Source organism: Mesoplodon densirostris, chromosome 5 (genome assembly GCF_025265405.1).
Source record: "Mesoplodon densirostris isolate mMesDen1 chromosome 5, mMesDen1 primary haplotype, whole genome shotgun sequence".
NCBI lineage: Eukaryota > Metazoa > Chordata > Mammalia > Artiodactyla > Ziphiidae > Mesoplodon > Mesoplodon densirostris.
In genome coordinates this window covers 151,883,905-152,028,083 of record NC_082665.1, presented here as the reverse complement: position 1 = coordinate 152,028,083, position 144,179 = coordinate 151,883,905, and the positions used below count along the sequence as shown (strand labels likewise).

The 144,179-nt window shown below is 41.2% G+C and overlaps 2 protein-coding genes across 20 annotated transcripts; one reads left to right on the top strand and one right to left on the bottom strand.

The window, feature by feature from the left end:
* Positions 1-58,613: 58,613 nt before the first annotated feature.
* On the bottom strand, positions 58,614-64,928 carry ANAPC13 (anaphase promoting complex subunit 13). 5 transcript variants are annotated; one of them, XM_060099670.1, is made up of 3 exons: positions 64,811-64,928; positions 63,370-63,495; positions 58,614-59,639 (listed from the first exon to the last, which is right to left on the bottom strand). In XM_060099670.1, exons 2-3 carry the CDS (start codon positions 63,466-63,468, stop codon positions 59,514-59,516), a joined length of 225 nt encoding a protein of 74 aa, XP_059955653.1. In that variant the 5' UTR covers positions 63,469-63,495; positions 64,811-64,928; the 3' UTR covers positions 58,614-59,513. The 5 variants fall into 5 exon arrangements, with proteins under 5 accessions (XP_059955653.1, XP_059955654.1, XP_059955650.1 ...); XM_060099671.1 differs by lacking the exon at positions 64,811-64,928 and adding an exon at positions 64,547-64,607; XM_060099667.1 differs by lacking the exon at positions 64,811-64,928 and adding an exon at positions 64,404-64,525.
* Positions 64,716-139,968, top strand: CEP63 (centrosomal protein 63). 15 transcript variants are annotated; one of them, XM_060099655.1, is made up of 16 exons: positions 64,872-64,903; positions 65,992-66,088; positions 72,685-72,753; positions 73,708-73,885; positions 90,579-90,674; positions 91,523-91,645; positions 97,246-97,359; positions 124,916-125,149; positions 125,427-125,566; positions 126,369-126,506; positions 129,359-129,473; positions 130,587-130,784; positions 132,471-132,557; positions 136,479-136,684; positions 137,453-137,732; positions 139,528-139,968. In XM_060099655.1, the coding sequence occupies exons 3-16, from the start codon at positions 72,710-72,712 to the stop codon at positions 139,684-139,686; spliced, it is 2,112 nt and encodes a 703-aa protein (XP_059955638.1). In that variant the 5' UTR covers positions 64,872-64,903; positions 65,992-66,088; positions 72,685-72,709; the 3' UTR covers positions 139,687-139,968. The 15 variants fall into 15 exon arrangements, with proteins under 15 accessions (XP_059955645.1, XP_059955636.1, XP_059955638.1 ...); XM_060099654.1 differs by lacking the exon at positions 64,872-64,903 and adding an exon at positions 64,974-65,049; XM_060099659.1 differs by lacking the exon at positions 64,872-64,903 and adding an exon at positions 64,974-65,049 and having other exon boundaries at positions 72,667-72,753.
* The last annotated feature ends 4,211 nt before the right edge of the window (positions 139,969-144,179 follow it).

Below are 144,179 nucleotides of genomic sequence, written 5' to 3'. Positions count from 1 at the left end.
AACAAATAGGGGTTTATTTCACTCAAGTAACAAAAAGACTGGAGGTAGGAGGTTGCTTGCATTGGTTCAGATGGTAAACAATATGACTGGAAAACCAGAGGGCTTCCCTCTTTTTGATCTGCCATGCTTAATCTGAAAGCTTTCACCCTTGAGCTGTTTTCTCGTGGCCATAAGATGGCTGCCAGGGCTACAGACCACACTTCACTTTAAGGCAGGAAGAAGGATGTGGGAAAAGTAGAAATTTTCTCAGAATACTTCCTCCCCCAGTAGACTCCTGCTTATTTTACATTGCCGAGAATAGGCTTACATGGCCACCCTTAGCTGCAGGGGAGTCTGATTCTGCAGGGAATAGAATTTGTGTGATTCATCACTAGGGCTGGACACATTCTCACCCTACAAAAAGCTGGAGCTCTAGTGTCAGAGAAGATATTAGGATATTAGGAGAATGGATATTAGGTAGGCAATGGACAGTGCCTTTTACGCTTAGTTTTCTTACCTGAAAATGGAGATAATAATGAAATTGTTATGGGATTGGATGAGGTGATGTGTATAAGGTGCTTAGCGCCTGGCCCATGTTAAGTGCTTAATAAAAGGTATATTATTATTATTATTCTGCCACGCTGAGTGGCATGCGGGATCCCAGTTCCTCAACCAGGGATCAAATCCTGCAGTGGAAGCGTGGAGTCTCAACCACTGTACTGCCAGGGAAGTCCCAGTATACATTATTTTCATTACAATTATTATCATCCTTGACAAGGTCCAAAGAATTCCTTCATTGCTCATAAAACCCATTTGGTCCCCAGTGAAGTTAGCTCCTCCCTTTGGGCGTGAAATCCTTCCTACTCTTCGTCCTCCTCTCCTGACCACAAGGCATTGTTGTAGCAGATATTTAAGAGCATCTGGCATGTTCTGGGCAGTGGTGTTGTCACAGAGAACAAGGCAGATAGCTCCAGCCCTCATGGGAAACAGGCAATAAAAAACAAATAAACAAACAAGGGTGATTACAGTTAGTGATGAGTGGTACACAGGAAATAGAGTGGAAAACTGCAGGGCTTGGAGGAAGCCTCTTGGATAAGACAGTCTGGGAAGGCCTCTCTGAGGACCCCATTTGAACTGAGGCTTCAAGGATGAGCTGGAGCCTCCAAGGGAAGTGTGTTTATTCCAGGCCAAGAAAGCAGCAACAGCAAAGTTCTAGAGATTTGAAAGGGTTGGTGGACTTGAGGAGGCTGGAAGAGGGTCAGACTGCCCAGAGCTCCGTGAGAGTGGAGGAAGAGAAGGTAAGAGATGCTGCAGGTGAGGGCAAGCAGAGGCAGGCTTCGTCAGCCATGGTAAGGAGTGTAGATTTCATTTTAAGTGCAATCATTTTAAGATTTCATTTTAAACCAAAGTGTTTAGGATGGGAGGGAAGTGATCTAAGTTTTTAGCTGATCACTCTGGCTGCTCATTCATTCAGTCACTCATTCAAGCATTGAGTGCCAGGCAATGTGCTAAATGTCAAGAATAGAAATAAAGCAGTGAACAAAACAGAGGACTATCCCTGTCCTTGTGAGTGACCACCATCCAGTTTTCCAGGGACTTCCTGGGACATGGTCATTTCAGGGCTAAAATAAGGACAGTCCTAGGCAAACTGGGATGGCCATGATACACAGAACATACACTATCCCCACTAGAGATGAAAAATAAGCAAACAAATGAGTGAATTGTATCTCTGGTTTGATAGTGATAAGACAGGGGATCTGAAAGTTTGGGTAAGAGGTGATGTTTTGGATAAGGTGGCCAGGGGAAGTTTTCCTGGGAAGGTGAAGCAAGGGGATTAGCTGTAGGAGTTTTGGGAGCAGCATTCCAGGTAGAGGGAGCAGCAAGTGCAAAGGCCCCGAGGCCACTGTGTGCCTGACAGTGTTTGCAGAGCAGTAAGGAGGGCCCTGTGGCTGGAGCAGAATGTGTGAGGGCCAGAGTATTAGGGAGTGAAGTCAGAGAGGTGGGAAAGTGAGGGCAGGTCATGCAAAGCTTTGTAGACCATTACAAGGACTTTGCTTTGCTCTGAGCTGCGAGCCATCACGGGTTGGGAGCAGAAGGGTGGCATGATCTGATCTACTTGTAAGTATCACTGTCATTGCTGTGTTGAGAGAAGACTGAGGGGGGCAAAGGCACAGCAGGGAGAGCCGTTGTGGGCTATAGCAGTCATGCATATAACCCCCCAGCTGGGGGTCTAGACCAGGGAGGGGCATGTTTTGGAGGCAGTACCATGTTGGTGGGTTGAGTGTGGTGAAGAGGGGGTAAGGGAGAAAATGGGTGAAAGGTGATCCTCTGCCTTTTGTCTGAGCAAGAGGGTAGAAGAGGGGACCACTGCTGAAGTCAGGTTTGGGGTGGAGGCAGGGAACCGGGAGTCCCAGTTGGAGAATGTGTGAGATCTGCAAGTGGAGATGCTGGGGGGAGATGGGCTGTGGGAACTCAGGGGGGGCTTGAACTTAGGGGACGACTGGGGACTGAAATCTAAGTTAAGAATCCTTAGCAAATGCATAGCATTTAAGGCTGTGGGGATGGGTGTTCCTTAGGAAGGGAATGTAGAGAGAAGAGATTGAAACGTTGCTCCCAATTCTTTGCTCCATGGTAATACATACCATTGCCACTATTTCATCATGAACATAACCCCCCTTGACTTTGGGCCATGTGACTTATTTTGGCCAATAAGATGTTAGCAGATATTATGCTTTCGTAGTTTGGCTTGGACGTCATGCTTCTGTCATTGCCAGAAGAACATACCCTAGGGAGTAGGACACCTCAGCCTAGCCTCAGGATAAGACACATGGAACAGAAGTGGCCCACAGTTTACAACCTCAAGCAGAACTGCAGCTGGCCTGCAAGTGCTGAGGAAGAAAGAAATGCTTGTAAGTATAAGAAATGCCATAAGTATTTTGTGGGTGTTTGTTATGCAGTGTAAGCTACCTGACACACTTCGCTTCAGCCTCTTGTGCCCATTTTTAATGAACTCCAGCTCTCCTCCACATTGGAACAGCCTATAACCTCCCAGCTGCCAAATCTTTCCTTTTCTCATCCAAGATCTTCAAATCCTATCCCCTTGGACTTTGCTCAACAAGGTGAGGCGGTGAGAATAGTGCTTTGTTTCTAGCAGTCATGACTTGCCAGCGCTCAGCCCTCCCGCGGGCCTGGAGCACTTCTTACACATTCGCATTGAGTCCTAACAACCTCATGTGGCAGATGTTCTTGCCGTCATCTTGCTGAGGAGGCAGCCAAGGTTCAGAGAGGAGAGTCTTGCACTCGGTCCCACAGCTGGAGGCGAGACAGGAGCCCAGCAGCTGAGACGGAAGCCTTCCTGGGGCCAAGCAGAAATCAAACACTGGCATTCTGGGAACAGGGTGGAGGGGAGACTTGTTTTTCGCTGAATAACCATTTGTTCCTTTGGAATTCTGTGCCACATGCATGCATTATCTATACACACACACACAAACACACACACACACACACACACACACACACATGCACGTGCATATACACACAGCCCAGGAATAATCAGCAATATTAACACACTTTAAAAAATCCATTTGTTTTGGGGGATGGGAAAGGGGATTCCGGGAAGCACATTTTTTATTTCCAGTTCTGTCCAAGGGAGGAGACCTGAGGTGCAGTATCCCACAGAGGCCTCTCTACTTCCAGTTCTGATTCCACCCCTCCAGGCCTTCCTTTGGATGGAGAATTAGGAGCTGGAAGCATTGAAAGTTCTAGAGGAGAAGAGCCCCACTCTGAATGCGATTCTGCCCTGCCTTGTGTGAACACGCTTCCTGGGGGTCTGAAACTTTTGGGGTGCTGGCACTCTCCTTTCCTGGCCGCAGGGTCAAGAGACCGACACCTACTAAGGTATCAGCCTGGAGAGACCCCACCTGAGAGATCAGCCCCAAGTCTCCCCCCTTGAGCCCTGACACCCCTCTTTGCATGGATATGCCTGCTAGTAATAGCAACCCAAATTGAGTGTGGGTGCTTTTGTTTTTAAATCCATAAAGTCCACATCTGTTCACAGACAGTTTCCTCTGTCTCTTAGCCTTTGGCTTTCCATCTATGAAAAGGGGTGATGTGCTTGTTGTGTGAGGGAGAGGGGAGTGGGGTTGAGTGGGAGAAGGGTGAGTTCCACAAGCTGCGGCCTGAGAGGTTCCTAGGAGGGAGGGTGGATGATTAGAATCTTTGGGGGACACGGCAGTAGTTGTAACAGTAGGAAAGCTGAGTAGTTTGAAAAGGTGAGTTCACAACGGCCATAGCTTTGTTTCTGTTTGTTTGTTTGGTTGGGTCTGGTTTTGGTCGGGATATGCCAAAGTATTTGAAACTTCTAGTAACTTAAAGGAAGATGTGAGCTATGAAACACATGTGGCTGAAGAGAAGACTGCTGGGGCAACAGGCTGGCAGGTGGGACGGGAACGGGCCGCATTTGCAGTTGCAGAAAAGAGAAACTCTTCTTTCAAGCCTGGGTCCCAAGAGGCCCGGACAATTGGGGTAAACTCGGAGGATCAGACTTGCAGACAAAACCTGCATCTGCATTTGAAACAGGATCGCAGGGGCTCTTCAGGAAGGCTTCCGGCGGGCTCTGCAGCTGACGGGCTCCTGCGGTTCCGATAATATCCCAGAAAGCCCAATCAGAGGGCTCCGGCTCAGATGGCGGACCCTGGGTGTCCGGGTGCAGGAGGGGCCCCCAAAGAAGCCCTGTGCCCAGAGCTGGAGTGGGAGGGTGCCGGCGAATGTCCCCGGGTTTGGCTATTTGGCTCAAGGTCACCCCCAAACGGGATTGGAATAAACCCTCCTTGTTTGCCTCTCGCCCGGGCTAAGCCCCGGGTCCCCTTGGGTGTCTTCCAGGACGCCAGGCGCGGCGGCTTACAATTGCGCTCAGACGACAGATGGCGCGCGGGGCGGGGCGGGGCGGGGAGGGCGCCGGCAGGTGCGCGGGGCAAGGGGCGGGGGAGGGGGGACGCGCCGCCGCTGCGCCGACCGCCCCGCTGAGCTCTCAGTGGACTGCAGCCCGCCCGCTGCAGGCGCCCCCCAGCCCAGCCCCGACGACCGTAACCGAATTCTCGGAGCACCCCGACCCCACCCCCGACCCCGGGCTCGGCCACGCGCCAGCCGGGCTCGTGCATCCCCGTGCGCCCGGAGCTCCCGGTTGGCCGGCGTAAGGGCCAGCGCCGCGTGTGCGCTGGGGTACACGTGCACGCATGGGCGCACACACACACACACACGCTCACGCGGGGCTCTGGGCCAGTGAGTGCTTGCAGAGGTCCCAGGTGTGGCGATGCCAGTGCCGAGAGCACAATGGCTTTCTTCCCTGGCACGCACGCCGACCTCGGAGAGAAGCGGCGATTGGCTTGAGTGCCGCCGAGCTCAGTATCAGAAGCCACGTAGCTGGTAGATCAGACAGGGCAGCGACACAGAGGGCCCGAATCGGAGTTGGGAGGCCCGCAGGCTGGCCCCGGCTCTGCCTCGCGGAGGGGCCAAGCCGTGGGTTCGCAGAGCACCTCCTCGTGCGTTCGCCTCTCCCCTCTCCGCTACGGCCCGCAGGCCCTGGCAACTTCTGTTACACGCCCCTCCCCTCTCTGTGCTTTGTGCTCCTTCCTGAAAAAAAGGAACCTGAACCCGCCAAGGCAGGTAACCCACAGCAGCCCTTTCTGTCCATCTCCTCAGGCGCGAAGCTTTCCTGAGGTCGGGGAGGCACTTTGTGAGCTAAGCGGAGTGTTAGGTCCTTGGCGGGGTGGGGGTGGGGTCTCCCGAATCCTCAGGAGACACTGAGCAGTTGGGCAAGTGCATCGCAGATGGAGGCAGGACCCAGCGCAGGATGAGCCAGGACCCCTTGTTGTTGAGGAGCTCACAGCAGCCTGGTGATGTGGGTCTGTGAAAGTTTAAGGGGTGCGTGTGTGAGAGAGAGAGACTTTGAGAGGGGTGTGGTGTGTCCCAGCAGGGCCTCTTAGAGGTGCCACCATGACCTCCCTCCCTCACTCCCCTTTGCCTTGTGGACAAGTATTAATGAACATTACACAACAAAAGAAACAAAAGAAACACCCGAGGCACTTACTTTGGAAGGAATTCCTCCCTGTAGTAAAGGCATATTGGGCTTTGAGGTCCTCAGTAGCCCAGACCCCTCTATGGAGGGGGTCCCCAGTGAGAGAGGAAGTCCCTTGTGATGGTTACAGCTCCTGTCCGCCCTTTCTCTAATAGCCCCAGGGTTCTGTGTCCTTGCAGCTATTACACCTAAAACATTATAATGTCTGCCTCCTTGCTTTCTTGAACTATCTGTGTCTGTCCTGTCTATGTATATGTTATACATAATGATACATGTGTATTGCACATACAAAGTGTGATATATATCTGTGTATGTATGGCTTATCTAACCATGGAGAAGTTATTTTACTAGTTTAGCTCTGATTGTGAGCTTTCATTTTTTTTTTTTCCCTTTAAAGCAACACAAAACACCTTGTTAGAAGAACACTCTGGTAATTCTGCTATGTAGAATTCTGCTGTGAAAGGAAAATTCAACATTTTTCTGGTGTAGTATTTCCCAGGCTTTGTTGTTCGCACACCACCTTTGTGATTTCTGTCATAGCATGTATTGCCCATTATATTATATACTTAAGAGGTTTCTGTAAATTCTTTTGCTTTTTAAACTAAATTCATTTTAAAAGGATATTTTAGAGGTGATTCTGGGGACATGGTAACTTGAATGTGATTCCCTTTCCATCCATTTCCAAATGAATTTATCTCTCTCTCTCAAGCTAAACAGTTGTAGGTACCAGTGGAAAGAATGAGGCATAGATGTTCTCCCCAATCAGTTCGTCAAATACTGGGGAGCCTTGAAATGTCCAAGAAAAGGTGGAGCCTGGCGAGAGCTTGCACCCCAGAGATCTGTGCATGTCCAGAGGAAGGCTGACATTGGGTCAGATGACACCTGGACCCCTCATCCCAGCAACTAAGAAGTTGTTGAATCAGTGGGCTTAGTTCCCTTGTTCCTGAGTCTGGAGATACCAAGGAACCCAGACCAGGAAAGCATCTTCCAGGTACCCCCACAGGAGATGGGCAGTATGCCTGCATCTGTGCTGCCTTGATTAGGACAGAGCTCTTTGCCCTGTTTTCCACCAATAGAATGCCCATCCCTTAGGCTGCTAATTACTGTCTATTCTCATTATTCTAGGATTCTGTATTTGCAAATTCACATACTTGCTAAACTTTCTTTGTAACCCCAAAATCAATTTTGCAAAGTACAATACATATAGGAAATGCAAAACGTACAGCTACTGTGGAAGATAGTTTGGCAGTTTCTTACAAAACTATACATACTCTTATCATACGATCTAGCAATTGCCCTCCTTGGAATTTACCCAAATGAGTCGAAAGCTTATTTTTACCTAAAAACCTGCACATGGGTGTTCATAGCAGCTTTACTCATAATTGCCAAAATTTGGAAGCAACTAAGTAGACGAATTTCCTTGAGTAGACAAATGGATAAAATAAACTGTGGTTCATCCATACAATGCCATATTATTCAGCACTAAAAAGAAATTAACCATCAAGCCATGAAAAGACATGGAAGTACCTTAAAGCATATTACTAACTGAAAGAAGCCAATAGGAAAAGAATCATACTGTATGATTCCAGCTATGTGACATTCTGGAAAAGGCAAACAATGGAGACAGTAGAAAGATCAGTCATTCTGAGTGGATCGTGGGGAGGGAGGGAAGGATAAATAGGTGGAGCACAGAGGAGTTTTAGAGAGGTGAAACTATTCTACACGATACTGTAATGAGGGATATATGTCATTTTACGTTTGTCAAAACCCATAGAATACGCACCAAGAGTGAACCCTAATGTAAACTATGGACTTCTGTGACAATGATGTGTCAACGTAGGTGCATCAGTTGTAGCAGTCATAGCAAACGCAGCACTCTGGTACCAGATGTTGACAGTAGGGAGGCTGTGGGTCGGGGCCCCGGGGGCGTATGGAAGCTCTCTGTACTTTCCACTCAGACTTGCTGTGAACCTAAAATGGCTCTAAAAAATAACTATCCATCTATCTTGGATTAAAAAAATCAAAGTTATATAATAAACTGTCTAAAAAGCAATGGAGAACTGAAAAATAAAGAAACTGAGTATTCATCTTACAAACGAGAAAAGCAAATAAACCAGAAAAAGTCAGATACTACATTCTGGTTTAAAAAATAAAAGAAAGGAATCAAGAAAAGGGAATCTAAAAAGATAAAAGCTGAAATTAATGACATAGAAACAACAACAAATATGTCAAAGGAAAAATAAACCTCAGAATGTGTTTTTTGAAAAGATGCATGAAATAGATAAACTCTCCACGCACTTGATCTTAATCCTTAGTCCAAAGGGAGAGAAAGGGCAAAACCAAACATGATTAAGAATGAGAAAGGAGACATAATTACAGATGAGATTAAAAATAATTATAAAGAATACTACATGCAAGTCTTTTAACAACAAATTTGAAAACTTACAGAAAATGGCTGTTTCTCTGGAAACATAAATTTCCAAAATTGGCCCTATAGAAGAAGTAGAAAATATGAAAAGGCCAATTACCATACATGATGGGAAATGTGATAAAAGACTTACTACTGAAAAACACTCTAGTAGCAGATAGGTTGATGGTTGAGTTTTTTCTTACCTTTAAGGAAAACCAGGCCATAGAAAAAGTTGGAATGTTTCTAATTCATTTAATAAAGTAAGTTGTATTAGTCAGGTTCTGCTGCAATAATGCTGCATAACAATTTTTAAAAAATCTCAGTGACTTCCAACACAGGCTAAGGTCTGTGGGTCAGCTATGGGTTGGCTGGGCTTGGTTAGGCTTGGCTTCAGGCTACAGTCTGGGTTTAGTTCTGGTCCATATGTTTTCTGATTTTGGGACGAATGATTCCCAGGGAAACGTTTTTCTCAAGGAGGAGGATAGCATGGGAAGGAGGCAAGTCAAACCAGGGATGAATGTGACATGCTGTGTTTGCTCACATTTCACTGGTCAAAGCCACTCACATGGCTAACGGCAATGGGGTGACCATGTCTACTCCTTCCTCACTGAAGCCTTGGCAAAGGTGGTAGGGAAGGTGGAAGGGGAGAACTGTGTACAGATAGTACTATTTACTTGCCAGTATAAGTTGAATACCAAACTTTACTATTTTATTTTATTTTATTTTATTTTGGCCACGCAGCGTGGCATGTGACATCTTAGTTCCAAGATGAGGGATCCAACCCATGGCCCCTGCAGTGGAATCGTGGTGTCTTAACCACTGGACCTCCAGGGAAGTCCCCCAAACTTTACTTTTTAATATAAATGCAAAAACTCTAAATAAAATATTAGCAAATAATAGAAATATCTCTACCTTGACCTGAGTGGTGGGTATGTAATTATTTGAGGTATTCACTTAGGATTTGTGCTCTTTTTTGTAAGTGTGATATTCTTCAATAAAAAGCCTGAGTGTATACTAGAAAATTAAACACAAGACCAGACAACTGACAGACCTACGAGCAAAGAATAAATGGTTTGTTATTGAAGGTCACTGAATTTTTTAAACAGCTTCCTAAAAGGTAAGCTTCATGAGATCAGAGATTTTGTGTTTTATTTGTTGCCGTGGATCTAAACAATGCCCTTGACATGGTAAGCTATCCATAAGTATTTGCTACAGATAACCAAAATATCAAAAGAATAATGTATTTTGACCAAGTAGATTTTTTTTTTCTAGGAATAAATATCAGGAACTCCATTCAACATAATTTATTATATCAGCAGGTTAAAGGGGAAAAATTGTAGGCTCATATTAATAGATACTGCAAAGGTCTGGTAAAATTCAACAACTGTTCTAAAAAATTTTCATAATAAACTTGAAATAGAAAGAAACTGCTTAAATATTTCAACAGACTATTCACCAAAATCCAATAGGAAATGCTATTCTACGTAGTGAATCACTGAGATAATTTCAATTAAAGTAAGAAACTTGACAGGGGTACCTACTATCATCATTGCTATCCAACATTGCTTTGGAGGCTCTAACAAATGCAATAGTACAAGAATATGAAATAATTGCTATAAACAATTAGAAAAGGAGAACTAAAACTATCTTTTTTTCTTTCTGTTTATGTTATAGTTCACCCAGAAAATCCAAAGACTAGGAAAAAACCTGCTGGAATTAATAGGATAATTTGGCAAGTGTTTTAGTAGGTGATACATATGTCAGAATAGCCTTTCTTTATTTTAGCAATAAACACATAGATATAGAAGTAGAAAAAAAATTTCAGTACAAGGGTGGCAAAAGATATATGGTGACTAGAATAAATTTAGCATGACAAGCACAAGGTCTATTTATAGGAAAATCTGAAATCTTATTTAAAGACGTTCTTAGTTGAGAAGGCAATATTATAAACTATCAATTCTTCCAAAATTAATATATAAATTAAAAACTTTAAATTTCCATAGTAATTTTTGAATTGGATAAAATTATTGTAATGATTATGAAGAATAGTATAATGCCTGAGAATTGGCCAAAAGGTTAATATCTATAATATGATAACAGCTCTTACAAATTGATAAGTAAAAGATGACCTAATTTTTTTAAACAAGGGCAAAGTTTATGAAAAGGAAGTTTAGAATGTCCAAGAAGCAAAAGAGAATATACTCAAAATACCAGCCATCAAGGGACTGCAAATTAAACTAAAAATGAAATAATACTTTTCGTTTATTTGACAAGAAAAATTTTAAAGGTACAGCATTGATTGCTGGAGGAGATTCAGGAAAGAGGTACTATCATACAGCCCTGGTGGAAATGTGAGTTTTGGGGAATATAACATGTATTAAAATAAAAATATAGCTCCTCTTTGACCAGCAACCTCACTCCTGAGCGTCTTCCCCTTAGTTATTAAACCATGGATGTATAAAGATACATATACAAGGATGCTTATAGCAGCATTGTTTACGAAGGGCAAGAATCAGAATCAGTGTGAATGTTCATCAGTGGGCTAATGGTTGAAAGAATTGGGACACATCCATGCCATAGAATATACATGGTACATACAGCTTCTAAAAGAATGGATTAGGGCTATAGCAGCGGACTTGGAGGAATTTCCAAGAGGTAGTTTTTTTGTTTTTGTTTTTGTTTTTTTTGCGGTACGCGGGCCTCTCACTGTTGTGGCCTCTCCCTTTGCGGAGCACAGGCTCCGGACGCGCAGGCTCAGCGGCCATGGCTCACGGGCCCAGCCGCTCCGCGGCATGTGGGATCTTCCCGGACCGGGGCACGAACCCGTGTCCCCTGCATCGGCAGGCGGACTCTCAACCACTGCGCCACCAGGGAAGCCCCTAAGAGGTAGTTTTAAATAAGTAAAGCGAAATGCAGGACAGCATATACAACATGATTACATTTTTGTGGAGCAAACAGTGCCAAAGTCCTTTTATGAATGAAATTTAAAAAAAAAAGAAAAGAAAACTAGCATGATTTTGCAAATAAAAAAGTAAAACGGGAAAGAAAGAAAAACGCTTTTGTCCCTGATAATAGTCAGACGCGTTTATCTACACCCAGTTTATCTCTGCTGAGTATCTGGAAAGATAACAAAGCAGTGTAAGCCAGAGTTGTCATTTGCAGGGTATATGCTTGGATTGATCATCTTTAATTCAATAAGATTTGCTAATGACTGAGATTTTCCTTGGTCCATTCTAATATTTAGAAAGGTTAATCCCAACAGGTTTACTTAAAGCACACTCCCTATCCCAATCCCTGCTTTCCTCCCTACAATGTAAAATGCGAAGCCCTTTTTAATGGAAAAAAAAAAACTGAAAAGGAATCTATATTTTCACCATAAGTAGAAAACTAGATACAGTTAAAATAAATAGAAGGTAGCATAAAAAATTAAAATAGTAAAATCAAAATGAAGTTATATAACTCCAGCTGCTACTGCCAGCAGATGGCTTGGACCCAAGGCTCAAGCTCAACCTGTAATAAAGGAAGATTAAAGTCATTAGAGAGGTGTTAAAGGCCCACCAGCACCAAACTGAGACTTTCTATGCTCTGGTATTAAAGAACCGAAAGATAACTGCAAAGAATTATTTCGGTGCCTGCTTAAGTCTCATCTGATGTCCTGCTCTTGTGCCACCTAAATTCCCTCGTGTCACAGCTCCAGCACTTGGGCAAATGCTGATTTAGTCTAATCTTCATTTCTCCAACGGGAAAATCAACCCCAGGAAAGATGGGTGTCTCATGCAAGGTCAAACACCTGGACGGTAGCATGTCCTGCCTACCAGGCTGGCTCTTCCTTAAGAAGCAAAAAAAGAGATGACATTCAGTTCTATTCTGTGCTGGTTGTGGAAAATAACGCCCTACTCTTTTCCTTTCAGTCACTTAGAAAAATAATCTTATTGCCATGAAAATGAAAACAGACGTTCAAAGGGTAGCATGGACTATGTAAAGGTTCTCAGAAGAGAAAAATGTTCATCAAGAAACCATTTAAAGTGCTTTGTCTTGTTTCTCAGGGCGGAGAAGGAATTTAAGAATAGAACTCACAGAAGCAAGGGTTCCAAACGGAAGACAGCGGGCGGGTAATTACAACGTGATGGATAATTACGGCTTTCCAGGAAGCGCCTAAATTACAGGGCAAGTGTCAGGTCCATGCTGCTTCCTCCTGAGAAGAATAATACCGGCCAGAAAAATCAAGTGTGGCTGGTAGGCATTTGAAACCTGGGCACACCTGGTCCAAGGCAAGACAGTTTTGTGTCAGGGGCTCGCTCCTGCCGCCCCTTGTCTGGGGGGTTGAAGCGGCGCTATCACTGACGCCCCCCTCCCTTCCCTGACCCATCTCCATAGTAGGGTGGGGCCCTTCACCAGTCCCCTCCCGGCCTTCTCCTTAGCTCCAAGAGAGATGAAATGGTGAGAAAGTCAACACTGATGAGGTCATGGAGAACAGGCGGCCATGAAATAGCAGATTCTCGTTCCCCTCTCCTCTGTACAATGGCAACCTTTCATTCCCTTGGAAAAGTCCACCACGGGCCCTGGTGAAGAAATGGTCTTCCCCAGGACTTCTGTTTACTCAGCTCTTGCCTGGGAGGCCAAGCCTGGCTGACACAAATGCCATCTTTTTAAGCCACACTGACCTTAAATTGTCAGGGTGGAAAAATAAGAGTTTGTGTGAGGGGATCCCGCAGGGAAGGTCCATGGAATTTTCCTGCAGCCATTTTGACTGCAACTGCAGCAGCTGTCAAACACACATTTGTTTTGATGCGGGGCTGTTTTGACTCAGCCTAAAACCCAACCATTAATCTTTAGGCTTAAAAGAAATAGGCCAAGTACAGAGACGTCCCTATCCAGCTCTTGAGCCTCACCCCTTGGGTGGGGTGAGTCAGGAATGGAATAAGAGTTATAAGAGTCTGTTTTACACATTGATTAATGATTTTAAGAAAATGTTTTACACTTTTACATAACCTATCAAAGTGTCAAGAAAGTAGCATCAGAATGTCCACATCAAAACATCTTGCTTCTCATCCAGCCCCACTCTTGCCCTTCCACAGGGCACCCCCTTTCTCATATAGCCTCCTCTGTTGGTTTTTGTCCCTGCTCCAGCATAAACTCCTCAGGGGCAGGCACCACTTCTTCTGAATAGCAAACAGTAACAGCTGCTTAGTGCATGCTTATTTGACTAACAGAATAAAATATACTTACATTCATCTGGGACTTTACCCACATCTCCAGAAGAAAAGATAATAAGTGAAGATCTCTAGACCAGTGGTTTGTTCAAACTCTTTGATCACTATCTATAACAAAAAATTTTTCAAGCATTCTATACTACAATCCAGTGTAGTATAACCTCTCTCTCTCTCACACACACCCACACTTGATACAAAAGTCTGGTAGAATAAAACTTACATTTACCATGTGCAGGTGCACTTTGCTATTTTCTATTCTATGCTATTTTGTTCTCCCTGATTTCATTTTCAAAAATGCTTGAACATTCTGCATTCAGTTGATTTACCCAATAGATGTTGACCCACAATATGAAAACACCACTCTTGACTTTTGCTGGACCCATTCCTGACAGCTCTCAGCAGGGCATCCGCCGCGTGGATCATTGCTCAGGGCTCACTCACCTCCCTGAAGGTACATAAGCAGGAGCTGCACTGTGTGCTTCTGAGCTTGGGCCCATGATGGCTCCCATCCTCACTGGCCAGGTAGCTGGCACTCAGTTGACTTTATGGGATAGGTGGATAGGCTGAGTGTTTTGTGCCAATGTAGAGCTCAGGCCTGGTATGCCAGTCAGGGTGCAGCTGGGAAAAGGGAAACCACACAGGTATTTCAACAGAGGGGAATTTATATAGGGAATTGCTAACACAGTTGTTGAAAGGCTGGCAAAGCAAAAAGGCATCATGAGGTAACTCAGAGGTAAAGTCAAGCAGTTAAGTGGCTCCTAATCTGGCTGATTTGCTGCACATCCATAGATTTGCCTGCTAAAGGGACAATGAGATTTAGACAAGTGGATTTAGACAGTTTATTTCTCACAGCACAACAGGTCTCATGAGCTTCCTGTTTGCATCCATTTCTCTTGTCCTGTATTCCACATTCTGTCCAGTGCAGTGGAGTGACAAAGAGAGAGTGATAGAAAAAGAGCAAGGGGAGAGCTCCCTGCAGGGACATAGAGAGGGCCTGAGAGAGGGCAGGAGGCCACGCTCGGCCACCCAGGGCCCCGTCTGTGGCCTCTTCCTTCCTGCTACAATCCCTACCTGCCCTCACCTCAGGGCTCATCCTCGCCCTCTCTGTGCTCCCACTTCTCAGTCCCTGATTTTTTTTTTAAACCACTCTATTGAGGTATGATTGACATGGAAAAGGCTGTACATATTTCATGTATATACACCTTGATGAGCGGAAAGTACACACCCATGAAACCATCACCACCATCAGGCAATAGACATATCCATCATCTCCCAAAATTTCCTCCTGACTCCTTTATTATTATTTCTATTGTTATTATTATTGTTATTGTTATGTGTGTGGTAAGAACACTTAGCATATACTGCATTGTATACTTACAAAATACAAAATTCTAAGTATACAGTGCAGTATTGTTAGCTATGGGCACTATGCTGTCTAGTAGATCTCCAGAACTTATTGATCTTGCATACTTGAAACTTTATTCCCTTTGACCATCACCTCCCCATTACTCCCTCTCCCACAACCCCTGGCAACTACCATTTTACTCTCTGCTTCTATAAATTTGACTATTTAGATCCTACCTATAAGTGAGATCATACAGTATTTATCTTTCTGTATTCAGCTTATTTCACTTAACTTGATGACTTCAAGGTCCATTGTATTAGTCAGGGTTCTCCAGAGAAACAGAACCAACAGGAAATATATAGATACATATAAGAGGACATTTATTATGGGAATTGGCTCATGTAGTTATGGAGGCTGAGAAGTCCCACAATCTGCCATATGCAAGGTAGAGAACTAGGAAAGCTGGTGGCATAATTCAGTCCAAGTCTGAAAGGCTGAGAACCCAGGGGCCACTGGTGTAAGTTCTGGAGTCCAAAGGCCCAAGAACCAGGAGCTCTGATGTGCGAGGGCAGGAAAAGCTGAATGATGTCTCAGCTCAAGAAGAGAGAGCATATTAGCCCTTCCTTCACCTTTTTGTTCCAATTGGACCTTCAATGGATTGGATGCTGCCTGCCCACATCGTTGAGGGTGGATCTCTTTACTCAGTCTACTCAATCAAATGCTGATGCCTTCTGGAAACACCCTCACAGATACATCCAGAAATAATGTTTTACTAGATATCTGGACCTCCCTTAGCCTAGTCAAGTTGACACACAAAATTAACCATCACATCCACCTAGGTTGTTGTGAATGGCAGGGTTTCCTTCATTTTTAAGACTAAATAATATTTCACTGTATGGATATACCACATTTTCTCTATCCATTCATCTGTCAGTTGATAGTTAGGTTGTTTCCATATCTTGGCTATTGGGAATCTCAGCCTACCCACCATGATGTTCCCAGGACCTGGACTTTGGCCACTACCTGTGGACAATGGAGGAAGAGAGAATTTGGTACCCAAGACCTCTGGATAAGGTCCAAGGGTCACAAAGGAGACACTGTTTAGCACCTCAGAGCTAGAAGCGATTTTAATCACCACCTAATTGAAGCCTTCATTTCACAGAGAAGAAGGCTGGGCTCAGGGGCTCAGGGACACCCACAGGTCTTCAGGTTCCTCTGGCATGGTCTTGCCCACCATAGCAGAGCTCTCCCCCCCAGTCTGGGCTGGCCAGGCCTCTAGTACCAGGCCCTGTCTAGGGTAATTTTACCACTGGATGTCATCTGTCCTTGTTTCTTTCAGTGTGTCCTTGTACTGTGTTCTCTCCCCTTGAGCAAAAGGATGGGAACAAGTCCTGGGTTCAAATCTGGATTCTGACAGTTACTTGCTGAGCACCCTTGTGCATCATTTCACTTCTCTGAGACCAAACCTCCTCTGAGGATGAGGATCTATTTTTTTAAAGGTGTGGTACAGACTAGATGAAATAATGTTTACGCATAAGGCAGCTATGGCACCATGGAAAGAAATCAGAAGAACTGGCTTCAGTTTCCTGACTTGCCAGTTGACTGAACTTGGGCAAAGTTGTAGCTTCCCTGACCTCAGCATACTGATCTGTAAAATGGGATAATAATCCCTCTCAAGAACTGTTGTTATGATGATGATTTTATTCATCCATTCATTGAACAAATATTTATTAAACTATAAACTACTGTGTGCCAGGCTCCATTCTAGATGTTAGGAAAGCAGCAGTAAATAAGACCTACAGAATCTGTCATCATGGAATTTATATTCTATTGGGAGAGACAGTTAATAAGCAAATGAATAGATGCACATACAATCTAATATTCTGAAGTGAAAAGGACTATGAAAAATGAGAGAGAGAGAGAGAGGGAAAAGAGAGAAAGAGAGAAGGAGAGAGAGAGAAGAGAGATTGATTGTAGGAAGGCACTTGGTCAATTACGGAGCACCATATAATTGCCTGGCATTTAGTAGGTGCTCAACAAATGCTAATTTCCTTCTTGTCTACATTTCTTATTTCCACCTTCCTCAGGCAATTCCATGCCCACTGTTATTCTCAGGATGCCCATAACGTGACTTGGAGCATCCTCACCATTTCCAACCACCATCCACCCAGTCATGATGTGTTTCTTCCCACACCCCATCTCTTGCAGCCCCTGGGCCAGGCACTGGGCATTCAGCGATAGCAGGGCATGAACGACAGGAGGAAGTTTTGTGCAAGGCAGTGGAAAGGCAAGGAAACAGAGGCACACGATATAGCCGGGAGCATTCGCCTTGGTGCTGCACAGCTGCTTATGCGCTGGGGCCTTGCCCTTTTAGGACTGGGAGCTCATCCTGGCCAGAACGTTCAATTTAGTAATGAAGAGGTTTTCTGAAAATATCACACTGATTATCAAGGATCAAGCCTCTCTCTCCCAAACTTATTCGTATTAATGAAGCTTAACATCATTGATTTATCTTATTCACCAAAGAGTGTAAAAAGCAATTCCAAAATATAGAGCAAAAACAAGAAAAAAATTTAAAAAAATTTTTTTAATGAAAGAAGGCAAGGAAAGGAAATTTAAGAAGTCCATCATACTTTTTTTTCATTTGTAAATACATACTCTGTCCCCTTGTACTCTCTCCCTTAGTTATGAATGACTCCAGGTGTGAGGTGCTTGTCAATTCTGCTGAGAGTTCAAGGTCAGGAATGCCCTTGATTAGTTCTGTTTGGGGTGTCAGAGGGACAGCTTACCTCTTTTGGGAGAGGAGAAATCTAAAACAGCCTTCCTTCCATGGCAAAGCCTCCCTTTCGCTCTTTTCTTTCTTCTAGGGCCCCCATCTCAAGCTCCCTCTCTGGAACAGGGACCTACAATTCAGCTCTGAGCAAGCCTGGATACTGATCCTGGAGGGCATGCAGGGGTGAGGACACAGAGGCCCCCTCTCAGGGAGAAGTTACTTTCAGTTCCAGCTCAACCTTTCACCATCCAGGCCTGTTTCCCCACGTGTAAAATGAGCGGGCAGGCATAGATCAGTTATCCACGTACAGCAGTCCCATGAGATGCTCTGGGGAAAACGACACTTTGGACAGAAAGCTGTGAGCCACTCCCTCCTCCAGGAGCACCTGAGGAGGCCTGCAGGTGAAAGGTCAGCTGCTGCACTGCACCCAGCCCAGCCACCCAACCTGGTGGGAAACAGAGCCCTTTCCTTCCAGGTGCCTGCAGGCAGCTTTCTGGGAAGAGCCCGCTGTGGGTTTCTGGAGGCCTTTCCTAGTCAGGGCACAGGGCTGTGAGGCTCTGGGCACCCTCTACGACGTATGGCCTGTGGTCACATCCCGCCTCCCTGGAGCTGCTCCAGCTGCAGTGGGGCCTGATGCTCTGCAGGCTGGTGGTTAAGGGGGCAGGACCCAGCCAGGTGCACAGCCGCAGCCGTGAGCAAGCGGGGCTTCGCTGCCTGCAGCCCCAGACAGCCTGCCCCATCCTGCCCCTCCTCACACCCTCCCCCACCCCCCTCCAGCTTTTCAGAGATTCCGTGGGGCAAGAGAGACTCATGCTGAAGCTCGGAATATACTGTGGAGGGGCAGGTCGGCCTTGCCTGGCGGGGACTCCTGTCAGAGTCACCAGCAGGGACATTGCTCAGCTTCTAGAAGTGGAAGAGGGGCAGAACCATCAGAGCAGCCGAGTTAGTCTGATTCCAGAAAGAGGCGACAAATGAACCATCCTTGGTGAGGGAAAGGAAGTGCACAAAGCCGTCGGTTACTGAGACCGTGGTGGCAAAGGTCAGTGAGAGGGAGATGGTGACCTCAGCCTCTGTGAGGTCGGCCGGGAGCCCAGCTGGCACAGCTGCAGGAGGTCTGGCTTGAGTGTAGACTGAGTCATCCCGGGACGGCGGAGTGCAGGATAGTCACCCCGTGAGTGGTGAGCACCTTGAGGGAGGTCAACATCACAGACGTGTCTGGAAGGTGAGTCAGGGACCCACAGAACAGAGGTCTCGGCCATCCTGGGAATGGCTTCCTCTACTGCCTTTTTCTCCTGTGTTTTCTCCCCTGAGTGACCTCAAAGGAATGAGAGCTTCACAAATGACATTTCTACAGCAAAATGAGCCAGTGTGCATCAGCGCTCCAAAGGGTGGAAACTGTGGGGATTCAGAGGCTGATAACTCTTCTCTTCTTCCCTCCCTCCCTGCCTCCCTCCTTGCTTCCACCATGTCTATATTCATCTTTCACATATTTACTAAACAACTACTGCGTGCAGGCAGTGTGGCTGGGGACAGAGAGATGAGTGAGACATGGGTGGTCCCTGCTCCCACACGCTCCGTGGTCTACGGCAGGACAAGGACACTAAACAACCACAAATAATCAAGTGCAATTTGAACCTAGTCCTGGGGGCTCTGAATGCCTCTAAGTGGACTTGGCAGGACCTGGAAAGCCAAGGAGGGCTTCCTCAAGGGCAGTACACTTAGGATGAGACTGACAGGGCGGAAAGTTCACAGGGAAGAGTGTTCCAAGCAGAGGAGACAGAGGAAGTGGAGGCTTTGAGAAACAGTGTGGTCAGTGTGGCCTGAGAGAGGGGAGTGACGGAGAGGGACAGGAGTCAGGCCAGGCAGGGCCTTGGGGGGCTGCGCTGAGGATGCCGGGATTTATCTTAAGAGCAATTCTCAGGCAGGGGAAGGTGGAGGACAGGGTCTCCAGTGGCGCTGCAGTTGTGAATCCTGTTGGTGGAGTGTTCTGATCCCCCGCCATCAGTCACACCTGTGTAAGGGTGCGAGCCCACGGTCAGGGACAGAGAGGCTCCGGACCAGATGTTCTGCCCCAGGAGGCTGGCTTCCAGGTGTCATCCTGCCCAGACCCACAGTGGGTGACTGGGCAGATGCTTCAGTCCCCCTTACTGTAAAATGAGTTGAGTAAGACTTGGATCAGCATGTCGAATTTCTAAGGGGAAACGATTGCAGTGGCTGGAGGAGAGCCCTGTGCTCTTCTAATGGACAGTCTAGGCCTAGATAGAGGCTGCTGATTGCCCCGCTCCAAGCCAGCAAACCCTGGGGTCACGGGACATAGCAGTCTCTTCATCGTGAGGTGGTACCTTACTCTAGGAATTGGAGAAATCCCAAGGAAGAACCAAGTAGTTCACAGATACTTTGATATAGTAGAAGGAGTCCAGGCTTTGGAGCCAGAAAGACTTGGACTTGCATTCTGGATCTGCCACTAGCTGTGTGGCCTTGAGCAGTTCACTTAACCTCTCTGAGCCGCATGTCCTCATCTGTGACTCAGGAACAGTTGCAACAAGCTACCCTTATCCAGTTGTTTCAAGGATTACAGATGGTGTTTGTAAGTAGTGGAGGTAGGGAAATGTTCACACCATCTGAGAGAGGTGGCTTTTCACCTGTGTTCTGAGAAAGGAGAAACTTCCTCTGCCATCAGGGCCCTGTGACAGTCCTTTATCCATCAACCACCACTGCCAGGAAGTCCTGCCCTACATCTCTCTGCGCGGCAGCTGGAGCCCATCTTCCTTGATCTGTCCCAAGTCAACACTGGCAGCGTCTGGGCACCATCACCAGTGAGAGGTGCCTGGACCCCTGGCCACTTACAGGACTCCTCCCCTAGTTCCCACCTCAGAGCTTACAGATGCAGGGAACACTGGTCCCGCTGAAACAGCAGGAAGGCTGACTGGATTAAACCCTGTCAACGCAGGCACAGACACCCCCTCCCCATCACTGTCTTTGAGCCACACACCGACACCTATCACTGCAGCACTAAACCTTCCCAGGACCAAAGCAGGAGAGGCCCACCCTGAAGTGAGCAGGGGGCCAGGATGAGGATACAGGGTTCTGGGGCTGCAAACACACACATACATACACAAACAAGGCCACACATGGGGACACATAATTATGTAACACACACAAGGAGAGACGTGTCAGGGGACCCAAAACCTAGAGACCCCCAGACACTTCAGTCCATGAAAATGTTATTTAACTTTTCTAGACCTCAGGTCTCTTGTCTGTGACCAGGGAGGATAATAAGAGGGTAACGTGGTTAAGGCTACACAGAAGGTACGTGGAACACTGCAGGGCCCAGAGTGGACACTCGGTTTTCGTTAGCTGTGATTCATTACAGTTGGAAACCTTCATAGGACGCAGACAGACGTGGGAACACCAGTACACCAGGCCCTCAGGATCAGATCACAGGCACACATACCCCAGGTCTGGCCACAGATGCAGGTGCAGGGGCCCATCTGAGAGAAGCCTGCTGGTGGTCAGTGTGGTAGGGCCCACAAGGTTTGGTCTTGGTCCAATTAGGCCTGGTCTGTTTCAGCCAGACTGCAGAAAAAAAAAAAAAAAAGAACGAAAAAAGAAATTGCCTGGCAAATTCTAATGAGCAGAATTTTGAGGAGTGTGGAAGGAGACCAGGGAGAGAAGGAGGGTGTGAGGGGAGTAGGGGGGCTGGACCTGAGAATCGGAGCTTCTCTCCACAGTTCAGATAGTCTGCTTTTAGCTGTGTAATGGCTGGGCCTGCAGAGTCGCCCCCTCCCCAGCCCCTGCCTCTTCAGTGGAAGGTGTATTGCTAGCAGCACCTGACATAACAGGTGTTTGGAGATGACACAAGAAAGGGGGCTGTGTCCCCTTCTGAGTTACTGCAGCGCTGGCCACACTTAGAGGCAATGCCTAAGAGATGATGGATTCAGTGGGAGCAGGAAATTAGAGCCTGCTGACCAGGACAAAGGGAAGGGGCCTGAGGCCACTCGAAGACAGGGATTGGAGCCATTTCTATGGCTGGACGGCCATCTGGGTGGCCAACTTCTGAATTATAAACAGAGCTGAAATATGAGCACATCTGTCCAGCTCTCGCTAAAACAATATCCCCACCTGCTAAGGGAGGCTAGAGGGAGGGTGTGGGAATTGTGTGGGTTTCGTAAGAGGAAGCTCTGTGACAGGTGAGTGTGGAACTGAGGAGACGCTACATTGCGGTTGACCTGAAAACAGTGCACGTTTGATGGTGAGGGGCTCCTCCAGGAACTTTTTCTCCATTCACTAAGAGATTTCCCCTGCTCCCACACTGCGTAGATTTAAGAGGAGTTTGTGAGTGGTCCTTGGATAATTAGTCCCTATCGTCTTTCTTTCAAGGATGAAGCCTTCCCCCACCCCCAAAATCTGTTATTAACACACACCGGCTCTGGATGTCACCGGGGATTAAAGGAGGGGGTGAGGCACTTTTGAAGAAAAGGTGGCCATCTGGAAGGTGCAGGTGCCAGGGCTGAGCTGGAAGGTGGCAGATGGTGTGGTTTTCTGAAGATGAATTAGGGAACACGGAAGATGACAGACAGGCAGGTGTTGTGAAAGGGTTTTGCCCAGGTGAAACAAAGAGTTTTTTCTATTTAAATTTGGGATGAGCACAAAGATTTCATCACTATTTATTAACTGCCTTTCAAACTTTGCCCACAAACACAGGAGGAATCTCTTTATGGCAAACTAACTTGGGAAATAACTCAAGCAATAAAAAGAAGAGAAAGGAGAAGACAGGCAGTCCCAGCATCCCTTACCCGCAATTCCAACAGGTTAAGACAGCTCTGAAAACTGCAAGTTTTAAAAAAAACTCATTTGGCAGCACGACCTGACCTGAACTGACCTGTAGCTCTTCGTCATCTTCATCCCACATAGTGCAAAAGTTTGGTGCAGAAATACTGATGCATTTGACTATTGAGTCCTGCCCCAGGCCCCACTGGGGTTTTACATAATACAAGTAATATGCACTATAGTAACTTTCCAAAATCCCAAAAGTTCTGGATTCTGAAACACATTTGGCCCCTGGGGTTTGTGGACGGACCCCGCCCACATCCAGGGACAGCTGAGAATGAATGTTGGGTGGGCTGCCTGGTGGTGGGTCTCAGTGTGGGATGCTCAGGTGAAAGAGAGTGGGAGAGGCTCCAAGGAAAGGCTGCAGCTCTTTGTATGGATACATTTGGGGAGGGGGTGGGGTACATTTGGGGAGGGGTGGGGTACACTTGGGAAGGGGATGGAGGTACCCTTGGGGAGAGGGGATCAGGGGTACACTTGGGTTAGGAGGACCAGGGATATGGCACATGCCCAGGCTGGTTCTACTGACTCCAGGTTGTGAAATAAAGAAAAAGAAGAAGCCCTTAGGAAGCCATCCTCTTGGATGAAATGATAATTCACTTTGACATAGTGCTAACGATTAAAATATTTTTGATGGCAGTTTTCTTTTTAACAGACTCATTTGGTTAAGTCCACCTGCCAAGCCATTCCCAGTCCTTTTACAACACATTTCAGAAGTCTGGGGTGTGATTTTGCTGTCCCCAACTTGTCTTTTTGTCTCCATCAGGTGGGTCCCAGTTCTTGGCCCCTCAGTGTCCCTTCCTTGGCAGTGAGGAGGAATGCGGAGGTGGGAGAGATCGGGGCCAGGGGATCATAAATAGATTTCACCTTCCCCGTTCTTCTCACTGAGGCCTCCTAAGTTTTCCCAAACAGCTGTAGCAGCTGCAGCCGCGGCCACAGAAGTGTTGGTATCACCCAGGACACAGCATCAGGTAAGAGGGGTCCTGCTGGCTGGGAGCTCCAGAGCAGCTGATGAGAAAGGCTCAACAAGTAAACAAATAAACACCCAGAGAGCTCTCATAATAAAGGAGGACACTTACCAACTTCCTGGACAATTTTAAAAAAATAGAGTGTAATTCAAGAAGAAATATCCTGTGTGGTGTTTCTGCAGAGAACCTTGAGTGACCTGCATCTGTAACAGTGGTGTTGCCATTGACGCAAATGTAAATTTTTAATGACTTTTTTGTTGATGTGACCAACAATGGAGGACCTCAAAAGAGGCTCCAGACCAGTGATTCTTTGGGGGCCACCGCGAGCATTCAGCACAAGCACTCCTGGTACAAAGGATGTGCTGCAGGCTGTGCTAGGTCCCCTGCACAGGGCTCAGGAAGAGGTGCTCTCGGGCAGAGCTTATGAGGCAGGAGAGGCTAAGGTCCTTGGTGGCAACCCAGAGTCCTCTTCACAAATTAAAGGACCTTCAAAAGAAGGAGGAATCAGGGAACCAAGACCAAGGGGAGGAGTCTCTATAGTCACCTTCTGTCTGACTCCGTCGAAAGAATGCTTCCCAAATGATGGAATGGGCTGTAGGGGGAGGTAAGGAGCTTCTCATCACTGGAGGTGTTGAAGCAGAGGCTGGCACCTCATTGACAGATGGGCTGCAGAGGGGATTCATGTATCAGGTGGGGGATTAAAATAGACAAGTTATTCTAGCAGGAAAGACAGTGGAGAGAGGGTTTCTGAATCCGTGGGTGGAGGGGGTTAGAGTTTACAGTTGTCTTTGGAGCCACTGATCTGCCGCTCCCCAAATCTCACATAGTGAGTTGCTGAAGCCGGTGGGCAGGTATCGTGTCCTTTAAGCTGTTGGGGAGGAGAGGTTGAGGACCTCTGGACTGATGCTCTCACCTGAGGTGTTTGGAGAAACAAATACCTGGGGAACTAATGGACAATACTGCGTAAGAGCTTCCTAGGAGTATTTCAGCCCAGGAAGGGAAGCTGAGCTCGCGTTTGACCAAAAGCAGACTTCCCAGGGGTTGGCTTCTTCTCCAGGTAAGCAGGACCCCCGAAACCCCACTGCATTCACTGGCCTGGCTAGGGGCTGCTTCTGGTCTGTAGGCGATTGAACATAAAAGACTGTGGTGTCGGCAAGTATTTAAAACCAGGAGAAATGTGGATCTATCTAATTTATGTCTCTCTCCCACTGCCTATCCCCAGGCCAAGCGCTATCCAATAGAATTCTCCGTGATGTGAAAATATCCTCTGATCCAATATGACAGCCACTAGCCACAGGTGGCTCCTGAGCACTCGCAATGTGGCTAGTGACAATGAGGAACTGAAATTTTTAGTTTCATTTAATTTTCATTGACGTAATTGAAATAGCCACATGCTGCTTAAGTCTACTATATCAGATGGCACAGTACTAGACTATTTTGTTCGTGGGTTCTGCGTCCATGGATTCAACTAAGTTCAGATCGAAAATATTAAGAAAAAAAATTCCAGAAAGTTTCAAAAAGCAAAACTTGAATTTACAACTATTTACATAGCATTTACATTGTATTATGAATTAAGATGATTTAAAGTATATGGGAGGATGCACATAGGTTACAAGCAAATAGTATGCCATTTTATATAAGGGACTTGAGCATCCTTGGATTTTGGTAACCCAGGGGGTCCTGGAAAAAATCCCCCATGGATACTGAGGGACAACTGTATTTATTCTTTGAGAGCAGACATTGTTTTTTAAAAAATCTTTGTGGGACTTTCCTGGTGGTCCAGTGGCTAAGACTCCTGGCTTCTACTGCAGGGGGTGCGGGTTTGATCCCTGGTCGGGGAACTAAGATCCCGCATGCTGCGCAGCAAGGCCAAAAATAAAGAAAAACTTTTTGTTTCCAACTCCTTGGATAATGCCAGTAAGTAGATATGCGATAAACAGATAATAAATGAAAATGAGGACTTTCTGGGAGGTTTCTGGAGAGAACATGGCTGAAATCTGAAGGCTAAAGGATTGCTTTTAGTAGATTAATGTAGAAAGCAAGTCACTGGAGATTGTTGGCTGGTTTGCCTGCAGTTTTGTTCTCAGTGGTTTTGGTAATTTCTGCCATTTGCATTTTGACAAATGTACACAACCATGTCACCACCACCAAAATCAAATATAGAGCATTTCACCCCTACTAAAAGTCCTCTTGTACCCAGTGTCGGTTTCATGGGTGTGCAACCTGTGCCCTCACACAGGGTCGAGGAGTCAGGCTCAGAAGGGCCCCTCGCTTGGTTTGTCTAGCCTTCCTGGTGGAGGGGACTAGTGCCTGTGTTCTGGTGGATGCGGCTGGATCTTGTCTTTCTGGTGGGCAGAAGTGCATCCAGTGGTGTGTTTGGGGTGTCTGTGACCTTATTATGATTTTAGGCAGCCTCTCTGTTAATGGATGGTGTTGTTTTCCTGTCTTGCTAGTTGTTTGGCATAGGGTGTCAAGCACTGTAGCTTGCTGGTCATTGAGTGGAGCTGGGTTTTAGCATTGAGATGGAGATCTCTTGGAGATCTTTTGCCATCTGATATTACATGGAGACAGGAGGTCTCTGATGGACAAATGTCCTGAACTCGTCTCTCCCACCTCAGAGGCACAGGCCTGACACCCAGATGGAGCACCAAGACACTGTCAGCCACACAGTCAGAAGAAAAGGGAGAAAATAAATAAATAAATAAATAAAATAAAGTTATTAAAATAAAAAATGATTATTAAAAATAAAAAAATTAAAAAGTAATAAAAAAAAGAAAGAAGAGAGCAACCAAATCAAAAAACAAATCCACCAATGATAACAAGCACTAAAAACTATACTAAAGGGCCTCCCTGGTGGCGCAGTGGTTGAGAGTCCGCCTGCCGATGCAGGGGATACGGGTTCGTGCCCCGGTCTGGGAGGATCCCATATGCCGCGGAGCGGCTGGGCCCGTGAGCCATGGCCGCTGGGCCTGCGCATCCGGAGCCTGTGCTCCGCAACGGGAGAGGCCACAACAGTGAGAGGCCCGCATACCGCAAAAAGAAAAAAAAAAAAAAAAAAAAAACTATACTAAAAAGAAAAACAAAAACAAAATGGACAGACAGAACCCTAGGACAAATGGTAAAAGCAAAGCTATACAGACAGAATCACACAAAGAAGCATACACATACACACTCTCAAAAAGAGAAAAGGACACACACATTCTCAAAAAGAGAAAAAGGAAAAAAAATCTATATATTAAAAAAAAAAAAAAAGGACGAAAAGATCAACCAAATCAATAAACAAATCTACCAATGATAATAAACTCTAAGTACTAAACTAAGAGAAACTTAAATCCAGGAGCAAATTTGATGCAGAAAGCAAACCCCAAGTCTACAGTTGCTCCCAAAGTCCACCACTTCAGTTTTGGGATGATTTGTTGTCTATTCAGGTATTCCACAGATGCAGGGTACATCAAGTTGATTGTGGAGATTTAATCCGTTGCTCCTGAGGCTGCTGGGAGGAATTTCCCTTTCTCTTCTTTGTTCGCACAGCTCCTGGGGTTCAGCTTTGGATTTGGCCCCGCCTCTGTGTGTAGGTTGCCTGAGGGCATCTCTTCCCCGCCCAGACAGGATGGGGTTAAAGTAGCAGCTGATTAGGGGGCTCTGGCTCACTCAGGCCAGGAGGAGGGCGGGGTACAGAATGCGTGGCAGGCCTGTGGATGCAGAGGCATGACGTTGCAACAGCCTGAGGCTCTCTGTGCGTTCTCCCGGGGAAGTTGTCCCTGGATCACGGGAACCTGGCCGTGGCAGGCTGCACAGGCTCCCGGGAGGGGAGGTGTGGAGAGTGACCTGTGCTTGCACACAGGCTTCTTGGTGGCTGCAGCAGCAGCCCCAGCGTCCCACGCCCGTCTCTGGGGTCCGCGCTGACAGCCGCGGCTCGCACCTGTCTCTCGAGCTCATTTAGATGGTGCTCTGAATTCCCTCTCCTCGTGCACCCCAGGTACGTGGGGAGTTTCTTGCCTTTTGGGAAGTCTGAGGTCTTCTGCCAGCCTTCAGTAGGTGTCTTGTAGGAGTTGTTCCACATGTAGACGTATTTCTGATGTATTTGTGGGGAAGAAGGTGATCTCCACGTCTTACTCCTCCACCATCTTGAAGGTCCCCTGCCACACTGTCTTGATAGTTATAGTACTTAGTAAGTCTTGAAATCAGGTAGGTAAGAACTCCAAATTTGTTGTTTATAAAAATATTCTTAACTATTCTAGATCCTTTGTACTACTTTATAAATTTAATTTAATTAATTAATTTATTTATTTATTTGCGGTACGCGGGCCCCTCACCGCTGTGGCTTCTCCCGCCGCGGAGCACAGGCTCTGGACGCGCAGGCTCAGCGGCCATGGCTAACGGGCCCAGCCGCTCCGCGGCATGTGGGATCTTCCCGGACCAGGGCACGAACCCACGTCCCCTGCACTGGCAGGCAGACTCCCAACCACTGCGCCACCAGGGAAGCCCAGGGAAGCCCAGGGAAGCCCTCCTTTATAAATTTTAGATTCAACTCATGAACATCACATTGAATCTACAGATCAATTTGGGGGGATTTGATTTCTTAATGATACTGAGTCTTCCAATTCATGTACTCTGTCTCCATTTATTTAGTTCATCTTTAACTTCCTTTAGTGATGTTTTGTAGTTTTGAGTACATGTCTGCACATTTTTTGTTAAATTTATTCTTAAATATATCATGCTTTTTCAATGGTATTATAAATGGAATTATAAAATTTCTGTTCGAATTGTTCATTGCTACTATATAGAAGTACTTCTGTTTGATTTTTGTATATTGACTTTGTATTCTGAGATCTAGAACTTATTACTTCTAGTAGCATTTTGTAGGCTCATTAGATTTTCTATGTATCCAATTGTGTTATCTGAAAATACAATTTTACTTTTTAAAGGTTTATTAATTTGTACTGTGGTAAAATATATATAACATAAAATTTATCATTTTAACCATTTTAAAATGTAAAGTTCTGTGACATTAAGTATATTCACAGTGTTGTGCAACAATTACCACCATCCATCTCCAGAACTTTTTCATCTTCCTCAGCTGAAACTCTGTACACAGTAAACAGTGTAGTTTTACTTCTTACTTTCCAATCTGAATGCCCTTTATTTCCGGTGCTTGTCTCTTACACTGACTAAGACCTCCTGTACAGTGTTGGATAGAAATGATGATAGCAGACATTCTTTCCTTCTCCCTGATCTCAGGGAGAAAGCATTCCTTCTTTTACTATTAGGTATGAAGTTACCTGTAGGTTTTTCATTGATGCTGTTTATAGGTTGAGGAAATTCCCCTCTGTTTCTGATTGGTTGAGAGTTTTTACCATGAATAGATGTGGAATTATGTCAAATGTCTTTTCTTTTTTTTTTCTTGAGACAATCATGTTGTTTTTCTCTTTTATTCTGTCAATATGGTGGATTATGTTGATTGATTTTCAAATGTTGTCAACTTTGCATTCCTAGGATAAACCCTACTTGATCATAATACTTTACCCCTTTAAAATATTGCTAAACTTTCTGTGCTAATATCTTGTTAGATATTTTTGTGTTTGTATTCATGAGGGATATTGGTCTATAGTTTTCTTTTCTTGTAATATCTTTGCTTGATTTTAGTAACAAGGTAATGCTGCCATCATAAGCCAAGTTGGGAAATGTTCCTTCCTCTCTTTTATAAAGAATTTATGTAGTACTAGGATTAGTTCTTTCTGAAATGTTCAAAAGGATCCATCAATGATACCATCTAGGACTGCAGTTTTCCTATGGAAAGAAATTTATTCACAAATTCAATTTCTTTAGTAAGCATATGATTATTCAGACTTTTTATTCCTCCTTTTCCAGTTTTGTTAAATTGTATTTTTCAAATGATTTGTTCATTCAAGTTGTCAAATTTATTGGTATAGAGTTGTTCCTAATATTCCCTTTCATCCTTTTAATGTCTATAGCATCTGTAATGATGTGCCCTCTTTCATTCCTGATATTAGCAATTTGTGTCTTCTCTGTTTTCTTCTTGTCAATCTACCTGTATATCAATTTTACTGATTTTTTTAAAAAAAAACTAGAGGTTAAAAATTGATATTCTTATCATTTGTCCATTTTCATTGATTTTCACTCTCTCTACTTTGGGTTTAATTTGATCTTCATTTTTTAGCTTCTTAAAGTGGAAGCTTATATACTTGATTTTAGACCTTTTCAAATATAAACATATAAAGCTATTAATTTTTATCCAAGTACTGCTCTAGCTATATTGTTCTAATTTTGATATGTTGTGTATTCATTTTCATCCACTTCAAAATATTTTCATGATTTCTTCTTTGACCCATAGGCTATTAGGACGCTTGTTTTTTAATTTCCAAATATTTGGGGAATTTTTCCCCTAGATATATTTGTTACCAACTTCTAATTTAGTTCTGAGTGGGCAGAGAACATATACTTCAATATTTTTATATTTATTGAGACTTGTTTTATGGCCCAGAATATGATCTATACTGGTGAATGTTCCATGTGTACTTAAAAAGAATGTATGTTCTGCTGTTTTTCGTGGAGTGTTCTATAAATGTTATGAAATCAAGTTGGCTAATTACTCTTCAAATCTCCTATATACTAGCCAGTTTTTCTGTCTACTTGTTCTATAAATTAATAGAGAAATGTTGAAATATCTAACTGTAATTATGGATAAAGTCTATTTCTCTTTTCAGTTCTGTTAGTTTTTGCTTCATGTGGTGTGAAGTTTCACTTTTGGGTACATAAATGTCTAGGATTGTTATGTCCTCTTGGGGAATTGACACTTTTATCATTATGAAATGTCCATCTTTACCTTTGATAATATTCTTTGAACTAAAGCCTACTTAATTAATATTAATATAGCATTGTTAGCTTTCTTATAGTTAGTATTTGCATTTTATATCCTTTTCTACAAAAGATATTTTTACCTTTAACCTTCACGAGTCTTTATGATTAAAGTAGGATTCTTATAGACAGCATATAGTTGGGGCTGTTTTCTTTTTTCTTAATCCAGTTGGTATTTCACTTCATCTCTACTTTTACTTTTTAGCTATATGTCTTGTTTTATTTTTTAACGGTTGCAATAAGATTTACAATGTATATCTTTAACTTACCACAGTCTACATTTAAATAATATTATATCACTTCAGGTATAATATAGAAATTTACAACAATATATTTAAGCCCCTAATCCTTTGTCCTATTGTTATCATACATATTACTTCTGTTATAAATGCTACAATATATTGTTATTATTTTTTTCTTCGAACAGCAAGTTATCTCCTAAATAAATTTTTAAATGAGGAAAAGGTATTTTATATTTACCCACTTATTTACTATTTCTAACACTTTTCATTCCTTTGTGTAGGTACACAAAGATTCCATCAGAGTCATTTTTCTTCAGCCTGAAAAAGTTCTATTTATATTTATAAAAATTTTCTATTTACATTTATAAAAATATTATTTTGTAAAGTAGGTCTGTTGACAATGAATTATCTCAACTTTTGTTTGTCTGAAAATATCTTTATTTCACTTTTAGTTTTGAAGCATATTTTCACTTCTTATAGAATTCTGGATTGATTTGTTTTTTTCTTTCAGCATTTTAAAAATGCCATTTCATTGTCTTCTGGCTTGCATTTTTTCTGATGATAAATTTATGGGAATTCTTATTTTGTTTTCTTTATGTTGTATGTCTTTTTTTTTTCTCTGTCTGCCTTTAAGATTTTCTCCTTATCCTTGGTTTTAGCAATATACCTTCATGTTGTTTTATTTGTGTATGCCCTTCTTGGAGGTTAGTAGAGCTAATTAGATCTGTGATTCAAAAAAAAATTACCAAATTTGGAAATATTTCAGACATCATTTCTATATGAACACATATGTTCAACCATTTGAGTTGTTTTCATGGTTCACAGGTTCTATTAATTTTTTCAGTTTTTTTTTTCCTCTCCATGTGTCAGTTTGAGAATTTCTATTGTTCCATCTTCAAATTCACTTGCATTTTCTTCTGCAGTATTTTATCTGATGGTAATTCCATTCACTAAACTTTTCATTTCAGATATTGTATTTTTTATCCCCAGAATTTTTATTTGTTCTTTCTTAACCCTTCTATTTCTTTCCTCATTATGCCTATTTATGTTAACATATATATAATAGCTGTTTTAATATAATTGTTTGCTTATTCCAAAATCTCTGTCATTTCTAGGTATGCTTCTGTTGCTGATTCTTTTCCTAGTTATGGGTCACATTTTCCTGCATCTTTGTATGTCTAGTAAATTTTTGTTGGGTGCTAAGCATTGTCACAGTAGCCTTTTTGAGTGGATTTTTTTTTTGTTTTTTTGTTTTTCTCTTTAAAGAATATTGAATTTTGTTTCAGCATACACTTGGGGAATTTAGGATCAATTCAATTTTTTGAAGGTTTGCTTTTAAATTTGTTAAGGCAGGTCTAGAGTAGCCTTTACTTTAGGTCTATTTTAGCTCTACTATTAAGATATAACCCTCTAGCATCTCTACTAAGTGCCCTTGGTGTCCAGTGAACTCTCTTCGTTGGCTGGATCTATACTATCTCATATCCCTGAGTAAGCTCTGGGATTGTTCATCACAGACTCCCAGTACTTCTTTGCATAGCCTCTTGGAGTTTCACCCTAAACATTCACAGCTTGGTTTTCAGCAATAGACTCAAGGAGACCACTATGTAGATCCAGGAACTCCTTCTTCCCATAGTTCTTTCCTCTCTAGTACTCAGCCCCATAAATTCCAGCCATTTCTGCCTCTCTGAACTCTGATCTCTGTCTGCTTAACTTGACAAGACTGTAATGCTACTCTGCACCACTGTCTGGAAAAGTGGCTCCTGACAGAAAGCCAGGGCAATTGTAGGGCTCACTGTGTTTCCTAACTCTCCTCGACCAGTGTCCTGCACTGCCTGTTGTCCTGTACTTGGAAACAGCAGTTTCTTACATTTTGTCCAATTTTATCATGTTTTTAATAGTGGGAGGACAAGCCTGGTACCAGTTACTCTACCATGCCTAGAAAGGAAAGATGGATTTTTAAAAAGATCACATTCATAGCAGTGGTGATTCTAAACAGTTTTTATAGAGCCACATACCGAGGGACTTTGGGAACTGGAAAGGACTTTGGAGAATCTGAGGTATGGAGATTTGACAATTGTAGCAGGGGCCCAGGATGCCAGGAAAAGGATCTCAGCAGAAAATCTGACAGTTTAATCTAAAACAATTGTAATTCCTGGTGTGCAGGCTGAGAACAGGATAGGAAAAGGATTTGAGTATTTTCTATCTAAACATTATTTGCTTCTTCTTGAAGCAGAGAACCCAAAATAAGATGGACCAGGGACTTTTCTTCTAAGAACTGCGTCTCAACCCCGGGTACATGTTAGAATAATCAAGGGAGTTTTTACAAATTCTGATGCTCAGAAGTACTGAAAAAAAAATGTCAGTCTCTAGGTGGGTCCAGGCATCTGTATTTTTAAAAGCTATTTAGGTAATTCCATTGTGTTGCCAAGGTTGAGGCAACTGACCTAAGAAGCTCCACAGTCAGCATGAGGGCTGTAGTTCTTTCTCCTTGGGGAGCTGTATCAAATGCTCTCTCGGTATCAGATGTGTATCCCACCTACTTAACACTCTCTTCCTTTACTTTCCTGAGCATCTTCTCACCTTGCTGTTGTTCTGCTCAGAAAGAGGCACAGGTGATGGGACAGTGGGGAAGGCCAGGCAGGATGCGTTGCAGTGGGAAGGAGGAGTGTGGATCCGGGAACGGTGTGGGAGGTGGGGGCAGAGAGCAGAGAATGCAGAGACAGGGGGGGTCCCCACTACCCCTTCACCTTCTCCTGCTCTCACACTTTCTTCTTATGCTCCAGGCCCATATGAGTTTGGAGCTGGGCAGCTTGGTTGGCGACTGCCCAAGGGCTTCTGCCCACAGTTCCTGGCCACAATTCTCCTTTCGGGGTGGTGAAAGGGCCCTGGAAGTCCCTTCCTATTTACTGAAGAAGTGTGGGCTTGTTTCTTGGGAACAGAATCCACAGACTTCCTGTGATGAGAAGCACCCGGGGCCAGAGCTCCTGCCCTACAGCTGACTCCAGAGTGATCTGGCCCAGTTGCTTCCCCTCCGTGCCCCTCCATTTCCCCACATGTAAAATTAGGGGACCACGCTGCATGGCTTTCCTGGTCTTCCATCTCTGACAGTTTGGACACGTGAAGGAGGCCTTGTGTTCCATTGGGAAGGCTCCAGAACTAGACTCCAGAACTTCTCCTGAGATGTGTGGTGTCTGGTGGGTGTTGTCTCTGATCTCCCCTCCTGAGTGTGCCTAGCTCTGAGAAATAGGTTGGAAATGGAAATCTTCGGCAGCTGAGAAGCTGTCAGGTGGATCATTTGATGTGTAACAAAGAATGCAGTGGAACTGGATTGTAGCATGACCTTTTCTTTCTTTTTCTTTAAAACTGAGAAAAATGACAACTTTGAAAGGGTCATGCTGGGGACAGACTAAATGTCTATTTTTATTTTTTTATTATTATTTTTAAAAATATTTATTTATTTACTTTATTTATTTGACTGAGCCGGGTCTTAGTTGTGGCAAGATCTTCAGTCTTCGTTGTGGCATGTGGGATTTTTAGTGGCAGCATGCAGAGACTTTAGTTGCAGCGTGTGGGATCTAGTTCCCTGACAGGGGATCGAACCTGAGGCCCCTGCGTTGGGAGCGTGAAGTTTTAGCCTCTGGGCCACCAGGGAAGTCCCTGAGTGTCTATTTTTAAAGGAACCATGCAGTACTACCACATGGTCTGGGGAGGGAGAGACCTGCTCTCTCAGGGCTGAGCGAGTGCCATGGAGTTGCCTGGGGATTAGGTGGGGTGAGGGGGAGAGCCATATGGCAGGTGCCACAAGCGGTCCTTGGAGGGTGTCTGGGAACTAGGAGAAGCCAGCCAGACAGACAAGGGACTCAGCAGAAGGAGTGGAGGAGGGATTTCCATTCATGGGTGAGGGGCCAATGGGAGAGTTAGGTCTCTAGGCCAGGCCCCTCAGCAAGGCTCTGGTGGGGCTCAGCCCAGCCACCCACAGAGACATGCCTTCACGTGGCCATTAGGCAGACGGGCAGCAGTGCTGGGGCAGAGGATGGGTGAGGAGGCTGTCTGGAGGCATGTCTCCAGAGCCCACCAGGGAGCAGATTTCAGAGAGCCCGGATTCCCTTACTGGGAGGACGAGGGCTGAGGTAGAACAAGAAATGGTCCTTCCTTCACAAGCCGGGGTGTGAGGGATGCTCCTTACAGCAGCACGCAGAGATACCACACAGAACAGGGCAGACAGCTGATCACGAGAGCAGAACGTGTAAGACCCAGTGCCTTTGAGTGTGTTTATAGAACTGCTGCTGTGATGATCACCATTGCTAACGATCCGTCATGGGAATATTTTCATGAACTGTGGCCCAATTTTATGGATCCTTTTGTTGACTTCTTCTGGGTAACAGGGATACCACAGTCCAGGCCTGACCCTCAGATTTGAGGGGCCCAGGCCAAGAGTGCAAAGGGAGGCTTATGTACTGAAACATTACAGATTCAGCTGACAACCAAATTTAATAGCAATGGGAATGATGTACTAAAATTGCAAAAGGTTCCTTAGCCACCATATATACACAACTGCTGTGAATGCAGCACTAATTGAGAACATCTAGAAGCACACAGTGGAAGAGGAAGAGAACAGGAAAGTAGATGCTCAGTACAACTGGGAAATTATATTCTGTTATGTAAGAATCTATTGCATTCATACTTTCTGAGAGGAAGGATCAGGCAGGTTAATCTGTCTTTCTTGATCTGAGCACCCCGTCTCCACCTAGGCACACTGCACCTCTCTGAGGCCGCCCCCTCACAGCAATCAGACAGTCACTTTGTTTTGAGGATTCAGGACAAAAGCTCTGGGGATAGGTTTTCCCGGGTTCTCAGTGGTGCTCATCACAAGGGTGGAAGTTTGGATTTTGTGTTTGTAACATGTGGGGTGCTCAAAAGTACGGGGCCCCTCTCGCTGGGTTAGCATTGTTTTATTTCATTTTATTTTCTCTTTGGACCTTAGCTACAGAGATGTTAGTTCAGTGTAGTCCTCATTTCACGATACAATATAATCCTGGGTGTGTCCAGGGGCCTCTTAACATTGGATGTAATACTCAGGATGAGTTTTTCAAAGAACTATTAAATTAGGCTAAATGTACTGCTAAGATGTTCTATTCTATTTTGAGAACTATGACTTAAAATTAGTTTAAGATAGATTCAGCTTAATTCTTGAATTTTTGATCAAAACAGTTTTCAGGTGTTTTCTTTGATATCAGTTACTAAGCTCCTGAGGATCAGAAGGAGTGACGCCATTGGGTGTAGATGGGCGTTTATAGAGGCGGGTGTCTAGACTTGCCCCAAGGAGAATATAGGGAACCAAGGAAGAGGAACTAAACTTGTGGGCTGGGCTGCCTGCCTGTGAGGATCGTGTCATCACTGGCCTGTCCACGTGGCCCCTCCTGGCGGTCAGCCACTTCCTGTCGCCCTGGTCAGCACTGGCTGGACTTCCCACCACTGAGTCCCCCCAGTTGTCATTCGGCCATCACAGCTGGCACCTCTTGAGCCTTGGCAAGGTTTCTGGTGTCTCCTCAAACCCCAGGGGCCCGCCTGCACCCTCTGTGCCCGCCGCCCGCATCTCATCCCTACTGTCTTCCCCAGAGGCCAAAGGCTCTGCTTATGGAAAGCCTCCCTTGGTGTCCATCACGGCAGTGGAGACTGGAACCGTGAGTGAGGCCACCAGCATGGCTGACCCTGTGGGCAGCCACTGGAGTGAGCCACGCAGCTCTCCCTTCAAGAGGGAACCTGTCCAGAGGAGCTAATAGGCTCCGGCTGCACCGCCCCCAGGATCCGTTGCTGTGTTACAGCCGAGGCCACACTCTTCTGGGCAGCAACAGGCAATGACCACGTACATGACGGTCTCTCTCCAGTGCAGGGCTCCTCTCACGGGCAACCCTTGTTCCGGAGCTCCCAGTGGGGGCTGGCTGAGATTTTCTGGGGCTTGTACTGCTCTGAGGCTCTTGCTGCTTATTTCTCCCTCCTTCCTTCTGTCTTTCATGGGGTCAGAACGGCACTGTGGTCTGAAGGCTCTCCCTGCCTCCCCGTCTTCTTCTCAGTCATCTCCAGGAAATCCCTTGCCCTCCTAACTCCATCTTGGTGTCTGCTTCCTGGAGAACCTGAATTGATTTAACATGTGAGGAAGTCTGTGTGAGAAATACCACATGTGGCTTTTCAGCTGTCAGCAGAGGGCAAAAATGGTTTGAGGGCGGGTCGGGTCAGCAGTGGCCTGCCCAGAGCCACTTGCCCCTGAGAGCATGGCTTGAGCAGGAAGTAAAATGGGGAAAGCTTTGCACCTTTGGTTTCTGTGCCTCCCGAGATCTCCCCTTTTCTGGGCAGAGTATAGGGACCCTGGGATCCAGGGCTGCTGCTCACCTTCTGCCTCTGGCTATTATTGGCCCCCATCCCACCCCCAACTCCTTGCAGGGTTTTTTAACAGGTGGAGTGTGAAAGGGAAGAAACTGGCCTCATGACCCTCTTTTCATTTGGCAAACTTACCTACATATAAAGTCATATCTGTATTAATTCCTGGTGCAAATAGCTCTTAAATGTCCGTCTTCACCTCTACAATGTCATCTCTATGTGCAAAGGGGCCCTGTCTATACTGTTCAGAGCTGACTCCTTGGAACCAAAAATGGTGTCTGAAACATAACAGCAACTCAGTAATGTTGGCTGATGAATAAAAGAGTGAGTGAATGCAGGATGGACCATATTCTTATACTTCCAGCAGCTATAAAAGTGAGTGAAGAAATAAAAGCCTTCCCAATAGTTCAGTATTCTAGCCAAAAAATACACCCCTCCCATGGCTACCTTTCTAATGGACATGGTCCCTGTGTTGGGTCTGGTTACCCTCTTGTGCCATCACTGAGCAATCCTTCCCTCCTTAATATCTGTCCCTGCCCTAGAGATGCCATTCCTGTATTTAAGATGTTGTTTAAAAAAAATCCCTTGTAGGAAGCCTCTTCCCCCACCCTCTGTACCCAGACTTCCCTGAGAAGCTAAAGCCAGCTCCACATTGGCCAGCGTGTTTAGAGTGCCTAGAGATTACTCCTAACTCAGGAAAGCCTGTGAGGTGACATTCCAAAGAGTACTCCTCCCATCTTCTTTCTTTCATTTAAATAATTACAGGTCTCTTCCTCCCCAGGTCCTGAAAGAAGTTTCCCATAGGGCAAAGTCCTTGGAAGGTGATCCAAGCCTGGCTTTGTTGATGTGCATGCATACTTAAAAAACCATCCTCTATCAATCATCTCAGGCACTGGGCATGCTAGCAAGCAATTATTTGTATATACCAAGAGGAAAAACGATAGTCACACTTGAGAGTTGAATTGAGCTCGAGGCTCTGGGCTTTCACAGTGGAGGAGGGAGGTCTCTGTCTATGCTTCTCTTCACAGAGGACCAGAGGAGAGCTAATGGGTTGAAAAGGCAGTAAGCATCCCATGGGCTGGGTGTTGCTGAGCCGTGGCTCCTTTAACAAATAAGGTCAGCTTGCTCTTGCGAGTACGTTAGATGTGCTCACAGAGAGAGCTGGGCTCTGGGTAAAGTCTTGTGTTCCCTTCCTCCTTGGTCACCTCAGGACACTAAACCAATTAAAGGGCAAGTTGCCATACCAGGGACGAGTCCTTTCAACACAAGAGTCTTTATAGCTGAGTCTCAGTCACTCACTTGCTCTGTTTTCCAGAAAACATTATGTTGCATAGGAGGAAATTTCTCCAAGAGCAAGGTGGGAAAGAGTAGCTTCAATCAATCATTTATTCATTCAACAAACGTTTGTGACATGTGTACCATGTGCCAGGAATTGTTCTAAGAGCTGAGGATGTGGTAGTGAACAAAGCAGACAGGGTTCCTGCTCTCACAGAGCTTGTGCTTTCATGGAGAGGAAAGACTAAAACAGGCAGAAAATAAATGAGCAAGACAATTTCCAATAGTAATGAGTTCTTGGGAGACAATAAAATGGATAATGTGACAGAGAGAATGGGCGCTCTTCGGGCACATGTTGAGGACAAAGTTGCTAATTTGGGTTGGTGGTCAGGAAAGAACTCACCAAGGAGGTGCCATTTGAGCTAATACCTGAACAACCCCAAGAAGCCAGCTATACAAAGACTTAGAAGTAGGGCTTTCTGGGTAAATGGAAGAGCGAGGGCCAAGGCTCTAAGATGGGAACGAACCAGATGTATTTGAGGAATCGAAAGAAAGTCCAAGTGATTCAAGTGCAATGAGCTTGGGGGAGAAGAAAAGGTCAGAGATGTAGATCATATGGTGAAAATTGCCAACCTGCCACACTAAGGAAAACAATAACTATTCTATGCCCATCTCGATCTCTAGGCCCCTAACACTAGGTGCCAGTGGGGCAGGGAGCTGACTTTGGTCACTTCCATAGTCACACATATATGCAGGTGTATGTAGAATCCTTTGTTCTCACCAGGATTCTGGCTGGTCTCTTCCATATTTTACTCTCATCTTGGCCAAGTCAAGAGAAGTGACTTTGCAGACAAGCATTCCAAACCAACTACAGAATTCCCATTTAAAGAACTGGTGTTCTACGAGAGAGAAGGGGTTAGCCCTCTATGCTTTCCAGTGAGGCCTCTGACTTCCACGTTAACTCTCTTATTATGCAGCATCAGGCTATAGACCAAAGCTGATTCAGAGAGTTAATGCCAAAGCTTCTCAGTGATCAAGCCAGGACCTTGCAGAGTTTTGTAGTACCTTCATTCATTTTCCCTAGTGATTGTATCTTCTCCTACTTTCTGTTGACTGCTAGGGTCAGAGAGTCATTTGAGATTCATGTTTCCCACCCAGTGAAGGGATCTCAGTGCCCACATCCTTGTCAGGAAGCCATCCATCCTTGACTGGATTGTTCCTCTGATAAGGAGGTCACCTCCATCTGAAGGAGTTGGTCCCTTTGTTGCACAACTTTAATTATTAGAAAACTCATCTACCTGCTGAATGGACACAGTAACATCCATCGACATGGTATTTGAAGATTTATTGTGTAGTATTAGAATCTTCTCTTCTCCGGATTACATCACCAGTTCCTCAGCTGCTCTCCTTGGTGAAATTTCCAGATCCTTCCAAGCACTCAGATACACTTGTATCAGTTAGGATACAAGTTTGTTACCCTTTTGATAACAAATGACTGAAAATCCAAATCAAATAGATTTTAAGACCCAAAGAGAAATTATTGGCTCAACTAACGGAAAAGTCCAGGAAATGCTCCAGGACTGTCATGGTCCAGGGGCTGGTTTCTCCCTGTCTAGCTGACTGGCTCAGCCTTCCTTTGTGTTTGGTTCATTCTAGCACCCCATGTGATGGCCTTCAGAGCTCCAGGCTCCAGAGTTTACAAGTGATGCTCTGACTGGCTGGTCCTGATCACAGTCCAGCAGGTAGAGAAGGGGTAGGAGTCCACGGCACTAGGAACAGGTCCACTGACCACGGAGGAGAGGCGGCCCCCCAGAAGGGAAGTGATGTACAGCTACCTGGTAAAAAGAGTGAATAGATGCTTTGGGGGCAAAACAATAGCACCCCGACTAAACCACAGATTTAAAAGTAACCAGGAGGGGATATGGGGGTACATATATGCATATGGCTGATTCACTCTGGCGTACAACAGAAACTAACACAGTATTGTGAAACAATTATACTCCAATAAAGATCTATTTTTTAAAAAAGTAACCAATATGTTCCATTTCATCTGCTTGGGGTACAATTGAGGTCATATCTCTCTTTGCAGTATTCCAATTAAACATCTCGTGCCCCCAATCTCAACTCATGTTTTCTCTCTTCCTGGAGTCTACCCTGCCAGGATAAACTGAGAAGTGTCCAAGTTGTTAACTTGTGTTTGTTTCATCCTGCCTCACGGTGGAGAAGAACTCAGACCTATCCCAGAAGCCAGGAATCAGGCATCAACAGCTGATGCCTCTGATGTCCCTGGAGACCTCTGCTGCCGTTGAGGCCCTCACCACAGAAGGATGTCACACCACTGGTCACAGGTGAAAATCAGTGGCCAGTTGGGACTGAGTCTCCTATTCAGGTGCAGCCTCTGGCAGAGGCGGAGGGTCTGCAGGTGGGGATGGAGGCTGACTTCCTTTTCCTTCCCCTTCCCACACCCTCATGCTGAGGCTCATACTTTGGTGTCCTCAACAAAGTATGGCCTGAACTCTAAGCATGTACATCAACAATTCTTTAATGGTTGAGGGCTTTTGAGGATGGAGAAGAATGACTACTCCTGCACTTTGTTTAATGGTTCATTCATCAATCTTCCAAATTTATCAAATGATTAACATTCCATTAATTTTAAATGTTCCATATTTCTCTACATACTCACACAGCACGTACACAATTATAAATCAAAACTCATTGACTTACAAGTTAAATTTTCCCACTGATGGAAAATTATTTAATTTTCTAAACATTTATCATATTCTAAATCATATTCTAAAATTACAAATTCATTATATTAGACTTTCTTAAATACTTTAAGAAATAATAACACTCCAAATATCACAGTCATTATAAAACTGATTATTAGATTTCTATTAAAATCATTTACAAAAGTGCTAGTACCTAGATTTAATTATTATTATTTGTTCTTATCCTAATTCTTACTTTTATTCTAATATCACATTGAAGTTCTCTTCTTAGGGTTTACAATGGTTTTAAAGGTTTTATTTTAAAATAGAAACCATCTATGTTTCTAGCTTTCTCATTGTAAATAGACTGCTTGTACCAAAGGACGCTTCTAGCAAATTCAGCTTCAAACTTGGTAAAGTCCAATGTACTTCACAATGTTAATATAGCTTACATCTGGGGAGTGGCAGTGGGAGGAAAAAGGAGAAACTTTAAATTTTACTGTATATACTTGTGTGTCATTGGAATTTTTAATCAAGCATTTACAATTTGTAATAATAAATGCAATTCTAAGCGCTCTGAATAATAAAAACTAAACAACCCATGGTAAACACTGTTAATACTTTTTGTGGTTTCTTCTAGTCTTTTATTTCTCTGAGGCATCTATTCCATTTTGCACAATTAGAATCAGAATCCATATTTGTTATTTTTCATCCTACTTTTAATTTTAACTTAACATCATGTCACAAGCACTTTCTCACCTTAAATATTCTTGGGAAACAAAGGGATTGTAACAGCTGCATGATACTCTATCATGAGGACGCGCCATAATTCACTGAGTCATCCTCCTATTGTTGGCAAAGAATTGCTTCAAATCTGGGACGTACAGGAAAGAGCATCCCGTTTTTCTTATTTTCCAGATGAGAACACTGCATTCCCTGAAGCCAGTAACTTGTCCTAGCATGGCCAGCTGGCCAGAGGCTCTGCTGGGACCTGGCACTCCCAGGCCCAGCCCTCTGCCCTGGCTGTCACCACACGCTGCCTCCTGGGCCTCTGCAAGGCACCTTCTGGAACCTAATGGTAGGGCACGGCCTACATTCTTTCTAAATTACATTTTCTCATTTGGGGCCCGTTATTCCTGCCTGTCAAGCTCATTTTTTATCTTCTGTCATATAACCATTAGGTAATGAGGGACACCATAGCCAACATTGGAAATTATGGCTTTTCCCTCTATCGAGATGTGCTTCCTGAATCATCTCTGTGCCAACGAAGGGGCACTATGGTCATCACTTTTATCAGATAATTCCAATAGTCACCAGCAATTATGGGGAAGGGTGCTAATGAGCATACCTCTGTCCATGTTTCTCAGGGATCTCCTGGGTTCTCACCTTCTGTGATCAACACACCAGCAGATGCCTGGGCTCTGCCTAAGGGCCGATGCTCACAAGGTGGAAGAGAAGTAATAATTGGGCAGGAAGAGAGGGGAGGAGGGAACTAACTAACATCCGTGGCCGACTCCTTGTCCAGCTCTGGGCACCAGGGTGCGGATGCCACAAGCATCACACGACGGGGACCGTGGAGGACGGGACTGGTGTGCCTGGGGGGAAGCAGGTGGACCAGGGTAGCTCCCTTTTACTCAGTCTCATCTTGAGGCTGTATTATTCAGTTCTACATGGAGGAGCTCGGCAGGGTACAGGAGATGCTCTAGGAGGGCTGAGCCTTATTCTGCTTCTTCCTTCACATGGTATGAAACACATTTTATCCAAGCTTTACAAACAAGTCTTTGACATCAGCGTCTGTCATCACTAGAACCACTTTTTGAGTCACCTAATGTTGTATTTTTCCAGGATTCCATGTTCCCTCCCACCTAATTTCTTGGAGATACAGCCCCTTTAAAAATCTGTCTTTGGAAATGTTGCGGCTTGGGCTTATCCTGCATTAATATTTTTTGTGTGTATTGCTTTTCAGAAAATGCTTAATTCATATGAATGTGATTGGCAGGCGCCACAGAATGTGATGGTTTCTATTTATGGTTGATGTTAATCCCTTGACCTTATGGTAGTTTAAATTTCTGGTACAAATTCCTTTTCCACGATGTTATAGCTCCTTCCTGGACTGCTGTAATTGTGTCATTTATCAACGTGAAAAATGGACTTTGAAACGTAATAGTCCAGAGCTAATATGGGGAGCAGCAAGGGAATTTGGTATGCTTAGAGAAGAGCTGTTTCCATGGAAACTAACTCCTTTGAGCAAGGTCCCTGGGTCCCCTGGCTGCAGGGTGATTTGTGTGTCCAGGTGATACAACCTGGATTCCAGGCTTAGCTCTGACATGAATCACCAAGTGAGGTAGGCAAGTCCCTTAACCTCTCTGGGACTTCGTGTGCTTATTTGTGACTTGAAGAAGGCAGACAAGTTCAGTGTTTACTAGACTTCGGAGTATTAGTGACTGGTAATATATCTTTTAAAAGTTTTTATTTTGGAATCATTTTAGATTCATAGAGAATTTGCAATACTAATACAGAGAGTTCCCACACCTTTCACCCAGCTTCCCCTAATGTTAATGCATTACTAACCACAGCATATTTAAGAAATTAACATAAGTACAATATTATGGACTAATCTACAGACTTTATTTGGATTTTCCTAGTTTTTTCACTAATATCTTTTTCTGGTCCAGGATCTGATCCAGGATTCCACTTTGCATTTGGTTTTCATGTCTCCTTAGTCTCCTCTGATCTGAGATCATTTCTCAGTCTTTGTTTATCACACCTCGTCAGTTTTAATGAGTACCGGCCAGCTATATTGTAGGACGTCCCAACCAGTCATGCTCTTAGAAAGCAAAACAAAATTGGAGGACCAGTTTAGAGCTGGAAAACTTAGACAAGAGAGGTGTATGAATGAGGTCTCTAGTTGCAAGTGCCAGAAAACCAACCTTGAACTGTCCTGTCAAACAAGGGATTTATTGACTCAGGTAGCTAAAAGGCCAAAGGCATATGTGGCTTCAGAATGGCATTCGTATCCAGTTCTGCTCTCTTTGCTTGATTCTTCTCTTCTCTGAACAGTCAGATCATTCTCAGATATGCGCTCACCACAGAGTTACAAGACAGCTGCCAGCAGCCCACATGGCTATATCCATCCAGTGTGTGCATGTGTGATGCTCACCTCTGTTCCACTTTCCCAGCTAGGCTCTCACTGGCTCTGATTCTGCCATCAGCCCATCCTCGAACCAGAGGGAAAAGATAAATGGTTTTCTGCTTCAGGTGTGAGGATGTGTTGCCCAGAGTTGTGGCCACCATCTTGTGACCAGAGCAGAGCAAGCTGACAGCTGAGGAGGACACAAGAGCCTTAACAATGGACAGGAACCTGGGTTCTGGATGATGTCATTTAGCTGTGGAATTAACCAACCTTGGATATGGGTGGGTTATATGAAATAATAAATCCCCTTGATTTAGCTTCTGTTAGTTGAGTCTCATATTACTTCCAGCCAAAAGCATCCTAAATAACACACAGATATTGCAGGTTTCCTTGTTGGATATAGGATATTACCTTGATACAGGCTTGTTTGTTGGCATGCATTTGACAGCACAATACAAACTGGAGTTCAATATATTCTGGTTCATAGTATTTTTGGGGTTTTTGTTTGTTTGTTTGTTTGTTTGTTTTTTGAAGTACACGGTCCTCTCACTGTTGTGGCCTCTCCCGTTGCGGAGCACAGGCCCCGGACGCGCAGGCTCAGCGGCCATGGTTCAGGGGCCCAGCCGCTCCGCAGCATGTGGGATCCTCCCGGACCGGGGCACGAACCCGTGTCCCCTGCATCGGCAGGCAGACCCTCAACCACTGTGCCACCAGGGAAGCCCCTTCATAGTTTTTTTTATCAGAGTTATTGTTGAAAAATCCAGCTTCACATAGGCATTTTGGCAAAAACAGAAGTGATGCTCTTCAATTTTACATAACATAGAACATCTAAGTAGTAGCTCTAATGTTTCTGGTGGTTTCTTCCCATGAAGGCTGGAAGTAAGCCACTGGGGACAGGCCAGGGAGGGGACAGGAAAGGGTCTGCAGGGTGTTCCTCACTCAGAACACGCCCAGTACTTAGGCTTCTGCTCATCCAATGGGTACAATCTGGAGTCGGTCAGAAAGGGACACCTTGCCTGGAGAACAGTTTCTCATGACAAATAATTGGGCACCCTGGGCTGAGATGATCTCGTCTAAGGCCCTTTCAAATCAGTCAGGCTAGTACTGCGTGCTGTAATGGTGTGGAGGCCACCATACCAACAGCAGTGGGGACCTTTCAGTGTAATTATCAGCGAGATAATGAAAAGCTGAGTGATAAAGTTTTTTTTTAAATAAGATTTTTATAAAAGGACAAAAGTTTTTTTATAAAAGGATAAAAACTGATTTTTAAAATCCTATTTAAACCCCCTTTTTAGAATCACTGGGATTAAAAAACAACAACAGTAACAGTGTAATTATCACTGAGAAAACAAACACCAGCCCATGATTTCCCATTAAGGAGTCATCATTTCAGGAGCTAAAGGAATGACAATTTGGAAATGCACTGACTTCTCCCATCTTTATGTGCTATATACTCACTTTTGTAATGATGTATATAAATAGTTTTTGCTTGTCCTCTAAGCATTTAAAAATTAAAACAGTTTCTACTCCTTCCCTCCGTCCAACACACACTTTCTCACGAGCAGACACATACTTACGTGAATACACTCAGACCTCTTGTGGATCCACATATTTTGGGCATGTACATGAAACCATTTATGGGGGTTTAATCCATGAATCATAAACAGAAGATTCTCATTAAGAATGGGCAGTGGCTTCTTTAAGCTTGCATAGTCCTTACGGTATTATGTACTCTCAACACTTTATGGGAGTCTCAGAGATTCACAGCAGTCTCTGCATTGTAATATTAACTCAGATACGGTATGAAGCCCAAGAGGCAATAATCTGATACAGTAGCAACCCTTTATTCAGGGCCTGGCATGGAGTACGTTGTTAAAAATATTTGTTGAGAAAATGAATGACCCCCCCCCCAATTTTCATAGCTAAATAAGGGAAATAGGGGTGTTAGGATAAAAAGTTATAAGGCAGAGCTTTAGGGAAAAACCAGTGATTTCAGGATAAATAGCAACTATTCCTGGATTACTCACTGAAACTATTTTTAAGTTTCTATATAAATTTCAACATGGCTGTGGACAGTTGGGCAGATTCGTCACTTTCCTGTGAATTTCATCTTTAGTGTAAAACTTGAGCCCATGTTTTGGGGGTAGCTGCTGCTCTCTGCAGCCCACACAAAGGCATCAGGGCTTGGCCCTCAAACTGCTGAGAGGCCAACACTTTCCTTCTTGGTCTCAAATTAGTTTAACTGAAACCCTATCTTTATGTGGGTCAGGGCTTCCTTTTTCCTTAAAAACTTTTTTTTCCCATTTTGAAAACAAACAAAAAAACACCCTCCTATTTCCAGAAATTCCTTGCAATTCTTTATTTCCTGTTGGCTTCTTCAGGGACATTTTTTGCTAATGAAGTTTCAAGATGATTTCTTGAAACTGTTATAAAGTTATGTAACTTTGCTGATTTAAAACTATCTTCTTTGCTAGATTCTTAACTGTTGAGTCTCTCTCTCTTTTCAGAATGGAGACTCGTTCTTAACTATTGATGGTCACGATGGTGAAACTAAGGAGGATTTTATGCCATATTGATCTCAGTTGCGAAGAATATGAAGTTAAGCATTTTTTCCCCTTTTCTGTAACTGTCCTCTACTCTGTAACAGTTGTATTACCTACTATTTTAACCCTGCTGATTCATACTATTTCACCAAAACCCATTTTTGGACTCCAGGGTCAACCATGGGCTTGTTTCTGGGTTCCTGGGACATGCTGTCCAGAAGACAACCTTGTACCAGGAGCCAGGACATGAGGCCCAGTTCCCGATTCTGCCTTGGTGTCCCTGTCTGCAAAGCACAGAGCCCGCAGTGAGTGTCTTTATGGTTCCTTCAGTCCCAGGCATGCTTCTGTCTAGGTATTCTGCCAGGCCTTCTCTTTCTAAAGGCCTCAGAGAAGAAAATTCTAGAGTCCATGGGTTCTTTTTTTTTTTTTTAATTGAAGTATAGTTGATTTACAATGTTTCTGGTGTACAGCAAAGTGATTCAGATATATATATATAATACACACATATATATAATATATGTATTATATATGTATATATATCATATATATTATGTACATTATATATCTGATATATAATATATATAATATATATGATATATATCTATATATTCTTTTTCAGATTCTTTCCATTGTAGGTTATTACAAGATATTGAATATAGTTCCCTGTGCTATACAGTAGGACCTTGTTGTTTATCTATTTCATGGGTTCTTTTCTTTAATTTTTTCTGCCTGTTAGCTCTAAAAATTTCTTCCTTCCATCCTATAGATCTTTCCCCATTCATTCAATATCCGCATCTTCAGCCACAGGGATAGTTGGCATTTGTGTGCTGATGGATGTAGAACAGTTGACTTTTCTTCATAAATGTTGACTACCGTAATTATTCATTTGTTTCAGAATAACGATTGCAGGAGGGATGGCCTGATGCAAGGAGCATGGGCTGGGTGGGGAAGACCGCCCTCCGACCTTGGCTCTCTGAATCTCCTTCCCCCCTGTGTAAAGTGGGGACCTGGCCACCCTGGCCGCAGGGCCATTGTGAGGCTGAATTTAGACAATGCGGAGGGGGCCGTCCTCAGGCTCTGCGATTTGGGGGCCGCCCGTCTCCCGCCGAGGCAAGGATCGGCTGTGCACCGCCACCCCTCAGGAGCGGCTTTAGACCCGGTGCAGTGCTTGGTGGAATGCGGGGGGCTATAAATAATAAAAAGAATAAGGTGAAGACAGAGACTCCGAGAGAATCTGGCTCCCTGTGATTCCGCTGGGGCGCCGGGCAGGGAGCGTTTATTCCGAGCACCGCAGCTCCCTCCTGTGTTTCCCCCCCAACCCCGGGTAAAAAACAAACAGAAAAACTTTCCCGAACTTTCCCATTCCTCCGTGGCCTGGCTGCGAACGCTGAAATTCCAACCCGTGTTTGTTGTCACCCGCGGGCCCGTTTCCATGGTTACCCAGATTCCAGGCGCTGGCCCAGGGCCCACCACAACGCATCCCCCCAAGTCTCCTTGACAGAGGAGAGCCGGAGCGACGCAGGGCCCTCGCCTTCTCCCCGCAGCCCTGCCGCACCCCGGCTCGTGTGTGCTGTGCGAGTTATAGGTGGTTCTGCTCAGCATCAGCTTTGGGGGGTGAGCACGGTATAACAATTTCCTCCACTTCTCTTTTCCTCTTTGAAGCTGAGGAATTACTTTCTTATACCAAACATTACACCCTTGGCAAACACTCCAGATGGTTCTCATTAACATTCCAATTCCTTTTCTTGCGATTCCTTCCCCCCCATTCTTCTCACACTGCTATATCTCAAAAATAAACACCAGGTGGGAGACTGCTGAAGGGCCCCGTGGCCGTGAAGGAGCCCCCAGGCCCTCTTCTCACCAATGGCCACCTCTGTCCTTCACGGGGCTGGCAGGCATAAACACACACCGGGGGCGGGGCATATTTCATGTTAAGGGTGCCCTTGGCTTTGGTCTCTGTAGGAAGAGGGGCAGAGAGACAGCTAGGTCCCTGCTCCCCACTAGGCCCTGGCCCAGACTGGCAGAGGGACTGGGGAGGGGGCTGCTGACCACCCCAGTGAGCGTTCACTGAGGCCTCTGCAGCCTACTCAAGACACAGGAGTGAGACACACTTGCTTTAAGGAGCCAGAGGGAAGGATTGCCAATGCTTTTTGGCCATAATTGCAGCCGAGCAAGCCACAGGCTTTGCTCCCACATCTGGAAAAATTTGCTTGCGCAGGAAAAGTGTGTATGTGTCCAAGGATGTGTATTTGATGTGTTTTTATTTCCAACTTTATGAGAAAAATTTTAAAATAGTTGAAAAAATAATACAAAGAATACCCATATCCCTCCACCTAGATCCAACAAGTATTATTACATTTTGTCATATTTGCTTTCTCTCTCTCTCTCTCTCTCTCTCCCTCTCTCTCTCTCGCTGCATCTTTCTAGATAGATGGAGAGATGATAGATAGATCAATCTCTATGTCAAATGTCTACACATTTGGAAGTTGGAATCTTGCCCCTGTAGTGTTTTATAACATTTTATGTATTATAATTATGTACTATAGGAGTACATTCTTATTGTAAAATATTCATATGTTCAAATAATACAGAAGATTAGAGAGTAGAAGCAAAAGCCCTGCACTGGCCCCTCCTCAGCCTGCCTCCTCACCCTTCAGGGTAGTTTGGTTTGTGTCCTTCTTGACCTTTGTCTGATTTTTTGCAGACATATGCATGCTTAAATAGAAACATATACTTTTGTTATAGGTATTTTTAAACATAAATGAGATCATACTATACATGCTCTTCTGCAATGTGTTCTTCACTTGAAAATATGTCTGAGATCTTTCTATGTTAGTACTTGGAGCTTTGCCTCATTCTTGAACTACTGTGGAGTAGTTCCAAAAGATGGTTGTACAGTAATTTTCTTAACTATTCCCTCTTTTTGGACATTTCAGTTATTGTTATTTTTTCATTTCTCACAATGATGCAATTAATATCCTTAGAAGATATTTCCTTCAGGACATGTAGTAGTATTTCTCTTTGACAGCCGCTTAGAGGTAGAATCCTGGGTTGGATGGAACGCATATTTTACATTTGGATAAATACTGCCAAACTGCTTTTCAAAGTGGCTCCTCCAACATACACAGCCACTGAGAGAGCCCACTTCCCCTCATCCTCACGAACGTTCAATTTTATCAGTCTTTTTAAGTGTTCACATTCTGATGAATGAGCAATGATTCCATTGTTGGCTTAATTTGCATTTCTTTGATTATTTGTAAGGTTTATCATTGTATCAGAGTTCAACTACAGATGACAGAAACCACTCTACATAGTTTATATAGAAAGATAGGTAGAAAGAGGGTAGCGGAACTACTTGGATTAAAATAGGGGATTGGGTGTTTACAATTTTGTCAGATTAGGTGGAAGAGCAGGTTCTAGGTTGGGCTCCTAGGACTGGCTCCCAGATCTCTAGCTCAGAACAGACCCAGCAAAGCAGTCTCCCCTTCTGCCATGACCAGGAAAATGGGGATTGGAAAGCTGTGCCCCACCTACTGACTTGGCAATCTGGGAACCAGGAAGCCTCAGCCACACCTGGTCTCCAGGACCACACTGCTTCAGCTGCATAGTGAATACCTTGCACCCTGTCCATAACACCCATGAAGCTGGAGACTGCATCTAGACACAGATCTCTACTATGTTGATGAAGGAAAAAAAAACAAACCTAACCAAACCAAATATGAGAAATAAGGATCCCCCTTAACTCTGTGTACCAGCAGAGTCAGTAGACCTCCTGAGGGTACAGCTGCCCAGGGGAACCCAGGTCATAGGCAGAAGCTCAGCTCTAAAGGAGCCTGAGAATGCCTAATGCCTGTAGGCATTAGCTTTTCAGGCTCCAGTATGTGGCAAGGCAAGCTACAAAGTGGTAGGCACAGAGCTGCATGAATCAATTTGAAGAGTTTGTCATGATCATATTTTCATGTTTTGTACCTTCTTATTTTTTTCTGTGAATTGCCTGATTAGACCTATTGCCTATTTTTCTATTTGGGTTACTTTTTCTTTATATTTTATAGAAGCTTTATGGGTTATCTGGAAAATAATCTTTGTTATATATATTAAGACCAACTTCTATTCTTTCAACATTATATTTTTTGCCATGTAGAAATCTTAAATTTATCTAGTTTTATACTTTCTGGTTCCTAGGTTTTGTAGATTTAAGAAGGCCTCTCCCATCTCAAGGTTCCTAAAGTATTCAACTACATTTTCCCCTAACAACATCTTTAAAATTTTTTTAGTTTAATTCTTTAAATCATCTTGAGTATGTGGTGTGAGGTAGGGATCTAACCTAGGTTTTATTTTCCCACATGGAAAGCCAGTTGTCCCAGCATAATTTGTTGAATGAATTTACTTTACTTTATTATACTTTAAATTTGCAGAAGTTTAAAAAATATAGAATGACTGGTTAGCCTTTGCTGATGCAGAACCAGGGTAAAGTTTTAAAAAAATTAACTTATCACTTCACATTTTGGTTCTCTTTAAAATAGGGGTTTGGCATTTCTTAAAGCAGAGGTATGACAAGATCATTCCCCTAATCAACGACCTTGATTGAGCCTCCTTTTCTCCAATACCTAGGTTTAATCTCTGTGGACTAGCCCTCTGCCTGCTCAACACCCACCATGGGCCTTTCCAGTTTTATTTCCCTCCTCCTTTGCCTGGAAGAGAGGTCACAACATTTGATGTGGCTGACAAAAGGAGAAAACATGTGCATATATCTATGTCAGCACATTCTTTATGACATTGTAATAATAGTTCATGATGCTTCTCTCACCAACTGGTATTTCTCAATTTGGTCACCATCAATATTTTAGAATCATTCTTTACTGCAGTATATTTAACAGCTCTACCACTAAATGCAGCAGTAGCCTTTGACACCTCCCTTCCCCACCACCCCGGTCACTGTAACACCCAAATTTCTCACATGTTTCCAAACATACCATCTCTGCCTTAGTTGGAAGGAAGTGAGAGGGAAGGAAAATCTGGGATTGAATCAGGAGTGACAGGATATCATCACTAAGGGACTTTCCCAATTCCCCTTTTCATCTCTAGATGTCCAAAACCAGCCTTTCAAAGGCTACCTTTTCTACAAAGCTTTTCTAAATTCCCTCAGCTCTAGACCTATTCCTCTTCTGCCTTCCTTCTTTCATGGCATTATCTTTATATCACCATCCATCCATCCATCCATCCATCCATCCATCCATCCATCCGTCCGTCCATCCATCCCTGTGTCCATCTATCCAGAAAGTATTTACTGAGCACTTATAGTACTCCAAGCACACTGACCACTTTCTTCTTAGATTATGACTCTTTGCCTAAGTGTCTTATCTGATCTGTTGTAATCTCAGGTAAAATTCCACATCTGATCTACTTTTGCATCTCCCAGAGTGCTTCACACAGAGCTGGCGTTCCTGCTGAACGTCAGTAGAATGAGTTACTGAATGCTGACACGAGTTTTAACGTACGTTCCAAATCTTTATTCAAAGGCAGTGGAAATACTTTTTTAAAAAGCAATGCCATTCTGATTTTCACAATATCTACATTATAATTTCAAAAGTTACCTATAACCCCAAAACTATCCTTTTCCAGAAGAAGATAGAGTAAGATGTGACAATTTCCTTCTTGGCCGGTCTAATCTTGTTCCAAGAGGCAACCACTGCCAATAATTTGCTGTTTTTCCTTCCAGACTTATAAAAACATGTTTATGTACATTCACATACAGATATACCTACATGTACATTTATTATGTTTAAGTTAGCACATATGTTAAGAGCTATATGAAACATGAATTTTAGAATAAATTGTGAATTTATGAAGTAAATAAATTAAGATGTCTAATGTAAGTGTATACAGTTCTTTATAACTACAAAACAGTTTTGAATTTATTGTACTCATTTTATTCCCTAACCCTGTGATGTAGGCTCAGAGAGGTTGACAGGCAGGCTCCTGGTCACACAGCTGGTAAGTAATAGAGGTAGAACTTGAACCCAGATGTTTTGCCTTCTTATTCATTGCTGGTTCTATTATGTAAAATAATCCCCGAGGATTTGGGGGGAATAATTATCTACATAATAAAATGAATTATTCTTTGCTTGACTTCTGAGTATCAGTGTAGAATTTTTTTTTGGAAACACTTATTTTATTAGACTGAAAACAAAAAAGCTAGTATTTATCAAGTGCTTCCCATGTGCCAGAAACTGTTCTAAGCACTTTACTTGCATTGTCTCATGTCGTCCTCCAGTAAGCCATCATGTAAGCAGTATTGTCAACCCAATTTCCAACATGGAAACTCAGGTTCAGAAAGGTAAATAACTTATTTGAGGATGGGCACCAGATGTGCTACGCTGGCTTTTTTTTTTTTTTTTTTTTCTACACTGGGTTTTCAACCTAGGTCTTCCTGCCTCCAAAGTCTGTACTTTTAGCCACTATACTTTGCAGCAGCTTATATATGCTTTACTTATATATAATTTCATATAAGTAACTATTATGTAAAATAAAACAAGATGCAAATGTGATGTGAGTTCTACTTTAAAGGAATTTGCAACATGAAAGAAGAAAGATAAGTCTAATGTATAGAGGAAGATATTTAGATAAATGCTTGAATAAGAGAAAGGGAGAAAAATAGCAAGAAAGAGAAATAGGAACATACACAGAGAAAGACCGATTCCTTGATTGATTTTAGAGAAAGACTGAAACCTGGTGAAAGAGGCAGGAAGCAGTCAATGGGAGGAGGGGGGACCAGGGCCACAGCCCTTCCACTCCTGTCTTGAGTCCAGTCCATCGGGAACCCTCCAGCCCGGCCTGGGGCTCATTTTTCTTGTACTCCTGAAGCCTCTGCTGCCTGTACTCCCTGGCTCAGAGCTTGCAGTTGTCAGCACTGAATCTCTTAGAGGGCAGCCCTGGCTGAGCAGGAGTATCTCCCAGCATCTGCATAGCCCTGGGAGTTGAGAGCCTGAGCTGGGAGGAGAGCATCTGGGAAGGCGAAAGCCAGGAAGATGGGCCTGAAGAGAAGGGCCTCACCAGGCAGGCCTGTTCCCATCTGTCTGGGCTGAGCTGGGGTAGGCTGCGGAGGGTCTTACTGGATGACAGATGTAAGGGTGTCCCCGCTGGCAGAGAGGCAGGGACGATGCCACCTCACTCTTCCTCAAGAAGACCTCACAGCTGGACTGCCTGTCAGTTAGAGTGAGTACCAATCTGTGGGCACGGTGGTGGGGGCAGCGGGTAGTGCTTGAGACTGAGCTGCATGGGCAGAAGTGTCAGGAGAATGGAGGCAGGACCACGGCAAGGGCAGAGGGAAACCCCTTTGACCTTGGGTGGTGGCGCGACGATAAAGGGGAGCTGAGTCACTAGGGGAGGCATGGAATCACTGGGATGGGTTTATGCATCAACCTCCCTCACTTCCTTTCCAGTCATTTGGCTGTTTTCACATTCTCCACCCTTTGCCAACTCCTCACCTCCCCCATCAAATCCGGTTTGTGTGCACTGTGTGTGTATGTGTCTTTGGCTGTATTCATGCACTGTGGGCTGTAGGTAAGAACATTAGCTAAAGACAGAGAAAATTGTGACTGACGATTTTGACCGATAAAAGCAGCTTTTTCATATGGCTCAACACAGAAGGGTAAACTAAATAAAAACCTAGGTAGAACCCGTCATGAAGGAATGTGTTGACAGTGGTTCCCAGATCTGTAGATGTGCTTCTCCTCTTACTTGGTCAGAGGCTATATTGTGAGCCGGCTGCATTGCTGTACCCAGGGTGACAGAGTGCACATCCTTATAGTAGTTGGCCGAGCTCCAGATGAAACTTGGGCAAGAACACGCCTGGGATTGGGTGATCATCTCTCTGCAGGTTCTCTTAGCCATCCACAGAAATCTGTCTTGCCGCACTTCTAGCATTTCTATACATACCCCTCACCCCAAGGTCAGCTATCAGGCAGCAAAAATGACAGAGGAGCTCAGGAAACCATTTCAGCAACTGCACGTGTAGGATTTGCTGAGGAGCCAGAATACATCTCAGGACTCCGCAGCAAGCCTGGAGGTCCGCACCAGCTTTTCTCTTGCTTTTCCTGGACCTGCCTGCTTTTCTGTCACCCCAAAGGCCGATACTCATGGTGTCTTGAATTCTCACTACCAAGGTGGAACCCCTACAGATGGCTGCCAAGGACCAGCTATGGAATTTACGGAGCCCAGTACAAAATGAAAATGTGGGCCACTTGTTCACAAATGATGACTGGCTTCAACAGAGCCACAGCAGGGCCTTCTGCGTGCAGGGCCTGTATGTCTGCACAGGTTGTGTGCCCACGAAGCCAGTCCTGGTTGGCTCAGGTGCAGAGGCCAAGGCCAGGAAGGCCACAGACGTGAAGTCCCCTCAAGAGATGGTGCAGCTACTTTTCCCTGTCAGCCCCTAACCTCCCCCAGTACTTCCCAGAGGAGCCCACGGATGAGGTGCAGCGTGGCAATGGACTGGGGGATGAATTTAACCGTGGCAGGGCCACATCAAGGAAAGAAGATTTAGGAAACAGTCTTTCTAGAGTCTAATAGATCATTCCAGGATGGTACCTAACATCTCCAAATAACTTAACACAAAGAGCTGGGAAACGGCATAGTAAAGAGTCCCCAGGCCGGACTATGAGTATAAGCTGGGGTCACAGGTGGGCAAAACCCCTGATTCTGGCTACCTTTTTCTGTAACCCAAATTCTGAACTCCCCGCACCTTCCATGTGCCCTCTTGGCCCCCCACAGAGCAGGAGTGAGAAGCCCACTAGGTGAGCTGTCCAGTCCATGTGTGGCCAGCCAGAATTCCGGGGACTCACACAAACCCTTACCCAGCACACTGGGAATCCAGATATGCAGAATCGCTCCCAAGCAAAACACCACATTTATTCAGGACCTTGAGTTAGAGTTTACTTAAAGTTCCACCAGCAATTCTGACTTTCTTAAAGGAATTGAGCGCCTCCTGCTGGGTACAAAGTAGCATTGACATCAAACTGTCAAAGCACCAAAACCTGAAAACACATCTTAGGGATTTGACCTTGTACACAAACCAGTGACAACAACATGACTCATGGTGGTAAAATTATGAGTTATATGAATTATATATAGGTTTGGTAATAGGTTGAATTTTTAAATGTTTCATGACTCCTAGGTTCCTAGTAAAAATTTTTCATTTTTTAAATCTCAATTGTAAAAGAAGGTAAACATTTGGAAGTTCTAAATGATCCAACAGGATTTTCTTCTCATTTCAGAATGCAGTGGTCACAGAAGGTTTTTCAGGGGACGTCACGTGGTCCAGTAAGAGGACACAGATTTTAGGATCAGACAGCCTAGGTTGGAACCCACTTACTATTTGAGTGACTTTAACTTGGAATGAGTTATTCAATTTTAAGCTGCCATCACTTGATCAATGAGGACAATAATATCCACCTTAAAAAGTGGACACGAGGGCTGGAGGTCACGTGTCTAAAACACAAAGAAGCGCTCAGTTAACTGTATTACTGTTACTATATTATTAAGAAGTGGGTTTAAGTTGGACTTCAAAGGATGGGCAGCTCCTGGACCAGATTCTCCATTGCTAGAGGACAGAGGCTGCACCCAGAGTCGTGTGTCTGGCTCAGAGAATTTCCCCCTTGGTCACAGGTTAGCACTCACACTGGGCACCCGAGTCTCTTTTGAACCACACAACCACCATCCGGGGTGCTGGCTTCCTGACACACACCTCTCACCTGGCGCTTGTGGGCAATGACCCCTGAGATACTCCAAGTCCCTCTGCTGCCACCCCCATATTGCTGGTTCAAGCCATCATCATCCCTCCCTTGCGCCAAGGCAAAGCTCTCCTGTCCTTCCACTTCTGTGCTTACCTGCTCAAACCCAGAGTGACTTAGGTTAAAAAAAATAAAGCCTGATCAGGCCACCCCTCTTCCTCCTCCTGCCTCCCCACCCACCTTGCTCGGGATGCCAGCTCCACCTGTGAGCTTTATGCAATTTGCTCTTGGCCATCAATCCTCACCCCCTAATTCCTCCCCTGGCTACTCCTACCCATCCGTCAGGTGTTGGCCCACAAACTCAAGGAGGGTACAAGAATTATCATGTTTTCTTATTTTCTTCCGAGCAAATTAAATCTTTTCGGCTCCATTCTGCTGTGTTGCAGCAGAAATTAGATCTGTGGTCCCTGAGGCATCCTTTCCTCCTTCAGGGTCTCACAAGCATTCAGGATGTTCATCAATGAGCCTGAAACTGGGCGAGGACCTCTACTCTCCAGTCCATCTGCGTCCCTGCTGCTATCCTCACCGTTAACTCTGAGCGGCCCTTGAAGGAGGTGGTTCCAGTGCTAGGGTGTCTTTGCCCAAGCTGGGAGACTCAGGTTGACCTCAGGTTTCCTTTGGGGCACCCCCGAACCACAAGCTCCTGAAGTTCACCATCTCCCTGAGTACCAGCAGCCCCTGGGGCGCAGACGTCCACTGCTCCTAAGAGGTTCCTCCTCTCCCTCCCTCCCCTGCTCCCCCAAAGGGGGTAGCGTTGGTTTTGAGCACATGCTCTCTGCTGTGAACAGGAAGCGCTAAGGACCTGGCCACTTCCTTGGACAATGGAAAAAACTTCAAATACAAAATATTTGAAATTATGTGCTATAAAAGCTACTTATCACAAAGTTTTGCTGTGATTATCTAATCTAAATCAGGTCCCCAGTCATACTCCCTATACCCTGCAATAGTCACTGCTGGGGCCCAGATCCCCTTTGCCCCGTCTGTCTGTGCACGCATTCCCTGTGTTGGCTGCCAGGAGATACACTGTTCCCTGGAGAGCCCTGGCCCCTGGCAATGCCTGGTTATGCCCTCCCTGGGGGGATGGAGGGAGGGCAGAGCCAATGGCTGACCACCGCACACTCAACACGAAGGCCTAGGAGATGCTTCCAGGTGGGAAGACGCTTGGTAACATCGTGCTCGGTAGCTCCTGTGGGGTCAGGCAGAGGCCAGACTCCAGCTGAAGCCACATCTTTGCTCAGGTCCTTCCCCTGCCCTACCCTGCTTCCCTCACAGATTTCTCCTGAGAGCACAATCTCAATAAATTCCTTGCACAAGAAACTGCTTCAGATTTTGCTTCTAGGAACCTAAGGGACACCTTCTATTTTTTCTTCCTAGCATGTGTCACAATTTAAAATCAAAGATTTGTATGCCTATTGGTTTAATGCTTGTTTCCCTCACTAAATGAAGGCAGAAGCCATACTTATTTTGTTCACTGCCATATTCTCAGCACCAAGTGAGGTGCCTCCCATAGAGGAGAGCAACACACATGCTTTGAACTCGAAAGTTATAGGAACCAAGGCGCAGGAACCAACTGGACATATTTCAGTATTTCACATATTTCCCAATACTCCTGGGAGAGGCTGGGTCCACAAGGATGGATTCATATGAACATCTCCTAATATCCAGATGTCAGTGTTTTAGGGATTATATACCACAAATAAAGTTGTAGTGAAGCCCTCATTTAACTAGAACATGGAAGAACTGTGGAATTTTAGGTACTTTAATTTTTTGAAAAGCTTTGTTCTCTCTCGGTATAAAATGTTTTTTCTGAACATCTTAATTCTCTTTTCCACTGGGTTGTCTGTCTTCAGTTATTGAGGGACTGCTGACTTGGGGTCTTTATTCTGAGATAAATGACTTCTAGGCAAGTCACTGATCCACAGGGAGATCAGCCTGGGTGTGTCTGGATGTCAGGTGAGTTGTTATAACCATGTTTCTGATCGAAACCCTAAAATCAGCTTGTTTGTTTTGTGGTACACTTCCTACTCCTAAAAGGTAGGTAAATAAAATGACCCAGTTAAAAAAACGATGAGAAGAGAGATTTCAATTATTCAGTGTTTCCAGTTTTTCACTGAGGGATACAGATGTAAAAGCCAGGGCCTCTTCCCACAGAGTTTACAATCTGGGGAGAGAACAAAAGAGATACTACATAAAAGAGGCAAAGAATTCTAGGAGATAATGTCCATCAATGCGTTTTCCAAAATACAAGTTCCTTCACAAACCTGTAACTAAATATTGACTCCATGGTGCTTCAGTTATATCTGAAAGGGCTTTGAGAAAATAAGAAATCCTGTTACTGGATAAAACTAGTGGTCTATCTCGCCTTCCCAGCGGCACCAAAGGAAGCTGTAGGGAGAGCAGGGGTTAACTGTCAAGATAGCTTTTCATTTGTAAATTTATCCAAAGTTTGAAAATATCATGGGGAATCTTAGGAATCCCAGTAGTCAGTGAATGGGCCATCTATAGGTCCAGTACATCTACAGACTCCACACACACCCACTCAGATGATTCTCAGAATGGGGGTATATGAGAAATTAATTCTCATGTCTGGCTTCATTGTTCTTCGCCTTTCCCTCTCGTATCTTCAATCACCTGTGTCACAGGACATATATAAGTAGTTGGGAAGCGTTAAACTCTGACAGTAAAGCAAAATCAGAGTTAAAGGCAAATGTTTAATGAATCATGCTCAAATACTAGCTAGTCAGTGAAGAACTTTAGGTTCAAAGGGCCAGATATTCTGCAATCCCAAGAAATCTCAATCAGCTTCTCGTTCGGGTTGAGTATTTTCACATTGCATTTTGTGGCCACAAAATTAGTTGTACATTTTTGAGCGTTGATCTAACACTAGAAGATTCAAATTAGGAGGCTGAAAGGAAACATTTTGTATCTGTGTATTTAAAAAAAATCTGTGGATGAACAAGGAGCCAGGAATCAGTTTCCAATGGGGGGAACGTTCTCATGGAGGTACTGTAAGGCCAAGTCACTCCACTTCATTTCTTGTTCTTTAACAGATTCTGTGGTACCGCCATTGTCCTGTTCAGGTTCAGGAAGCTCATTCTGAAAAGGTACAATGGACATTCAGGACGATGTTACACTCTACGTTAACAAACCCCTTAAAAGTCAAAAGCACTTGGAATGAAAACCCGTGAGTTCCTAGAAACAGGCAGCATAGAAGCGTATCCTAAGGAAAGAGCTAGAAAATAAAAAATGTGAGGAAACATCATAAGTCTCGCTCAAACGTGCCCCATCCGTCTCCAGCCGGGAGTGATAGCATTATGACTCTGGTACTTGTGTGGCAGGCAGCGTGGCAGAAGGCTCAGGACACAGGCTTCTGGGAGCCACTGGGATCCAAGGCCATGACTCCACCATTTGTTGGGTTACTCAGGCAAGGTATTCAGATGTTTGCAGCCTTTGCTTCCTCTTAGGCAATGAGAGAAAAAAAGTAGTCACCATCTCACAGGACTGCTGTGAGGGCTAAACAAGGAAATGCAGGTCAGGTGCCCAGCACTGCGTGCGGTATCCAGTGCAAGGACTACCTGTCATCCTTACTAGAGGCTAGGAGCACTGAAAAAAGCCAGTACTAAATCTTTTTTTTGGGAAGGCTGCTTTACAGAATACCACCTTTGCTGGCATGTTCCTTAAGCACAAGAAAGGTATTCAAAACGATCCTGTATCCAATGTGCCTATATTATAATGGAGGTAGGAGCACTGAAAATGTAACACAGTAGATGAGGCTTCCCCCTAGTGGTGGAGCAGGGCAACACAGAACAACATAGCCTACCTGCAACTTTCTTAAAATGGTAAGCCATGGGCCACACTTAGTGTAGAATCTGGGGTAGTTTTCTTATATATTTCCAGTTTTACTGAGATTTAATCTACATATAACATTGTGTAAGTTTAAAATGTACAATGTGATGATTTGACACACATATATATTGTGAAATAATTACTGCGATAAGGCTAGTTAACACATCCATCACCTTGCATAGTTCACCATTTTTTGGCACGTGGTGAGAAGTTTTTGATAGTTTCCTTGTATTTTAAATTTAAATTTATTACTACTGGAACTGTTTCATACTAGAATTCACTGATACCAATATATTTCTTTTCAGTTATCTGAATTTAGACTTTTTTTTAATGGTAGCAAACTGTCATTCAATATCCAGACTTATGATTTCCCACTGGACTCCAATGTGCAGTATATGAATATAATAACTTTTTTCCTTCAAAGTGATGTTCAATATGAATAAAATAATTTAATTACAATATGTACAAGTATGTTTGAATCACATCTTGTTCTACAAATACTCAGATTCAAACATACTTGTACAAATTGAAAGGAACTACCATTTTCTCTAAAGCAATATTGCAAAGAGAAAGTTTTGTTTCAATAACTACTTATAGCTGACAAAGCATAAACAAGTCCTTGGTTAATCAATTATTTAATTCAGATATTATTTAATTTCATCTTGTTCTAAAATAACACGTTTTTCATTTGGTCACTATTGTCTCTTGCAATGAATGCCAACATATAAAATTGCATATATGCCTGGAAAACAAACACAAAGTATCATAAAGTATCGTGAACATAACAACCATCTATCGTGGGGTACTGCAAAAATGGCCACAATTCTTTGTAGCCACTCCTATGAAAAGGCACTGTCTATTTCCCCAATCTTGCATTGGGACTGATCATGTGACTTCTTGGCCTAGGCTCCATGAAGCCTTGCAGTTTCCTCTCATGCTGCTCTTAGAACCCTAAAATGATTGTGAAGTCTGGGCTAGTCTGCAGGATCATGAGACTGTGGCCTAGTCAGCTCATCATCCCAGCCTCCGGCCTGCCTGCTGGCCGACTGCAAAACACCACCAAGTCCAGCAGAGATCAACCGAGCTGGCAAAGATCACAAGACTCTCTCAGCTGAATGACAAAATCATGACATAAATAACGGTTGTTTTAAGCCACTATGTTTTGGGGTTATTTGTTAGGCAGCAGCAAAAGCTAAGGACACAAACATTGCCTTAGAATCACAAGTCCTGGGAAAAAACACAGCTTAGCAACAGGGCCAGGCTACAACTTGGAAGTCAGCATGGAAATCTCCCTCTCCGTCAACCCCTTCCACACAAATGGTCCCCAAATCCTGCTATTGGCATGTCCAGAATTCAGCAATTCCCCTCCACTTTCTTGCTTTTGTTTAGGTCCTCCTCCCTTGTCTAGACACTGCATTAGCTTCCTAATGGGTCTCTTTGCCCTGTCACTGGCCCCTTTCTCCTTGGCACACATTCTCTAACAATGCTGCGAAACTGCTTTTCTAATATATTTGAGCATGGCAGATCTCTACTTTGAAGACCACTCACTCCTGGATATCCTCAGGATGAGGGCTAAGCATGGCATCAAATGCTCTTCTCAAAATTGGGTCCAAGACCGACTTTTCTCCCTACCTTTTATGAGAAGTATATCCTCCATCCACACTGAATTGCCTCACCATCTCCCAAAGCAGTTTACAACTCTGAGCCTTTCCTCCCTATGACCAGCTTAAATGTGATTTTTCTCTCTGAAGCCCTTCCTGATGCCCACCAGGCAATCAGCCACTTCTTACACTACATAGCTGTTCACAACCCTCACTTAGAACACTTACGATTACAATTATTTATTGATATATGTGGCCTCTCTAGACTCCGAGGGGCAGAAACTGTACTTATGTTTACCAAGTCTTAAGGCACACGGTAGGCTTCAAGAATTGCTTGCGGAATGAAGGAACCACCACCGGACAGGATCTGGAGCCTCACAGACTTCGGTGTGAAGTCCAACTTATTGGCTACCAACCTTTGGGCAAGTCCCCCTCTTTGATCCTGTTTCCTTCCTGTACAGTGGGTAGAACACCACCACCCTTGAAGGGTGTTTTAAGGATACAGGTAATGTCTGTCAGATTTCAAACTTGGTCTATGACACAAAACAGGTGTTCAGTAAGTAGAGCTATAATTCTCATTATGCTCTTTTGACTATTTTTCTAAACTTGAACTAAGCTGTTACTTGTTATTTGTTATGTGTATTATTCACTGAACATGTTGCCTCTTATTCTTAGATGAAAATGTAAATGGCAGCGGCACACGGTCTGCCTGCAAGCTCTATTTTATTAATGGCTCTTTGCAGTTGGCAGGCTCTAAAGAAAAACCGTCTCTGTTCTCCTTGCTAGGCCTCTGTGACATAAATAGGATTTTTAATAAATATTTATTCAAGCAAAATGTTGAGATCACTTATTACGTGAGGTTTAACAAACTCACTGCAGGAGAATTTTCCAGAGGTCAGGAAAGAAAAGAGCGTGATGGTCTAAATGCAAAAGAAGAAAAGCCAGGTCTCTTCCAAATATTTTCCAGGGAACCTAGAATAGGTATGTGTTCCAAAAATGTGTGTTTCTAAAAATGTCAACTGACAAACCACAGGTAGCGAAGAAATAAAGTGCATATGCCACTGCTTCTTGTTCCTCCTCATTGTGTGCATTAAACTTTCACCATCTGGTTGACTAGCTTTGGGGTGGTGGACAGAACATGGCTCAGAAGACCTCGGTTCTAGTTCTGGAATGACCCCCTAACCGAGCTGGTCACGTCAGCCCTCTGAACCACGTTTCTCTTCAAAGTCAAGCTAAATGTTCTCTAGAAGCTTCTAGAGTTAGAGGACTCCACAGCTTTGATTTCTTTGCCTTACTAGTTTGTCTTGATATCCTACCCCTACTAGGGTCTACCAGATCATACCTTTAACCTATCACCCTCAGCACAAATTACAGCCTACCAGTGGTATTGCAACATCCTCATAAGGCAGCTTGTCTTCTCGCCAAGCATCGTCAATCAAATCCAAGATCCTTCCGTCTCTCTGTACCTCACTGTCCATTCTCCTGGAGCTTTGATCTTGCCAGATCTGTAAGCCAAAAAGATTATTTCTTAAACATGAAGACTGAGGAGATGTTGTAATCTAGCAGTAGGGTTCTCCAGGCTTTTTAGCCTGGATGTGAATTGTGGCATGTCACCCTGGGAAAGACTCATCTCATCTGAGTCAGGTTGCAGTTTATTTATAAGACCATAGTCTCTCCCAGCTGATTTTCCCAGTCACACACAGATTCCACCTTTCTGTAAAGTTTTCTCAGATCACTCCAGCTTCAGCACACATTCTGCCCTTGACCGGTTCCTTCTTGTCCTTATGATCCACTAAACAAGTTAGGTCGGCTTTGTGACTGATTGCTCAGGCATTACTGTTTCCAATTGCTGTGTGTAAATTTTGTATCAATGACTCAGCATAGCGTTCCCCAATCTGGCCTCGATCTTTTCCCACCTGTCCCTCTTCCAAACACCTCTAACCCTGTCATACTTACAACCTTTGCACTTAAAGGTCTCTTTGCCCCACCACTAACACCTACTCTTCCTTCCAGACTCAAAGTTGGGCGTCAGCTCATCGGGGTCAATATCCCATTTCCAGAATTAGGCGCTAAGGCGCCTTCACTCTTCAGGAGCTGTAAGGGTGGAAAGCATAAGGCGTGCAATGACCAGGACACGGCCACCGTCCCAAGCACTTTGCCACACTTGCCAGAATAAGCCATTACCATTTTCCTGAACAATTTTTTTTTTACACATGTGACTATCCCAATGGTTGGAATGCACTATCTTGTTCCTTTTTTCCCCAGCTAATCCTCAGTCAGTCAAAAAACTTAGCTCCCAGGTCGCCTCCTGCACGAGCTTTCTCTAAGCGCCAAGGAGAACGCGGTCCCCGCCCCTCCGCGGGCCCCATAGTTCCCTGGGCGCAGTGAATGGTCCCCATCGGGAGCTTGTTACATTGCCCGCCACAGGGTCTTCCCAGACAGGCGGTGCGTACGTTCCCCGGCGCAGGGCAGTTTTGTCCATCTCTGTTTTAGAGCTCTGCAAACGTGTAGTTACAGTAGCAAAGCCAAAACGCCTTTTCCCGCGCTAAAACTGACCCTCGCAGGCCACCACCATCCGTACAGGTGTGGGAGGCGGCCCCACAGCCGCGGCTTCCGGCCCGAGGCAGGATATACCAAATGCGGCAGTGGGGGAAGCCCAGGACCGCCGCTTAAGTCCCTTTCCACCCCTCCCGACGTGCAGTGACGGGCGTGGTTATGAGGATGAGGTGAAGAGAACGGCCTCGGCCAAAAGGAGCAGCATAAGTCCGAACACGCTCCCGCTTCTCCAAGACCTACGCTAGGGGCGCGGGAAACCCTTACCAGCACCCGGCCCAGCGCGGCGCCCGCCTCCAGCGGACCACACCCTCAGTGTCACGTGACCAGCACGGTCTTCTCTCAGATCTCCAGACATGGGTGAGCCCATTTGCAGGCGCGGAGGGGGAGTCAGGGAGGGTGTTGCTTCAATTAAAAGCGAGGCGGCAGTGGGCGGAACGAACGTGCAGACGACTGTGGCTGGACGTTAGGTTGGCGGTGACGCGCGTGCGCGCCCCCGGCCGGAGGTAACGGCGGGAAGCTTCGGGGGCGCGCTCGCGGCATTCCCGTAACCGCATGTGCGAACGTCGGACGGGAGAGGGGCGGCAGTGTCCACAGGCAGCCCTGGCTGCGGTGGGGCCGCGTTCCGAGCGGTCGTATGGCCCGGGTCCGCCCCGGCGCCCCACCCCTCGGCCTCGCCGCGGACCCGCGAAGCCAGATATGGCCTCCCCCAGCGCACTGTATGGGCCAGCCACGTGGTCAGCGCTTCCCCGGAGGCTGGGCCGGCAGGAGGGCTGCAGGGTGGGCGAGCTGCTCATCTTCCCCGGGCGGAGTCGGCCGCGGGCCAGTCTTCCACTTCAGGGGAGAGACCCCCGGCCCAGCCCTCCCGCCTGGGCTGCCTCATCTGGTTAGCTTCCTAACATTGTTGAGACTTAGGTCTTTGATGGCAGGTGATAGCGGTTCATTTATGGGTGGGAAGTTCAGCAAGTTGTAAAAAGTGAGTTGATTTAAAAGCCTTAATGTTAGTACATTAGGTACGGAAATGTGGCAGAAATCATGAAGGACTGAAGTTGGGGAACCCTGAACTTAAGGATTGCTCCATTCAAATCAGGGGTGGGAAATAGATGATGAAGTAAGGGAATAAAAGGAACGGGTTCTTAGAATACTTTAATCATGAAGGTATTTGAAGGCAGTAAATCTCGGCTCATAATGTGTTTTTTTGTTTTGTTTTGCTTTTTTAATGTCTCTTACAACGTCAGGGTAAAGATGAGCTTGCTCTCAGCGACTAGTCTTCATTTACAGTTACAGCAAGCACTCTTACTTGCAGAGTAGTTTTCCTTGAGCCTTACAGACGATTCCTAAGCCAGTCTTAAAAATTTTTTTCTTCCTTTAATAAAAGCAGTATTGTAGGATTTGTGCCCTGTAGTTATACAGTTCCCCACATGCTTGCATTTAATTTTATTTTCTAGATACGAAGAGGAAATCATAAGGATCGTTAACTACATGTTACCTTCAAATATTTATATTTATATTGATCATAGCTGTAGCTTAATGATATAACAAAGGGTATGTATTTTCTTATTTGGAATGCAGTATCATCTTTAGGTTGATTTTTATCCTGAGTTTCTTGCCTTTTGACTATATCATTACCAGTGATCAGTATGGTAAGAATGACTGAAATTAAAGTGGGTTAGATATTTATAAACATTCACTTACACTGCTCTTTAAAATGTATTCAGGTTTTAACAATTATTTGTAGTTATTGTATATGTTAATTGTACTGATGCCACTTGTCTCCCATTAAAAGGTAGAACACCTTTGCTTGTTCCTTCCCGTTCTCACTTACGTAGTAGTGGTGGCAGATGGTGACAGCGTCAGTGGTCCAGTTTATCAGAGCTTCCTACTTTTAAACATATGTCAACTTGATTTGAAATTCAGCTAAAGCCAACATTGACCTGGACTTCAGGAATTGAATTTTCGGTTTTTATGTTACTTTAGGTTTTTTTTCTTCAAGAACTAAGTTTGTGTTTTCGGGTTTACAAAACCACAGTATTGTCATCACATCTATGAAAATTAATAAAAATCCCATAATGTCAATATTCAGTCTGGGTTCAGGTTTCCCCACCTGTCCCATACATGTATTTTTATAAGTGGCTTGTTTGGATCAAAATCCCATAGAGATCCACGTGTTGCATTGAGTTGATAACACCTTTTCAGTCTTTTTTAGTATAGCAGTTTCATTGCCTCTCTTTTTTCCCTTAACATTCTAGATTTAGTTGATTGCATCCACATGGTATCCTTTAACTTGTACATCTATTCCCTTTATTCCCTCTAAACTGGTAGTAAGGTCTAGAAATGCACTGTCCAGTATAGTAGCTATCAGCCATTGGTGGCTATTTAAATGAATTAAAATGAAATAAAGCTAAAAATTTCAGTTCCCTAGTTGCATTGGCCACATTTCAAGGGCCCAATAGTTGGGTGTATATGTAAAATATTTCCATAATTGCATAAAGTTCTGTTGAACAGAACTGATCTAGAAGCTTGATCAGATTCAACCTTGACTTTTTTTGTGGGGGTGAGGGCAGGGCAAGATTTCATCGGTGGTGCACAACACTCCAGAGAGGCACCTGATGTCTGAGTTTTCTCTCTGTGATGTTAAAATTGAGCATCGTAGTGGGTTCAGGTGTTGTCAGCCCAGTCCATCCATCATGAAATTCTCCATGAGCCTTTCACTTAATGGTGAGATCCTTTCATGGATTTAGGTTGCCTGTATCCACTATTGCATTGGCGGTTGCAATACGGTGATTTTCTGATTCTGTCATTCCTCAGCATTTATTAGCTGGAAATTTTTTATGAAGAAGAACTTTTTATATCACCAGCTATTTGACTATCCCACCAGCTATTTGAAATACAGTTTGTATAGGAAAGGCAAGAAAAATGCTTAATTCCCTCTATTTTCAGAGCACAGTAATGAGTTGGTGGCCTAGCAACCTCCAAAGGTAACCATGAGGGTTTTGCCTTTTTTTTTTTATCATCATGAAATTATAGACTTGAATATATTTAAACTGTTTCAACCTACTGCAGTCTTTTTTTTTGGGGGGGGGTACTCAAGTTGTCCTGTTGTTGACGAGTGGCAGCCTGTTTAAGTTGGCTTCTGTCCACTTTGATATGACCAGTAATCTTTGAGAGTTTCCTTGTTTTCTGGTAAAACATCTTCCTGGCTCATTTAAACATTTCTGACCACCAAGAAGCCCTGGTTCCTTTCAGTGGGAGATGGTGTTTAGAGACCAGTCTGGGTGCTGAGGTACTCTTGCTACTAGATTGGTCACTGGTTTTAGGATTTACAGTGGCCAAAGTTAGGAAGTATGTACATTTTTTAAAAAGAGAAATATCCAGAATTCACACTGATATCTCCAATTTAATTTCATAGTTTTTTTTAAACACCTGATTTTATATTTGTATCTTTTTCTCTTTTGCCTATTAACATACTTTTTCTGTATTACATATAATGCTTTCAAATTAATGATACCAATTTTACTATTAATAATATGATTCCTGAGTGATGTTTAGGGTTTCTCTATAGTACGTTTTTGTCCTTAGTATGTATCTCAGTTGGAATATGTACAGTAAAATTGTTGCATTTTAAAACGAATGAAACAATTTGTTATATGGTAAGGGTGCCAACTTGATATCTAGTTGATAGTTGATTTATTTCATTTTGTTTCCAATATTTTTCAATACTGCTTTTTTTTTTCCAACTGGATTTCTTTCATTATATTATAAAACATTAGCATAGTGCCTATAAAACAAGTAGCTGTTAAGGTATACATCCAGACAAGTTTAGCTTCCTGTTTTCTCTACCCTATTTCCCTTCCTTATAGGTATCATATTTACCACCTTTGAGCTTATCCTTCCAGAAGAACAAATACACTATATATATTATATATTTATATAATATATCCTTAATATATTCTGACATTTATATTATACATAACATATATAATATATAATTTATATTTATGTAATATATATAATATATATCTATAATTTTCTCCCTTTCTTAGGTAAAAAGTAGTGTTTGCATATACTGTTTTGTATCTTGCTTTTTTCATCTAATATTATATGCCCTGTAGAGCCCACCATAGAAGTATGTAGAGATCATTTTCCATTTTCACAGCTTCATAGTATTATTCCATTGGTGGATGAATATTCAACTAGTTCCCTGTCGATAGGCATTTGTGTTGTTTCCTACTCCTGCAAATAGTCCTGCGGTGTATATCCTTCTGCATGTATGGTTTTGTATTCTTGCTAACATATGTTTGGGATAGATTCCTAGAAGTGACATTGTTGGATCAAAGGGTAAATGCATATATATCAGTTGCTAAGTATTGCCAAAATTTCCTCTATAGTAGTTGTACCGTTTTGCATTCCTACCTACAGTGTATGTGAATGCCTATTCCCATAGCCTTGTCATCAGAGTGCATTTTCAAACTTAATTTTTCATTAATCTAATACAGAAGAAAGGGTAACTCAGTGTAGTTTAAATTTGTGTTTCTCTAATTGTAAACAAGGTTGAGCATGTTTTCATATGTTTAAGGTCATTTGCATTTCTTTTTATGAGAACTCTTTGTTCATTCCTTCTGCACATTTTTCTATAGATTTTTATTTTTCCTTCAGTTTTTAGAAGCTCTTTATATATTTGGTTAATTAACCCCTTGTGATAAAACTTTCAAGTAATGTCATTTATCTTTCAGCTTTGCTTACAGCATTTTCCCCATGTAAAAGTGTAGTTTTGTCTACTAAGATTTCTTAGTCTTAGCCCCTTATTCTTTCTGGATTTTGAGTCATAGTTTGGACAGTGTTTTAAAATTTCATTTTTATTTTGGAAAATTTCTTTGATACTTTATCTGATAATTTTTTCCCTTAAATTTAAATAGAAGCCTTTCTGGGCAGTCATAAATGATACTGATTATTTATTGGAGCAGGCACAGTTTATCAGTCATAGTATATCTGTCATAGCCATAGATCTTTGTAATCACAGTAACACCAAGGCAGGTAAGGGACAAAGCATTGTTATCTTCCTTTAAATGAGACTTGATGAGTAGGCATATTCCTTCTCTTAGTACACATCTCTAACCAGAGTTTTTATTTTCTTCCTGTGTCCCATTTTGTGAGTAATTTGATCTTGGGTGCATACCCAGGATATTTTTCCTGATCTTTAAAATAAAGAGGTTAAATTGGAGCCCTTTGGGTTCTTTCTAGCTCTTAAATTCCAATATGTTAATGAATATCAAAGATTTTCCCATTACTAGATACCCTCTTTGTTTTTTTTTGTTTTTGTTTTGGTTGTGCTGGGTCTTCGCTGTGGCACGCGGGCTTCTCTAGTTGTGGTGTTCAGGCTTTAGTTGCCCTGCGGCATGTGGGATCTTAGTTTTCCGACCAGAGATTGAACCCGCGTCCCCTGCATTGGAAGGCGGATTCTTAACCACTGGACCACCAGGGAAGTCCCTAGGTAACCTCTTTGGATTCTTTTTTCCCTAAGATTTAAAGTATGTTTTCCCTGCTTCCCAGACGTGGTAAAAAAGCCTGTATTTCCTTTAACCATTTTATTCTAGATTTCACTGATTTAAAGTAGTCTTCATTCGAAACGAGAGTTTTAATTATAACTTCTGTTTGTTGAAATCTTGGTCTAACTGCAGAAATGACTAAGAGTGTCCTGTACCAATTGTAGAGCTACACAGTTTCCATTTAACTACATTAACATTTCATGTTAGTGGCAAGGAGCAGCAGATTATCAAACAGTAATTGCTTAAATTTGTATTTATTTGGATAAAGAATAAATTTTATATAATTACCACATGGCACAGGCAAAAAAGAAAGCAAGTGATGTAGTGCATGAGCTGAATGAGGGTCAGGTTGGTTAGGAAAGGAGTCAGTGATATAGCTATGAGAAACTCGGATGAGAAAAGTCCACAGCAGATCTGAGTCCTTGCTATTTACCTGATGCTCAGGAATGAGAAATGATGGTTGTCAGCTGCTCGAGGAGATGGTGAACGTATTGTTAAAAGATCATTATATATTAGTAAGATTATTTTCCACAGAGAATGTTACTGGTTCCTCCCCACCCCATCCCCACCTTTTTTTTTTTTAAAAAAACAGAGATCTCCTTAACTAAGTCTTAGGCCATGCTTTTAATTTCTGAAACGGCTGTTTTCCCCTCTGTGGACTATTGTCACTGTTGTGCCACTGCCACCTGGTGGCCATGGTGGTGACATCATAGTTAAGTTTGTGTGTTTTTTCCTGTGTCCAGGCTTTTCAATTTGGTTTGATTTTGTTTATGCCAAGAACACATTATTAAATCAAAAGAAGATATGCTGATGTATTTTAAGATCTGGAATACTGTAAAATATAAAAAGATTGCACATTGGCTGGAACTTAGGAGTCACATTGCCTAGGTTTGAATCCTAGGACTGTGGTTTGTAGTTTACCATAATCAAGTTATTTAATCTTCTGAGCCTCAGTTTCCTCAAAGTAATAGTAGTTATGTTTTAAATTTGTTATGAAGATTGAATCTGACAATACAGGCAGGCAGAACAGTTGAGCATTCAGTGACTTTTAGCTTCTATTATAAATATTCCTAATTACTAAATAATATCATCCAGAAAATATATTAATGTATTATACGTTACTAAATCTGTTTCTAATATATATTACTAAATGTATTTTTTAAGAATAACATGACCTAAAGGAGTATAATTTTACTAATGATAGTTTTGAATAACTGTAGTAGCTCTGTCCTTAGGAAGAACACTTTCCTACGTATTTAATAAATATCCATGTAGAGTTGTCAGGAGCATGATGCAGAATATATGTAATTGGCTATTAGAATCCCATTAAAAAGCTGGAAGAAACCTTGCAGATTATATAGATCATGCTTCTTACTTTATAGCGGCAAAAACTGAAGTCCAAGGACACAAAGCTACTTAGTTGCAGAGCAGGACTCTCTCCTGGGTTTCCATCTACATGGTACTGTGTGAACTGTGTCCTGCCTCTCAGTTCCCTAGAGTGGATCAAAACACAGAATCTGCGTCCTGTTGTAACTGACTGTATCATTGTTTGAAAGAAAGTGGAATAGACCATGAAAACATTTTTCTTTAGGTTTTTATTTTGTCTAATGTTGGTGAAATACAAAGGATAAACCAACTGAAAAGAAATCCTCTCTGCCACATGTGTGCATGAACAGTTATTTAGTACTCCTGTTAGTAACTTTAGAAATAGATGCAAATAACGTGTAGTGGTTGTATTTTCCAGTCTTCTCATTCTCCTGTGTCTCTGTTTTATCTCCCTTCCCTTCTTTCTCTGCTAGACTCTTCTCTGTAGTTCTCCAGCTATGACCAGCTTGCATAGGGAGATAGGTGAAAAGGGAGGGGAATTGAGATACATTCAGCCAAAAGCATTCAGCACAGGCCAGGTTGAAATGCTACTCTAAGCCCTGGAGCTGCAGGCGTGAAAAAAACTGGTTTTCTACCCTTGACGGTTGAATAGTAGGGGAAAAAAGTGTGCAAAAGGACATTTCCAGGGTGGTGTAACTCCTATGAAAGAACCTGTTAAAGACTGGGAGCAATGAAGTGCAGAGGAGGGAGGGCCCACGTAGCTGCCTCTTAGGTGAGGGAGGGTGTTCTAGGAGCTTCATGGGCCTGTCATCTAGAAGGTGAATAGGATCTCCCACGATGGGCCAAGAAGTTGAAGCGCAGGGCATTTAACCTTTTTACCATATCTCTTTATAAGAAACTACACGTTTCCTCTGACCGCTCAATTTGTTAGTGTCAGTGTTCCTCTGTTGCTAGCACCCCATCTCCACCCAGGCCCACTCTTACATGAAGAAGTAGGGACGTGACAGTGAGGTATTTGATTTCAATCGTGCAGGGGGAGTGTCAGTGGCAATTCAGATCATTTTAAATTGTTTTGTTTTAGTCTGAAATGTGTTTGGTTCTAGTATTTCTTGAAGAGATATTCCTTGACTGCTTCTACAGTCATCTTAAGAAGTGCTGCATTTTCTCATTGTTATTTGTATGCTTTCATTCACATTCTTAAGTTTGTAAGTTGGAATGTTAGAACATAAAAAATGAATTTTCTCCTGACAGAGTTCTTTGCTTTCCCAGTTGCCAAAACAAAGGGGATTTGGCGATGGAGGCTTTGTTGGAAGGAATACAAAATTGGGGACATGATAGGTAAGTTTGCTTTGACCTTAAGCTTCTCACTGAGTTTAAAAAGCATGTCTGAGTTATGCCTCTGACCATTTTGTGCTTTGGGTACAGAAGCAGAAGTGTGAGCAAAATCTAAACTGATCCATGTCATGTTTGTAGACAGTATCTCTCCTTGGGGTGTTTCCCTCATCTCAGCAGTGTGAAGCTGGATGCTTACTATCATCCCAGTTAAATTTTCTGCTTTTAAAAAGCAAAAGGCTATAGAGGTTTTGTGACACTAAGGTCAAATGCTTTTTTTTTTTTTGGTAAGTATTTAAGCCTTAGGAGTTATCTCTCTGTGGCCATTCCCGGAAATCTCTGAATCCAATACATCTATGTCCACTTCTGTTTCTACCTTTGTAACATCTGGCATCTCCTGAAACATTGAAGGACATCAGTAAGTTTACAACAATAAGATAGGATGCAGTAAGTTTCTAATAATAAGTTGGAAAGAAATCGTTGGAATAAATTTGGCTCAAGGATGGAGGTTCTTAAAACAGCTTTTAAAATTGTATTGTCATTTTCCCAATAGCCTACTTGTTTCCAAAGCTTTTTATTTTATTTGACTAGCTGAGAATGTGACATATGCTTGCCTGGATTCTTCCTGAAAGCTTCCCTAAAATGTTACAGAAGAGCTAGTTGTTGGTTGTGGAAGTCTCACTCACAAACCAGACTTCAAACATAAACCTCGCGTTTGACCAGTTGACTTAGGCTTTAGGTCGGCTACTGGAGGAAGACAAACTTCCGTGGAATAAGTGATCATCTTATGTGAGCATTAAAAGGAAAAGCTCAGAGATCCTGTTCTCTGCTTCTGATAATTTATTTGTTGACACTGTTCCACTTTAGGTAGCTTTACATCTGCTATATTTTTACATGTGAAAGATGAAAAGCCACTTGGAGATATGTTCTATGTTCTTAAGGGTCTGTCCTTATTTATAGGGGATTTTTGACATCCTGTGAAGCAGAACTACAGGAGCTCATGAAACAGATTGACATAATGGTAGCTCATAAAAATTCTGAGTGGGAAGGACAGACACATGCTCTAGAAACTTGCCTGGACATCCGTGAACGGGAACTTAAGGCTCTCAGGAGTCAGATGGATATGAAACACAAAGAGGTAAAGCAGATGATTTGCTACTCTTTTTGATATTTTCACCTTACCTTTTATAATAAATATGTTTCTTAAATATTTGTTGAAGAAAGCATTTAAAAATTTTTGAATTCAATTTATTTAAAACAAAACAATACACAGTTCACCCATTCCTCCCACCCCCCGATCCAAGCCTTGTCTCTTGCAGCCACCAATCTGTTCTCTATATCTATGGGCTTATTTTTGTTTGTTTCTGTAGATTCTACATGTAAGGGAGATCATAAAATATTTGTCTTTCTTTGTCTGAATTATTTCAGTTAGCGTAATGCCTTCAAGGTCTATCCATGCTGTGGCATATGGCAACTTTTTTTTTTATGGCTGAATAATATTCTTTATATGTGTGTGTGTGTGTGTGTGTGTACCACAGTTTCTTTTTTTTTAAATATAAATTTATTTATTTTATTTTTGGCTGTGTTGGGTCGTCATTTCTATGCGAGGGCTTTCTGTAGTTGCGGTGAGCGGGGGCCACTCTTCATTGCGGTGCACGAGCCTCTCACTGTCGCGGCCTCTCTTGTTGCGGAGCACAGGCTCCTGACGCGCAGGCTCAGTAGTTGTGGCTCATGGGCCCAGTTGCTCCGCGGCATGTGGGATCTTCCCAGACCAGGGCTCGAACCCATGTCCCCTGCACTGGCAGGCAGATTCTCAACCACTGCACCACCAGGGAAGCCCCCCACAGTTTCTTTATCCATTCATTCATCAATAGATAGACTTAGGTTGTTTCTACATCTTTGTTATTGTAAATAAAGCTGCAGTGAACAGGGGGATGCATATATCTTTTTGAATTAATGTTTTTTTGTTTTCTTCAGATAAATACCCAGAGTGGAATTACTGGATCATATGGCAGTTCTATTTTTAATTTTTTGAGGCATCTCCATACTATTTTCCATAATGGTTGCACCAACTTAACATTCTCACCCAAGTGTACAAGGGTTCGCTTTTGTCCACACCCCTGCCAACACTTGTTATTTGTTGTCTTTTTGATACTAGCCATTCTGCAAGGTGTGAGTTGATATCTCTGTGGTTTTGATATGCATTTCCCGGATGATTAGTGATGTTGACCATCTTTTTCATGTACCTGTTGGTCATCTGTATGTCTTCTTTGGAAGACTGTCTATTTGGATCTTCTGCCCATTTTTTCAGTGGATAGTTTGTTTTTTTGCTATTGAATTGTAAAAGTTCTTTGTATATTTTGGATATCAGCCCCTTGTCAGATACATGATGTGCAGTTATTTTCTCCCATTCAATAAGTTGCCGTTTCATGTTGTTGATGATTTACTTGGCTGTGTAGAAGCTTTTTAGTTTGATGTAGTCCCACTTGTGTAGTTTTGCTTTTGCTGCTTTTACTTTTCTTGCTTTTGCTGCTTTTACTTTTCTTGCTTTTGCTTTTGGTGCAGATTCAAAATATCATCACTAAGACCTATATCAAGGAGCTTACTGCCTATGCTTTCTTCTAGGAGTTTTATGGTTTCAGGTCTTATGTTCAAGTCTTTAATCCATTTTGAGCTAATTTTTGTGAATGGTGTAAGATAGTGGTCCAGCTTCATTCTCTTGCATGTGGCTGTCCAGTTTTCCCAACATCATTTATTGAAGAAATTGTCCTTTCCCCATTGTATATTCTTGGTTTATTTGTCATAAATTAATTGACCATATATGTGTGAGTTTATTTCTGCGATCTCTATTCTCTGTTCTGTTCTATCGATCTAAGTCTCTGTTTTTATGCCAATACAGTACCGTTTGTATGTAGTAATAGCCTTATAATATACTTTGAAGTTAGGGAGTGTGGTGCCTCCAGCTTTGTTCTTCTTTATCAGGATTGCTTTGGCTATTCAGTTCCATGCAAGTTTTAGGATTTTTTGTTTTATTTGTTTAGAAATGCCATTGGAATTTTGATAGGGATTACACTGAATCTGTAAATTGCTTTGGATAGTACGGCAGTTTTAAAATATTGATTCTCTCAATCCATGAGCATAGAATATCTTTCCATTTATTTGTGTCTTTTTCAGTTTCTTTCATTAATGTCTTGTAGTTTTGAGTATACAGATCTTTCACCTCCTTGGTTAAATTTATTCCTAGGTATTTTATTGTTTTTGATGCAGTTGTATATGGGATTGTTTTCTTAATTTCTCTTTTTGATAGTTTGTTATTATTAAAAAACAATAGATTTTTGTGTATTGATATTGTGTCCAGTAACTTTATTGACTTCATTTGTTAGTTCTGTTCGTTTGTGATAGAGTCTTTAGGGTTTCCTAGTGTTTTCATGTGATCTGCAGACAGGGAGTTTTACTTCTGCCTTTTCAATTTGGATGCCTTTTATTTCCTTTTCTTGCCTAACTATTCTGGCTAGGATTTCCAATACTATGTTGAATAGAAGTGGTAAGAGTGGACATCCTTGTCCTGTTCCTGATCTTAGAGGAAAAGCTTTGAGCTTTTCAACATTGAGTATGATTTAGCTGTAGGCTTGTCATATATGACCTTAACTACATTGAGGTATGTTTCCTCTATACCTGCTTTTTTGAGAGATTTGAGATTTTATTATAAATGGATTTAAATTTTGTCAGATGCTTTTTATGCATCTGTTGAGATGATCATATGATTTTTGTCTTCATTTTGTTAATGAGGTGTATCACACTGACTGATTTACAGATGTTGGACCATCCCTGTATCCTTGGAATAAATTTCACTTCATCATTGTATATGATCCTTTTAATGTGTTGCTGAATTCAGTTTGCTAATATTTTGTTGAGAATTTTTGCATCTATGTTCATCGGGGATATTAGCCTGTAAAAAGAAATTTTTTTTGTTTGGTGGCACTCTTGTCTGGTTTTGGTATCAGGCTAATACTGGCCTCATAAAATGTGTTTTGAAAAGATTCCACCTCTTATATTTTTTGGAAGAATTTGAAAAAGCTTGATATTAATTCTTCTTTGAATGTTTGGTGGAATTCACCAGTGAAGCCATTTGGTCCTGGACTTTTGTTTGTTGAGAGTTTTTGTTTACTGAATTGATCTGCTTGCTGGTAAGTGGTCTGTTCAGATTTTCTATTTCGTCATGAATCAGTCTTAGTAGCTTATATGTTTGTCAGAGCTTCTTCACTTCTTCTAGTTTGTCCAATTTGTTGGCATGTAATTTTTCATAGTAGTCTGTACGATCCTTTGTATTTCTGTGGTGTCGCTTGTAATATCTCCTCTTTCATTTCTGACCTACTTGAGTTTTTTCTCTTTTTTTTCTTGGTGAGTCTAGCTGAGGTTTTGTCAATTTTATTTCTCTTTTCACAGAACGAGCTCTTAGTTTCATTGATCTTTTCTGTTGTCTTTTTAGTCTCTAGTTCATTTATTTCTGCCCTAATTTACTAACTTTGGGCTTTATTTGTTCTTTTTCTAGTTCCTTAAGGTGTAGTTAGGTTGTTTGAGGCTTTTCTTGTTTCTTGAGGTAGGTGTTTATCACTATGAACTTCCCTCATAGAACTGTTTTTGCTGCATTCTGTAAATTTTGGCATGTTACATTTCCATTTTGTTTTTCTCAAGGTATTTTTTGATTTCTCTTTTGATTTCTTCTTTGCCCATTGGTTATTCAGTAGCATGTTGTTTAATCTCCACATATTTGTGTATTTCCCATTTTTCTTTGTGTAATTTCTCATTTCATGCCTTTGTGGTTGGAAAAGATGCTTGATATGATTGCAGTCTTCTTAAATTTATTAAGACTTGATCTGTGGCCTAACATATGACCTATCTTGGAAGATGTTCCATATACACTTGAGAAGAATGTGTCTTCTGTTGCTTTTGGATAGAATGGTCTATAAATATGTGTTAAGTCCATCTGGTTTAACATGTTGTTTAAGGCTGATGTCTCCTTATTGATTTTCTATCTGGATGATCCTTCCATTGATGTAAGTGGGATATTAAAGTTCCCTACCGTTATTGTATTGCTGTCTATGTCTCCCTTTAGGTCTGTTAATAATTGTGCTACATGTTTAGGTGCTCCTATGTTGGCTGCGTAAAGATTTACAAATGTTATATCCTCTCATTGGATTAACCCCTTTATCATTATGTAATGTCTTCTTTGTCTCTTATTAAAACATTTGTATTAAAGTCTTTTTTTGTATGTGTGTGATATAAGTATAGCTACTCCATCTTTCTTTTCCGTTTCCATTTGCATGGAATCTCTTTTACCATCCCTTCACTTTCAGTCTGTGTCCTTATATTGAAATTGTATCTCTTACAGGCAGCATATATAGGTGTGTCTTGCTTTTTATTCCTTCAGCCACTCTATGTCTTTTTGTTGGAGAATTTAGTCCATTTACATTTAAAATTATTATTGATGGGTATATGCTTATTGCCATTTTGTTAATTGTTTTCTAGCAGTTTTTGTAGTTTCTCTCTGTTCCTTTTTTCTTCTCTTGCTCTCTTCCTTTGTTGTTTGATGACTTTCTTTAGTGGTATGCTTATGTTCCTTTCTCTTTTGTGTATTTATTCTAGGTTTTTGCTTTGTGGTTGCCATGAGTCTTACACTTAACAACTTATATCTATAACAGTCTATTTTAAGTTGATAACATCTTAAGTTTGATCCCATTCTAAAGCTCAACACTTACTCTCATGTTTTATGTTTTTGATGTCACATTTTATGTATTTTTACCTTGTGTATCTTTTAGCTAATTATTATAATCATAGTTCTGTCTTTTAACCTTTTTATTAGCTTTATTAGTGATTAATCCACTACCTTCACTATATATTTACTTTTCCAGTGAGATTTATCCTTTCATGTGTGTTCTTGTTACTAATTAGCATCCTTTCTTTCAGCTTAAAGAAGTTCCTTTAAAATTTCTTGTCAGGCCAGTTTAGTTTAGTGGTGGTGAACTCCTTTAACTTTTGCTTCTCTGGAAAACTCATTATCTCTTCTTCAATTCTGAATGAAAACTTTGCTCTGTAGAGTATTCTTGGTTGGAAGTTTTCTTCTTTCAGCACTTTGAATGTATCATGCTTTCTGGACTGCAAAGTTTGTGCTGAAAAATCTGCTGATAGTTTTATGAGGGTTCCCTTGTATAGAACTAGTTGTTTTTCTTCTGCTTCGTTTAAGATTCTCTCCTTGTCTTTAACTTTCGACATTTTAATTATAACGTGTCTTGGTGTGGGTCTCTTTGGTAGCATCTTTTTTGGGACTCTCAGGGCTTCCTGGATCTGGATGTCTGTTTCCTTCCCCAAGTTAGGGAAGTTTTCAGCCATTATATTTTCAAATAAGTTTTCTGCCCCTTTCTCTCTTCTCCTTCTGGGGGCCCTATAAAGTAAATGTTAGTCTGTTTGATGTTGTTCCATAAATTCCTTTTTTCATTCTTTTTTCTTTCTGCTGCTCTGATTGGGTAAGTTCTACTGCCTTGTCCTTGAGCTGACTGGTATTTTCTTCTGCTTCATCTAGTCTGCTGTTGAACCCCTCTAGCATATTTTTTTTCAGTTCAGTTATTACATTCTTTGGCTCTGTGACTTCTATTTGGTACTTTCTTATATTTTTTCATCCCTTTGTTGAAGTTCTTACTGTGTTCATCCATTCTTCTCCCCATCTTTATGACCATTACTTTGAACTCTTGATCAGGTAAATTACTGATCTCCATTTCATGAAGATTTTTTCTGAGGTTTATCTTGTTCTTTCATTTGGAACATATTCCTCTGCTTCTTCATTTTGCTTGATTCTCTGTTGGTTTCAGTACAGTAGATGACACAACCACTTCTTCTGGTCTTGATCGAGTGGCCTCGTGTAGGAGATGAACCTTGTTATTTAACCCTGCCTCAGCTCCTGGTTGTCTCTCAAACCTCTGTGCTTGTCCAGGCAGCCTATTATATTTTTAGTAGCTCCCAGTAGTTGAGGATGTGCCAAAACCTGTCACTGTCCCAGAGTGGAGGATCTCAGCACCTAGATTCAGGTTGACTAGAATCTGGACCCTTGGGCAGCAGCTTTTAAAGTATGCAAATATATACAGTTCTGAGGGGCTGTGAGGGTAGGCCACATTGGTCCTCAGAGCCAGGTGATCTGGAGGTGTCCACTATGTGGGCTCCAGATGAACTGTTTTCTGGGTGATACTGATGGGTTGGAGCAAGGCAGAGGGAGAGTGCCTAGATGGCGTCCACAGCCTATGTTCCTTGCTAGCAACTCTGTAGGCCACTAAATGTGAGCCAGACCTGAAGCCTGCTCCTCAGGCTGAAGGTCCAAGACAAGTAAAGAGGACTCTTTCACAGAAACCCTAGGGAGTGTGCCTCATTCTGCTTTCTGTGCAGTGCCTTGGGGTTGGTAGCCTGCCAAGAACTATCCCTCTGATTGCCATAGTCTTGTGGAATCCAGGAATGCAAATCCCTCCAGTCACCTAGAGCTAGGTAATCGAGGGGAGTCCCCTGGGCACCAGCCACGTGTATAGCTACCATCCAGGAGACACTGGTGCACTAGAGGCAGCAGAATGTGAGAGCAAAGGTAGCGCCTGCCCTCCAAGGTCTCTGGAAAGGATTACAGTCACCCCCAAGATGCATGCCTAATCAGAAGCTTGGCCCTCACTTAGCAGTCAGGATGATCAGTTAATAGTTTTCCTTCGCAGAAAGATTGAGCTCCTGGGTCTGTTGCCTTTGCGTGCCCTCGGGGTTGTAGCTGTTTAAGAACTCTTTCTCCTTGGGCTACAGTCCTGTAGGACCCATGAGTATAAACCCCACTGACCACCACAGCCAGTTGATGTAGAGGTGTTCCTTAGCATCAGTCACAAAAATCCAGGCACCAGACAGGGGCATGAGCTCCTTTCTGGGTGACACCAATTATTACAGTTCCTTGGGACCCAGAACACAAGCTCCCCTGGCCTCCAGAGCCAGGTAACCAAGAATCATATCCTGGGTAGTAGATGTAAAAGTCAGGACACCTGATGTGTGTAAAAGTTCCCTTCTGAGAGATACTGGTGCTCTGGAGCACAGCAAAGGTGTAGTGCCTGCCAGTCTTTGTTCCCAGAGCGTTCCAGCAGGCTCCTAGATGTGTGTGTTGAACTAGATGCCTGCCCCTGTGATGGAGGTTTTAATATAAGCAGGTGAGCCTTATTCACTTTAAGTCTAGGCATGATTGGCTACCTCTGAGCTGGACTCTGGGGTGGGTGAGTCCAAGCACATGAGCCCTCTAAGAGGTGTTTCTCATCACTATCATTTTGTGGGTCTTGGGACACAAGACCCATTGGTTTTCAAAAATTAGATGTTTGGGGGATTATCTCTCAAGTGCATGTCTTAAAAGCTGGGGTGCCCGATGTGGGGTTTGAACCCTTTGCTCCTCAGGGAGTTTTGAGTTCCCTTCTGGTTGTTGGTTGCTATATCAGGGGTGAGGTTTATGGTGAGATTGTGTTCCCATCTCCCCTACAGGCTTTTGTATGGTTTTCTTCTCTTTTACCCAATGTGTAGTTGTCACTCAGCCAGCCTTTAGGTTCTTTTTTTCGAGAAGAAATTGTTCCATATTTAGCTGTAGATCCAGTGAGTCTGTCGGAGAAGGTGAGTTCAGGATCTTCCTACACTGCCATCTTGAACTGGTGATACTGTCTTTTTCATAATGCAAAGAAAGCATTTGTGTGTCAAATTCTGATGGTTTCTTTCAGAAGAAGAATTCGTTGGTGAAAATGCATAAGAATATTAATATTTATTTCAAGGATCATGTTACCTTGGTCACATGTAATACATACAATAACTTCTTTAAGAAAATGTAAAGGGTGTCACATGATCTTTGTAAAAACCTTCATTCTATTACATGCCTATGTTAATAATCACTGAGTTTAGTGAACGTTGTTTTTGGCCTCATTGTATGACTAGTATAAAAAGTTAAGCCCCAAATTCAATAATTGGCTTCTTCTGGTTAGGTTTAAAATAAAATTCAGAAAACTCTTCTTAAAAAATTTATATTTGCACTTGTTGACAATTAGGGAAAAAGAAAGAAAAGAGGAAAATAAATATTATTTGCAATCTCATCACCCAGTTATTGGTGATTTGGGGGAAAAGTTTAATAACATTTGCTAATTGATTTCTCTTAATTTAGCTGGTACAGTGAAAAGAACATTAAATATTGGAAGGGAAGCAGAAAGCATATATAAGTGCAAGAATTGCCCCTAAATTTCTGGCATCAATGTTGATCTCAGAAGGATTGGAAGAGCTGTAGGGAGACACTGGTCCCAAGCCCCACTTGGATGGGCTTTCCTACCAGTAGGATCACCACTCATTAGTGCTGTCATTCAGCTTCTTCAGGGGTGCTTCTGTGAGTGGTAGATTCTGTTGATGATACTCACTTATCAAGAATATTTTAGAAATGTTTCACGTCACAAGGAAAGAGTTAGGTTTCATAAAGTGTTTTTTTCCTTGGCAAGAGAATCTCTCAATTGGCCATGTGCACTTTGGGTCAAAGCAGTACAGTTGACCCTTGAACAACGTGGAGGTTGGGGGCATCAACCCCTAATGAACTCAAAAATCCACATATAACCTTACAGTCAATCCTCCTTATCTGAGATTCCATATCCATGAATTCATGTAGTACTGTAGTATTTATTGAAAAAAAATCCATATATAAGTGGACTCATGCAGTTCAACCATGTTGTTCAAGGGTCAACCATACACAGTAACATTGGCCATGTTAGATTCAGTGTTCTGAGAATGCCACTTGCTAAACTGGAATTTATTTTAAAATTTGGGTAGACTTTTGAGAATGTATTTTAAAATTACACCTCATGGGACTTCCCTGGTGGCACAGTGGTTAAGAATATGCCTGCCAATGCAGGAGACATGGGTTTGAGCCCTGGTCCGGGAAGATCCCACATGCCACGGAGCAACTAAGCCCGTGAGCCACAACTGCTGAGCCCGAATGCCACAACTACTGAAGCCCACATGCCTAGAGCCCGTGCTCCGCAACAAGAGAAGCCACCGCAATGAGAAGCCCGCACACCACACGAAGATTAGCCCCTGCTCGCTGCAACTAGAGAAAGCCCACGTGCAGCAATGAAGACCCAACGCAGCCAAAAATAAATAAATAAATTTTAAAAAATTAAAAGAAATAAAATTAGACCTCATGAAAAGATATAGAAGGTGGGTAAAAAAGTGCATGGAATGATAATCATATTTGATTTTTTAAAAATCGTAATTTAGGTAGGGTCAGTGCTCCATGGTAAGTTACTTTAGTTACTACTTCTTCATTTCTCCTGGGGTAAAACAAAAGTAGTTCTGTTTAGAAAGTTAAGGTGATAGTGCTTTCCTAGTTAAAAAACACTGTACAGTTGACTCTTGAACAACCTGTGGGTTAGGGGCACTGATCCCCGATGCAGTTGAAAATCTACATAAAACTTTACAGTTGGCCCTTGTATCAGTATCTGTTCTGAATCCACAGATTCAGCCGACTTTGGGTGGTGTAGTACAGTAGTACATATTTATCGAAAAAATCCATGTATAAGTGAACCTGCACAGTTCAAACCGTCAACTATATATGTGGATATCTAAGTTGTTTACTTTGTTAGAAACCCATTAAGGAAATTCCTGTGTGTGTGATCATGAGAATATTCATGCTGAGGCTGTTGAAACTTACTCCTGAAGCTTAGTTTTTTTTTTTTTTTTTTGCGGTATGCGTGCCTCACACTGCTGTGGCCTCTCCTGTTGCGGAGCACAGGCTCCGGACGTGCAGGCCCAGCGGCCATGGCTCACAGGCCCAGCCGCTCCGCGGCATGTGGGATCCTCCCGGACTGGGGCACGAATCCACGTCCCCTGCATCGGCAGGCGGACTCTCACCCACTGTGCCACCAGGGAAGCCCTGCAGCTTAGTTTTGATGTCAAGGGCATTACTGCACTACATGCAGTAATAAAACTACTCGTTTTATTGCACTTCACTCTATAATGCTTTGCCGATATTGTACTTTTTTACAAATTGAACTTTTGTGGCAACCTTGTGTTGAACAAGTCTGTTGGCACCTTTTTTCTAACAGCATTTGCTCACTTCATGTCTCTGAGTCCCATTTTGGTGATTCTTGCAATATTTCAAAACCTCTACCAACATAAAGATTATGACTCACTGAAGGCTCTGATGATGGTTAGCATTTTTTTTTAGCAATAAAGTGTTTTTAAATTAAGATATATACATTGTTTTTTAGACATAATACTCTTGCGCACTTAGTTGACTACAGTACAGTGTAAACATAACATTTATATGCACTGTGAAACCGAAAAAATTCATGTGACTCATTTTATCACAGTATTTGCTTTATTGTGATCTGGAAGGAACCTGCAGTATCTCTGAAGTATGCCTGTACTTAATACCTTAAAGAGGAATTAAAGAGATTGAGTAGATAGGTTCCTTAGTAAAGATTTGAAGATTACAGGTTTGGCCTGGGGACATAAAAGATGTTTAGAAATGTAGCTGTCAATGATTTGCTGCTTCATTGATTAGGTTGCTGGAAGTTGATTAAGTTTCTATAGGTAAAGTGTTTTTACCAAACACTAATTATAGGAATCTGTTCAATAGAGTTTGTCTGTGAAATTGTAATTTCACTGTGTTATTGGTAATATGTTTATAATCTACTTTGAATAGCACATGATAGAAGAACTAGAATATACAGCTTTAAGTTTTTGTCAGTTTTATTTGTTTGAAAGTTTCAGGCCTAGAAGCAGTTAGTCCTATGGTATAAACCAGTGCTACTGAAATGACAGGTCCATGGTGAGATGAAAGGATTGCACCAGAATGTAAAGTAGTACATTGCACCCTTCACTTCACAGAAAGTTTTGCTGTATAAAAATGTCAGTTGCACTAAGCAGTGTGTTTTGTAACAGTTGATTTACATTCTGCTTCAAGGTTCTTATCTCACACTGGATTGCTGTTGTGACCAGCTCCAGCCCATCTGCAGATCATACTAGTATAAACAACTTGTTTCATGAGTGAATGATCTGTTTTCTGATTACATTGTTGGGATTGGATTGGTTTTAATGGACGTTTCTGCTGCTGTTACCTTCTAATGCCCTACAGAGCAGTTAGAGCTAATGAAACAAGTAAGGAATTTGGAGTCCTGGCTGTGCCTTTTCTCAGCTGAATGGCCTTGGACAAATAATTTAACCTCTCTGAGCCCATTTCATCATGTGTAAAATTAGGATATAATCCCTATGTTCCCGTGTTGTTGTGAAGACTGAGTTACTCTTTAAGAAACCACTTTGAAAACTCTAAATTGTAGTTAAAACGATATCATCCATACCGACAGTTTTCAAACCTTCGCTTCCATTTCTCTAATGCCATCTCTTGCTCTCAGCTATTAACCTCTTTCTTCCTCCTCTTTTTCTTTAAGAAATTTAGATATTGTCACGTGCCCATTATGAACCAGACTCTGGTAAATAAATGAAATTAAATAATCTTTTCTTCACATTTTATATTTATGCTTGCCTTACATAGTAAATGAAAAGAAAAATGGTTCTACAAAGCTCATGAGAAAAAACAGTGATCATCTGCCCTAGTCCTCTGAACCTAGGATTCTTGCTTCTCTGAGGCAGTCATTTCAGTGTCTTTTACTCTTTTGTTTGTTTGTTTGTTATTCTCTTCATATTTCTATATAACATTTTATGGCAATATTCTTAATTTTCAGTTTTAACTTTAATTTATCTAATAACTTGCTGCTAATAATATTATATATTATATATATTATATATATAATATGTAATATATATTATAATATATATATGTAATATATATATAATATAATATAATATAATATATAATAACTTTAATTTATCTAATAACTTTAATTTATCTAATAACTTGCTGCTATGAAAATTAAGGGCTTTGCTCTCATATACAATTTCCATCCCCTCATCCTGCCAGAATTGTATATCTTAATTTTTCGTTAGGTCAGTGTTTAGTGTTTATATCATTAAGATGGTAATTATTATTTACAACTGAGTCAGATAGCGTAATAATAATCAAACTTATTTCTTGTGCAATGTTTTTGTTTTCTGGGGAATTAGTAACTGTCTCATTTTTATTTGCTTTTTAAAAAAGTACCTTCTCAATGATAAGAAGAATTGATAATGCCAATATCTAGATTTGCCATGGATCTCTTTCTATCTTTTATTGCTTCTGCTTTTTTTCACTTTTGTTGTCTTATCTTCTTGTGTGTGTGGGGTTACTTTATGAGTGGGTTATCAAGCACTGTATTTGTAAAATTATTTGAAGAAATAGTTTAAGACACAGAATAGTGTTTTTTTTCCCTTTGGAGAAAGTTTAGGTTGTTTTTTCCAAGTTCCTGGAGTCCCTAGCACTTTGGAGATGCCTGGGGACAGACATTAGCACTCTCTTAAGATCATCTTAACCTGATTTCAGAGATTCAGATGTCTACAGTTGATTGGCAGTTTCAAGAAGGCCTGTTCTACATCTGGCCCATTCTTACTCCTAGGGTACAGCCTTTCAGGGTCCCAACTCAAAGCAAGGAGGGGTTCAGAGCTGTCTTGGGCACCAAATCTTTTATTCTCTTAGCCCCTTGAAGTTATCAAAACCCCCATTCGGCCTCTTATCCTTTCAGCTGACTTCTCTACTTTCAGTTAATACTTGCCCCAAACTCTGGGCTCACCTCCCTCCACCTCTAGCCTAGCCCAGATGCTGACCTGGTAATTCTTCCCTATCATGTTAGCGCTTGACTTCAGGCACAGTTTTTAAGAAATCTTACTTATATAGTTGTCCTCAGTGTATATGGACTGGCTCAGAATACCTAGTCTGCCATTACCAAATGTTAAAGTCTGAAAGATTCACATTTAACTAACAACATCCTGAGTGAAATTTACTACTAAGTTCTACAGCCAATCAAACTTTCAACCAGATGTGAAAAGAGAATAAAGGTATATTCAGACATATACAATCTCAAAAGAATGTTCTACCAAAATGAGAAGTAAACTTATGAAGAAGATGACAGAGAATTTTTTAAAAAAGCAAAAAGCAGAAAAGCACAAAAAGCCTCCAGAATAATGGTGAAGGGAGTTCCCAAGATGACAGATATACAGGTAGCCTAGAGTAACTAACCAGTATTTGAGAATGGCAAGCTCCAGGAAGGATGTTTTCACAGGAAGAAATAAAGTAAAAGAAAGGAAAGGAAATTATAATAGCTATGTTTACTGTGTTCAAGGAGATAAAAGATAAGACTGAGCATTTCAGGAAAGAATTGGAAACTATTAAAAGGTGAGTGGAAATCATAATGTTGAAAAATAGAATAAATGAAATTAAGGCCTTAAAGATTAAGAGATAGTTGGTGAACTGGAAGATATGACAGAAGAAAATGTTTGGAATAAAGCACAGACAGAATGATAGAAAATATAGAAGAGAGGAGAAGAGAAAGGATGATACAGTGAGAAGGTCAAATATGAGTGTTTTGGGAATCCCTGAAGGAGAAAACAAAGTGAGAATGGGCTAAAGCAATATTTGAAGATAAATTGACTGAGATTTTGCCAAAAGTGAGGAAGGCCATGTACTTAAGAAATCCAAAAACCTCAACAAGATAAACAAAAAGAAATATTTACCTAGGTTGAAAACTAAAGACAAAGAGGACATCTGAAAAGTTATCAAAGAAAACAAAATAAAACAAAACGAGATATTTACCAAGAAAAAAAGGTGATCTACAAATGGCTTCTAACAGCTGACTTGTCAGCTAAAACAGTGAAAGCCAGAAGACAATAGAATGATGTCCACAAAGAAATGACTTTTTTCCCTGCCAAACCAGAAATAAATTCTATACCCAGAATAAAGGTGAAATCAAGACATTTTCAGATCAACAAAGATTGAGAGAATTTGTCACTAGGAGTCCTGCACCAAGAAAATACTAAAAGAATGTTCTTCAAGCAGAAGGAAAGTGACCCCAGATGGAAGCTCAAGAGATAAAGGAAGAAACGAAAGGCAACAGTAAATATGTGGGTAAATCTAAATGAATATTTACTGTATATAACAACAAGAGCCTTCAGTTGAACATATATGTGGAATTATGATGGCATTTCAGTCAAGTTGGTGGGGGGGGTAAATGGAATTAAAGTATTTCTGTAGTCCTTGGGTTGCCTGGGAATTGGTAAAACTAATGTTAATGTTAGCTAATGTTAATCTAATTAACATTAGTTAAGTCTAATGTTAATTAGTTAAGTTTTAATCTTGAGAGAACCATTAAAAGTATATAGTAATATGTTAATAGAGTATATGTCTTCTAAGCTAGCAGAAGGAGAAAAGTGAAGTAAGAAGTTATCAGCCCCAAAGAAGGCAAGAAAGGAGAGAAAAAGGAACATAGGAACGTAGAGCTTATTAAGTACAAATAGCACTTAGTAAGACAATAGATATAAACCCAAAGAGGTCCGGTAAATGTAAATGTACTAAATGGCTTAATTAAAAGATAAAAATTGTCCAGCTGGGTAAAGATAATTGAACTCAATTATTTGATGTTTATAAAGATACAGCAAAGTTGAAAGTAAAATATAAAATTAAAATATATACCATACAAACACTTTGAATAGAGAGATGGTGTAGCTAAACTGTACTTGAAGCAGAAGCAGTGAACGTTACCAAAGGTGAAGAGAAACACTTCATAATGATAAAATATGAAATCTCCGTCTATGTAACTGTAGCAGATATTCTTATTGGCCTGTATCACATCCTCCTTGCCCCCTCATTTCACCTGGATGTTACATACCACTGTGTACTGCCAGCATCGCACTACACTGTGCTTCTCTTTCTGGAAACTTAAAAGCTGCTCAGGTGAAACCTGGGATTGTGGGGGCAGTTAACACTCCTGGGGCAAGCCTCAAGCAGTGGAGGGACTGGAATCGATGGATAAACTCTCCAACTTCCCATCCCTTAGAGGGACAATTCTGAAACACATTCCGTTTGGTTCCTTGGTGAGTTCCCTGTGGGAGTGGCTCCAGCGCTTACTGCAGAAATCAGCTGAGTAACACACTTTATTGGCTTTCCTTCCTTCTCTGGATCTCTCTCGTCATTTCCTTACTGTGTTTCCTGGGATCACCTCCAATTGCCTACCTGCCCTAAAATCTACACTTTTGGGAGAACTCAAACTAAGACAAAAAAAAAATCTGAATTTGTAAGCATCTAATTAATTTTAAATTTCTCTCTGTTTCTCTTATCTGTATGCAAAGAGTGACAGAACTACAGGGAGGAATAGATGAAGCCACAATTGTAGTTGGGGATTTTAACCCAATTTTTGTAGTAACTGATGGAATAAGAGACAGATATCAGTAGGGATGTAGATTTGAGCACCATGATCAACAAACTTGACCTAATTTATATATACAGAACATTGCACAAGAGAACTGTGGTGTACGTTTTTTTCTAGCACAAGCAACTCTTTCCAAAACTGACCATATGATAAATCTTGACACAATTCAGAGTCTTGAAATAATGGAGTATGTTCTTTGAACATAGTGGAAACAAGTTACAAAAAGATAGCTAAATACTAAAAACCCTTTGACATACTTTTGTAAATGTTTTTCTCAGTTTATTGATTTTTAATTTTAATGGGATTTTTTCAAATATAGAAGTTTCACATTTTGCAGAGTCAAATCTGTCATTCTCAAATGACTCTTTCATTACTTTTAAGCTCCGTTTCTCCCTATCCAGGAATTCAGTAAATACTCATTTAAATCAAAAAAGATTTTTTAAAGTAGTTTTTTCTATTTTATTGTCTATATTTAATCATTCCTCTGGTTTGAACTTCAGAATCACTTTTTCGTTCCAAAAAAGAATTCTACTAGAATTTTTAATTGCAATTGCATTAACTCCTTGTTCTTATAAGAATTTTATTTTTGCATTTTTTTATTCAGGTATAATTGAGATATAACATTATATTAGTTTAGTTATACAATGTAATGATTCGATATTCGTATATATTGTGAAATGATCACCACAATAAGTCTAGTAACATCTGTCACAATACATAGTCACAAAATTTTTTTTTTCTTGTGATGAGAACTTTTAAGATCTACAGTTTTTTAATTTTTAAATTACCATTCTGTATTGTGATTGAGGTTACTACTTACTGTTCCCAATTCTTCCTTTCCCTTCTACCTATTAGTAGATGAAATGCTAACTGGTTATTGAGAGATGTAGAGAAGTGCTGATGGATATTGATGGAAGTGAGGGCTGGGCATGAGCTAGCTGTGGCTGGCATCAAACCACTGAAAAATGGGTTAGGATAACATGCTTACTCTGGCTGGTGAAACTGGTTTTCTTTGAAGTGGGGTAAATGGTAAAGCAGGTACAAGTCTCCTGCTGTCTTTCTGTCTGATGTTACTATTCTGTACTTTGATTTATAGAATTTATTCTTGAAGTCTTATAGAGTTTTGTTCCATATTTTTAGATTCCAAGGTTCTTGTAACTTTATCTCTCTCAATTTTTTGTGAGGTTTTTTTTGATAAAAAGGGTTGGGGAGAATAAATGAGACAGAGGAAGTTTCCCTCTAAACCTAAAATTCTAGAACAATTGCTCATTTTCCATTTTTTGGCATTGTTATGGATTATTAAATAATTAGCTATTTGACTTCCTGAGAAACTGTACAGTTGAGAACGTGTATTCACAGATAAGTACAAAGGTTATTTCCTATTTTTGTGTTTCATGGTTATTGTTTCAATGCTAATAGTGAAAAATGCTACCACCTCTCTGCTTTTAGGTTGGAATGTTGCGTCAGCAGGTTGAAGAACATGAAAAAGTCAAGCAAGAGATGACCATAGAGTATAAGCTGGAGTTAAAGAAACTACATGAAGAGGTAAGATTTTAATTCTGTTATGTGTTGTATAATTCTGTCTCTTCAACCCATGAGAATTTTGTTAATGAGCCGGTTTCTACTTCATAGAGTGGATGTATATATACTAAGGGAGGTGCAGGGGTGGAAATCTATCTCTCTGTTCTTAAACCCAGGTAAAGAATCTTGCCTATTTATATGTTTGATACTACCTACAACAGCGATTCTAAAATGTGTTTGTTGGTTGAGTACCTGAAAGAAATAGAGCTATTTTTGTGTAATACCATGAAATACTGATACGAAAAGCTTGTATTAAATGTTTTAATTTTTAAGTTGAATCAGTTACTAGATTTTAAATAATGGAGGATCCAAAGGTTTCAGAAGCATTTTGGGGTAGATAAGAAAAGTAAGAAAATTCTATCAGCTAACTCAAGTTTATTCTTCAGATTGGGAAAAAACTGCTTTTATTTTCATTTAATTCCACAGTACTCGTCTCTTGCTTACCTACTCAGTGTTCTGCAGGAGAATGGTTCAAGAACCACAAGCCTAGAGAAGAGAGACAGGGTTTTTATTTGCTGCTTTTATTGTGGGGGTGGTTTGGGGGCTGCTAAGTGCAAGGTGATTGTACATTGTAAGAAAAATTAAACTTCTGTTTATAAAATATTTTCCCTTTATTTTTTCTTTGACTCAATATATTTCTTTTCTGGTGTTTATTTTTTTATATGTAGTTTTGAGTTGTTATTTTATCTGACATGCTGTCTATTTTCAGGGATACTAGTTAGCTCTATGCGTGCTTTCATAATGCCAATTTGTTGTATCAGCACTGTTTACACATTCTTAAATTTTAAGTCTAGAAATAACTGTGTCTACAGTTAGACAGACTGAAGAGAAGCTATGAAAAGCTACAGAGAAAACATGTAAGAGACTTCAGAGGAAATGCCAAAAATCACAGGGAAGATCGGTCTGAAATTGAGAGGTTAACTGGAAAAATAGAGGTATGTTCATAGTACTGATTTGCTCATAGTGATTGTCAGCCTTCATGTAGGAAAATGCTGTTTCTAATAGTGCTATTTCCTGAAACCAATTTTCTCTCACCTCCAGGACTACTACTGAGCTATTTCAAAGGTGGGAGGGTGATCCACTGTGCATCCTGTCACCAGGATGGTTACTAGCTATCAGTAGCTCTCAACAGGGCAGTACCATCCTTTGAGGGCATTGGAAATGTATGGAGACATTGTTTCGGTTGTCAGAGTGACTGGGAGTGAAACTGGTGTGTAGGGCACAGGGACCAGGGACACTAAACATGGCTGGGACTTTTCCACACAGGAAGGAGTATTGAACCCAAAATGCCATATTGAGGAACATTGACTACCAGTTACTAGCTGTCCTCCATGGGCAGTGTCCTTGTCTTATTTATCACCTAACAGAGTAGGGGCTTAGTAAGTGTTGAAGCTTTTTTGTACAGAGTACTCTGCATATCAGATTGTCTATCGTCAGTTCCCATTTAGATATGGTAAGTCACTTACCTCCCCCTTTGCTGACTTTGTTTTTATTAAGACTGAGTAACTCCATTATTACTGTATATATTGATTCCCTAGAGGAGTTAAGGGAGTGGTGGGTTAACACCACCAAGAGTAGATGAAAGAGCAGCACGAGGCTGTCACTTTTTTCCCCTTGGATCCCCTCCTCTGTCTATGCTCTTGGTTCTCAAGTGTACCTAAGAGTTACCCAGGGCCCTCTTTAGGCTCTCAGACATTTTGATCCAGTTGTATCGCATGCGAGCTAGGACTCTGCATTTTATCTACCTTCCCTAGCCAATGCTAATTTGAGAAACATTGTTCAACATCTTTGTGTGATTACTTACAATTTTTCTACTCAGTGACCTGTCACCCACAAATGCCAGTATATTATTACTACCTAGAATTTTAATTTCTGCATTTAATATTTTCTTACATCTCAACATTTTTATACATTTGTTTTTGTTTTTTTTGTTTGTTTGTTTTTTTGCATATGCGTGCCTCTCACTGTTGTGGCCTCTCCCATTGTGGAGCACAGGCTCTGGACGCGTAGGCTCAGCGGCCATGGCTCACGGACCCAGCTGCTCCGTGGCATGTGGGATCCTCCGAGACCGGAGCACGAACCCGCGTCCCCTGCATCGGCAGGCGGACTCTCAACCACTGCCCCACCAGGGAAGCCCCTCAATATTTTTATACATTTGAAGAGCTTAGAATCAGATACTGCTTTCCCTCCATCCTCCTTCAGTGAAATCTGGGTTTTTTTTGAAAAACCCCTCATGTTGTTATTCCCCATTACCACTTCCTGACCATTGTCTTTTCTTTGTACCTCAGAAACTCTATTTTTTTTAACATCTTTATTAGAGTATAATTGCTTTACAATGGTGTGTTAGTTTCTGCTTTATAACAAAGTGAATCAGTTATACATATACATATGTCCCCATATCTCTTCCCTCTTGCGTCTCTCTCCCATCCTCCCTATCCCACCCCTCTAGGTGGTCACAAAGCACCGAGCTGATCTCCCTGTGCTATGCGGCTGCTTCCCACTAGCTAGCTATTTTACATTTGGTAGTGTATATATGTCCACGCCACTGTCTCACTTCGCCCCAGCTTACCCTTCCCCCTCCCCATATCCTCAAGTCCATTCTCTAGTAGGTCTGCACCTTTATTCCTGTCTTGCCCCTAGGTTCTTCTGACCTTTTTTTTTTTTTTTAGATTCCATATATATGTGTTAGCATATGGTATTTGTTTTTCTCTTTCTGACTTACTTCACTCTGTATGATGGTCTCTAGGTCCATCCACCTCACTACAAATAACTCAGTTTCATTCCTTTTTATAGCTGTATGTATGTGCCACATCTTCTTTATCCATTCATCTGTCGATGGACACTTAGGTGGTTTCCATGTCCTGGCTATTGTAAATAGAGCTGCAATGAACATTGTGGTATGTGACTCTTTTTGAATTATGGTTTTCTCAGGGTATATGCCCAGTAGTGGGATTGCTGGGTCGTATGGTAATTCTATTTTTAGTTTTTTAAGGAACCTCCATACTGTTCTCCATAGTGGCTGTATCAATTTACATTCCCACCAACAAGAAACTCCATCTTTGATTTTCATGTCATCAGCATATACCACCAACCAGTGTACGTACGGCCAAAGTTAGTCATCTTCTGATCCCTGGTTACTCCCCTGTTCAAAGACCCCAGCTCCCAGTTCACTGTCATTCTCTCCAACCTTGCTTTTATCGTAATTCTTGAGGATTTCAGTGTCCACAGGGATGATGCTTATAATACTCTGGTCTTTGAGTTCCTTGGTGTTCTTTCCTCCACAGATATTTTGATCTCCTATCTGTCTCTTCTCCTTTTTCCCATTGTCATTCCTTAGGTGTTATCATTACCAATACTTGCAACCCTCCTAGAATCACATTTTTAAGCATCACATTCTCCAACTACCATCCCTGTCTTTTCAGCTCTCTTCCTCTGGCTCCTGATGCTCGATACTCACCTGACCCCCCGTCCCTTAAAGTGCTTGGATCCTGCCACTTGTCACTGCTCCGTCTCTACTTTGTGTCCTCAGTTACCAGTCCTTACCCAGCTTCCATCCCATGGTTACACTCCTTATATTCCCCGTCAATTCTGTGCTCTCTCTTACTTCATCGCCTTTGCTTGGCAAAACTGTAACTCTCGTTACATCCAGCTTTCTCCCCACTTTCTACCTGTCATGCGTGGCAGACCATGGCTGGAGAAAAATATAATCATGCTGACTGGCCTCATTTTAAATTCATGGTCACTCACCTCAGGCGGGTCCTCATGCTGCCCAGAATCATATTATATTTCCCCTCACTCTCCTACTTTCCATAATGACTGTTTCATACTTTCTCTTTTCTTGAATTTTCAACACTTTTCCCCACATCCTCACTTTTGGATGATGATCTTTCTTTCTATTTCATTGAGGAAATAGAAGATAATTTTCACAAACTTCCAACCTTGTGTCTACCTGCCTATTTGCAACTGCACCCATATACTCCGCCTTCCTGCTGGAGGGACTGTCCATGCTCCCCCTATTCCCTACCCTCGACATCACTCTAGAAATGCTCCTCCCTTCTGAATCATCAGGTTTTTCCTCCCTACTGGGTATTTTCCACCAACATGCAAACTTCCCCCCTCTTAAATATCCTTTCTTGACCTCTCTCTTCATCCTCTGGATACTGCCCCATTTTTCTCCTTCATTTTATAACTAAACTACTTTAAGTACCTATACTTGTCTCCAGTTCCTTTCCTTCCATTTTTCTTACACCCACTCAGTAAGGCTTTTGCCCCCTCTCTCTGCAGAAGCTATTTGCATGGAGGTCACCAGTGACTTCCCCATTACTCAAGCCTGTGGCCAGCCCTCATCTTCCCCATCCTGTCTGCAGCATTGGACCCAGCTGGTCTCCGTCCTCCTTACAGCTCTTTCTGGATTTGGCTTGGAGAACAATTGCACTTTCCTGGGTTTTCTCCTACCCTGTTTGCCACTCTTTCTCAGTCTCTTTTGTTCCCCAACCTTTTAGCGTTGGAACACCTTACAGTTGTGTCATTGTACTCTTCTTTTTTCTGTCTAGGTCTACTCCCTTGGTGATATCATTGTCTCATAGTTTTAAGCATTGTGTATATGTTGATAATTCCCACATTTGTATATCTAGTCCTGACCTCTCCTTTTTGCTACAGAATAATTTCCAACCTCCTGTTTCACATCTCCAGTGTCTAAAGCTGTCTCAAACTTGACATGTCCAAAATAAAGGTCCTGATTCTTTTCTCTCCTATCTTCCAGCACCATTTCTGTTTCAGTTAATGTCAGCTCCATTCCTCAGATTGCTCAAGCCTAAAAACCTTGGAGTCACCCTTGATTTCTCTTTTCCCAGCACAATAGCCAGAATGATTCTGTTGTAATGTAAGTCAAATCATGTCCTCTCCTGTACATAAACCTTCCAGTAGCTTCTCTTAAAAGACAAAGTTATCATAGTGACCTACGTAGTCTCACCGCCTGTTAACTCTGAACTTTCCCTTCCTTTTTTCCTTTTACTCACTTATTCCAGCCACACCAACCTCCTTGCTCATCCTTGAACATACCAGGATGCTTCCACTTCAAGGCCTTGTACTTGCTGTTCCCTCTTCCCAGAATAGTATAACTTCATCCCTGTCTCCCTTGGTGTTTACTTAAATGTTACTCAATGTGGCCACTCCTTTTTAAAATTGCAGCCCCCAACTCTGAGCACTTCATGCTCTATTTTCCCCAAAACAGGTACAGTTGGCCTTCTGTATCTGTGGGTTCCACATCCATGGATTCAACCAACCATGGATCTAAAATATTCTGGGGAAAAATATTCCAGAAAGTTCCAAAAAGCAAACCTTGAATCTGTCATGCACAAGCAACTATTTTCACAGCATTTACATTGTATTTACAACTACTTACATAGCATTTACATTGTATTAGGTATTATAAGTAAGCTAGAAATGATTTCAAGTATATGGGAGGATGTGCATTGGTTATATGCGAATAATACACCATTTTATATAAGGGACGTGAGCATCTGTGGATTTTAGAATCTGCAGAGGCCTGGAACTAGTCCCCCACAGATACTGAGGGGTGACTGTATTACTATCTAATGTACTGTACAATGAGTGTGTTGCCTATCTCCCTCCAATTGAGTGGGGCTAGAATTTTTGTTTTGTTAAATAGTGTATCCCCAGCATGTAGAACAGTACCTGGCATGTATATGGTAGAAATAATGAATAAGTGAGTATCAGCTGGTGAACAGTAATTACCCTAAGCTAGCATGAGACTTCTGGAGTTGAGGCTCCTGGAGGACAGTGATGAAAGACTGAGTTTCCTTTCCCTTTAGTTTGCCTCATTTTCATAAATACTGGGCTCATTTTCTCGATCATGCAACCTGAAGTTACTATTGATCCATCATTGATTTTGAACTGTTTGGCTTTGGGTTACAGATATCTGTTAAAATTTAATACAGATATTTCCTGTTATTCATGTCTGTGCAGTTCTGTTGAGATAATAAAAATTTGGATATCAAAGGATATCGTGTTAACTGAATCTATTTGGTTCCTGAGTTTTAGACACCGATAAGAATTGGGCTACCCAGGGATTTATCTGAAAATTTAGTTGAATCTGTTCAGTTCCTGGGTTTGGATATCACGAATTTGGGCAGTGAGGGATATCTGTAATCATATTTTGAAATTTTCAATTATCTTAGCATCAGTTTTCTGAAAATCACTAAAAAATTATTAGCAACCCTTAGGTGGCAGCAGATCTTTGAAAACCGTGAATCCAGTGTTAAGCATCTGTGTTTCATACTCTTCACCATGAGGCTGTTAAAGTTAGAAAGACAGATCTCCAGAGGCACAGTATGCAAGGAATTTAGTATTACTCTATAGTTCTATCAGCTAAGTGAGTAATGGGGCTCCTGCTGTGGAGAAAGGTGCATGTGTACCCAGGGACCTGGGGAAAACTTAAAGTAAAAGTGAATCTGGAAAGTAGTGACAGCAAGGGGAAGCACTTAGAAGTTAAGTACCTTAATTGCTTCTTCAGGAATTTCATCAGAAATCACTGGACTGGGAGAAGCAGCGCTTGATTTATCAGCAACAGGTATCTTCTCTGGAGGCACAAAGGAAGGCTCTGGCTGAACAATCAGAGATAATTCAGGTAAGTTTAAGACATTTTGGGATAATGAGAGGCAGAGAGGTTTTGATTAAATTTGAGCTAGCTTAATGCAGTACGCCTGTGCTCACCATGTCCACCCACGTCCCCACGCCCTCTTGCTCCCTTGCTTGCTGCCTTCCTCAGCGGTTCCTAACTCCTCACGCGTGCTCTTTCTTGCTCTCTCACTCTGTCACTGTCTTGCATTCTCATGCTCACTCCACACTCACATTTGTTTCACTCTCCTAATCTTGGTCTCTCCCTCTTTCTTTTCTCTTTCTACCTCTGCTCTCTCTGTCTCCTTTTCCATTTCTTTCTGGCTCTGGCTTACTTATTCTGGCTGTTTCTGGCTCTTGCCTTGGTTCCACTTTTGTCTGTGTCATGAACACAAATCCTCCCTGGGCTTTGTGGTATGTAATCCTGGGACTTCAAGAAAATAACTTTTCCATATAGCGAGATTACTGAGAAGAATATGATACAAAGCAACAGGGTTTTTTATTTTCCAAAGGATCTCAACATGAAGTTACGGCCACTGCAGGCATCAATTTTTACAAAGCTCCCCATCAGAGTCAACTCCAAATGTGTCAGTGCAGGCCACAGCTCTGCAGTATTTCCACTAAGTAGTAGCTTGAAGAGCCAGCCCATTAACGGTACAGCTCCCAGTAAGACCTTCTTATCACTGTTGTGTCTCTGTCACCATAAACTTTTAAACAGTAGGTCTGAGCCAATTCAATTAACTCTGTGATAATTCTACCAAGACAACAGATTAACATTTGAGTTAGGATCATCTTTTCCTCATAAGGAAAATGGTGCTTTTAAAAATATAACATATATTCAAACCTATAAATATACATATATAATTGAACAGAGGATTCAAGCCACGTGACCAAAAAAAAAAAAAAGTGGAGTTCAGAATAACTTCTCACTCTTTGAGTCATATATTTGCTTGATTTTTTTCTTTTAGTCAGCTATTAAAATGACATAATACATGTTCATTTTAGAAAAATGAGAAAATGTAGATGAAATGAGAATTAAATAAAATCACTCATAATTCCATCCTTTAGAGATTTACCATGGTTAACGTTTGCGTGTAAATTTCTTCTGACTTTTTCTGTGCTTGTATGCCGTGTACATTGCATTCATGTACATTTGGTAGGAAAAACTCTGTATGTGTGTGTACGGGAAGAGATGAATAGTTGCAAACTTAAAAAATTACTAAGAATTGCAAAATGTTGATAATTGTTGAAGCTAGGTGATGAATATATAGGGGTTCATCATCTTACTCTTTCCATATTGTATACGTTTGAAATTTTCCATAAAACATAATGTGAAAATGTAAATTATATGCTTACAATGTGACAGGCAGTATGCTAAGCACTTTATAATGCAATATTTTATTTAATTTTCACAAGTTAAAAATTTTCCTTTTTAAATACGTCAACAAATGTGAGTCATAATGATTGTATAGAAGTTCAATGTACCATTAAATGTCTTAATTTATATAACCAATCTTTTTTTGCGGAACATTTAGTTTTTTTTACTTTTTCACTCTTACAAGTAGTGCATGGGTGAACATCCTTATTTAAATATTTAGGACTATATGTCCATTTATTTTCTTAGGAAATGACCCTAGAAGTGAGATTGCTGCATCAGAGTAGTCGTACATTCTTAAAGATTTTAATATATATTGTCAAAGTACTCTTCAAAGGTGCATTGATACACACTTTCACCAGCAGTGTTTGGGAATGTCCATTTCCTCACACTTTCTCAATATTGTCCATTTCTTCCCACTCTAAGTATTGGGCACTATTATTTATTTTATTATTTTTAAAAATTTCTCCTACTTTTAGGCTTGTCTTTGTCAATCTGATAGGTGGAAAAAATGGTATCTGATTATTTGTTTTAATTTATATTTCTTTGATTATGAATGAGATTGAGCATTTTTTTCATTTACTTATGGCTATTTCCATTCTTTTGTAAATTATTTGTGTTCTTTTCTTTGCTCTTTTTTTCTGGTTATTTTATTTATCAAAATCTGTTGTAATTATAATAAGTAGAGATAATATTTTAAACTTTGTTAATTAAGAGAATATTTGCTTTCTATAAACAATATTTTTTTCTTTCACAACAGTAAAATAAAAATGCCTAAATGTACAAAGCACTTATCACTCTGACATATTGTGTGGAAGAATGTATAGCAGTTCAAGTCACAATACACTGATTTTCAAAAACCAATATATTAACTTCTATTTCAATCAAGCATTAGAGCCTGAGACCCAGAAGAGGTCATAATGAAACCTTATCCAACCAAATCAGAACTAAAAAAATTTTTTTTAAACCAGTAATGCACTTTTGTAGCCTCTTAGCACAGTTACCAAATGCTGCTTACATACATTCAACATCTAGCTTATTGGCATGATTTTTTATAAAAATGAGAAACTTTTGCAGATGTATGATTAGAAGGTACACAGATTGCATTACATTAAACACAAAGGCAGTGTGGTCCTTGTAGGAGAAATCAAGTCAGTACCCCCTGGTAGAAATGTTCTATAAAAATGTGTCACAATGAGGCGTCATTGTTTTCAGCCACTTATCTGTCCCTGATGTATTTCCTTGGAGTATATGATCTGTCAGGACTTCAGGTTTCTTAATCCAAAATATCTCACTGAATTTAGGTACATCTGGAAAGCAGCTGAAAGTTTTCCCCAATAGTCTGACATCACAGAAAGTGGGTTGAGAAATCCCTCTCTTTACCTGAAGACGTACTTGTTCTACTTCAGGCGTCAACAGCTCAAAAAGGAAAAGAAAAAAACAATCAACACTTCCCCTCCCACACAATCCCACACAAGCTAAACAAAAACTACCCCCTCGCCCCATAAAACTTCAGCACCAAAGTGTCAATCATTCCTGGGAAATAGAACATGCCCCTTGGATTCTCTGATTTATTAGCTGTTCAAACTTGAAGGACAGAAATGACCTTATGTCCTTGTGGAGAGGAAGGAAGACATGTTAATAATGACTGTAGAGCCATTGAGAAAGTGCATTATCTATTACACAATCAACTTAGAGCCCTGTCCTCCAACAGAGGCAGCCACAACTTCATTTAAATTCTTTGCTCTTTTTTTTTTTTTTGCGGTACATGGGCCTCCCACTGTTGTGGCCTCTCCCGCTGCGGAACACAGGCTCCGGACGCGCAGGCTCAGCGGCCATGGCTCACGGGCCCAGCTGCTCCGTGGCATGTGGGATCTTCCGGACTGGGGCATGAACCTGTGTCCCCTGCATTGGCAGGCGGACTCTCAACCACTGCGCCACCAGGGAAGCCCTTTGCTCATTTTTTTAAGGTTATTTATACTTTACTATTTTGAAAGAGCTCTTCCAACATTAAATATATTAACTCTTTGCTGTTTCGTTGCAATTGTATGTGTTTGCCCAGTTTACCTTAATTCGGCTTAGTAATTTTTATGGAAATACAATTGTTTTATAAACAATTGTTTAGAATGGCTTAATTCTCTTAGTTTTTTCTTTAAGGTTTTTATCTTTGTTGTCATACTATAAATCCTTACTAAGCCAAGATTTCTTCTAATACTTTATAATTTCTTCTTAATATATTTGATCTGAAAATTATTTTGTTATAAGGAATTTGGTAGGAATCTATATTTGTTTTTTTCCAAATGGTTATCCACATAATTTGTTGACTGTTATATTTTGAGAACTTTACAGAATGGTTCTAAAATTCATATGGAAGGATAAATGAATGGTACCAGGCAACATTTTTAAAAAGAAGAGTAAAGGTGATGTTTCTTTTATCAAGTATTAAAATGTATTAAATTTAAAAGTACAGTTGTTAAACAACATGACATTATTAGATGCAAAGACAGAATGATGGTTATATAAGCATAGGAAAAGATCAGTATAGTCACTAAAACATAAGGTCTTTTCTGTTTAGAGGTCAAAGAATCACTTGCTCCTTTCCCTCCTGCTCAAATAATATAAGAGTGAAAAGGAAACATTCAGGGAAATCTTAGAGAACATAAGAACATTTGAAAAACAATTAAAAGTATTAAGCCAACACAGAGTAAAATATTTAGCTTATTCATAGTATGTGAGAAAAGTAAAGGCTGCATTTTATATGTTTTCCTTTTGAAATATTTAGATGAGCTATGTGATATTGTTCAAGTTAGTTTTAGATCCTCTATTCAATTATATATGTATATTTATAGGTTTGAATATATGTTATATTTTTAAAAGCACCATTTTCCTTATGAGGAAAAGATGATCCTAACTCAAATGTTAATCTGTTGTCTTGGTAGAATTATCACAGAGTTAATTGAATTGGCTCAGACCTACTGTTTAAAAGTTTATGGTGACAGAGACACAACAGTGATAAGAAGGTCTTACTGGGAGCTGTACCGTTAATGGGCTGGCTCTTCAAGCTACTGCTTAGTGGAAATACTGCAGAGCTGTGGCCTGCACTGACACATTTGGAGTTGACTCTGATGGGGAGCTTTGTAAAAATTGATGCCTGCAGTGGCCGTAACTTCATGTTGAGATCCTTTGGAAAATAAAAAACCCTGTTGCTTTGTATCATATTCTTCTCAGTAATCTCGCTATATGGAAAAGTTATTTTCTTGAAGTCCCAGGATTACATACCACAAAGCTCGGGGAAGATTTGTGTTCAACCCCCAATCCACAGCCCTTTCCAAACTATTCTCACACTTTACCTGCCCACCCTTGGTTTTTGTTTTTATCTCTGTGACATAAATTGCTTTCTTAATTATTTCTTTACTTTTAACCACCTCTGTTGTGATTTGTGTTGTTGAAATAATTCTACCCACTCCACTAGAATAGTTAGGATGCTATATATTATATTAATAAGAGGAAACTCTGGTTTCTGGTTCAGAAAATTAGTGGCAGTGGTTAGTGGGGAAAAAAAGGCTTAAAAATATATTAGTGGGCTTCCCTGGTGGCGCAGTGGTTGAGAGTCCGCCTGCTGATGCAGGGGACACAGGTTCGTGTCCCGGTCTGGGAAGATCCCACATGCCGCGGAGCGGCTGGGCCCATGAGCCATGGCCACTGAGCCTGCGCGTCTGGAGCCTGTGCTCCGCAATGGGAGAGGCCACAACAGTGAGAGGCACGCGTACTGCAAAAAAAAAAAAAAAAAAAAAAAAAAAAAAAAAATATATATATATATATATGTGTGTGTGTGTATATATTAGCCTTAAGATACCTCTAGCACCGGATATTTAAGAGAAATAATCATTATTTTATAACTGGTTTATATTTTTATTTCTGACTCTCTTCATATTGGAAGAGGTAGTCTCGAGATATTGTAGTGTAGCTCTGTCCAATAGAAATATGAGTCACCTATGTATAAAATTTTCTAGCAGTCACATTAAAAAAGTAAAAAGAAACAAAATTAATATATTCTGTTTATCTCAGTTTGTCAAAAATATTATCATTACATTCACGTTTTTAAAAAATTGAGCCTTTGAAATCCAGTGTGTATTTCATGCTTTGAGTACATCTCAATTTGAACTAGCCACAATTCAGGTGCTCAGTGGCTATGTGTGGCTAGTGACTGCTGTATTGGCCTAGTGTATTCATTCTAGTTAATGAAGATTTAGAATTTGTTCTTGCAATAATTATGTAATTTTCACTATGCTTAAAAATGGTGTATTTGTATGTGATTGAAATATTGAATTAATTAAAGATAAGCTGTGCCTGCCCACAGCAGTCATGGCCAGGCTTTACAGTCAGCTGGCCTGGGGACCAATCCCACCTACCAGTGTGCCTGCAGTAATTGTGGTCCAACCAAAACAGGAGGGCACACCCACACAGGGGATACCCCCAGAGCACTTGGTTGAAGATGTAGCTGATATACCTCATACATAGAAACAAACACAGAGTTAGGCAAACACAGAAGAGACAAAGGAATATCTTCCAAATGAAAGCTAAGACCAAACCTCAGGGAAAGAAAACTATATGAAGCAGAGAAAAGCAATTTACCAGATAAAGAGTTCAAAGTAATAGTCATAAAGAGTCTCCAAACTTGGGACAAGAGTGGATGAACTCAGTAAGAGTTCAAAGTGATAGAAAATATAAAGATCCAGTCAGAACTGAAGAATACAATAACTGAAATGAAAAATGCACTAGAGGGAACCAAAAGCAGATTAGAGAATGTAAAAGAACGGATCAGCAATCTGGAAGACAGGGTAGTAGAAATTATCCAATCAAAACAGCAAAAAGAACAAAGGATTTTAAAAAATGAGGATAGTTTAAGGAATCCTTGAGATAACATCAAGCATACTATCATTGGCATTATAGGGGTCCTGGAAGGAGGAGACAGAGAAAGGGACAGAAAACCTATTTGAAGAAATAATGACTGAAAACTTCCATAACCTGGTGAAGGAAACAGGCATGCAAGTCCAGGAAGCCCAGAAGGAGTTGCAAACAAGATGAATCCAAAGAGGCCCACATAAAGACACAATATAATTAAATGTTAAAAGTTAAACATAAAGAGAATCTTAAAAGCATCGACACGTGCATGCACACACATACACACACAGGAGCTAGTTACGTAAAAAGGAATCTCCCATAAGGTTGTCAGCTGATTTTTAAGCAGAAACTTTACAGGCCAGAAGGGACTGGCATGATATATTCAAAGTGCTGAAAGAAAAAAACTTACAACCAAGAGTACTCTAACTGGCAAGGTTAGAGCTTCAAAGGCTCAGAGGAGAGTACGGCAGCTGGCTTGCGGCAGGCAGAACAGAGAGAGACCAACACAGACAATCCTGGCCACCTCACTGTACTCCCCAGCTGGAGACATGTATCTGGCGGTGCACGTGGAGACTGGGTGCTGAAACTTGGGCTTCAGAGGACAGACCTGGGGAGAGGACTGGGGTTGGCTGCACGGAGATAGCCTGAAGGGGCTGGAGCGTTGGCCAGGCCACAACTGGGAGTGTATGTAGGACAGAGCCCAGGTCCACTTTAGAAGCCCCATGGTTAACATGCATGCAAAGGGAGAGGTGGGGCCCCACAATAGGAGCCTCATTCTCAGCGTGCTTGCAGTGGGTATGGCTCTGCCTCTATGAGCTCTGGGAGTGTGCAATTGCGGGAGGGTTGCCCACAGACGGAAGCGGGACTGAAATCTGAGCAGGTCCCCAGGGGCCACATGACTTTGGAAGCAGGGCTGAAATCTGAGCCATGTCTGGCAGCTTTGCAACTTAAGTGGATTTACGCTGAGGTGCCTTTGTAAGCTCATTGTTAGCAGGACATCAGAGCAGATTACTGGTGCTCCTGTAGTTGGGGTGGGTCTGGAGTTAGCAGCTGTGGGCTTTGTGGGCAGGCACTCATGGAGCCAGGGCCAGGGTCTGCACTGATACTGTAGCTCCCATGGTGGGTCCAGGTGCACAACTACTTGTGACTATGGTGGGTCCCAGTGCCTGACATAAGTAGATCTGTTCCAGTGGATCTGTGCTGGTGACTTTGTGAGCACAGTGCCTGAGGACATCTGGTCCTACATTCCCACAGCTGAGGTGGGCCTGAAGGCAGTGTCAGCAACAGTGTACTTTGTGAGCATGCACAGTGGGTGATGGACAACACCACAGAGCGTACTTCCTGGTGGACAGCTCCTGCGGAGGAATACTCAGTGACTCCTCTCCCAGTGGAAGTGCTCCAGTCCCACCTACCCCACACTGCAGCTCACAGACAGATCTAGGGGCTTCTACTCCAACAACTGGGGAGAGGCCCTGTTCCTGACAGGGCTTTGGCAACCACAGAGCAAAGAGGAGGCCCCGCTCAACATCCAGTGCAGGCTCTGGTCACTACAACACCAATCACACCCTGTATCAAGGGGATAACAGCCAGCACGCCCTGAGGAAAGACGTGGCAGACACCCATACTAAAAAAAAAGCCCTTGTACCAAAAACATTAGACTCACGCAGGCCACACAGGGATGCTCCCATATAAAAACAGCCCTTCAAGACAACAGTATGTAACTATTTCTCCTAAATTTATAGAGTAAGAGAAATATAAGGTTAATGAAGAAGCAGAGGAACCACTCCCAATTAAAAGAACAAGAGAAATCCCCTGAAAGAATAAACAATGAGACAGACCTCTCCAATCTACCAGACCCCAAGTTCAAAAAGGAGGTAATAAACATACTGAAGGAATTAAGAAAGGCTATCAATAGAAATGTAGATCACTGTAACAAGGTACTAGAAACTATAAAGAGGAGCCAGTTAAAATTAGAAAATTCATTTGCCAAGATGAAAGCTGAACTAAAGGCAATAAATAGCAAACTAAATAATGCAGAAAAATGAATAAGTGATCTGAAAGATAGAATAATGGAAATCACCCAATCAGAACAGCAGACAGAAAGACATGGAAAAAAATGAAAGCAATGTGTGAGACCTATGGGGTAATATAAAGCATCCTGACCTATGCATAATACAGATCCCAGAAGGAGAAGAAAGAGAAAAGGGGATCAAAAGTTTATTTGAAAAAATTATGGCAGAAAACTTCCCAAATAGAAAAGAAGCAAGAATCTATAGGGAAGAGAAAATCACAATTGGAAAGTAAATCACAATTGGAAAGTAAATCACTTAAATAAGCCAGTACATAGATTAAAATTTTTTAGTGTGTGTGAAAGTGATGATAACTACAATGAACAGCAGAAGGATAAACATGAAGATGTAAAAGAGGACATCAGAATCGTAAGGTGTTGGGAGGGGAGTAAGAAAATGTAGATTTTTTTTTCAAGAATGTGTTTAAGCCTATATGACTATCATCTAAAGCAAGTATATGTAGTAGTGGGTTAACATACTTGAAAAGCAGGGGTAACAACAAATCAAAAGCATACAGTAGATTCATAAAAACCAAACAGAAGAGAACTCAAGTATAATACAAAAGAAAACCATCAAACCACAAAAGGAAAAACAAAAAGAAAACAAGAGGAACAAAGAAGAAATACAAAATCAACTGGAAAATAAGTTTTAAAATGGCAATAAATACATAACAATCAATAATTACTTTAAATGTTAGTGAACTAAATATTCCAGTCAAAAGACAGAGTGTCAGACTGGATAATAAAACAAGAGCCTACAGTATGCTGCCTACAAAAGACCCAGTTTAGGGTGAAGGACGCACATAGATTGAAAGTGAGAGGATGGAAAAAGATATTTCATGCAAACAGAATGACAAGAAAGGAGAGGTAACGATACTTATATCAGACAAAATTTAAAGGTCATAAAGATACTATATAATGATAAAAAGATAAATACAAGAAGAAGTTATTACACTCGTTAACATATATGCACCCAATATAGGAGCACCTAAATACATAAATACTAACAGACATAAAGGGAGAAATTGACAGGAATATAATAATAGTAGGAGACTTTAACAGCCCATTCATATCAATGGACAAGTCTTCCAGACAGAAAATCAATAAGGCAACAGAGATCCTAATTGACACAATAGAATAGTTAGACTTAATTGACATTTTCAGGACATTTCATCCAAAAAAAAAAAGACTTAAAATACAAACTTTTCAATTGCACATGTAACATTCTCTAAGATAGACCACATACTAGGACGCAAAACAAGCCTCAACAAATTTAAGAGAATAGAAATTATTTCAAGCATCTTTTCTGATCACAATGGCATGAAACTAGAAATCAACCACAGAAAGAGAAATGAGAAAAAAAAACGATTATGTGGAGACTAAATAACATGCTACTAAAAAAACACTGGGTCAATGATGAAATCAAAGAGGAAATTTAAAAATACCTTGAGACAAATGAAAATGAAAACACAACCATGTGAAATTCTTGGGATGCAGCAAAAGCAGGTCTTAGAGGGAAGTTCATAGTGATACAGGCCTTCCTCAGAAAACAAGAAAAATCTCAAATAAACAACCTAACCTACCCCCTAATAGAATTAGAAAAAGAAGAACAAAAACAAAACCTAAAGTCAAAAGGAAGGAAATAATAAAGATCAGAGAGGAAATAAATAAAATAGAGATTTAAAAAAAATAGAAAAATAATAAAACCAAGAGCTGGTTTTCTGAAAGGGTAAACAAAATCAATAGACCTCTTGCCAGGCTCACCAAGAAGAAAAGAGAGAGGACCCAAATAAATAATATAAGAAATGAAGGAGGAGAAATAACCAATACTGCAGAAATACCAAAAAAAACCCATCAGGTAATGCTGTGAACAATTATATGCTAACATATTAGACCACCTAGAAGAAATGGACAGTTTCTAGAAACATACAGCCCACCAAAACTGAATCAAGAAGAAGTAGATAATTTGAAAACCCCGATCACTAGAAGTGAAATAGAATCTGTAATAAGCCAAAAAAACCCCCCAAAAAACAAAAACCCTGAAAACAAAAGTCCAGGACTGGATGCCTTCAATGGGGAATCTACCAGACATACAAAGAAGAACTTATATCGATTTTTCTCAAACTATTCCAAAATAGAGGAGGCAACACTCCCAAAGTCATTCTATGAAGCCATTATCACCCCGATACCAAAACCAAAGACAGTACCAAAAAGAAAATTACAGGCCAATATCTTTGATGAATATAGATGCAGATATCCTCAATAAAATATTAGCAAGCCGAATCCACCAACACATAAAAAAGGTGATACAACACAACCATGCTGGATTCATCCCAGGGTCACAAGGATGGTTCAGCATATGCAAATCAATCAATGTGATACACCACATCAACAAAAGAGTAGACAAAAACCACAGGATCATCTCAATAGGTGCAGAAAAAGCATTTGATAAAATTCAATACCCATTCATGATAAGAACTCTTACCAAAGTGGGTATAGAAGGAACATATTTCAACATAATAAAAGCTATTTATGACAAACCCACAGCCAACATAATACTCAATGGTGAAAAGCTGAAAGCCTTCCTGCCAAAACCTGGAACAAGATAAGGATGCCCACTGTCACCACTTCTATTCAACACAGTACTGGAAGTCCTAGTCAAAGCAATCAGACAAGAAAAAGAAATAAAAGTTATTCAAATTGGGAGGGAAGAGGTAAAATTGTCATTATATGCAGATGACACAATACTATATATAGAAAACCCTAAAGACTTCACACACAAACTACTAGAACTGATAAACAAATTCAGCAAGGTAGCAAGGTACAAGATTAACATACAGAAACCTGCTACGTTTCTTTACACTAACAATGAAATATCAGAAAGCGAAGGTAAAAAAAAAAACCCTTTTAAAATTGTATCCAAAAAAAAAACTGTATCCAAAAAAATAAAATACTTACAGATAAACCTGACCAAGGAAATGAACGACTTATTTTATGAGAACTATAAAATTTTGATAAAGGAAATTGAAGGTGATCCAAAAAATGGGAAGGTATCCCATGCTCTTGGATTGGAAGAATTAATATTGTTAAAATGCCTATACTACCCAAAGCAGTCTACAGATTTAATGCTATCTCTATCAACTTACCCGTGACATTTTTCACAGAACTAGAACAAATAGTCCTAAAATATATGTGGAACCATAAAAGACCCAGAATTGCCAAAGCAATCTTGAGGAAAAAGAACAAAGCTGGAGCCATAACCCTCCCAGACTTCAGGCAATACTACAAAGCTACAGTAATCAAAACAGTGTGGTAATGGCACAAAAAAGGACATATGGATCAATGGAACAGAATAGAGAGCCCAGAAATAAACCTCACACACCCACAGTCAGTTAATCTTTGATAAAGGAGGCAAGAATATACAGTGGAGAAAAGACAGTCTCTTCAGCAACTGGTGTTGGGAAAGTTGGACAACTGCAGGTAAATCAGTGAAGTTAGAATACCCCCTCACACCATACACAAAAGTAAACTCACAATGGCTTAAAGATTTAAATATAAGAAAATGACACCATAAAATGCCTAGAAGAGAACATAGGCAAAACATATCTGACATAAATCATAGCAGTGTTTTCTTAGGTCAGCCTCCCAAGGCAATAGATAAAATAAAAAATAATCAAATGGGACCTAATCAAACTCAGAAGCTTTTGCACAGCTAAGGAAACCATAAACAAAATGAAAAGACAACCTATAGATGGGGAGAAAATATTTGCAAACAATGTAATCAGCAAGGCCTTAATTTTAAAAATATAGAAACAGCTCATAAAACTCAGTAACAAAAAGGCAACAATCAAAAAATGGGCAGATGACATAAATAGACATTTCTCCAGAGACATACAGATGGCCAATAAGCACATGAAAAGATGCTCAACATCGCTAATTATTAGAGAAATGCAAATCAAAACTACAGTGAGGTATTACCTCACACTGGTCAGAGTGGCCATCATTAAAAGGTCTACAAATAATAAATGCTGGAGAGGATGCGGAGGAAAAGGGACCTTCTTACACTGTTGGCAGGAATGTAAATTGGTGCAGCCACTATGGAAAGCAGTATGGAGGTGTCCTTAAATACTAAAAATGGAGTTACCATATGACCCAGCTATCCCACTCCTGGGCATATATCAGGAGATAACTCTAATTCAAAAAGACACATACCGCCCCCCCCCCGCCCCCGCAATGTTCATAGCAGCACTATTTACAACAGCCAGGACATGGAAGCAACCTAAGTGTCCATTGGCAGATGAACGGATAAAGAAGATGTGTATATATACAAGGAATGAAATAATGCCATTTGCAACAGCATGCCATTTGCAGCAACATGGATGGACCTAGAGATTATCATACTAAGTGAAGTCAGACAGAAGAAGACAAATATCACATGGTATCACTTATATGTGGAATCTAAAATATGATACAAGTGAACTTATTTACAAAACAGAAACAGACTCACAGACAGAGAAAACAAACTTATGGTCACCAAACGGGAAAGCAGGAGGGATAAATTAGGGGTTTGGGATTGGCAGCTGGAAGCTACTGTGTATAAAATAAACAGCAAGGACCTACTGTACATCACAGTGAACTCTATTCAATATTGTGTAATTATAATGGAAAAGAATATGAGAAACTATATACATATATATATATATATATACACATATCTTATATATATATGTATAACCGAATCACTTTGCTGTACACTGGAAGCTAAGACAACATTGTAAATTAACTATCTTCAATTAAAAAAATTGAAAAAGTAATAAAATTAGGTAAGTGATTCACAAAATAAATGTAAAATATGCCATCAAAAACAAAATAGGGAGTAAAAATTTAGTGCTTTTAAATGCACTCATATTTAAGCAACTATTAAGTTAAAATGGGTAAGTTGTTACATATGAACCTCGTGGTAACCACAAACCAAAAACCTGTAACAGATACACAAAAAATAAGGACAAAGGAATCCAACCATAACACTAAAGAAAGTCATCAAATTCCAAGGGAAGAGACCATGAGAAGAAGAAAGGAATGGAGAAGAAGTACAAAACAACCAGGAATTAACAAAGTGGCAATTAGTACATACCTATCAATAGTTACTTTAAATGTAAATGGACTAAGTGTTCTGAAAGACAAAGGGTGGCTGAATGGATTAAAAAGGAAGAGATTCACCTACAAGATCTCACTTCAAATCTAAAGTCTTGCACAGACTGAAAGTGAAGGAATGTAAAAATATATTCCATGCAAATGGAAACAAAAAGAAAACTGGAGCAGCAATACTAATATCATACAAAATAGACTTTTTTATAGGTTTATTCATTAATCAAAAATTTAATGTTTATTAAGCATAATAGGAGAAAGTGTTATAGAGGTGGATGTAACTCAATCCCATTTAAAAATTTGCATGTACATTTTATTTTTATTTTTATTTATTTATTTTTTTTTATTAGTCATCAGTTTTATGCACATCAGTGTATACATGTCAATCCCAATAGTCCAATTCATCACACCCCCACCGCCACCCCTCCTGCGGCTTTCCCCCTTTGGTATCCATACGTTTGTTCTCTATATCTGTGTCTCAATTTCTGCCCTGCAAACCAGTTCATCTGTACCATTTTTCTAGGTTCCACATATATGCGTTAATATACGATATTTGTTTTTCTCTTTCTGACTTACTTCACTCTGTATGATAGTATCTAGATCCATCCACGTCTCAACAAGTGACCCAATTTCGTTCCTTTTTATGGCTGAGTAATATTCCATTGTATATATGTACCACATGCTCTTTATCGATTCATCTGTCCATGGGCATTTAGGTTGCTTCCATGACCTGGCTGTTGTAAATACTGCTGCAGTGAACATTGGGGTGCCTGTGCCTTTTTGAATTATGGTTTTCTCTGGGTATATGCCCAGTAGTGGGATTGCTGGATCATATGGTAATTCTACTTTTAGTTTTTTAAGGAACCTCCATACTGTTCTCCATAGTGGCTGTATCAATTTACATTCCCACCAACAGTGCAAGAGGGTTCTCTTTTCTCCACACCCTCTCCAGCATTTGTTGTTTGTACTTTCTGATGATGCCCATTCTAACTGGTGTGAGGTGATACCTCATTGTAGTTTTGATTTGCATTTCTCTAATAATTAGTGATGTTGGGCAGCTTTTCATGTGCTTCTTGGCCATCTGTATGTCTTCTTCGGAGAAATGTCTATTTAGGTCTTCTGCCCATTTTTGGATTGGGTTGATTGTTTTTTTTAATATTGAGCTGCATGAGCTGTTTATATATTTTGGAGATTAATCCTTTGTCTGTTGATTCGTTTGCAAATATGTTCTCCCATTCTGAGGGTTGTTTTTGCGTCTTGTTTATGGTTTCCTTTGCTGTGCAAAAGCTTTGAAGTTTCATGAGGTTGCGTTTGTTTATTTTTCTTTTTATTTCCATTACTCTAGGAGGTGGATCAAAAAAAAGATCTTGCTGTGATTTATGTCAAAGAGTGTTCTTCCTGGGCTTCCCTGGTGGCACAGTGGTTGAGAGTCTGCCTGCTGATGCAGGGGACATGGGTTCATGCCCCAGTCCGGGAAGATCCCACAAGCCATGGAGCGGCTGGGCCCGTGAGGCATGGCCTCTGAGCCTGCGCATCCGGAGCCTGTGCTCTGCAACGGGAGAGGCCACAACAGTGAGAGGCCCGCATACCACAAAAAAAAAAAAAAAAGTGTTCTTCCTATGTTTTCCTCTAAGAGCTTTATAGTGTCCGGATGTACATTTAGGTCTCTAATCCATTTTTAGTTTATTTTTGTGTATGGTGTTAGGGAGTGTTCTAATTTCATTCTTTTACATGTAGCTGTCCAGTTTTCCCAGCACCACTTATTGAAGAGACTGTCTTTTCTCCATTGTATATCCTTGCCTCCTTTGTCATAGATTAGTTGACCATAGGTATGTGGGTTTATCTCTGGGCTTTCTATCCTGTTCCATTGATCTATATTTCTGTTTTTGTGCCAGTACCATATTGTGTTGATTACTGTAGCTTTGTAGTATAGTCTGAAGTCAGGGAGTCTGATTCCTCCAGCTCTGTTTTTTTTCCTTCAAGACTGCTTTGGCTATTCGGGGTCTTTTGTGTCTCCATACAAATTTTAAGATATTTTGTTCTAGTTCCGTAAAATATGCCATTGGTAATTTGATAGGGATTGCATTGAATCTGTAGATTGCTTTTGGTAGTATAGTCATTTTCACAATATTGATTCTTCGAATCCAAGAACATGGTATATCTCTCCATCTGTTGGTATCACCTTTAATTTCTTTCATCTGTGTCTTATAGTTTTCTGCATACAGGTCTTTTGTCTCCCTAGGTAGGTTTATTCCTAGGTATTTTATTCTTTTTGTTGCAGTGGTAAATTGGATTGTTTCCTTAATTTCTTGTTCAGACTTTTCATCATTAGTGTATAGGAATGCAAGAGATTTCTGTGAATTAATTTTGTATCCTGCAGCTTTACCATATTCATTGATTAGCTCTAGTAGTTTTCTGGTGGCATCTTTAGGGTTCTCTATGTATAGTATCATGTCATCTGCAAACAGTGACAGTTTTACTTCTTCTTTTCCAATTTGTATTCCTTTTATTTCTTTGTCTTCTCTGACTGCTGTGGCTAGGACTTCCAAAACTATGTTGAATAATAGTGGTGAGAGTGGACATCCTTGTCTCATTCCTCATCTTAGAGGAAATGCTTTCAGTTTTTCTCCATTGAGAATGATGTTTGCTGTGGGTTTGTAGTCTATGGCCTTTAGTATGTTAAGGTAAGTTCCCTCTATGCCCACTTTCTGGAGATTTTTTTTTATAAATGGGTGTTGAATTTTGTCAAAAGCTTTTTCTGCATCTATTGAGATGATCGTATGGTTTTTATTCTTCAGTTTGTTAATGTGGTGTATCACATTGATTGATTTGCGTTTATTGAAGAATCCTTGCATCCTTGGTAAGTCCCACTTGATCATGGTGTATGATCTTTTTAATGTGGTGTATCACATTGATTGATTTGCGTTTATTGAAGAATCCTTGCATCCTTGGGATAAGTCCCACTTGATCATGGTGTATGATCCTTTTAATGTGTTGTTGGATTCTGTTTGCTAGTATTTTTTGAGGATTTTTGCATCAATATTCATCAGTGATATTGGTCTGTAATTTTCTTGTTTTGTAGTATCTTTGGTTTTGGTATCAGGGTGATGGAGGGCTCATAGAATGAGTTTGGGAGTGTTCCTTCCTCCACAATTTTTGGAAGAGTTTGAGAAGGACGGGTGTTAGCTCTTCTCTAAATGTTTGATAGAATTGACTTGTGAAGCCATCTGGTCCTGGACTTTTGTTTGCTGGAAGATTTTTAATCACAGTTTCAATTTCAATACTTCTGATTTGTCTGTTCATATTTTCTATTTCTTCCTGGTTCAGTCTTGGAAGGCTATACCTTTCTAAGAATTTGTCCGTTTCTTCCAGGTTGTCCATTTTATTGGCATAGAGTTTCTTATAGTAGTCTCTTAGGATGCTTTGTATTTCTGCAGTGTCTGTTGTAGCTTCTCCTTTTTCATTTCTAATTTCATTGATTTGAGTCCTCTCCCTCTTTTTTTTGATGAGTCTGGCGAATGATTTATCAATTTCAGAATAGCCTTTAAAACAAAGACTGTAGCAAGAGGCAAAGAAGGTCATTACATAATGATAAAGGAACCAATTCATCAAGAGGACGTAATACCTGTAAATATGCACCGAACATAGGAGCACCTAAATACATAAAGCAGACATAAAGGGAGATATTGACAGTAATGCAGTAATAGTAGGGGTCTGTAACACTTCATTTACATGACTAGGTATGTCATCCATATAGAAAATCAATCATACAACATTGGCCTTAAATGATACATTAGATCAGATGGACTTAATAAATATATAAAGAATATTTCACCCAAAACAGCAGAATATAGATTCTTTTTAAGTCCATATGGAACATTCTCCAGAGTAGATCACATGTTAGGTCACAAAACAAATCTCAATAACTTTAAGAAAATTGAAGTTATATCAAGCATCATTTTAATACCACAATGGTATGAAACTAGAAATCAAGCACAAGAAGAAAAGTGGAAAAAACCACAAACGTGGTGGCTAAAGAACATGCTTTTGGACAACCAGTAGGTCAATGAAGAAATGAAAGAGGTAATTTAAAAAATACCTTTCGAGAAATGAAAATATAAACACAACATTCCAAAATCTGTGGGACACAGGAAAAGCAGTTCTAAAGGGGAAATTCATCACGATACAGGCCTACCTCATGATACAAGGAAAATCTCAAATAAACAATGTAACCTTGCACCTATAGTACTAGAAAAAGAAGAACAAATATAGCCCAAAATTAGTAGAAAGAAGGGAATTATAAAGATCAGAGCAGAAGTAAATGAAATAGAGGCTAAAAGCACAATAGAAAAGATTAATGATACTAAGAGAAGGTTCTGTGAGAAGATAACCAACTTGATAAACCTTTAGCCAGACTTATCAAGAAAAGAAGAAAGGGCCCAAATAAATAAAATGAGAAACAAAAGAGGTTACAACAGACACCACAGAAATACAAAGGATCATAAGAAACTGCTATGAACAACTTTATGCCAACAGTTTGGAAAACCTAGGAGAAATGGATACATTCCTAGAAGATTTCAATTTTCTAAGGGTGAATCAGGAAGAAATAGGAATTCTGAACAGACTAATCACTAGTAATGAAACTGAATCAGTAATCAAAAAACTTCAAAAAAAAAAAAAAAGTCCAGGAATTCTACCAAACATTTAAAGAAGAGTTAATACCTGTCCTTCTCAAACTGTTCCCAAAAAATTGAAGAGAAAGTCTTCCTACACTTCCAAGCTCATTCTGCAAGGCCAGCATTACACTGATACAAAACCAGATGGAGATGCAACAAACAGAAAATTATAGGCCAATATCCCTGATGAACATACATGCAAAAGTCCTCAACAAAATATTATTAATCCGAATTCAATGATACAATAAAAGGATCATATACTATGATTACGTGGAACTTATTCCAGGGATAAAAGGATGGGTCAATATCTGCAAATCAATTAGTATTATACACCACATTTAAAAATGATAAAGAATCATATGTTCATCTCAATAGATGCAGGGAAATCATTTGACAAAATTCAACATTCATTTATGATAAGAACTCTCAAGAAAGTAGGTGTAGAAGGAACATACCTCAATATAATAAAGGTCATATATTACAAACCCACAGCTAGCATAATACTCAACTGTGAAAAGCTGAAAGCTTTTCTTCTAAGATCAGGAACAAGACAAGGATGCCCATTCTCACCACTTTTATTCAACATGATATTAGAAGTCCTAGGCATTGCAGTCAGACAAGGAAAAGAGATGAAAGGCATCCAAATTGGAAAGGAAGAAGTAACTCACTATTTGCAGATGGTATGTTACTATATATAGAAAATTAAAGCCTCCACCAAAAAACACTATTAAAACTAATTAATTCAGTAAAGTTGGAGGCTACAAAATCAATATACAGAAATCTGTTGCTTTTTTGTATATTAATGATGAACTATCAGAAGGATAAATTAAGACTTCAGTCCCATTTACAACTGCATCAAAAAGTATAAAATACCTAGGAGTAAGTTTAACCAAAAAGGTGAAACACGTATACTCTGAAAACTATTAAGATGTTTATGAAAGAAATTGAAGATGAAGATGACACAAATAAATGGAAAGATGTACCATGCTCATGGATTAGAAGAATAAATATTGTTAGAATGGCCCTACTACCTAAAGCAATCTACACATTCAGTGCAGTCCCTATCAAAATTCCAATGACATTTTTTACAGAACTGGAACAGATAAATCTAAAGTTTGTATAGAACCACACACACATAAAACCAAACCCCAAATAGCTAAAGCAATCTTAAAAAAGAAGAATAAAGCTGGAGGTACCATATTCCCTGATTTCAAACTATACTATAAGTCTATAGTAATCAAAACTATATGGTACTGACACAAAAACAGACACATAGATCAATGCATCAGAATAGAGAGTCCAGAAATGAACCCACGCTTATATGGTCAATTAATTTATGAGAAGGGAGCCAAGAATATACAATGGGGAAAAGACAGTCTCTTCAGTAAATGGTGTTGGGAGAACTATACATCTATAGGCAAAAGAATGAAACTGGATCACTTTCTTATACCCTGTACAAAAATAAACTCAAAATGGATTAAAGACTTAAATGTGAGACCTGAAAGCATAAAACTCCTAGAAGAAAACATAGGCAATATGTTCTTTGGCATCGTTCTTAACAATATTCTTTTGGGTCTGTGTGCTCAGGCAAGGAAAACAACAGCAAAGATAAACAAGTGGGACTATATCAAACTAAAAAGTCTTTGAAGAGCAAAGGAAACTATCAACAAAATGAAAAGGTAGACTACTGAATGGGAGAACATATTTGAAAATGATTTATTTGATAGGAAGTTAATATCCAAAATACACAAAGAACTTAAACAGCTCAACATCAAAAAACAACCTGAGTAAAAAATTGGCAGAGTACCTGAATAGACATTTTTCCAGAGAAGACGTACAGATGGCCAACAGACGTGAGAAAAGATGCTCAGCATCACTAATCAAATTAAAACCACACTGAGATACCACCTCACACCTGTCAGACTGGCTATTCTCAAGAAGGTAACAAATAACAAGTGTTTATGAAGATGTGGAGAAAAGGGAACCCTCAAGCACTGTTGGTGGGAATGTAAATTGCTGCAGCCACTACGGAGAACAACATGGAGATTCCTCAAAAATTAAAAACAGAACTACCATGTGATCTATCAATTACACTTCTGGGCATTCCCCCCCCCCCCAAAATCAAAAAGATATATGAACCCCTCTATTCATTGCAGCGTTATTCACAGTAGCCAAGATATGGAAGCAACCTAAGTGCCCACTGATAGATGAATGGATAAACAAGATGTGGTATATGTATACAGTGGAATGTTAGTCATGAAAAGAATGAAATTTTTACCATTTGCAACAACATGGATGAACCTAGAGAGTACTATTCTAAGTGAAATAAGACAAAGGCAAATTCCATATGACCTCACTTACATGTGGAATCTAAAAGATGAAACAAACAACAAAACAGAGACAGACTCATAGATACAGAGAACAACTGTAGCTGCCATGGGGTTGGGGGGGTAGTTGGGCAAAAGAGCCTAAGGGAATTAAGAGGTACAGACTTCCAGTTATAAAATAATTAAGTCATGGGGATGAAATGTGCAGCATAGGGAATATAGTCTATAATATTTTAATAACTTTGTATAGTGATAGATGGCTACTAGACTTATCATGGAGATCAATATGTAATGTATATGTGTAGAATCACTATGTTGTACGCCTGAAACTAACATAATATTGTAGGTCAACTATACTTCAGTTAAAAAACATAAAGAAAAAAGTAAAGCTATGTTCTTCTAGAACAAAAAATTTCACAATTTGCATGGAAACACTAAAGACCCCAAATAGCCAAAGCAATCTTGAGAAAGAAAAACGGAGCTGGAGGAATCAGGCTCCCAGACTTCAGACTATACTACAAAGCTGCAGTAATCAAGACAGTATGGTACTGGCACAAAAACAGAAATATAGATCAATGGAACAGGAGAGAAAGCCCAGAGATAAACCCACTCACGTGTGGTCACCTTATCTTTGATAAAGGAGGCAAGAATATACAATGGAGAAAAGACAGCCTCTTCAATAAGTGGTGCTGGGAAAACTGGACAGCTACATGTAAAAGAATGAAATTAGAACACTCCCTAACACCATACACAAAAATAAACTCAAAACGGTTTAGAGACCTAAATGTAAGACTGGACACTATAAAACTCTTAGAGGAAAACATAGGCAGAACACTATGACATAAATCACAGCAAGATCCTTTTTGACCCACCTCCTAGAGAAAGGGAAATCAAAAATAAACAAATGGGACCTAATGAAACTTAAAAGCTTTTGCACAGCAAAGGAAACCATAAACAAGACCAAAAGACAACCCTCAGAATGGGAGAAAATATTTGCAAATGAAGCAACTGACAAAGGATTAATCTCCAAAATATACAAGCAGCTCGTGCAGCTCAATATGAAAAAAACAACCCAATCCAAAAATGGGCAGAAGGCCTAAATAGACATTTCTCCAAAGAAGATATACAGATTGCCCACAAACACATGAAAGGATGCTCAACATCACTAATCATTAGAGAAATGCAAATCCAAACCATGAGGTATCACGTCACACCGGTCCGAATGGCCATCATCAAAAAGTCTACAAACAATAAATGCTGGAGGGGGTGTGGAGAAAAGGGAACCCTCTTGCACTGTTGGTGGGAATGTAAATTGATACAGCCACTATGGAGAACAGTATGGAGGTTCCTTAAAAAACTAAAAATAGAGCTATTGTACGACCCAGCAATCCCACTACTGGGCATATACCCTGAAAAAGCCATAATTCAAAAAGAGTCATGTACCACAATGTTCATTGCAGCTCTATTTACAGTAGCCAGGACATGGGAGCAACCTAAGTGTGCATCAACAGGTGAATGGATAAAGAAGATGTGGCACATAGATACAATGGAATATTACTCAGCCATAAAAAGAAACAAAATTGAGTTATTTGTAGTGAGGTGGTTGGACCTAGAGTCTGTCACACAGACTGACGTAAGTCAGAAAGAGAAATGCTAACACACATATATGGAATCTAAAAAAAAAAAAAGGTTCTGAAGAACATAGGGGCCGGTCAGGATTAAAGACACAGACATAGAGAATGGACCTGACACTTGGAGGGGGAAGGGTAAGCTGGGACGCAGTGAGAGAGTGGCATTGACATATATACACTACCAAATGTAAAATACATAGCTAGTGGGAAGCAGCCTCATAGCACAGGGAGGTCAGCTCGGTGCTTTGAGACTACTTAGAGAGTGGGATAGGGAGGGTGGTAGGGAGATGCAAGAGGGAGGGGATATGTGGATATATGTATACGTGTAGCAGATTCACTTTATTACACAGCAGAAACTAACACACCATTGTAAAGCAGTTATACTCCAATAAAGATGTTAAAAAAAAAAGAAAGCTATGTTCTTGATGCCACAAAACTAGTTGTTTTGTTTTTAAGTATCAAATCTTGGCCAGCTGGTTAAACTATAGCTTAGTTAAACTATAACTTCAATACCAGTTTACTTTAAGGTCACAGATCTGAACTGAATAATGTTAAATATCTGTTAACAGTGTCAAAAAGAGAATGCTAGTGTTTTGCAGTTATGTATTGCTTTTCATCCGGAGCGTCCAGTTGAGCAGTGGTTTTCTAGCTATGTTCTGTCAAGCCCCAGGGCTGCTGTGCACTTTAAAGTAGGGTTGGGAGGTTCGGCATGCTGGGCTCTTTCTTATCATCCTCATCCAATGTCTTCAGTTATTTATTCTGTACAGAATTCTATGTAAGATTTCCCCTTGTTGGGGGTGGGTAGTTTATATTGTAGTTTAAAAGTTTGGAGACAATTGCATCCTGGCAGTTGTTCTTCTGCATTTAAACCTGTTTGATGTTCTTTTTTCACACTGTTGCAGGTATCTGGTAAAATGTTTTGAATCTTTGTGCTGGAATCTTGGATCTGTAATTTATATAAACACTATTTATCTGCCTCTTTGCCTTTCTCCTCCCACCCTCTTTCTGGCTTATGGGCATTGTTGAACGTCTATGCGCCACAGTATAGGATTTTGGCCCTGTACTATTCACAGTAAAATCCTTAAATCCACAGCAGATAGATTTCCCAGAGGCATTTCCATTTAAATTTCTAAAATAAAATTGTGTGCTTTACCTTTTAAAAATATTTAGAATAAGGGAAGTTTTACTTACACAAATGATTTATGTCTATCTTCAGTGTGAAGATGAAGTACCTTTCAGGATGTTGGATTAAAATGTGTGAAAACTAGAAAGTTGGGAGCTAAAAACCAGTATAGCTGGGATACATAGCCTAAAAAATCATCCAAGTTCTAGGAATTGTTACTGCAGGTCCATGAGACAGTTGCCAAACTGGTCTTATTGGTATGTAACTCAGTAGATAAAGCATAGAAGGAAACTTTGAGATGCACTGTATTTAGTTGAGTCTTTTAGCTCAGGGAGTGTCCAAAAGTTGATGAGAGAACAAACCCATCCTCCCCTCCACGCACCTTTTTCCTGAAGGAACGAAATTCTACAGTTCTCTTCTCCCCACTCCTTTCCTCCCACAGGTAAACATTTTTGTGGTCAATTTGAATCATTGGAATGTGTGTGATTTTCATAAGAAGAATGTTAAAACAGAATAATTAACTACATGCAACATGTTTTGGGGTGGGGAGAGAGGAAAATTTGACCTGGAAATTTAAGTGGTTTAGTGACTTCTAAACAATTTTAATTTCTGCACTTCTGTAAGAAATAAAATAATGCACTATAGTTCCTTTTTCCTATGTTTTAAATAAGAGATAAATCCAGTTTTCCTATATGATGAGTCATGGATATAGTTAAGCTTCTGCACAAGTAGGCAGAATAATGCAGCTGTCTTTTCAGTAGGTAGGCAGCATCTCTTGTCCATCCATCCATAAACATATCCGTTATTATAATATCATACAGATTATTTTCACTGCCATAAATTTCCTCTGTGCTCTGCCTGTTCATCACTCCCCTGCCTACCCTCCCCATAATCACTGATCTTTTTATTTTCTCTATTGTTTTCCCTTTTCCAGAATGTTGTATAGTTGGAATCATACAGTATGTAGCCTTTTCAGACTGGTTTCTTTCACTTAGTAATATGAGTTTAAGACTCCTTCATGTGTTTTCATGGCTTGATATCTTATTTCTTTTTAGCATTGAATAATATTCCATTGTCTGGTTATACCACAGTTTATTTATCCCCACACGTACTTGGTTGCTTCCAAGTTTTGGCAATTATGAATAAAACTGCTTTAAACATCCATATTCAGGTTTTTGTGTGGACATACATTTTCAAACTTCTTTGGGTAAATGCCAAGAAACACAATTGCTGGATTATATGGTAAGAATATGTTTTATAAGAAAACATCAGACTGTCTTCCAAAATGGCTGTAACATTTTGCATTCTCACCAGCAATGAATGAGAGTTCCTGTTGCTCCTTATCCTTGCCAGAATTTACTATTGTCAATGTTCCAGATTTTGGCCATTCTAATAGATATGTAATTGTTTCAATTTGCATTTCCTTGATGACATATGATATAGATCATCTTTTCATATATAATACTTTTTTGCCATCAGTATTCAAGTCTTTGGCCTATTTTTTAATGGAGTTGTTTGTTTTCTTGTTGAATTTTAAGAGTTCTTTTTATATGTTATATAACAGTCCTTTTATCAGGTGTGTCTTTTGCAAATATTTTCTCCCAGACCTGGCTTGTCTTCTCATTCTCTTGACATTGTCTTTCACAGAGTAAAAGTTTTCAATTTTAATGAATTTCAGCTTGTCAGTTATTTCTTTCAGGGATTGTGTCTTTGGTGTTGTGTCTACAAAGATATTGATCTCGGAGAGACAGCGGTGAGCGGTCCTGAATAGAGATCTTAGTTTCCTAGCCAGGAATTTAACCTGGGTAGTCTGGATGAAAACCAGGAATCCTAGCTGCTAGACCACCAGGGACTAGAGGCTAGAAGCACTGTGGTCCTGGCTGTTACCCCCATTGAAAGCAAGAATGTTTCAAGGAGGCAAAAACTGTAAAAACAGGTACAAAGTTTATTATTAGAGACACAGCATATCATGTGGGAGAGCACACAGAGAAGCAGTTTATTTAAGACAGAAGCAAGGCAGAAATACACACCAGGGGCTTCCCTGGTGGTGCAGTGGTTGAGAGTCTGCCTGCCGATACAGGGGACACGGGTTCGTGCTCTGGTCCGGGAAGATCCCACATGCTGCGGAGCGGCTGGGCCTGTGAGCCATGGCTGCTGAGCCTGTGCAACCGGAGCCTGTGCTCTGCAGCGGGAGAGGCCACAACAGTGAGAGGTCCATGTACCGCAAAAAAAAAAAAAAAGAAAAAAAGAAATACACACCAGGAGAGGAGTGCGGTCATCCTGAATGAGCAGTGCAGTAAGTCAGAATCTAGGCATAAATACACACCCAGAGAGAAAGAGTATGTGCATCCTGTCTAATGAGGAGGAGTGTGGTAAAGAGTTGATTTAAATCCCTTATGTAGGACAGTTCTTCCAGGTCTTTGTTTACCTTTGGCCAGTTACCTTGTTTCTTTTTTCTCACCTGACTGGTCCTAGGACCCTCGCCAAGATGCATGTGCAACTTTTTGGTAAGATGGATCCCACTGCAGCGGCCTGTGGGGATATGTCCACACTTATTATGGGGTGGTGCCCCCTCTCTTTTGGACCCCCAAGGAGCCTTCCTGCACATATGCAGACAGGGAAGTTTTCCTTGACCTCAGCACTGGTCATCTTTTTACTTCAGCAGAGCTCAGCTTCTGCCTCTTGCTTTGTCCTTGGAGTGGCTGGGTGAGAACAAAGCTTCAATTTTACTTCACTTGCAGACACCAGCTGTCCAGCCCAGGGGTCCATCTATCTCCTACCTCAGTAGGTCCTCTATCTCCTACTGTACCCAAAGTCATCTATGTTGTCTCCTGTGCTATCTTCTAAGAGTTTTATAGTTTTCATTTTACATTTAGGTCTATGACCCATTTTAGTTAATTTTTGTGGAGAGTGTAAGGCCTTTGTCTGGATTCATTTTTTTGCACGTGGATGTCCAGTTATTCCATCACCATTTGTTGAAGAGACTATCTTTGCTCCATTGTATCACCTTTGCTCTTTTATCAAAGATCAGTTGACTATATTTATAAAGGTCTATTTCTGGGCTCTGTATTCTGTTCCATTAATCTATTTGTATGTTCTTTTGCCAGTACTACACTGTCTCGATTACTGTAGCTTTATAGTAAATCTTGAAGTTAGGTAACATCAGTCATCCAACTTTGTTCTTCTCTTTTGATATTGTATTGGCTATTCTTAGCCTTTGCCTCTGCATATAAACTTTAGTTTGTTGATATCCATAAAATAACTTGCTAATGTTTTGATTGGGATTGTGTTGAATTCATAGATAATATTGGGAAGAACTGACATCTTGACAGGATTGATTCTTTGTTTCCATGAACATGGAATATCTCTTCATTTATTTAGTTTTTTAATTTCATTCATCAGAGTTTTGTAGTTTTTCTCATATAGATCTTGTACATATTTTGTTAGATTTATACTTAAGTAATTCCTTTAGGTGTTACTATAAATAGTATTGTGGGTTTTTTTGTTCTTTTTTTTTTTTTTTTTTTTTGAGGTACACGGGCCTCTCACTGTTGTGACCTCTCCATTGCGGAGCACAGGCTCCGGACGCGCAGGCTCAGCGGCCATGACTCATGGGCCCAGCCGCTCCATGGCATGTGGGATCTTCCCAGACCGGGGCACAAACCTGTGTTGCCTGCATCGGCAGGCAGACTCTCAATCCCTGCGCCACCAGGGAAGCCCATAGTATTGTATTTTTAATTTAAATTTCACATGTTCATTGTTGACATATAGGAAAGTGATTGACTTTTATATATTAACCTTATATCCTGCAACCTTGCTATAATTGCTTACTAACTCCAGGAGATTTTTTTTTTTTTTGGTCGATTCTTTCAGATTTTCTACATAGATGATCATGTTATTTGTGGACAAAGACAGTTTTATGACTTCTTTCCTCATCTGTATACCTTTTATTTCCTTTTCTTCCCTTATTGCATTAACAAGGATATCCAGTGTGACATTGAAAAGGAGTGGTGTGATGAGACATCCTTGCCTTGTACCTGACCTTAGTGGGAAAGTATCAAGTTTCCCCCCTTTAAGTATAATGTTAGCTGTAAGGTTTCTATAGATAGTCTTTACCAAATTGAGAAAGTTCCCCTCTATTCCTAGTTTTTATCATGGAAATTATTTTTATCATGAATGGATTATATATTTTTAATGAGCTAATGCTATATGTATTTATGGAAGTAAAACTCAGTTTCATTTTAGTTTTCCTTATTCATTGATTATTCTTTTACCTTTTCACTTTTACCAGTTGGTAATTTGTGTGTTTCTAGGCTCAGCTTGCCAATCAGAAACAAAAATTAGAGTCTGTGGAGCTGTCCAGCCAGTCGGAAATTCAGCACCTGAGCAGTAAGCTGGAGCGGGCCAATGACACCATCTGTGCCAATGAGTTGGAAATAGAGCACCTCACCATGAGGGTCAATGACTTGGTTGGAACCAATATGACTGTTATGCAAGAGCAGCAGCAAAAAGAAGAACAATTGAGGGAATCTGAAAAACTGTTAGAGGTATGTTTTTAAATTGTAATATACTGTAACTGAGGAAATGTGTGTATGTGTGTTTTAAGAGAGACTAATGAACCTGTAACTAGGTTCTAAAACCTATGGTTTCTTCCCTACTCTGTAGTCAATAGATATTGATATTAATAACAGGATCAGATATTAATAACAGGCCTTATTAATATGGTGCCTGTTATATAACTTACAGTTTGTCTCCCTGGCTACCTTTTCTTATGAAATAGAAAAATTTAATAACATCTGACTTTTTTTCTGAGTATTTTTGCAGGTTCTGCAAGAAGAAAAGAGAGAATTGAAGGCAGCTCTTCAGACTCAAGAAAATTTCATGTGTGAGACAAGAATACAAAAGGAGAAGCTACAAGCAAAATTAAAGGCAGCTGACACTCAGCACACAGTAGAGACCATAAGGTATATTTAATCTTAAATATTATTAATCTTAGCCATGTGGTGGTTTAGCATTAAGTACCATTTTTAATATTGCATATTCATATTTTTGTGTTTGATCATATTATGGGTTTTCTTATTCAGTTTTAACTTCTGAGTTAAATTTTTATATCTTTAGAAAATATTGTATGATTAGTTTTTTCTGCCTGCAGTTTGGGTCCCCTAACCAAGAGACTCTGATGTTTAGAAAGTTAGGAACCCTTTTGTCAATCCATACCCTTGGCAAAACTGCAAACGTGAAAGGAATTATAGTCTACGTCTCCTGGGAGGCCTCCCTTCCTTGGTAGAACAGGTCATGTTTAGTAGCTGCTTATCATCAATACCATCAATAAGCCAGCTATTGAGATAGCCCTTTAAAAAATCCTAAAGTTAATTTTGTTTCTGTGTATGAATTGTTGCTCTGAAGTTTGTAATTTAAGTCTGGTGCACATTTCTGTTTTTGTCTATAACTTTTCAGTTTCTTTGACTCAAGGTATCAAGTGACAACAAGGTGATTTTTGTCATTTTGTCTTTTTCCCTTGAAAAACAGGCCAAATCCCAGTTGAGAAAGGAGTAAACTGTTGCCGACTTTTTTAGAAGCATCATCTCTGCCTCTTTACTCTCCCAGTTTTTTGTTTTGTTTTGTTTTTTCGTAAATCAGGAAACAAACTGAAGAGTTCTGAAGAGTTTCATTACCAAAAAGAGTTGGGAAATATGAACTGGCTGTGTGTTGTTTTTGTTTGCAAAGATACAAGGCCTTTAACAGTCCTCCTGTGTCTTCCCATAGGTCACTGGAGGAGTCTCAGGCAGAAAGGAGGTATGCCTCTCAAGGGCAGGGAGACTTAGAGAATGTGCTCTCCCGACTGGATTTTACCCACACTAGTGAAGAACTTCTGCAGGCAGAAGTGACTCGTCTGGAAGGCAGGTAGGTAATTACATACATTTCAGAAACACTCAAATTGTTAGAAACTGTTTTCAATCATCGTATTGATAAAGTAAGCTAATATAACAAGTGAAAATATGTTTTTCTCTCTATCACTCACAAATGGCCTAACTTCTTATTTCATTGAGATTAAAGGAGAACTGTAAAGCTCAGTTAAAGCAGAACTTCCTAATATTCTTACCACCAAACCTCCCAGTCAGCCTGCAATCCGTCTGTGTCCTTAATCTGTTAGAGTGAATGAATCAATGGATGACGTCTGTGCTCCTAAGACTCCACTTACATACTGATTCTGCAGCTTCTCCTTTTCTCTTTTACGTCATCAAGTTTTTAATCTCTGCTAAATCATTTCCACTAGTATAAAATATGTTTTAATATTCCTCATCTTGGGAAAAAAATGAAAATCCTCCTTTAATTCTGTACCCCTGTCAAGTTACTTCTGTATTTCTCTGCTGTCCTTTAAAACCAAATTCTTCAAAAGAGGTGTCTCTGTTGACTGACTATACGTCTTCACACTTCTCCTGTGCAGAAGACCTTCAGTTAGGCAGCCTTTCCTTCTACCAGCCACATCACTGGAGCTGTTCTTGGGGCGATCTCCCTGGACACATGGTGCTCCTTCCTTCTGTGCTGAAATGCTGTTGATGTTTCCTAGTGTGTTGATTGAACCCTGACTTATGCTATACCATGCCCAGCTCATTTGTATCACCATACTGTGAACTTTCTTTATCATCCCGCTGAACCTTCTGATTGGGAAGAGTTTGATATTTTGTTTTAAACGTAAATCATGGTCATTTGTACAGTAGTATTTTCAGCTGTGTAGAAGATAAAAATAAAATAAATAAACTGTTAGCCTTTAGGCAAACAGATAACCAAAAAATTGCCATTTTACCCTTTTAAGTACAGTAATAAATTTTTTGTCCTATCTTTAAGTAATATATCTTTTATTTGTTTTTGCAAATCACTAAATATTTTCCTTACATATTAAATATATATGCATACACGCACAGAGTTTTTGCTTTATTTCTTTCTCACCTTGGAATACCTAAGATATTCTTAGTTATCATTACTGAGGTATATTTGCATACTTTAGATTGAATAAAATAAAAGCTTAGTATTCTTTTTTTTTTTTTTTTTTTTTTTTTTTTTGCGGTACACGGGCCTCTCACTGTTGTGGCCTCTCCCGTTGTGGAGCACAGGCTCCGGATGCACAGGCTCAGCGGCCATGGCTCATGGGCCCAGCCGCTCCGCAGCATGTGGGATCTTTCCGGACCGGGGCACGAACCCGTGTCCCCTGCATCGGCAGGCGGACTCTCAACCACTGCGCCACCAGGGAAGCCCAAAGCTTAGTATTCTTATTGACATTAGAACTAATATTTACATTTTTTATCCTGATTTTCCATTGATTGACTTTTTAGTGATCTTTTACATGTTTTGCTATGCTCTCAGCAGGCTCTGAAGACTTGCCTCTTGTTTCTGACACACTGCCTCTTGCATTGTGACCTGGGACACTTTAGTCTCTTTAGGCCTCGATTTTCCCATCTGTAGGTAGGACAAGATTATCTGATTCTCTTCTCTCTCTACCTCAGTGTTTGACACACTATAGTCACATTCTAAGTACCAAATAAATAAGCATTCTAGGATTTTTAGAAATAGGTAAAGTTGGAATAAATGGATACAAATACCAGTGTTCAGTAATAAAACAAAGACTTTCAAAATTATTTTTCTGTATCAAAAGGCAAGTAGAAAAATGAACCCTTTTAGACAGCTTATTTGTGTTGTTCAGTTTGAACAGAATATTCCGTGAAACAGGAACTGGAGGAATTTAAGTGATTGTTTTTGTGTTGTTGTATTGTAGAGATGGTATTTTTGAACGATAGCTTGTCTGGTAAGTTGGCTGTGTGGGTGAAACAACCTAGATAGTTATTAAGCCTGTACTGAACGGTCTGGAACCAAATGATGCAGGGCATAAGGGTATGGTGGGCAAGGTTAGAGGGAGGTAAGAAGTAAAAGACATTATTTTAATCATAGAATTTGTAGTTCGAGAAACATAATATGCACATTAAAGGACCTAAGAGCAATTTAAAGTGAAAATTCTAGAAAATGTCTACATTCAAGCTCTAACAATTGAAAATAGACTGTTTTTAAGGTAATTAAGGAATGAGGGTCAGTGTGGCTCTATCCAGGTAAATGTTGATCTGATTCTTGAAAGGGTGTTGACTATCCATTGCCTGGTAGGAGGGGAAGGTGCTGTGTGGTCAAGGGGATGGTGTGTGAAGAGACAAGAAGTCAGGCTTAGCAAATGGCACATGGCAGACAGTAAAGCCTAGCAATTTAGTGGCAAAAAAGACTTTATTAGTAGATACGAGCTGTGAGATAAGAGAGGTATGGTGCCCCTGAGGTTCTTGTATCTGATGAGTGGTTGATTCTTAAGTAAGGGTGACAAGTTGGAAACTCTTTGAAGAAGATTCTTTTGGCAGCTGTGTGTAGGATGGGATTGTAATTAAGTTGGTGAAGACTGAGATTATGATGCAGCTCCTGTACAACTAGAGAGAAAACAACTACCTAAGTTGCTATAATCTATAGAATTTTGTAACCAGTAATATTCTAAGCATAGAGAAAGAATATAGGTAAACACAGAACTCAAAAGTATCTCCAGAAGTGTGAATTGGATTTAGCTGCCTCCAGTGATAAGGAAATCGGAAATTAGTTTTATTTTGGGGTGGGAGGTAATGTTTAAGTGTATTTCTTGGACATCAAGAAAATAGGTTAGGTAACTCAATTTGTGGGTTTCAGGGTTTGTTTTATTTTAAATATGTGACCTTAATTTTGTCATACAGCTTGGAATCTGTGAGTACAACATGTAAACAGCTGAGCCAAGAGCTAATGGAAAAATATGAAGAACTGAAGAAAATGGAAGTGCATAACAATGAGTACAGGGCTGAGATTAAGAAGGTAAAGGTCCGCATGCCTGGGATCGCAAAGCCCTTTGTGTTTATGGACTGAGCTGTGGGTTGAGAGGTTACAGGAATTATTTTTAATGAGAGAAAAGTATAACCCAGAGGCCATTTGATGCTCACGAGTAGAGAGTACCTGGAAGGTTCTTAGGAGAGTGTCTTTCTGGGTCATCCCCAGGGAAGCAGTGTAAGTATTTTCAAGATAGTTGAAGCCTGCCCCTTTGAACTCTACAACGTTATTTATTTATTTATTTATTTATTTATTTATTTTTTGCATTACGTGGGCCTCTCACTGTTGCGGCCTCTCCCATGGCGGAGCACAGGCTCCGGATGCGTAGGCTCAGCGGCCATGGCTCACGGGCCCAGCCGCTCCGCGGCATGTGGGATCTTCCCGGACCAGGGCATGAACCCGTGTCCCCTGCATCGGCAGGCGGACTCTCAACCACTGCGCCACCAGGGAAGCCCTGCAATGTTATTTTAAATGTGCCTTGATGAAAAGTTTTCTAGAAGCTACGCACCTTCTTGCTTGCATAAGCACATGAACATATTATATGAGCTGGCATTTAATATTTTCTTACTGACCACAGGTGGTGATGGATGTGTATTCTCTTCTGTGCTGTGGGTAGTTATATCCTCACTGGCATTTGAAGTGTGCAGAGTTTGTCTCTATGTTAGTGGGCCCTGGCTGTCCTGTTTGTTGACTCATATTTTTTATTACTTCTTTGAGATTACTTCTAGCCCCTTTCTTCCTCTTGCCTTTTTGTTGTCTTCTGTGGACCAGCAAAGTATATAAGCAAAATTTTTAGATTTGCAACTAGAAAAAGAATGAAGGTCACAGGTGCTGTCCTCTAAACAATGTGGCTTCGACTTTGATACTGGTTCTCAGCATTTGAGTAAGGCATCTCTCCCTGTTTTGAGATCTAATAGGTAATTGTGGGTACAACCACCTGACCATCAGTACAGATATGCAGCTTTGGTAAATTGCTAATTTTCTGCAGATTTAATCAGGGAAAAATTCATGTCTTGAGGTAAGGTAAAAATTACTTTATTATTATATTTTTCTATCTAACCTGTCTTCTCTTAATTTTTAATGCCTTCTATTTCTTTGTAGTTGAAAGAACAGATTTTGCAGGCTGAACAGAGTTACAGTTCTGTACTAGAGGGAATGAAGATGGAGATCTCCCAGCTAACTCGAGAGTTACATCAGCGAGATATCACTATTGCTTCCGCCAGAAGTTCTTCCTCTGACATGGAGAAGCAACTCAAAGCAGAGATGCAGAAGGCAGAAGAGAAGGAAGTAGAGCACAAGGTGAAACTAGAACAAAATTCTCTTTATTTGAAGTTTGTTTTTTAAATTTATTTATTTTGGGCCGCATTGGGTCTCTGTTGCTGTGTGCAGGCTTTCTCTAGTTGTGGTGAGCGGGGGCTACTCTTCGTTGCGGTGTGCGGGCTTCTCATTGCAGTGGCTTCTCTTGTTGTGGAGCACAGGCTCTAGGCGTGCGGGCTTCAGTAGTTGTGGCACGCGGGCTCAGTCGTTGTGGCTTGCAGGCTCTAGAGCTCAGGCTCATTAGTTGTGGCACATGAGCTTAGTTGCTCTGTGGCATGTGGGATCTTCCCGGACCAGGGCTCGAACCCATGTCCCCTGCATTGGCAGGCGGATTCCCAACCACTGTGCCACCAGGGAAGCCCTTGAAGTTTGTTTTGAAGATTCAATTTATTAAAGGTAGAGTTTCCATAGTAGTTAACTCAGTAAATTTTTGTTAGCCCTCTTCTTCAGGCTAAGGGTAGGCTGGTTAACAAGCAGTCTAGTGGAGATTGGTGAGAGTAGGTGAGACAAGTGAAGAGACCCTCTCTGTGGTGTGTAGGGTGTGTATTGAGGCTGTGCCACGTTCGTTGAGACAGACCAGAGTTCAGACAGGGCGAGTGGTCAGGGATTAGACTGGGAAGCAGTGACCTGCTCCTGAAGGGCCTGCCCACCCTGTGCAGGAGTAAAAGGTCTCTGTGGTTGTCGTGTGGAGAGTAAGTGAGGAGGCAAAGAGACCACCCGGATGCTGTCACAGCAGCGAGACTGTGGCCCGAGCGCTGCGCCAGGGAGGCAGAGGGAAATGGATGCATTCTGGAGAAAATCGACCGGGCTTTGTATTTGATTGGACCAGGAGAATGAGTTAGACAGAGTTAGGGAAAGATGTCACTCAGGATTCTGGCTTGGGCAACTGAATAGAAAGTGATGCTCTTTAGTGAAATACAGAAAAGGTACGGAGCAGGTTTGAGGAGGATAATGAGTTTGTATAAAGGGTACATAAAATAGGCGAGCTGGCAGATGGGACACTGGTTTGAGATAAAGGCTGGACTTCCATATGGAAATATCTAGTAGTCAACTCCACAGAAGGCCTGGAGTTCAAGATTAAAATCAAGGTAAGACATTTAGCTGCGGAAATCTTTGCATGAAGTTGGCATTTGAAACCCTGAGAGACTTTGATATTATAGCGAGAAGTCATAGAGTATGAAGAGGAGAGACTTGCACCAAACCTAGGAATCTACTCATTTAGGGTAAAAAGGTGTTGGAATGGAGCTAAAAAGAAAGGTAGCAATAAGGAAGGAAATCAGGTAGTTTTCACAAAGGAAGCAGGAAGGCAGGGCAGGAAGGAATCTTTTCAAGTAGGAATGGCTAAGCAGAAAAGCTAAGGAGAATGAGGACTGAAAATAAGTCTTACTACCTTATGAAAGGAGTGCAGTCCACATGATGCTGGAGGTGGAGGCCAGTAAGAGGAGTGCTGGGGGTTACCAGTGCCTGATTCATCTTCTTAGAATAGTATTCTAATTGCATGCATATGAATTAATGTTGAAACACCTTTTCAACAACCTTTCAGAAATTATTTGTATATATGAATGAAGAGTGTGACCTCGCCTAATGAAAATTACATGTGGAAAAATTTTATTAGATGCATTTGATTTATTTGTTACATTTATTTGTTTTTTGCTTTTCCCTTCTCAGGAGATTTTGGCTCAGTTGGAGTCACTCAAGTTAGAAAATCATCGTCTTTCTGAAATGGTGATGCAATTGGAATTGGGTTTACATGAGGTACATAAATAGAAACTTAAGTTTTTCTACTATCCAAGCCTTTAAAGAAATCACTTTGTAAATACTGATATTGTAAAGAGAAAGTTAAGATCAAACTATGAAACGATCCTTCTTCAAAAACTTTCTCAAATGAAAAGAAGTCAAGACAGTGATGGGAGTGAGCAAAATATGACTCTCCACTCCAGCGATTGGAAGATTTAAAAATATATTATGTATGTGATAAAATACATAATGTGTTCTTAATAGGGAGAATGTATGTAAAGGGCTTAGCATAGTGTCTGGCATTTAGTAAATACACAATAAATGTTTGATGCTGTTATTATTATTACCGAAATTATTGTGTTCACAATATCTTTTCATTATAAAGTATATGATTTTTTAAATAATTTGGTTTTAATTATATTTCTACAAGATATAGTTCATTTCATCAAATATTCTAGAATCTTTTATGTTCAAAGTATTTTAGTAGACAGTGTAATGGACACAAAGATGAATTAAGATAAGATTCTTGCCTTTACAAGATTGAGGGTAATCTAGTAGGGAGGATAAGAAATGTAAACAAACTGCTGTGAAACCAGAGAACATGATCAGCTAACAGTGAGTTATAAACTGTGTGGATGCTCTTTGAACTATTTTGTTATAAAATCTTTATAATTTTCAAAATGACCCATCTGTTCTGACCCATCTTTTCTGACCCATCTTTTCTTGATGTAGGTCAAATGCCCAGAGACTGTAGAAATTCTTTCTTTCTGTATTTCCAGAGAGTGTGTGCCTCCAAAGATTCATGGTCATATAATGCCCCTATTTGCTCCTAAGTAGTTTTAGTTCCACACTCATGGATTATGGAGGCTGGCATGGGAGAACATGCAAAAAACTACATGAATATGTTATTTCAGCTAAAAGAAAATACGGGGGACCATTTTTATAATATTTTGGGAGGGTGAGACTCTCTTAGCATCACAAAACCGTAAAGAATTTTACAACATAAGGAATTTTACAACATATAAATATAAAATTTCTGGATGACAAAAGACCCCATTAAAAAAGACTAATAGACTAGAGGAAAACAATCTATTAACAGATAAAAGGTTAATATAAAATATTAATATATAAGGATTTCCTGTAAAGATAATAAAGATTGGAATCCAGTAGAAAAATGGGTAAAGGACATAAATAGATAATTCATAGAAGTAATGCAAAAATCCAGTAATGAAGAAAAGCAGTTACACCCCTCTAATAATCAAAACAAAAGAAATAAATCTTCTTTTGTTTATTGGCTTGACAATGATTTTTAAAATCCAATATAGCCAATGTTGGCAGGGATATAGAGAAACAGGCTCTTCAGTGCTCTGTTAATGAGAAAGTGAATTGACATAGCTATTCTAGAGGGCAATTTAGCAATATCCATTAAACTGTATGTAAATACATGTAGCCTATAAAGTCCTGAGTCATGTACTTTTCTGATTTTGATCATCATTGTTTTCCAGAAAGATCATATCAGTTTGCATTCCCAAAGAACCCATCCTATAGGAGCAAAGGCATAAAAACGGTCATTTCAGTGTTGTTTGCAATATCCAAAATTTTGAAAAAAACTAAATGTTAATCTATAGAGGAATGGTTAATCATGACTCTCTATACTAGGAAATATTATGCCGTCATTTAAGGTGGCAGATGAATGTGCACATCTAATCTTGCTCCCTCCCCAAATCCCTCTAAATCTATAATGAAAGGATTTTTTTTTTTTAAAGCACAAACCTACAAGGATGGAAAAAGTGGGAGAGGAGACAACAACTAAACATTTTGTAAGGGGGAAGATGGAAGGAAGGAAGGGAGGGAGGGAGGGAGGGAGGGAGGGAGGAAAATGACTTTATATGCCCTGATTTAACCCAATACTAAGCTAGTGGTGGAGAAAACCAAGAACCAATCTGATTTGCACCACAGAATCTTCAGAAGGCTCAGGATTTGGCAATAGCTGATTGACAGAATCTTATCTTATACAGTGATTACCTATTCATATTTAAGAGTTGGGAACTCTCAGGGGTGTGTAAGCCGGACAAAGACCAGAGAATCTGTTCAGCCTAATTTCTCCTGAAACCTCTATCTAACAGTAGTGATAATGTCCTTTCTTTACACAGCAAGGTGTGTGCTTGCTATGCACTTTTTATATTACCTTCCACACTCATTTTCTGTAATTGTTGATAATAAAATAATAAATTTGAGAAAAATTTAAAAGATGCCTGCCTGGCAAAAGCAAACATTATCTTCTTTTAAAAAATATATTTAATGACATCAGACATCAAACTCTGGCTGGTGAGAATCCTTTTAGCAGTTTATACTTCCTCCAATTTTGAAGTTACACACAGTGTAAACGTGGTGTACGTATTAAGAACAATTATTAGAAAGTGCCATTTTGCATTTTACCATGGAGGAAGGTGATATTACTTTTACAAATGAATATTTTAGCTAAATAAGTTTTAATAAAAGTATCTAATTATCTTAATAGTAAAAGCAATAGCTCTGATAAAGTATTTACCACAGTAAAAAAAATTGACAGTAGTTTATAGTTTAACTCCTATGTCCTGCAAATTTTTTTTTGAGATTTTAGCATTTTGTAACTTACTGTCACTGCTAGAACAGATAGTTAAGTGGTTGTATTTTAAGATTTATTTTTTTGTTAGGTAAATTCTGTTTGTCAAACCACTGTTTACCAGCTTATTTTCGGAAAGTTCTTTATAGAAAAGACCAAGCTAAACATCAAATTAAATTCCAAAGAAGATAACCATAATTTTTCAGAATGCTAATAAAAATATTTTGTCATTAGAAGAAAATGCTCCAGACCTCTATTTTTTTAGGTACTATATTACCAGGAAACACCTAGAATTGAAGAACAATAAATAATCACAGAATTCAGACCAGATCAGAGTAGTCATACCTGCCTTATCCTTGAATACTGCCTTATCATGTCCAAATTTATTTCACATACCAGAATAGGTGCCAACATTATGTAAAAGTCTTTAAGACCAGAGAGTTGTTTACTTAAAAGTTGTCCCTGCCAGCCACAATTCCTTTTCAGAACCTTATGTCCAAATGTCTTTCTTTGAAATAGGTCTCTTGATTTTCTTCCACAGGTATTCTGGGGTTATTCAACCTTCTCTTTCCTTTTGTTTTTTTTTAATCAGTAGCTTTTTTTTTTTTTAAAGTTAAAGCGTAGTTGTATAATTGTATAGTATAGTTACAATATTATATTAAAGTGTACAACATGATTCAGTATTTTTATAGATTATAGCCCATTTAGAGTTATTGTAAAATAATGGCTTTATTCCCTGTGCTGTACAATATATCCTTGTGGCTTATTGATTTATACATATACATGCATTTGTACCTCTTAAACCCCTACCCCTATCTGGTCCCTCCCCTCTCCCCTCTCCCCATTGGTAAACCACTAGTTTGTTCTGTATCTGTGAGTCTGTTTCTGTTTTGTAATATTTGTTTGTTTTATTTTTTAAATTCCACATCTAAGTGATAACATACAGTATCTGGATTTCTCTGTCTGCCTTATTTCACTGAGCTCAATGTTCTCTTTCTTGAGGAAGAATCCGTGGCTGCTATTTTCTTTCTTTTTCCCTGTTTTTGATTCTCATCTGTAGCTTTCTTCCATCCTAGATCCAGCCTTCTTCCAGTTCCTTGGATATTCCTTGGCACATCAGGGAAGCCCATTGTGCTCCTCGTTTTCTGCCCTTATTTACTGTAAGAAACAGAACGTTGTTTCTCTTTTAGGGGACCAAAACCAAATCTTCACTTTTTCCTGGGTAAAGCCATAGATTAACTAGTCACAGCTGAAAGTAATTTTCCAACAGCAGTATCACAGATTACAAGTTATTCTTGTACAAATTAAGTGACTCTAGTATTCTTTTTTATTAGGCAAAAGAGGTTTCACTAGCAGACCTCCAGGAGAATTGTATTGAGGCATTAAATAAATTAGTGTCTGAAAATCAACAACTACAGAAAGATTTGATGGATACCAAAGCTCAGCTGGAGATTTCTACTCAGATTTGCAAAAAAAACCATGACAGGATCTTTAAACCAACACACAGCAGAGTACCTGAGTTCAAGAACACGGAGTTCAAGTAAACTTTCTTCATAGTTTATTTAAAATATATATCTTTATAATATAATTCTCATTTCTTTGAGAATAATTTACAGAAATTAAACCTTTGTCAAAGGACTCTGTTTAATCCTGAAGTACACCGTGCACAAGTAAAGTTGTTAGGTTAAGAGGTGCAGGGGTTCTAAGCACTTTCATCGAGGCTTCTGGATGTAGGTGTAAACGGCAGCCTGTTCCACTGAGCCTGCTCATGCCGCCTCCTACCTCTCGGGCCCCACTTGCCCCATAAGAAGTAGAAGTTGGCTTTTTGTAAAAAGCTTCTTTTGTAGTTTTGGTCAACTAATGATAGACGGTTACCTAAGAAGTCAGCATTCAGTGAAAAACCACCTGGCTTCAGCTCCTACGGTACGGCTTACACGTTTTCCTACCGGGAGCCTTTGCTGACACCCTCACCCCCACTCCCACCTCTTCCCCAGATGAAGATAAGGGCCTTCTCTCTGCACAGTGCTTCCCTCTATCCTAAGCACCAACCACACGGGGTCACCCTGGCAGTTTGCTTATCTTCCTTGCTGTATTGTAAGTGTGTGTGGGGCGGGGGCCTGGCAGTGGGGATCGGGGGTTGGGGCAGGAGTGAGGGAAAGACCATCTGGTCGGAGCGGGCTGCTCATTTGGTAAAATTACAGCCTTCTTAGCCTGGTCCTGTGAGTTTAAGTGAACTTCAACAAGTATGTTTTAAAAGAGGGAAGTTGCTACAATGTTTATCTGTTTTATTTTCTAATCTGCTATCCAGGCCAACCAGTGGCCAGTGCAAGCATGATGGGATGAAGGCTGAGCACTACAAAGCAGGTCTTCATTCTACTCAAGGACAAGCGTTGGATAGCATAGAGCCTGTGTCCAGGGGCCTCAGCCCCCCGAGTCATCAAATCAGCTCTTGCTGCTCCACCATCTCTCTGCCTTCTAACTTTCTGTGCAAAACTCACTCTCTGCCTTCAGTGCTCGATACAAATGAAACCAATTCTTCTGACATTGTCTCTGAAAGTATAAATGACCAAGAAGACTTTATATATTTGGTATGGAGACTTGCTGAGCTTACTAGTTTATTAAGTTTATTTAGTTTGATTTTATTTTTTATTTTAAGGCGGAGCAGTATTCCCCCCCACCCCCTTTACTGGTTCTCTCTCTTAAGCAGCCTTTGTTATCCTCAATTATTTCTGTCTTAAAGGTTTTGCTTGTGAAGACACTGTTGGCCACGACTACTTTTCAAAATGCATCTTATGAAATATAACATAAGTGATAGGTATTCATTTCTTTTTAACCTGAATGGGAAACTCCACTCCTGCCTTTTTCAGAGAGGGTCAATTTTGTGTTGGGATGATTGGTTCAAGGAATATCTCTGCCTGCCAGAATAGTCCTGGGGCATAGACAGTGGGGAAGGAGAAAAGGAACGGTTGGAAAGGGAAAGAGGTGGGTAGAGGCGGGGGAAGGAGTCGCATCTGACGTGTCTAGAGCATGGACTGGGGGCCACACAGTGGTGGCCCTGGTGACAGAGGCTGCCTTTCCACATGGACTGGCCCCTTGTTCTTGCAGCTGCTGGGAGGACTCCACTCCACCATCTTTTCTTTACCTTCTGTGCTGAAGCACTCGCCTCTGGCCATGCATTCCCATCAACCTCCCGAGGTCCTATACCTGTGAAAGTTCAGTATTTTTGACTTTTTAATATGCCAACAAGTCCATGGGAAGGTTTTCTTTTAGTTGTCAAAATATATGTAACATATGTAATTCTGAAATCCAAAAAAGTCCTGACAACTAACTTTCTTCCTAAGTTTGTCGGCAAAACTTATTTGGCACTCAAACCTCACCTGGCCTGAACTGAACTGATGTGATAGTATATATAGACTTTATTGATCCCCCTTAGCATTTTACTTCAGAAATATCAATGTGTTTGATTATGGGAGTTACCTCTGACCCCTCATGAGTCTGTATTTGCGAATTCGTCTACTCTCTATAAACTGTAACCCCTGAGCAGTACTCACGAGCACATCCACAGTCATTCGTGAATGTGTGCAGAGGTGCACAAAATTTGAGTCACTGGACTTGCATGTTTCCAGCTGAGGTCAGTCAAGGTGGCACTTTGCCCTCTTGTCTCAGCTCTTGTGCTGAGTTGAGGTACCCAGAGGGTGGAGCCCCTGGGGGACAGCACAGTGCGGTGCAAGAAGCTTGGATGCTGGCGTTGAACAGGGTGTGAACCCCAACTCTGGCACCCTTTAGTGGGGTGGCCTCGGGCAGGTCACTGAACACTCTCAACCATGTTTTCTCTTTTGTAAAATAAAGAAAATAGAATCTACTGGATGAGTTGTTTTTAGGAGTTAGGATTATAGTCTATGTGAAGTGTGTGTGTGTGTGTGTGTGTGTGTGTGTCTCCCATAAGAGCAGTGTTTCAATATTCATTAATTCAGTGTTTGAGATGACTTTCATAGAAAATAGCTACTGCACATGAGGATTGACTGAATTTGGTACATGTGACCTTTCTAAAATCTAAATTCTGAAACCAGTGGTTTCAGATAAGGCACTGTGGACTCAAAATTTGGAAGAAGGAAAGTATTGATTTTAACTGATATCTAATTTATTATAGGTAGATTTTCTATGCTTTAAAACAAAAGTAACATTCAGATTTTAAAAGTGTGTTTGAAATAATCGGCATTAAGTATTTCTCTTCTGGGGTATAGAAGGATATACAAATGCTTTCAGAGGAAAGCATTTTTAAAAAAGTCACCTTTTAATATTGCTCGTTAGAAAATATCATGCATAATGTGTCTTAGAAATATCTCTTCAACTTATATGTGTCAAACTGTGTTTCTCTTCTAGTGTCCCTTGCCCCTGTCTCCTCTTGGTTCAATAGTCACAAGATTTTTGGAGGAGGAGGAACAGAGGTCTCATCACATTCTAGAGCGCCTGGACGCCCATATTGAAGAACTAAAAAGAGAGAGTGAAAAGACAGTGAAACAATACACAGCCCTAAAGTAGCCTCTTAAAAAATCACGAACTTGGAAATAAAAATAAACACCGAGGAGTTACTGTCATCATGAAGTAGCGGCTCTTTGAAAGGCTGAACATACAGAAACCATAAAAATGAGATGTACTAATAAAGCTGCCATGAGGAGTCTGAGCAACTGATACTAGCTCTAAGGTGTTTTCACTGCACTGGTTTGTTTGATGGACTTTTTCCAGCAATAACTTGTAAATAAACCACTTTGCTAGACTTTTTCTCATGTTAATATTTATTATCGTAAAGTGATACTTTCTCCTGCTGACTTAAATGTGAGTAGCTGTAGACTAATTAAAGATTTTATGATTCGTGTTGAAAATAAACTAACTATAGGAACTTCCTTTGAGAGCAGTAGCATTGTATGTAGTGGAAGCATGGATTTCAGACTCAGAGTGATCCAGGTTGGTGTACTGGCTTTGCTTCTCATTAGCCAGCTGGGCTGGTAATGTGTGAGGTTGGGCCGAAGTGTGTAAAGGTGCTGAAGGACTTTGACAGGAAGCCTTCTCTTGCTCAAAACACAGGGGGAGGAGGGAGGTGGGGGTGGAGCCTGGGGCTGGGTTAGTGTGGGTGCCTGGGGACACACGGTGGAAATCTTGGTGTCTGCATTTCTGAGGAGAGGTTTAAAGGGGAGACGGAGCTCTCAAGGTGCAGGGGCATTTGAAGCCATGGAGAGCTGAGGAGGAGGAGGGCAAGGAGAGAGACGAGCAGAACTTAGAACTTGGCTGCCCTGAAGGACACCGGCACAAGAGCATCACGTGATTAGATCCAGCAGAGGAGCTGGAATGTGCAGGTAGAGACCAGAAGGTGAGGTGTAGGGCTCTTGCCGCCCAAGGACGGGGCTCCTGTGATCCGACCCTCTCGGTGGATCTTTCCCATCAGCATGGAAACGTCCTGTTATTTCTCCTTTCTTTAAAGCAAAGCAGAACCTCGGTTCCACACCCTCCCTGTCTCCTGCTCCACACGTTCGCTCCCCTTCACGCAGACATCTCTGGTGAGAATTGTCCGCAGTGACTGTTCCCATTGTCGTCTTCTTTTTTTTTTTTGCGGTACGCAGGCCTCTCACTGTTGTGGCCTCTCCCGTGGCGGAGCACAGGCTCCGGACGCGCAGGCTCAGCGGCCATGGCTCACGGGCCCAGCCGCTCCGCGGCATGTGGGATCTTCCCGGACCGGGGCACGAACCCGTGTCCCCTGCATCGGCAGGCGGACTCTCAACCACTGCGCCACCAGGAAGCCCCTCCCATTGTCCTCTTAACCCTCTCCATCCCCACTTCCCTCCCTGCCGTGAAACTGCTCTTCCTGCTCTAGAGGTTACCTCGTTAGTCCTGAGCATCATGTCACACACTCGGCCTCTCCCTCTTCCTCTCCTGGCTTCTCTGACCTGATACTCCTGCCCAATGGCCACTCCGTCTCATTCTACTCTTGTGGCTTTTCCTCTTCTAAAGCACCCCCCCCCACCCCAGGACTTCGATGTGGGTTTTCTCGCTCAATATGCTCTTCCCTAGGCCGTTCCATTCAATTTCAAGCTTTTAGTACCATCTGTAGGCCAGTGACCCCACATTCAGAACTGATCTTGACCTCTCCCCAGAGCTGCTGCCTTACATATTGAACTGCTTATGGAATATCTTCACTTGAATGTCTGATAAGCATCTTAGGTTGAACATTTCCAAGAGAGAACTCTTGATTCTCCCTCTTGCTTAGATTCCGTGTCAGGACAGCATCATGGGTGCCAATTGCTAGGAGTTATACTTAGTTCCTTCCTACCCACACGTCTGTATCCAGGCCATCCGGAGGTCCTGTGCATGCTGCCGCCTATCTCAGGTCCAACCATTTCCCTCCTCACGGCTGCCAGCCAGTCACTCACCTAGGTTCTGGCAGTAGCCTCCTAATTGGTATGAGGACTCCTACGCTGGACCCCACGAATTCAGCGCCTCCGGAGATACCCTTTAGAAATGTAAATTCAACACCGTCCAGCCCTCAAAGGCTCCTCACTGCTCTCAGTTGAAATCTGAATTGCTTGTCATCGCCTACAAGGCCCTCAGTACCCCGTGCCCGCCTCCGTCACCCAGGGCATCATCGTCCTTCCCTCGTGCTCCAGCCACGCTGGCCTCCTTTCTGCCTCTCGAGTGCTGCAGCTGTAACCTGGGAGGGTTGCTGTGCTCGCCGTTTCCCTGGGGTCCCTTTCTCTCACCGCGCCTGCCATAGGCGCTTTCTCCAAAGCCTCCCTGACTGCCGTCTCCAAAACCCGCTTCTCCCAGCTTCTCCCGCTCCCTGCCCTGAGTTATCTCCTTCATAGTACTCGGCACTCTGCAGCCATTTTGTACTTGATTTACGTTTTTATTGTCTATTCTGCCTTTAGAATTAAGCTCCTTGAGGGGAAGGACTTGGCAGTCTGGTGGGGCCCTCATCTCTCCACACAAGCCCAGCACTTGGAGGTGCTCAGTTCAAGGAGCAGTGAACAAATGTCCTTCCTCAGAGGCAGCACATTTTCCCTGTGAGCCTTTGTGCACGCCGTCCCTTCAGCCAGCCCCTCTTCCCACACGCTCCCCCACCCCCCCAGCCCCCCGTGCCCTTAGGACCTCGACTGGCAAGGCTTTCGTACATCCAGGGGGGAGTTCCTCCTCGTTTCTCACAGTGCCCTGTGTGTGCGTCTCTCAGAGCGCTGGGCACCCTGTGTGTGCTTCCTCTTCAATTTCTGTCTCTCCCACTGAACCGAAAACTGCTCAAAGGCAGGGGCCATCCTCAGTCAGCAGGCTGCCTAACACATAATAGATACTAAGCAAATACGAGGTGGATGCAAATCACCACCATTCTAGCTTTCACTGTACTGACCTCTAAAATGGGGATAATACTTCATGGGGTTGAGGGGATTTACTGAAAAGATATTTCTGAGAGGGCTTTGCAGACTCTGAAAATACTGTACCAGTGTGGACTGGTGTGAGGAGATTCTGAGTTTCAGACGGTCCCAAGCTTCCACTTAGAGTATGTAGGGTACAACCCCTGCTTCTGGAATGTTCATAGTACTTGTTGACTAGGAGGAACAGTGGCAGACGCTGTAGTCACTGGAAGCGCTTAAGGAACCATGAGGTGCTGTGTATGTCCTTAAATTTATACTGTGTTGTTGAAAGTTGAAGTAGTTAATGATTGTCTGAATTTGTCAGAACATTTGATTGTGATTTCATCTCTCAACTTCATTCTTCAAAAAGATATGACAGGGGCCTCCCTGGTGGCGCAGTGGTTGAGAGTCCGCCTGCCGATGCAGGGGACACGGGTTCGTGCCCCGGTCCAGGAAGATCCCACATGCCGTGGAGCGGCTGGGCCCATGAGCCATGGCCGCTGAGCCTGCGCGTCCGGAGCCTGTGCTCCGCAACGGGAGAGGCCACAACAGTGAGAGGCCCGCGTACCGCAGAAAAAAAAAAAAGATATGCCAAATATTAAAATGTGTCAGAATTAAATTTGAGTTCGTTTCTTCATATACAATACATTTTACAAAACCTCTCGGTGATCAGGGTGCCCAAATTAGCTGCAAAGATAAGGGTGCTGTTGTCTACTTTGGTGTTTTCGGATGATGTTTTGTTGGGTGAGTTATTCTTCTTGGCTTGGATTCTAGTGAAGTTGTGTTTGGATTTCTACACAGATTTTAGCTGAAGAAGACAAAGATGAGTCCCCACTATGGGATGGACATGACCTTTCCATGGAGCCTTATTTGATTTCAACAAGTCTAGGAGGCAGTGAGTGTCATTGTCCCACGTGACAGGGAGGATTTAAGTGGCTGGCCCAGGGTCCCAAAGCCCCAGCTCTTTCCTGCAGCACCTGGGGATAGAGAGTGTGGACTCTGCAGGCGCACAACCCTGTTCCTAACCCTAGCTCTGCCACTTATTAGCCCTGTGACCTTGAGCAAAATAATTCACTTCTCCATGACTTCATTTTCTCATCTGTGATGTGGGGGAAATAAAAATGGTACTCACCTCATAGGATTTGTGAAGTAAGTATTTGTAAAGCACTTAGAACAGTGCCTGGCCTAGTAAACATGAAAGTATCTTGTTGAATAGAAACAATACAATGCTATGTGTTTCTATTATGTCTGCTTAGCTGCAAAAAATTCTACCTTCCTTTCATACACAGACATGTAATACCTGGTAAACTATAGGTGATGCTTGTCTGTTTGCAAAATATCCTTGAGTCCAGAACCTAAACGTTACACGTGAGAAAAATAACTACAAGATAAGCTCTACCTGTCATTGAGAACGTACATTAAGCAAACAGCTGTCATGCATGGCGTTTCATGAAGTGCACAACATGAGGTGCAGCATGGCAAGGTTAGAAAAAGAAATGTGTTGACTTGTTCTAGAAACAGCTTGAAATAGTATACAAAAATGCTTTAAAAAGGAACTAACAGTGGGGTTGGGCCAAAGGACAGGTGAGGGCTATAAACGCTGGTCACAAACAAACAGCTAGTCCAGTCAGTTGCCAG

What these genes read in the sequence shown, in the direction of transcription:
- ANAPC13 (XM_060099667.1), bottom strand. Translation starts at nt 64,472, where the DNA reads ATGGACAAAACTGCCCTGCGCCGGGGAACGTACGCACCGCCTGTCTGG. An exon ending in AAGACCCTGTGGCGGGCAAT is followed by an intron (nt 63,496 to 64,403) that starts GTAACAAGCTCC and finishes TTTGGCTTACAG; the next exon opens with ATCTGGCAAGATCAAAGCTC. An exon ending in AGGATGTTGCAATACCACTG is followed by an intron (nt 59,640 to 63,369) that starts GTAGGCTGTAAT and finishes GTACCTTTTCAG; the next exon opens with AATGAGCTTCCTGAACCTGA.
- CEP63 (XM_060099651.1), top strand. Translation starts at nt 65,099, where the DNA reads ATGTGCGAACGTCGGACGGGAGAGGGGCGGCAGTGTCCACAGGCAGCC. An exon ending in CAAAATTGGGGACATGATAG is followed by an intron (nt 72,754 to 73,707) that starts GTAAGTTTGCTT and finishes CCTTATTTATAG; the next exon opens with GGGATTTTTGACATCCTGTG. An exon ending in ACAGGGCTGAGATTAAGAAG is followed by an intron (nt 129,474 to 130,586) that starts GTAAAGGTCCGC and finishes ATTTCTTTGTAG; the next exon opens with TTGAAAGAACAGATTTTGCA.